We start from the raw sequence: 133772 nt of genomic DNA, 5'->3' as shown, positions 1-133772 counted from the left end.
GCCACATGCTGCATGCAGTGGCGTCTGCTTGGCTGTGTCCGGAGTGCTGCTTCCTTCTTCATGGTCTATTAAGCCCTCCCTCCACACAGCCGATGACTAGGGTGCTCGCTTGGACCTAAGGGTCCTCGAAAAGGCGGTAGCCGCGAGAATCAGAGGGGACAGGAGCAGTGGGTGCGAAAATTGTACAGGCAATCGCGATACGATGCTCGTTGAGGTCTAGCTGTAGTTAGGGCCTCCTTTGCTGTTCAGCAGCTCACCAGAGGGCTGAAGAATGCTTTAAGCTTACTGGCAGCTTCTCAACCATCAGCTTTATCATGGGGCCTGGAGGTCTTGCCCTTCACCTAAAGAGGCCTACAAACGTCCAAGTGAAAACTCGATGGCATGTAGTTCCTTGAGATGGGTGGTGGCTCATATGAGAGCTTGCTAGCTACGAAACAGGCTAGAGAACAGTATTGAGGGCGGTAGAGCAGCTCTTCAGGGTTGCACATGTGGCTTGATATACACAACGGAGATGCTACACTTGAAGACGCCTTTCGCCTTCAGAAGAATTCTCGTGTGTGGAGTAGAGGACAAGGGGCCATCTCTGCATCTCAACGGCTTCTCATGGGGCCAATGCAAGGCGATAAGGGCGTCACTCCGATGGAAGCTGATTCGAAAACTCGGTCGAAGTGCTGGCAAGCCAACTGCCTTTGCGATGAAGAGGCTACTGAGGTAGCTAATTGGACTAACGTGAACGCTAGTTGCCCGAGGGCGAAGCACTAGGTAGCTATAGGAAAGCTTTTAGGGTGAATTTCAATCGATTAGAGAGACTGCAATCACTCGTAGAGCCTCAAAGGTGCACCTAGGGCAGAGACAGCACTGCCTCCTTTTCTGAAAGGCCTAGAGGGTCACTCCGCACAGGAAAGGGCGCCGTAAGGATTTCGCCCGCATCCAGAGTAAGCAGCCAGCAGGCTAGAATTCCCACATAAGCAAACCGAACACCGCAATACACGAGTCTCCGAGGTGGCGGAAAAGCAGCGATGACGCCATCAGACACACGAGCCACAGCACGATCTGAGACTGCCCTGTGAAGGAGGAGCCAGTCTCGGGAACTGCGAAAACAGCGGGGAAGAAAGCAGGCAAGGGTAGAATCAAGAGGCACACCACGCTTTAAAGCCTAAGCATGCAGGCAGGAATAGCCGAAAGCCGATAAGCAGGCGCAACTAGGGGTAAAAATGCGGTGTCTCATGGATTCCTCCAGGGGTCGGGAGCGGCTTCCGTTGGTGACTGGGGGAGGGAGCGGCTGCTGCCTCTGACGCTGGGGTGAAACTGCAAAAGAATGGCTTTTCCCTTCATAACGCCATCTCTTACGCTCTCTCTTGAGGCCATGCGCGCACGTTTACGTAGAAATAACGGCAGCAGGTGGGACCGCACCAGCAGAGCCTGTCGACTGCTTCGCCTCTTCTAGCGCACATTACATGAAATTGGGCGGCCGGACAATATGATAAGCGTTATTTGAAGGGCCTCATGAGAGCCGCTTAGATATATGCCGAAGCGAATAGGGTTTTCGGGGGGACGGAAGCCACGATTGTGCAAGTGTCAATTCCACAGCAGCACGAGCAGCAGCATCGCGCAAGCTTTTCAATCTCGAGCACGATTTCCCCCCCGCAGCGTATTGAATCTCTTTTTCGTATGAAGGCATATCTTGTAGGAGCACCGTGCTCATTTATTCTGAAGAAATCCAAGAACTCGTAAGCAGATACCCCAGCTCCTGCCGGCACTCGCCTCCCGTGGAGGGCTGCATCTGCTCCTCCACGAGCATTCGGTCCCTTCAGGGCAGCCACACAGCGTAAATCCGTAGAACTAAAGGATCGGCTAGAAGACTGAGCGGCAAACGAAGCGGGAGAGCCACCGGCGCGGGCATAGGCCAAGCCTTCAAACCTCAAGAATAGCTGCCCCTTGCCGAATTCGCTCTAGTCCCACTATAGAGAGGAAACAGGAGGAGGCCAACCGAATTGCAAAGGGATAACGCATGCATGCGTGAGAATGAGTGGGATAACGCGGCGTCGTTGGTACCTTCTTCGCCACGCACAGTCGTCAAACAACTCGAGGAACAAGCTTGACATTCCAGAGATCGCACAAGAGCAGCAACAGCAACAGCAGCGTGGTCACGGCAAGACGCGCATTCCAGACGCTCCTTTGACAGATTTGGGGAGGCAGCAGTCTGTGGCTGCGGGCTGCTTTCTGCAGCACCAGCAACAGCACGTTCAGCGGCAGCATGCAGAGGCGCCAAACCCCCGTATTGCAGCCATTGTCGCCTCGCCGATGCTGCGGGGTGTCCAGACAGCTCGCGAGCTCCAGAAGCTGTTGCAAGTGCCCGTTCTGATCCACCCCCTGCTATTCGAGGCGGGGGGCCTATTTGAAGGAGAGCGACAGGCAATTGAGTCCGCTACTTCTGCAACAGCAACAAAAGTTGCTGCGAACGACGCAGAAGGGCCCCAGGAGGAGCGACTCGGACTGACGTGGGAGCAACTGCACGAAATTTGCCCAGCAGCCGTTGTGGCTCCTGGGGTGTCTTGGCCCCCAGCAGAGCAGGGAGATGCGAGTTGTGGCTGCTTGGACAAGACAGCACTGCCTCGCTGCGGCGAGTCTTCCGCTGCTAGCGTCTCACTTGGCGGGGGGTACAGCCCCGAGGCCCTCCGTGGGGGGGCCCCTTGGTGGCGAGGCCCCCGTGAGACATTCTTTGGTACCTTAAGGAGGGCCTTGTTGTTGGTCCAGTGGATCGACAGCTGGAGCGCCCACGCCGGCTCCGCGGACGGTAGTGCAGCTCCGGAAGTCGCAGAGGCAACAGGAGATGAAGAAGCAGCAGCGGTAAGCGCGCTCAAGGGGGATGGTGCCCTCTTGGTTGTAGGACACGGCCTCTTGATGGACCTGCTCATGAAGGCACTTGTTGCAGGCCCTGCAGCGGGGATCTGTAGCTGCACTGTGCTGTACGAGCAGGAGCGGCAGTTGTTTGAGCAGCTCCAGCACAGTGAGTGTTCGCTTAACGCCTTGTACATGCCACAGCAGCAGGCGGTGTACTTTCTCTCGGGCAACTGCAGTCTTTCTTGCATCGATGTGGTAATACACCCGGCTACTGGCAGCCCACAGACGCCGCAGCAGCAGTGCGTGCCCCTGCGCTGTGTATCGCGAGACGGCCGCTGTTGCTGTTGCTGCAGGTGCCACAGCTGCACCAGCAGAGGCCTTCAGCGGACGACAGCCGTCGTGTACTGGGGGAGGCAAATCGTCAGCCCCGAGATCGCAACGGGTCACGCACTAGGGAATTCCGTTGTGGTTTCTATCTGATTGACGGGGGGGCGGAAGGTCAGTGTAAGAGGCATCCCCAATTTACGGAAAGAGGCATGCATCTTGGACCAGGGACGTCACGTGACCCCTCCAAGGGGGCTGCTCACGTACCGGTGGACAGGAGGGCCCCCTAAGCAGGGAGGCCCCGTGAGAGGCGCGCACACATCACCCGTTTCCCACAGCGTGGGACCGTCCGACTTTGACTAATGTTGAAAAAACAGAGACACTCTGTGTACACGAGAGCGAGGGCACAATTCCCAAGAGGAAGGGTAGGGGAAAAAGCTAGTCAGTCCTCTGAGAAAGACGAAAAAAGAACTGCCCGGGGCATGAAGAGGCAGTACACGAAGGGGGCGGGGGTGGGGGGGAGGGGGGGAACAACAAAATGCGCGATATATGGTGGAAGACGAGGGGACACTAGGTCCTTCCCTTCCACAGGCCAGTTCGGGCCTACAGCTTCCTAGGGGGTCTTCTCGCTTTTGCGGTTGTCTCTATGAGGGGAGCCCAGATGCAGACAAAGAGACAGCTGGAGTAAGTTGAGTTCCTCTAGGATGTGAGGCCACGGTTCTAGGGTAACAAAGAAGTCGGCGAACAGAAGAGGCAAGCACATATACTCACACCTACATACATGCACGCGCATACACGCATGCGAACGGGCTGGCACGCGAGCGAACAGGCGTCTGTTCACAACCAGCGCTTCGCGTTTTTCACGCCCTTTATTCTCCCACATGAAACCCCACTACCTCCGAACCGCCGGGACCTGTCGCTCTTGCTACCGTCGCTGCAGTTGTTGGGGTTGCCGCAGCTGACAGTGTTTCTGCGAGCTTGCTGCTGCTTGGCAAGTGCGCCAGCAAATAACGGAGACCACTGCCGCCGCCACGCGGCCACAGCTGCAGCAGTCGCATGCGGCGTGTTCTCGATTGCATGGGCAGCAGCATCAGCCGTCTCCGCGCCCTCAGATAGGCCGACATCGGCAGCAGGCCGCAGCCGCACGGAACGCGTGGAGGGGTCGATGTCTAACACCTTGTCTGCCGCCACAGCGGCAAACAGAGGGTCGTGCGTTGCCAGCAAGACAGTACCGGGAAAGGCTCTCAGTGCGGCAGCAAGGGCAGCAGCTGCAGCGGCGTCTAAGTGATTAGATGGTTCATCTAGCAGCAGCACCCCCAGAGACCCCGCCTGTAGAATGGACATTGCGAAACTAACGCGGGCTTTCTCACCCCCGCTCAGCTGCTTCAGCGGCACCCTTAAAGAGGGCCCCCTTAGACCCACTCTCCCTAAGGCGGCTAAAACCTTCGACTCAAGCATCGAGTCGTCTAGGCCCTCTGTCGCATCCGCTTCTGTTTCCGCTGCTGCTCTTCGCTCCGCAGTAGCGGCAGCAGCGGTCAGGGCCTCTATGGGCGTGAGGTGCAGTGGCAGCACGTCTGCGTGGTGTTGTGGTACGAGCAGTATGGAAGATTGCAAAGAAGGGGCACATGTTCGCTCACCCCCCACCAGAACGACATCATGCTCTTGCTGCTCCTCTTGGTGCTGCTGCTGAACCCTGCATAAGCCGCCGGCAAGGGCCTTAAGGAGAGTGGATTTGCCGCTGCCGTTAGGCCCGACGATAGCGATCTTCTCGCCGCGACGGACCACCAAGGTCACATCACGCAACACCTCCTTAATCCCGTTGTGGTGGTTGTGGTGCTGCTGCTGCTGCGCTTGCTCCTGCCAGAGCTGCCCCCCTGGCGAAGGGGAGAAACACCGCACAGCGAGAGTGCACCCCCTAAGAGCGAGTATCTCTGTGGCCCTTTGAGGCTGATGCGGCAACAGGAACACAGGCGGCCTTACAGGGGGTTTAAGGGAAAGAGGCGCTGAGGGGATCTGCTTCAGCCGTTGCAGCAAAGCCTCGTCCGCTGCAGTTGGCGGTGCCCGCTGCACGCGCAGTTTCTGCTGCAGCTGCTGCAATTGCCGCTGTTGCCGCTGGACTGCTGCAGTCCATTCCTTTTGCTGCTGCTTCTGATGCTGCAGGAAGGACGCGAAGGAGCCTGTATACTTCGGCTCCAGGTGACCCCGCTGCATGAGCACTACACCCGTGCAAACTTCCTGCAGCAGCTGGTGGTCATGCGAAGCGATCAGCATGGGGAGAGGCAGCTGCTTCAGCAGCTGCTGCAGAGCAGCAGCCGCTGCGGCGTCAAGATGATTCGTAGGCTCGTCAAGAAGCAGCAAGGAGGGCCTTTCCGATAAGGCCTTCGCCAGCAAAATCCGCATGCGCTCACCTCCACTGGCTGCGCTCACAGGTTGTTGCTGCTGCTGCTCTGTGAACCCCACGTGATGCAGCACTGTTGATACCCAACGCGCCTCATCCTCTGCCTCCTGCTGCTGCTCCTGCAGCAAAGACAGCTGCGAGGCTGCGGCGAGAACTGCTGCAGACTCCTCCGCCGCTTCCGTCCTGCCCTTGCCCCTCGGATCGCCTTTTTCCCCCCGCTTTACCATCGACTGCAGCAGCACTTCGTGCTGCACCTTAAGCTGCTGCTGCAGCTGCGCTTGGCGCTGGCGAAGGTGCCAGTAAACTTCCTCCTTAATTGATCTTGCAGCGGCTGCCGAACTCAAACCGTCTAAACCCTCCTGCTGCAAGAGGGCCACTTGGGAACAGGAGCCGACAAAACAAATATTTCCCGATACAACACCCGTACTTATCTGAAAACACTGCTCATTCTTCTGCTCTTGCTTCTGCTGCTCCTGCTTCTGCTGCTCCTGCGGGTGCTGGTTAGCCTGTCGGCGTAGCTGCCTGCGGGCAGCTTTGCTTAGACGCTGACGGTGACTCAGATGCTCCGCATGCGCATTTCGTCCCTGCTGTTGTTGCTGATGCTGCTGCAACAACAGCTGCTGCTGCTGTTGCTGTTGCTGCTTTGCAGCGGCAGCAATGGCATGCAGCAAAGTTGTTTTGCCAGCCCCGTTGCAACCGATGACAGCGAGTTTCTCGTGGCGCTGCAATCGCAGCGAGACGCGATCCAGCAGTACAGCGGAGTCTGCGTGAACCGAGACACCCTCAAGCAGCAAAACCTCTCCTTGTGCCCTGTCATCCTCACCTGCTTCGTGCAGATGCTGCTTTAGCTGCAGCACATGGGGAAAGCCTTGCTTTGGTGGATCGGCAGCAGCGGCTCTTAATGCGTAGCACCCTCTACTGTCGACTCCCCGGCTTGCGATGCCTAAGGAGTCGGCAATTGGCCTCCTCAAAGAACGCAACAAGAAGGATGTATGAATATGCAGGCTGACAGGAAGGACGCCGAAACAGCAGGTGAAGATCAGCAGGAAAAAGAGGAGGCGCAACAGCAGCGGGGGCAAGCGGGTGGACTGAAAGGCACACTGCAATGCCATGAGGGCAGCGAACGGGAAGGCGCTACATCGTGTGTTTCAAAAGCAGCGACAGCTACTGCATGTGAATTTGTTGTTGGTGGTGTTGCTGGTTGTTGTTGTTGTACGTAGGTAGGGCCTTGGGGTTTCGCGAGAAGTACTGCAAGTGATGGGGGGAAGGGGGAGGGAGAGGACTGAGAAGGTAAACGCGCGCTTATAGACTAACAGGGGCAGGATGACAGGCTCTTGTCTTCTGGCGTTGCCTGGCGTCTGCGGATGCTGCTGGCGCTGTTGCAAGCGGAAGCAGAGGAGGAGGAGCAGCAGCTACTTAATCGCAAGGTCGGGGTAAAGGAACTTCGCGAAGCCAGGCAGCCTGTGTGTGATCAGCCCTAAATATATGCGCGGCAGCTATATGCATGCATGAAAACGACACACGGCTGCGCAGCGGTCTTCTAGGGGGAATGCTATGGCCACTGTCACTACCTCGGAAAGGTTGTTTTGAATAATACGTCGAGGTTTCCCTGTCCTCACCAAGTTGCGCAGCAGGCTATGTATCGTCGCGCTCTCCCACCCTCCCCTGCCTCCGCAATCCCTTAGAGGATTTCGGCGTCACAGAGCTTCAGAAGCATGCGGCTGTGAAGTTTATAGGCTGAAAGCACCCTCATGATATTATCCGCAGCTTCTTGTGGAAATTTATATTTCTTTGTTGGAAGTGCTCCTACTCGTGGGGGACTGCATGCACGACGGGCCTGTGCCGCTGGCGGCTGCTGCTGCTGCGGCTGCTGCTGCTGCGATACATATATATAAATTATAAATATGTACCAGAGCTGCGCTTTTAAAGTGTGTATATCAATGTTTAGGGGGATTAGTCTCTCCAGCGAAGACTCCTAAGAGGCATCTGCTCCAGCGAACCCGCAAGCCAGCGTCACCCCTGCCCACAGAGGCTTGGTAGGAGCTTCCAGCCGAACTGCAGCGCCGTCCGCAGCGAGCACGCAACAACGCCAGCCGCAGCAGCAGGAGGGCGGCATCGGGGAATCTTTCCGGAACAGGCGTACTGTTTTTGCCGCTGCTGGTGCCAACTCCGATGCAGCACAGCAAACCGCGACAGGGGCGTTCCCTTCCAGCGCACGCGTGAAGAGCAGCAAGGCCTGCAGCTGCTGCGGAACGAACTACTCGATGCAGCAGCAGCGTCTGCAGTTGGAGGCGAGAGAGTCGCTGCCTCGAAGGGTCGGCGGTCAGCGAGACTGCCGCTAAGCGCAGCATGCAATGTTCAACCCCCCCTCCCCAGCATGCGGCTCCCTTGGGGGCAGCCAGCTCTGAAAGGACGAATGCAGCAGCAGGAGTAGGCCTCCCGAAGAGGCGCAGTCGATGGGATCAGGGGCCCCCCACGAGCCAACTGCTGCCCCCCCGACAAGAAGACACCCAGAGGCATCCCAGTTCGCAGAAGCAGCCTCCGAGCACTCCTCCAAGCGGCATACCAGCAGCAGGAGAAAGTGCCTTGGACCTGCCTCCGCACGCTGGTAGTCGCAGCTGCGGTTACTTCACTCCCGATGGCAAGAAGACTCCTGAGCAAGCGCATGCGGAGAGCCGGTGTGCCTGGACGCTAGAGTCTGGCAACGAAAAAAACAGCAGCTCTCACACTGGCTGGCAACGCACGAGTCAAGACGCGAGGGTTCCAAACGCTCGAGAGGCTCCCCACAACACAGCCTCCAGCACCGCCAGCAAAACTCATAGGACCCTAAACAAGAGACGTTTTGACCAGGGCCCCGAGTCTGCAGGTACGCTGACCTTGTGGCTGTCTCAAGCGCAGCAGCAGCAGCAGCAGCATCAGCAGCAGCAGCAGCATCAGCAGCAGCAGCAGCAGCAGCAGCAGCATCAGCAGCAGCAGCAGCTGAGAAGCGAGGGGGGTTACACGCGTAATCGCTCGTCTTCTACAGTATATTTGCGACATGAAGATCGCCGTAGCCGGAGCAGGGAGAGAGTTGGGCGTAGCCGTAGCAGGGATTGTCACTTCAGAGAGGCACAGAGCGGCAGCAGCAGCAGCAACAGGGGTGGGAGCTACAGCAGCAAGGGCAAGGGGGGGGAAGAGTATCGGACTGCACATGGAAGATTTGGACATGAAGAACGCTGGCAAGCACTCCCCCAGAGTGCCCCCCCTCCTCTCGAGGGTTCCGCCGAAGGGGCCTCTTCTTGGGGGCCCCTAGGGTGGAATCCTCGCCACCTTGAGAGTCGTGGGGTGTATGGACAGGGTGGTGCATCAGGAGACTCTATCGCTGCGGTGGGATACTCAGGACGTGGCGTGGCAACAACGGGGGACGGGAGAGCCGTCTGCGATTCGAGAGAGCCTCCTGCATATGCTCAGAAGCAGCCATCTCAGCCGCTTCATCAGAAGGCACATGGAGAGCAGCATCACCACCCCCCGCCTCGTGTGCTGCCTGTGCCTCAGCAGCGCGTTCTGCATGCTGCCTCTGCTTCCCAGCAGCAGCTGCACAGCACCCCGGGGGGGTTTTCTGGTGGCGATGGTGGTGTTGGTGGTGGGGGGGGGGGTGGTTCTATTGCTGCTGCTGCTGGTGCTCTTTCTGCTGCTGCACTGCGTGGCGTCTCGGGGGGGGGAGGGGCGGCACTATCCTCAGCAGAGGCTTCCGAGGAGACAGCGCGTGTGTGGGGAGCAGCGGCCGCAGCAGAAATAAGGGCACTGGCAGAGAAGGCGGATCTGTCTCTGCCTGCTGCAGATCCCGATAATCCCTGGGGAGATATGCGCGAAACGGAATTGCACAAGCTGGAGATGTGGGGTCGTGCTGCCGTTGCTGCGCGAGTTCGGCAAGGCTATGGAGGCGCTGCTGCGGCAGATGCGGCTCTTGGGGAGTATAAAAAAGTGCTGCTGCAGCAGCGGCAGGCTTTAGCTGCCGCAGGCACACCTGTCTCCGAAGGAGAAGTTGTAGGACTCTTCGTCGCAGAGCGTCAGCATCAGCAAGCGGAGAAGGAGGAGGAGAAGGCGTCTCACCGGGACCGTTATCCGGAGTCGGATCGCGCTAGAGCTGCCGTCGAGAGTTTGCAGGAGGAGCGACATCGCCACAAGAGCCGTGCGAAGAAGGAGAGTGGCTCTGGTAAATCGTCTTCGCATCTCTCTGCAACAACAGCAGCAGCAAAGGGGGATGCACAAAAGGATGCCGAAGACGCTTATTCTCTGGAGGCGGTCGACGTCGGCGCCAGTGCCGTGGCTACGGCTTCAGAGACTGTTAATTCCACTCGTCCTCCCCAAGGGGGGGGGGAGGACGCTGGGGAGGCAGAGACTAGAATGCATCGCGAACGGCTTGCAGTGGAGAAACACGAGGAAGCAGCTGTGCAAGCTCCAGGCAAAGGAACCTCCAAACGCCGGCTAGAAGCTGCGGACAGGACTGCTGCAACTGCGTGCGCCAGCCCCTTGCAAACGGCTGAAACTTTTGTGGCAGATGCAACAGCAGGAGCAGCAACAGCAGGAGGAATGGATTCAGCAGGAGCGGCAGCAGCAGATTTCGGAGTAGGAGCAGATTCAGCAGGAGCGGCAGCAGCAGATTCCACAGCAGGAGTAGATTCAGCAGGAGCGGCAGCAGCAGATTCCACAGCAGGAGCAGTGCTGAGCGAAAGTGCAGGGGATATGCCAGAAGGCGGAGAAGCTTTCGCAGACACGGCAAAGATGGAGGGATCTGCAGACAAGCGTGGCTTCGAAATGGCGGCTGCCGACGATGCGTTTTTGACAGCCTCGAGTCTTAGGGGAGATGCAGCGCCTGTGGAGACTGCGAAGGAAGTGCATGCGCACAAAGGGGATTCTGAGATGCATGGATCCGTGGAATCTGGGGGAGGGCTAGACACCACCCAACCCTCGCAACACCAACCGCAGGAGCAGCAGCAGCAAGCTGCTGCCGCTGCGTCTCCGAGCGCGACGGAGAAGAAGCCTGGAGAAGACGCAGGGGAGCAAAAGGAGCAAACAGCGAGTGCACCGGAAGGGGATCCCCAAGGAAATGCGAAGGAAACTGGCGCACCAAAAGCTAGCAGTGGTGCAAGTAGCAAGAAGAGCAACAAGTCCAAGGAGCAGCGTGTCTCGCGTGAGCTCTGGGGTTTGCTGCAGGAGAATTACCAACCGATTGAGCCACGCAGGACGGCGGCTGCACGCAGCAGCGGCAGTATTGCCTGCACGACGACCAGCAGCTCCTCAGGCTTGCCAGCGGGACGGCACAGTCATGCGAAGAATGCAGAGTCAGTGCACCGGAAGGGACAGAAGCAGCAGCAGCAGCCGCATGCAGGCGTCGCGCAGGCAGAGAAGAGTGGCAGCAGGCGCACCCCTGAATCGACCGGTGCAACTGCAGCAGCAGCAGGCGCGGAATCTCACGGAAAGCAGAAAGAAGAAGCACACGGGCGAAAGGCGAGCAAAAGTACTGATGCTCCTGTCTCCGCTGCGTCTGCTTCACCCGTGGACGCCGTCATGGCAGCGGCTCCAACAAGAGGAGCGAAAGCACCAGAGACAGGAGACGCTGCACTCTGTATGTCGAAGGTGGTCGAGGTGTCTGGTACGTTCTGTGGGTTTGGTGCACAGCTGTTTTGCGGAGGGGCCTCGTGTGTCGCAGTGCAGCAGATCCTGCTGCTGCTGCGATACTTTTTGTCTGCTTCCGTGTTTGTTTTTAGTGCATCTGTCGCTAGCTGTGGCTCTGGTCTCTCTTTTTTGTGGTGTATCCTGCAAAACGCGGTTTTAATAGGGGAGGGAAAGGAGGGGGGACAAACGCGCGCGGGTGCTGGCGTCAGTTGTGGTGGTGGTGCTGCTGCTTTTTGCCCCCGTCGCTGCTGCCGCAGGCTCCTCAGAAGGCGAAGGCATCGAGGCGTTGCTAGCAGCTACGGGCATACGCCTTACAAGGACGATGCTGAAGCAGCTGCAAGAGCCTGCAGCCACGCAAGCGCCCCAGCGGCAGCGGCAGCAAGCGGCTCCTCGGATGGCGAAGCCTGCACCAGCACCAAGGGAGAAGGAAGCTCCTGAGGATCCGTTTGCTGCTTATGGTCAGAAGATCGAGGTTCGAGAGGATCGTCAGGGTAAGGCGGATGCTCGTTGAGCGATAGTTGCCGGCTGCCGCTGTATGCGCAGTCCTGCTGCGAGAGGCTTTCGCGGCTTGGGCTGACGTCTTTGCCACTGCGTAGTGGGTGCTGCTGAGTGCTCTCTCGTCGGGAGTTTTTTTGCGAAGGCACGCATGCACAAGCGCATGCAGCTCCTCTTGTTGCTCTGGCCATCATTTTTGACTGCCGTCGTTCCGCGAATCTGCTCGAATAGGTCGTCCCCCTGCCTGCCTGTCTCCTCTGTGTGCTGCTACCCATCCAGTCTTCTGCCTCATTGGGTGTCGAGTGCGAGTAGTGCGAACGTGGAGAGATCGGCAGAGTCCTGAGACTTTTGAATGGGCAGAAGGCATCTTGAAGTATTACTTGCCGAAGTATAGGACGATCTTTGTGCACTTTCTTCTGACGGAGAATAGGGAGGAGCTGTGCTCGCCAGCCGATGCGCCTCCGCTTCATCTCCGGGGTGACAGCCTTCCCCTCTCGCCGGAGGAGACACACAGGGGCTGGTTCTCGTTAGCGCACGATGTTGTTCGTCTGGTGTCTACGGAGCCGGTGTGGTGGCGTTTCGACATTCCAAAGCCCTTGCTTTCGCCTGGCGAGAAGCACCAGCAGAGACTGCAGGAGCAGCAGCAGAAACTGCAACAAGGCGAGACGGGGGAGCTCCCGATGAGAGCCTCTGCCGCCTCAGGTGCCGAGCAGCCACCTCAGCAAGAGCATGCAAAGGGCTCAGATACGCGACAACGGAAGGCCGAAGCCTCGGAGGATGCGCTGCATAGCGCATGTAATAGCATGCCGAGCAAAGGCAGCAGCAGCAGTCTCCCCACCCGATGCCGTAGCTGCAGCAAGCCTGTTTGCTACGTCATGACTCCTGGACTGCCAGTAGAGGTTCCCCCCACTCTCTCCCCTGAGGAGATTCTGGCTAGCTATCCTACGGGCGTTGAGCCTACGGCTGCGGCGCGAGCGGCAGCCGAGATGCGCAGCAGCAGCGACAGCAGCAGCAGCAGTGGGGAGGCAACAGGAAGCTCCCCCGGCAGCTGCAACAACACGCCTGCGGATGACAGACCTCCCAGTGCACCAGAATCGCAAGAAGGGGCGGAGGGAGCAGACACTCTCCAGCTGTACTGGGGGCTGCAGTGCTGCTCTTGCCAACGAGTTTTCCACGCCGGATGCGTGAGACCTGCCCACAGACGGATTGCATCCATGGGGTAGGCTAGACTGTGCAGAGTAGAGGGTGCATGCATGCAGGCATGAACGAAATGAAAGGAAATGAAGCCTGTTGTACGGGTTCGAAGGCATACGACTCGATACGGCCTGTCGCATGTGCCCCGAGGGGGTGCATGCGGCCTTGTGAATGCATCTATGGTGTATATACAAAAAACACAGGAGTTAGTTCCGTCGGGCTCTCCTCGATGATGGTGGTGGTAAATAAGTCGTTCTCTGGGGATTTGTAGCCAAGTGACTGACTCTGGCGCTGCTGCTGTGCTGCTGCTGCTGCCCTTTAGGGTCTCCCCAAACGCTTTGTGTGTGGAGGCATTACGACACCGAAAGCTGCTAGCCGAGCGAGAAGCGGCTATTGAGCGACACAGGAAGGAACGTGATGCTGCAGCGGAAGGCAGCGGCAAAAGAAACGGTGGCAGCAGTGGCAATACCAGAGAAAGCAAGCATTACCGATACGAGGCTGCTATCTCATCTCCTACGGGGGAGCCAGATCCCCGAACCACCCAGCAGCCGCTACTGTCTGAGGAGAACATGCAAGACTTGCAGCAAGACAACAGCCCCTTAGGGTGGCTTTTGATGCAGCAGCAGGGCGAGGAGGGAGCTGACGATGCAGGTGAGCGGCAGCGCGTCGTCAGCTCGGGATCTGCAGCAAGGCTGCGCCGGCAGCATAGCAGCATGCTGGAGCATGCATCGCTGCTAGACATTTACATTGCTAGACATTTACGTTGCTAGACATTTACGTTGCTAGACATTTACGTTGCTAGATATTTACGTTGCCAGGCATTTGCCCTGGGAGCAGAAAGCTGAGGCTGCGAGTGCGGCTTTCGCTGGTGTTGCCGGGAAGGCAGAAGGGAGGATGCGGGGAGAAGGGGAAAGTGGAAAAGTGGGAAAGTGGGGTTGTTGGGGCTGCTGGTGGTTTGTTTTGTGGGCTGCACTGCATTTTCCTCCTTGCTTTTACGGGGTGTTGTGTATAGTCATGCTGCTGTTTTTGCTGCTGCTTGTGCCTCCGTTGCTGCCGTGTGTTATCCTGCAGGGGGATGGCCATTGGCTCCGAGCACCGTGGTGTATGACAGATCTAGGAAGGCATACGTGAGCACGTTTGTATTGCCATCTCGCCGTCTTTGTTTGCCGCCAGGTCTATCCGTCTCTGCGCGCGCCAGTCTTCTTGCAGGCTTCAAGAGGCAGCAGGAATCTCGGGTGCTGAGGCGATCTTTTTCCTTATCCCGCTTCTGCTCTTTGCCGCTTGCCTTCGCCCGTGCCCAATCTGCTCTTCTTTCAAGGCAAGGCTCGCTGCTGTGGAGGGTGTCTAGACACCCTGGCGATGAATTGGAAAGTGAAGGCACCCCAGCGCCACCCGTCACTCTCACCGTCAAGATGCGGCAACAGCAGCAAACGCAGCAAAAGCAGCAACAGGACGGTGTGCCATCTGAAGATCTCCCAGCAGGCACGTCGATGCAGCTGTCTCATGGAGAAGTCGCAGAACCGGAGCAGCAACGGCGGTCCCCTGAGCCGCCGCAGAAAGCGCTGCAATGCGAGAGTTCTAGGAAGGACAGTTGCGAAAAAGGGGTGCATGACGTCCAACAGCAAGAGAAAGAGCGACAGCAAGAGAAAGAGCACCTGCAAGAAGAAGTACAGCAACAGCAGCAAGAGAAAGAGCAGCTGCAAGAAGAAGTACAGCAACAGCAGCAAGAGAAAGAGCACCTGCAAGAGGAAGTACAGCGAAAGCAGCAAGAGAAAGAGCACCTGCAAGAAGAAGTACAGCGAAAGCAGCAAGAGAAAGAGCACCTGCAAGAGGAAGTACAGCAACAGCAGCAAGAGAAAGAGCACCTGCAAGAAGAAGTACAGCAGCAGCAGCAAGAGAAAGAGCACCTGCAAGAAGAAGTACAGCAACAGCAGCAAGAGAAAGAGCAAGAAACGGGGGAGGGCCTTCTGGAAGGCGAGAAGGCTTCGCAGCACACCCTTAAGGTTCAGCTCTGCCCGAATCCTCGCAACATTATGGGCTTGGAGGAAGGTGGACGCAATGACAGGGGAATGCGCACCCCTTGGGTGTGCAGAGACTGTGCGCAGTGTCTGTACTGCTGCGAGCCTATCGATATGCCCCTAACTGCGGAGAGAAGTCCTGCAGCAGTTGCAGCTGCCGCTGCAGCAAGCCGCGCAGCCCCTGGTACTGCAGCAGCAGCAGCGACAGCAGCACAGGATCCTTGCTTCCAGCCTGTCTTGAACTGCCACTGCTGCAATTCCTATGCACATGGTGCCTGCTGCTACCCGAGTGTACGCATGCACTCCCAAAAGTTGGGGCCCTGCCACGGAGGCGGGCTCCTTTTTTTGTCCCCTGAGGATGCTGCTGCTGTTGTTGCTGCTGTTGCTGCTGCTGCTGCTGTTGCTGTTGGTGCTTGCTCTGCAGCTTGCTCTGCTGCTGCTGTTGCTTGCTCTCCAGCTGCCGGTCCTTTTGTGCGCGGATTTCAAATCGCACGAATGCCCGTACGACACGCCGCGAAAAAGCATCGTTTGGTGCCGGTGCTGTCGCGGCTTCCTCACGCAGCTTCGGCTGACTTCCTTCGTCTCGCGCTTCTCTCCGTTGTTGTGCTATAGGCTGGCCAGTTGCACGGCTCCTCCACTTACCGCTGCGACTCCTGCCGCCGATGCACCAGTTGCGGCTATGTGGACCTCTACTGGCCAGAATACGCTAACTGGGATCCAGCATCCTTTCTTCTCTGCGCACAGTGCGTCCTTGGGCTGTCTGGATTTGAAGACTCTGTGATTCAGCTGCATGAATTCATATGTTCGTGTCTATAATTGTATGTATTTATGTACGTGTATGTATATCTGTGCTTGTATATTTGTACGTAGATATATGGCTGTATGTATACGTATGCATGTATGCATGGGTGTATATATGTTTGTATTTATGTATATGTGGATGTGTATATATGTGCGTTTGGATGTATATATATGTATATATGTATTTATGTGTATATATTTATGTATTTATGTGTATATATCGGTATTGATCACAGAAACGCGATGTAGCAGGCTCTGACACTCGGCGGCTGGCCGAAAATGTGCCGCCGTGTGTGCGTGCGTGTGGATGCCTGTATATTATATGAATATGCATGTCTGTATATTATTTGAATAGGTATGCATTTATATTATTTGAATATGTATGTCTTTATATTATTTGAATATGTCTGTATATTATTTGAATACATATGTCTGCATATTATTTGAATATGTATGTCTGTATATCATATGAATATGTATGTCCGTACATACATATATATATGAATATGTATGTCTGTATATTATATGAATATGTATGTCTGTATATTATATGAATATGTATGTATTTATATTATGCGAATATGTGTGTCTCTATATTATATGAATGTGTATGTCTCTATATCATATGAATGTGTGTGTCTCTATATATATGAATATGTATATCTGTGTGTCTCAGTGTCTCTGTGTGTATGTGTGTGTTCTTTGTGTGGCCCCTTTTGGCGTGTCTGTGTCTTCAGCTGTCGCCGCAGCGTTGACGAGGGGCAGTTCTGTTTTATGTGTCTCAAGACGTGGGCAGCCGACGGGGCGGGTGGGGAGGACTTGAGTGCAGGAGCCGCTGGTGGGACAAGTGTGAGTGCCGTTGAGACATGGGTTCAATGCGACGGTTGCAAGGCTTGGATTCACACGCGTTGCGATCCCCGGCTTGCAAAGGGCACTCACGATCCTCAGCAGCTGAAGACAATGAAATACAGGTGGGCATGTCGCTTGCTGGCTCTGCGTGAACCCGCTGCTGCTGCGCAGAGCGGCCTTTCATGTGGCGTCAATCTGTGGCCTTTGCATCTGTGAGAAAGTCTGCAGTCTACATATGGGTGGGAGCACGTGTGCAGGGAGGGGAGAGGGGGGAGTTGCTGCTGTTTCCGTGAACGCTGAGTGGGCTTGTTAAAGGGGTATATGCTTGATTGCGGCTGAAGCGAGAGGAGGCTGCTTGCTCATTTTTTTCCGACGCAGATGCCCCTCCTGTCGGTCGCCCTCGCGTCGGCAGCGGTATGAACGGATTGTAGCGGAGTTGATGTCGCTGGATAGGAGCGGCGAGTTCTCTTTCCTGCCGGATGCAACCTACTCTTTGTACTGGCGCGTCGTGCAGAAGCCGATGTGTCTGTCCACAGTTAAGTCCCGCCTGCGCACCGGTGGCTATAGCGCCTTAGGCGACTTCCTGAAGGATCTGTCTCTCATTATACAGAATACCAAAACGCTGCACATGCCCAACACGAGACAGTACAAGGCAGCTGCTGCGTTGCAGCGCAAAGCGAACGAGCTCCTCGTGAGCGTCCTTGAGCTTCCCCATAAGGAGCCGTTGGCGCTGGTAGACGCGCAGGCAACCCCGAGCAGCAGCATTAGCAGCAGCAGCAGCAGTAGCAGCAGCAGCAGCAGCAGTAGCAGCAGTAGTAGTAGCTGTATCAACAGCACCGGGGGCAGTGCATCTGGGGAGAGCTGTTCGCGGCAGCAATCGGCGGCACAGACGCCCTCGGAAGTCTCCGCGCTGCCCGTCCTTGACGAGCAGCAGGGGGATTGCTCTCCAGCAGTTGCGGATGCGGAGCTTATACCCCTGACAGCCGACTGGAAAGCTCCCCAAAGCAAAGTCACGTCTGGCCTTCGCCGAGGGAGTGCCAAGGGCTTTACGAGGAATCGCGATGTCTCAGCAGGGGCCTCTCCTGGATCCTCTAGTGGGCAGCAGGCAGACGCAGCAGCAGAGGCTTCCGCAGTGGCACTGACCACGCACCAGCTGCTTCTTCTGAAATCTCCCGCTGCTGTTCGAGGCTTGCAGCAGCTGTTGCGACGCCTCCAGCCGCACTTCCCGTGCGGCTTTCCCCTCGCCCCCCTTTCCGCCTTGCCGCACCGCTGCCCCTCCCCCATGCTGCAGTGGCGTTTCAGCCATGAAAGTCGTCTCGAATCGAAGGGAACGCTGCTCTTGCCGCATCTAAGTCCTCCGATCTGCAGTCGAGAGCCGCCGCCTCCGCCACCTAAGGGGCTTCCGCTGTACGTGCTGCAGCTGCCTGTACACTTGGCGGGGGACGCAGCTGCGCAGTGCCTAAAGGTTCCGCAGCAACAGCAGCAGCAACAGCAGCAAGAGCAGCACCAGCACCAGCAGCATGCCATGGGCATAGTAGAAGCTCGTCGCAGCTGCACTGGGCAGCGGAAGAAGCGGAAGAAAGACGCAGAGGCACAGCAGCAGCAGCAGCAGCTCGCGATTCGGCCCTTCCATGCAGCATCGACAGCAGCAGGACTCATTATCGACACTCCTGCAACCGCGACTCCTGCTTCTGCCATAGGCGCACTGCGGATGTACAGAGGTCGCATGCCCGCTTCGGTTGCCGTGTTTCCTTTTGCAGAGGACACGTCTGCCTATCTTCAAGCTTTCCACGTTCTCTATGCAGCCTGGGCATGCGCGGGAGGGGGAGGAAGGGGACCTTCTGCCGATTCAGGCAGGGGCGTTCGCGGAGACGGCGCAGCAGCAGAGGCATGTGCTGCTGCCGCTGCAGGAGCAGCTCAGCTGTGGAGCGACTGCTGCAGCCTCTGCGGCTCCTTCGCCTATCAGCAACTGCTGCTGCACTGCCGCTGCTGCGGGGAGTCCTTTCACTCCTTTTGCTTAGGCTCTCCAGCTCCCAGAGCGTTAGACAGAAAGATGGAGGCGCTAGAGGCTCTCTCCAATGGCAGCAGCAGTCTTGCCAGCAACTGCAACTGCAACAGCAACTGCAACAGCAACTGCAACAGCGACTGCTGCAACAGAAGCAGCACAGACTTCGCGGTTGCTACTGGGGAGTGTCCAGCGTGTCTCTCGTGTGTATGCTGTGGAAGGCCGTCTCCCTGCCTCTCTCTCTGGGATTCTCGCAACATCCTGGATAAAGCAGCAGCTGCTGCCGCGAGAATGCTTCCGCAAGAACTCCAGCATCAAACTGAGCACCGCAAGCAGTGCACTCCTGGCGCTCGCAGTTCGTCTAGCACCCTTCCTGCTGCTGCTGCGACTGCTGCTGCTCCTCCCACAGCCGCAGCTGCAGATCGCATGCTGGATGTCTGCTTCTGCAGCGACTGCGGAGCTGCCGCTCACAGCCGCTGTCTCGCTAAAGTAGAGGAAGTCCTCATTACGCATGAACCTCCGCAGTCGCCTCTGCAGCAGCACAGCCTGCAACCCCTGCGCGTCTCGGAAGCGGAGCAGCAGCATCCCACGGCTGCTGCTGCTCCATCGACGGCGTGGAGGACTGCCACAGAGCAGAAGGCGCTCAAGGATCTCAAGGGAATAATACAGCCTCGGACGCGACGGCAAAGCCCGTTGTCTGCTGCCATGCCCGCTACTGCTGCTGCGCTCACCCCACAAGCGAGAGGCTTAGCAGCAGCAGGTGCTGTGTCGGATCCTTTGAACTACCAAACTCTCTCCGCTGCCGCCACACTGCGCTCCCTCCAATCGCAGCAACCGATGCGCACGCAGCAACACCTCCCGCGTGTGCTGCAGCAGCTGCCACAACATGCTGCGCTGCAGCAGCAGCAGCACGTGCAGCAGCAGCAGCCCATGCTGATGCATCAGACCTCGCAGCAACTGCAGCAGCAGCAGTTGCAACAGCTGCTGCACGAACGGATTGAGCACCTCCAACGTCAGCTAGATGGATTTTCAAAGCAGCAGCCCCAGCAACATTCTGTGCAGCCCCCCCAGCAACCGCAAGCGCTGTTGCAGCAGCAGCAGCAGCACGAATCGCAGCAACAGCTAGTCCACCTCAAGAGGGCAGTCCAGGAAGAGCAGCAGCAGCGAGAAGACCAACACCGCTGCTCCTTCGGCGTCATCGTGCAGCCGACACTTCAGACCGCAGGCAGCACACCCTATCATCATCATCAGCAGCAGCAACTGCTGCAGCAGCAGCAACAGCAGCAACAGCAGCAACTGCTGCAGCAGCAACTGCTGCAGCTGCGTCTTTCCAAGCAAATCGGGGAATCACAGACTGCAGCAGCAGGTGCTGCAGGCCTCTTTGGAGGAGCAACCTCACCTACGATGGACGCCTCTTTGGTCAGTGCAGCAGGTGCTGCTGCTGCAGTGTCAGGCCCAGCTGCAGCGCTGCATGCAGCAGCAGAAATGAGTAGCGGGGCTTTTGCATTAGGGGGTATCTCGCCGAGGAGTGCCTCTCTGACGACAGCAGCAGCTTCATCCAGTGCTGCTGCAACTGCAGCCATAGATCTGGAGGTTCCAGCACAACTCGCTGCCGTGGAGTCTCCTCCCTCGGCAACAGCACCCAAGCCGTTGAGCTTCGCTGCCGAACGAGGCGCTGCAGGAAGATCTTTTTCGGCTACTGCTGCTGCTGGAGAAGGAGGTGGTCTTGCGGAAGCTGCGAATGCAGCTGCAACAGCCCACAGTCTCCCTGAAGCGTCGTCTCCTGAAACTCCTTTGGACGTCTGTGAGCCAGGGGATGCTCAAGAGCCGGCGCAACAGCAGCAGAAACTGTCCGCTGCTCCTTTCCACCAACAGCAACTCCCGTCGATGCAGCAGCAGCAACAACAGCAGCCGAACGAGATGCAGCAGCACGTGGACCTGTTGCCGCATCAGCGCCTTTGGGCAAGTTCTTCGCAGACGCTGCATCTGCAGACTTTGCAATCGCATGCGCAGTCTTATTCGCACCAGCCGTCCGTGGTAGCGGGGTTGCCTTCTACTGGTGGGGTTGGTGGGGTGTTTGCTGGCGAACCTCAAGCGCTGAAGCAGCACTTGCTGCAACACCAGTCGGCGCTCATACGCAGAAACGAGGAGCTCATTCAAGCCTTGCAGGAGCAACGTACATACTCCGCAGCCTCTGTCGGTAGCACAGCTGCTTCTGCGGCGACTTCTACCGGCGCATCAACTGCCTTACTCCCCGCTAAATTCGCGCTTCCACAACAGCCACGCCTTTTGCCGATGCAGCAAGACACATCCTCTGCAGTTGCGGCTCTAGCAGCGGGTGCTGCACCCTCATCCCTCCTTGGCTTGAAGGGGATGCCATCTGACACTCTCTCCAGTAAGCCTCATCCGTCACAGTTTGTTCAGCAGCACTTGCTGAAGCAGCCGTTGCTGCCGCAGCACCTGATGCAGCACACCCTTGCCGGATCGTCTTCCTTGCTGCCCCAACAGATCCTGAAACAACTGACACACCCTCTGGTAGACGCTGCAGCAGCAGGAGGAGTCAGCAGAGCAGTGCCGCCTTTACAGCAGCCATCGCCACAGCAGGGCATCGTAGCCTCTCCAGTGAGTGTGCTGCCAGAGCTGGCTAGCCAGACGCGTTGCGCACCAGCAGGAGCGTTCTTACTGCAGCAGCAACAGCAGCGTCAGCAACAGCAACAGCAACAGCACCAACAGCAGCGTCAGCAACTGCACCAACAGCAGCGTCAGCAACTGCAACAACAGCAACAACTGCAACAACAGCAACAGCAACAACTGCAACAACAGCAACAGCAACAACAACAGCAACTAGTAGTGAGGACTCTTGGCTGCATTTGGCAGCGCTGCGGAAATCTGGCCGTTCTCTGTGAGGCATGTAGCAGCAGCGGTGTATTGGTGCCTCTCGCCTCGCGTGTAGCCTTGCAGCCATTGCAGCTGCGCCTTTTAGGGCTCTCAGAAGAAGCCGACAACGCTGCGTGGCATCGACGCCAGCGAGCAGCGCTGCATGCTGATCCCGATACGCCGAGTTTGACCTCCTCGGACTGCTCTCCAGTGTCTAGGGAAGTCGCTGCAACGTCTGAAGCAGCCGGAGGGGAAGGGCGAAACAGTGAGACGGCCACGAAAAACTTCAGCTGCCTCGAAGGAGACAGCAGCATCCGCAGCGTTGTGACGGTATGCGCTTTGTGTGGCTCTCTCGACAAACGTGTCCCCGCATTCAGCGGATCGGCGGAAAATTCACTCGAAAGCACAGGTTTATCATCGGGAAGCAGCAACGACTTGAGTGCACGCAAAAGGAGACGCAAAGCCCCCCTATTCGTGATGGACGGCCTTGAGGGCTTATGTGATGCATGCGCAGAGTTAGCGGATCATCCGGCTGCAGCGCGAGCTGTTGCTGATGCTGATTCGAAGACTGGGGATGCTGCTGCTACTACTGCTGCTACTACTAATGCTGCTAATGCTACCAATGCTACTACTAAAGCTACTACTAGTGCTACTACTAATGCTACTACTAATGCTACTACTGCTTTCCTCGGGATGCTTCCGCAGCATAGCGGCGTTCCTGCACTGCTTGCGCGTGCCCACGCTGCTGTATCAGTTCACGCGCAGCTGCAGTCCCTGCTGCTACAGACACTGCTCCCCCTTGTGGATCAAGGGGGGAGGAAGGGCAGCCACCCCACAGAGTCTCTGAGAAGTGCTGGCAGTGCGATGACGCGCGTCCCCCTAGCAAGATGCACACTGCAGCCGGCCGAGCTTAGATCCGCCATCGGAGATCTCGTAGATCATCTGCTGCATGCAGTCCAGTCAGACACTTCCGACGTCGATCAGCTGCATCACGGGCTGCCGCTCGAGGGGAAAAGACAGCAGAACGCCTACAAGCGTCTCTGTCTCCGCCTTTTCTCACTCCTGGAAGGCTCAGCGACGTTGCCATCTGCCCTGAACGCCTTCGTCTTGGCGTCACTACGCCGCTCGGCCCGTGCAGTCAAATTGGAGAAGGAGCCGCGAGAGGAACCAGTAGGATACCTATTATATGGGGGAACATCACCTCCTGCTGCTCTATGAGACGTCTCCATGTCTCGTAAAATGGCCTCTGGTACTGGGTATAATGGGCAGTCTGGAGGGAGGAGCACACACATGGCGTTTTTCTATACTATTTGCCTGTTGTTTCAGGAAGAGACGGAAGAAGGGGGCCTGTGGTGATGGCGATGTAATGCTCGGTGTTGTTGCGTTGCAGGTGCTCTACGCGCTGTTGAGTGCCTGCAAGGAACTCGTGCAGAACCAACAGCGGCGGCAAGGATCAGAGGCCGCTTTCACGGGTGTCGTGCAAGCTTCAGCTGCTATTTCTTCTTCTCCTTTAGCTGCTGGATCTTCTTCAGCTGTTATTTCTTCTTCTCCGTCAGCTGCCACCTCTTCTTCAGCTCTTCTTTCTTCTTCTCCTTCAGCTGCCACCTCTTCTTCAGCTCTTATTTCTTCTTCTCCTTCAGCTGCTATTTCTTCTTCTTCTCCAGCGGCTTCTGCGGTATTCGGCTGCAACGTTCGAACCTCCCTTGGAAACTGCTCTCCCTGGTCTGCAGCGTCTCGGGAGCTTCGACTCGTGCGTCGCCGCCTCTTTTACCGACTGCATCGTGCTATGTGTCGTCTGGAGAGCCTTAGCAAAGCGGGCGATGGGGTCAGCAGCTGCTGCACGGGTAGCGCTGCTTCGGCTCAGGAGGCGGTCGCCATCCCTTCGCTGCTGGTTCGTTTGCTGGCACTAAGCCTGCGGAAAAAAAGCGGCGATCCGCGCAGCTGTTTCTTGGGCGCTTGCACTTCTGCGGCGGCAGCAGCAGCAGCGGGAGATTCTCGTTTTTGCGTCTTTTGTGGAGTTAGTGGTGACAGATTAATTGCAGGCCACCTGCTGCCGCTGCTGGATTCGTGGGCACACGCAGGCTGCTGTGCATGGGGGGCCTCTTCGCATGCACCAGCAGCTGCGGTGCTCTCTCCGGAAATGCTGCAGCTCGCTGATCCTTTTGCTGGACTCCAACGCATGCGGCGGCAGCGGCAGCGGCAGCCGCAGCAAGGCATGAAGATGCAGGGCGAGATGGAGCTGTTCAGATCCCCTGTTTCGGATACACCAACAACGCATGCATCCGCATCCCCCACAACTCCCTCAGACACTGCAGGCGATGCTGCTGCTGCAGCACATCGCCGACTCCATGGAGGCAGCAAAGAAGTCGTCCGGCCTTTTGCGGCTTTACCCGAGCAGCTTCCGCCGATCGAGATCTCCGCCGATGTGCTGCTGGCAAATGCCGCAGCTGCACGTCGCAGCCGCTGCGCGGCTTGCGGCCGCAATGGGGCTTTCGTCGCATGCGCCGGCATGCAGCAAACAACAGAGGGGATTAAGCCGTGCAACACACGCTACCACTTCACCTGCTTGATTCTCGCCGCAACCGGAGAACTTCCGCAACAACACCAGATGCAGCATCAACAGCAACAACACCACATGCAGCAACAAAAGCCTGGATGTAGGTCCCGACCTCGTGTTGTATGTACACTCCGTCGATTCTGGTGCGGCAGCTGTTGTGATGAAGGGCGTTCTGCAGCGGCTGCTGTTGTTGCCGCTGCATCGCCAAGTGCTCGCTTAGGGGTAGGTGTGTTTGCCTCGTCGCCAGCAGGTGCAGCGGCTCAAACGGCTGCAATACCACTGGAGGAAGCTGCAGCGGAAGATCCTCTTTTTGTCGCACTTGAGGGAGTCGGGGGGGGGGCTGCAGCGGTTTTGCTGCGGCTGCTGCTTCAGAGTCTGCGTATCCAGCCTCCTAGCTTTGCATCGGAGGCAAACGCAGCCGCAGTTACTGCCGCAGCACTTGACGTCGACTCGCATCCTCTCGGACTGGCCTTAAGGCAGCTGCCTGCGGCGACAGCAGATGAGGCAGCTGCTACTGGCGAGACTGCTTCAGCGGCTTCAGAAGCAGTTGCCCTTCTCCAGCAGCTGATGGAAGATGCGCATGCAGCACTTCAGAATCAGTGCTCCTTCTTGTCTCCAGAGCTTCCTCCTTCTGCAGGCGGCCGCTGTGCTGCTGCTGAAGTCTTGCCATGTTTTTCCCCCGAGGCTGCATCCAGCATTCGCACGCTGCAGGGGGAGGTGCCAGAGACGCAGACAGCTAATACGGCTGTGGCGGCAGCACACACGCTGCAACAGCAACAACAGCAACAACAGCAACAGGAAAAGCAGGAAAAGCTGCAGCAGCTAGAGCTGCAGCATGCCCCCACCTCTTCGGTGCTCGTGAGATATGGAGGCCTTACCCTGATATCTCTTGGGCTACCGTTGTTGTTCGACGGAAGTCGCGATTCTTTGTTTCCCATCGGCTACTGTGCTGCCCGGCGATTCTGGAGTGTGGACGTTCCCGCCAGCGCGCACGATCCTCTGTGCAGCAAGAGCAAGAGCAAGAGCAGCATTAGTAGCAGCAGCATTGGCAGCAACAGTAGTCGGAGGCTTCGAAGGGCCACATATCTTTGCAGCATCACGGCACACAAGGAGCGTCCCTACTTCATTCTTGACTGCCTTTCCCAGCCTGCTTCTGGCCCTACCGAAGTGTTGTTGGCAGCGACATCACAAGCAGCATCAGCGCAGATCTCAGCCCCTTTGTGCTCTGCATGCCGCTTTGGATGGCGCGTTGCAGAAGGTTTCGATGTGCACCTAGTTGTTGGCACGCTGTTGAAGGAGTTGCAGCGGCAGCTGCACCCTCAGGAAAACAGCAATCTCGCTTCCTCTACGGGGGAGACTGTCGCCGGTGCATCCGCATGCACAGAGGACAGCGGGAGCAGCAGCCCGACCATGAACCCGCTGCCTCCTGTTGACAGCATCTCAAGAAACGAATTCGAACTGGAAGGCGCTAGTGCTACTCCAATAACAGCACCGCTAAAGACTGAGCAACCCTCTCACCAGCAACCCTCTCACCAGCAGCTTCCACAAAACTCCCGGCAGAGTCAGAAGCCCATTACTTTGTCAGAGGTGGACGCTGAGGCCTTCTTTGGCCTCAAATGCCCTTATGTCGTACAGCGCTTGCGAGAACTGCTGCCTCAAATCTTGGCATCGCGTGCTCTGCAGCAGCTGCGGCAACGGGCTATAAGCCGCCTTCCACCGCAGAGGTAAAGAAGGCTTGCCCTCTGCTTTATCGGAGCCGTTGATCAGCAATTCCTGAATTCTTTCTTTCTGCGCCAGCAAGGCAGAGAGCCCTTCCCCGCAGTCCTATCTTGCTGCTCTCTGGGTGTGTCCTGATGGGTGTATATATATATATATTATGTGGATGCATGCATGCGTGTGTCTACAAGTATATGCATATGTATGTGCGTGTTAATGCAAAACTTTGCAGCTGCAGCAGCACCGCTTGGTCTGCGGGCAGCGCAGCCGCGGCGAAAGCGGGAGGCGCTTTCTGCGTGCCTCGCGATCTGCAGTCCTCTGCAGTCCCCGAAGCTGCAGAGGGAGAGGAATTCTTTACTCGCGTGCATGCCAGAGACAAGGTGTGGCGCCTTCTTATAATCCTCATCTCCCCCCCTTCTTTAAGGCCATAGTCGGCAAGAGTCCACCAGCGCTGCCGCCGGCATTTTCTTGCGGCTTGCCGTTGCCTTGAGGCTCGCGCTGCAACGGCTGTCTTTAATCCCCTCGTTAATTTAAGGGGCGTCGGAGATGCAGACAGACAGACACACACACACATGCACATGCACATGCACATGCACACATACATACATACATACATACATGCATACACCTTTGAGGGTTTGTTTGTTGGATTTCTGTGAGACTTTTTTACGACGTACTCGTGCGCTTTATGTGCCTACACCGGTCTTCATCTTCTTATTCTCCTTCTCCAAATGTTTCTGCCACTCCTGCTGCTCCAATGCGTGCTGCTGCTGGTGATTCTGCTGCTTCAGGCCGACGCCGCAGATACAGTAGCGTCCTTGGCGGTGATGGGGAGTGGAGGATCACGGCAGTCCTCTGGACGGCTGCGTACCCAAGGAAAAAGGGGATTCGATGCACTTTCTCCCGCAGCGCTTTACCGGATGCTGCAGAGTGGTAACCAGGAGGTATGCAGGCCTCCAGTCGCGGGAGCGCCCTTGTTTCCAGTGCATCAGGAGCAGCTGCCTGTGTGCATGCACACAGGCAGCTGCTCCTGATGCACTGGAAAAAACGCCGTGCCTTTAAGTGGAATCTACGCTTTTGTCGTCTAGCCTACGTGTGTGCATTCCACTGCATACGTGCTGCATTGGTTGCCTTTTTTGTTTTGTCTTTGTGCGCAGGAACGTTTGGCGGTGTTGCCTTCAAAGATTCATGGCTTAGGGCTCTTCACGCTGGTTCCTATTGCACAGGGGCAGGTTCGTTGCTTTTAGAGATGCTTGCTACCACCCTCTGTAATTATGTATGCTTCTTGTTGCGGCCTTGTGCCTGTCCAACAGCCGCGGTTGGGGTTCGCTTCTTCGTCCGTCTGTAGACTTGTCTCTATCCCCTGTGTGCCTCGTGGGTAGGTGTTCACGTTGGCTTGTGTCAACATGTCTTTGTTTGGCGTCTACCCATACGCTGTTTTTTGTAAATTTTTTCGTATCGGGCTTGCCAGCGCAGCATCTCCCGGCTGTGGGGCCCTTTGGTTTTTCACGCGGTATTTTTCGTCCTTGTGCCTTTGGACTGCCTTCTCGAGTGTCGGCAGCTGCATGCTGCGCAGCTGTGGGGCCCCTTGCGTGCGTGTTTGTGAACGCGTACAGACGCGCCGACTTGCGGTTTGACCTCATGTTGATGCATGCTTTGTCGCGACACACTGCAGCTCCTCTCATGCTTGCGGTGCTATGCAGTGCCTTTGAGCGAGCGCCTGCCGCATCGTGTGCCTGCTCCGCGTCCTTGTTGTCTTGCTCTTTATCGGGGCATGTGTGGCGTTTGTTCGGCTTGCATAGGACTGTGGCTGCTGCTGCTGCTACTGCTGTGTCGCTGCTGCAGCCGGTGGTAGAGTACGTGGGTGCAGTGATCCGCAACGTGGTGAGCGACAAGCGGGAAGTATTGTATGAAATGCAAAGAGGTGGCGATGGCTCCTGCTACATGTTTCGACTAGATGACGCCTTCGTCGTGGACGCAACTCGCAGAGGAAATGTTTCGCGTTTCATCAATCATTCTTGCGCGGTAAGCGTGTGGAGCAGCTTCCAGCACGGAGACTGTGGAAGTAGCTTGCGCGCGGGAGGGGTGGAGGGGGTGACGGCTTTAAATAGGACAGGAAAAACTTGTCTCCGTGTGTGTGCGCACTTTGATTGTCTATCTAGATGTGTATGTGAATATGGTGGGTTGCGTTATAATAAGAGCCATGGTGTGGTAGAAGAGAGAGAGACAGGGAGAGAGAGAGAGAGAGAACCACAGTTGTAGTAGTAGTACTAGTAGTTGCTGCAGTTGTAGGCGCCCTACAGAGGGGTAAGCGACAGAAAAGCATGCAGAGCACGTGGAGAGAGACGGCCTTTTGTGCGCATTTTCATGAGATGTGGGCCATTGGGAATAATTGTCTCTGTATGTTGTAGATAGCCTGTGTTGTGTACGGCGTATCTGTGTATTTGTCTGTGTCTGTGTTTGTTTGTTTCCGTCCGTGTTGACCCCTTGCATCCGCCTGCCCGTCATGCAAAACCATCATAAAGCATGCTTCTCGTGCGGCTATGCGCGTGTTTTGCTGCTGTTTTTCATGCAGCCCAACTGCACGTGCCGCATAGTCGTCTGCGAAGCGGGTCTGAAACACATCCTCATCATTGCCAAGGAGGATGTTCCCGCTGGGGCGGAGGTGACTTACGATTACCAGTTTGGCATTGAGGCTGAAGGCGACAAGCTTGTTTGTCTCTGCGGAGCGCCGGGTTGCCTGGGCAGAATGAATTAGAAGCCGCATCTGCACTCGCTCGCGATAACAGGGGAAGCGCCTCCTTTCTCGGGTAGCTGCTGCACGGGAAGCGCATCACCCGCATGAGTTCGCCGAAGGGGCGCTAACACCTCCGCGTGGCTTTTTAAAGTGCAAATATATATATGTATACTTAGAAAGTTCACGGCGGCGATTTTTCTGGTGCAGCCTGCGGATTGCATGTCAGGTTGCTAGTCCGGTTACAGTAGCGTGCAGAATTCGTGAGTCTGCTACATGCCCACCACAGCGCATGCCCTGTTGCCGCTTCAGGGAGGCAGGCACGCCGCAATGGCAGCTACGAATAAACGTGGCGTCACTCGAGTTCTTCCCACGTTAGGGTTACGCGCGCAGAGTGCTGCCCCTCTGGGGGAATATGCCCTGCCTGTCTCGTTTTGCAGCTTTGTCCCTATCTGCAGCGATTGCCTCGTGTGCGGCGTGTTTGCGACAAGGGGGGACGGGAAGGGTGAGGATAACATCCTCCCACATGCAACCCCCACCTTGACTAATCTCTAGAGAATTCACGGAACTCTGAAACGGCCATGAAACAGGCCAGCATGTCTCTCTGACTTGCAACGCTACGGCAGAGGCATGAACCCTAGGGAGAGAGACAGTAGATCCTACAGCGTGGACCATGATGCGGGGTGGCGACTGCTACTGCTGCTGCCCTCAAATCGTGAGCGTAAATCAGACGAAAAGGAGGGAAACGGAGGGAGGAGGATGCGTGAGGGTGCACCCCTTGCAGGGGCACGGCGCATAATCTTGTGTGACGCTCTTCTCAATGTCTCGGCAGAAACACACTTTGCCATAGAAGTCTATGAAAACTTGACGGGAGATCATTCAGAGGTTCTCAAAGGACCTTGCTTTCTCCCCTTCCTCCTGCCCACGCCTTCCAGAACCTCCATAGGGGGGTGGAGAGAAAGAGGGGGGCTGCACGTAGCTACAGCCTCGAAAAGCACCCCGAGCATTTACAGCGGGTTGCACATTGATTGCACTTCTCACGCGCATGCCCACGACAGTTCGTCTTAAATTTATTCGGATATACGATGATGCATAAGCAGCGAAATACATCAGGACTTTACTAATTTCTTGTTGATTCGAACTCGTCGTAGAGTAACCAGTGTCAGCCTGGAGCCTAGCCCGGTAAAATCCGAATACCTCATAGCTCCATAAGATCCTAATACCTCATAGCCAGATAAAATCCTAATACCTCATAGCCAGATAAAATCCGAATACTTCATAGCTCCATAAGATCCTAATATCTCAGCCAGATAAAATCCCAATACCTCGTAGCCAGATAAAATCCTAATACCCCGTAGCCAGATAAAATCCTAATGCCTCGTAGCCAGATAAAATCCTAATACCCCGTAGCCAGATAAAATCCTAATACCTCAGGGCAACGAGCGCTGGGCATTGCTCCTTTTGTGCGGTACGAGTGCAACAATTAGACAGGCTCAAGGCAATATTGTAGAGAGAGTAGCAAGGCCGACCCTATTACAGATCGCCTCCTGAGTCGTCTTAGCTGTTGAACTGCTCAGCTACGCATGCAAAATAACGGCAGCAGCCAACATACACCGTGCCGTCTTGGACCCATAGACGAAACAGATATTCCACAGCTGTAAAGAAATCTCATATCAACCCCTATTTTGGGGAACTAAGGCAATATTAGCAGCACCGTTGCGCAACGGTGTTCTGATGTAGAGGCAGAAAATGCACAACTGCACAGCAACAGTCGTCGCGCCGAACGCAGCATTGTACATCGAGTGATGCACGGGAGACTCACACATCCTCTATTGGGAGACCATATTGCCCAATTGTCCACTGATTCATCACACGCTGGTGAAGATGCAGCGCGAAAAAGCTGGCTGCGCTTAATATTTTGATATGGCACTCTTAGGGGGAGTTGCTACGCGACTCAAAGCCATCCACGAATATACTCCCATGTGTGGATGCTTGCATGCATGCACGATCTCACAAACATACGCAGGCAAACACAACAGACCCGCTGTTTTTCTGGTCCTGCAAAGACGATCGCTAATCGCCTTCGGCGAAGGAGTGCCAGCACATTCGGCGGCACTAAAAGGTGCTACGAGTCCAACAGGAATTTCTCGAAATCCTGCAGATACAGCAGAAAACCAAAGCAAAACGCCTTTGCCTGCTAGCACTCCGCAGACGTGCACCCGCAAGAAGACACTCTCGAAATGCGATAGAGGACCGCTTATTACGGGGCAATCGCAGAAAAAGCGAGAAGACTCCCGCATGCTAGGTCGAAGAGTCCTCTATAGACACCACCTATTCCTCCCTATATAACATCCTTACCTGAAGTGTGACAAGACCATCTCCATCGATATCTCCAGCGCTAAGAATGGCTTTTAGCTGCATATCTGCATGAACACACACACACACACCTCAAAAAACAGGCAATTATCGCTGCGCCTTCCTACACGCGACGGCAGCCGCATCTAAGGAACGGGAGACCCCTTCGCCTTCTAGCAGGCTGCGAGAAACACCTCACACAACGCACCAAGAGCTTCCGAATCCGCCTCGAAGCTGTCGGCTTTCTTAATGCATGACTTAAGATCAGCAAGACTCAGCACGCCGTCTCCTGAACGGTCCAACAAGCGGAATGCCGCCCTGTAGTCCACAGAACACACGCCAAAGAGAGAAATACACGCTTCCGTGCGATCACAAAAACTGGAGGTGCCATAATTACCAGACACGCGGGACGCACTTATCCAACGCACATGCAGCCTGCGGTTGCTTATTTTGCCGCTAAACTGAGCAGCAAGCACTGCGCGGAAAGACGCGTGGATATGCTGCTACACTGCAGTGAAGGGCACAGATGCGTGGCAGGCAGCAGCACAGCGAGAGACACCAGGAGACCGGCCTCATGAAGAAGCGCAGTAGCATCCGAGTCTGCACATGCGTGAACGGGTTCTTCTAGCCTGGAAAAAGGCATTATGCACGGTAGAAATAGGCACACGCACAGACAGAGTAAGGGCTCGAGCCTCGAATGCATGCAAATGTGCGGCCTACTTGCGCAGCGACGGCTGTGACGCCAGAAGAGAGGCATCGAGCGTGGCAGCGAGAAATTCGGAAAGTTCGATTGCCCCGCTACCGTCACAATCAATTTCGCCGGCAATGACGTGGAGCTCGAAGTGCAGCATGAGCCACCGCGACACCCAAGGAAACGTGCATTCCTTCATTTTTTTGTCTGGGCTTAGCGACTTGTCTAGCTCGATCTGCTGTTTCCCCCAGCCAGCCTGGGCGCCAGGCATCAGCGCCGCGGCTGCGTTCTCCTCGGCGTGCTGCTCATCCTCAGGCAAGCACAGCTGTCTGTGAATGCCTGCCAGCAGCAGCAAGGAAAGCATTCCATCTGCGAAGTCCTTATAGGAAAGAAGGCCGTCTCCATCTTGGTCAAGAGAGAGAAAAAGCAATTGCAGCAGCCGCCTTTCCCTGAGCAGCTCTTCCCCTGCCTCGCTACGTCCTGTCCGCATCCGCATGCCGCTACTTGCCCTAGTGCTGCTGCAGGTATTGCTGTACACCGACATGCAGGGACTGGAGTGCAACAGACGCATGGAGCAAGCACATGGCTCTCCGAGAGGCAGCGTTTCTTCGTGTTGCTGGTGGTGCGGATGCTGCTTGTGTCGCATATCCGTGGCACTTGACGAGGTGACAGAGTGCTGCTGCATTTCCTTGGGCAGCAGGTGCCCCCTGCTGAGCTGCTCCATGCTTTCGGCCTTATGACTGCGCGTCTGTTGCTCCTGCAGCTGCTCCTGCTGGATCCCAACACCGTACGGATCCGTACCGTGAAATGCAGCCGAATGGCAAATGCAGCAACAGGACACTAGCGGCCTCGCCCCTTTGCAGCAGCAACAAGCTCCATCATCCCTTGTCGCTGAATTGCCAGACAGGCTGCATCGACAGCCTCTGCTATCGTCGAAGCGTCCACCCAAAGACTCGCGACACACGTGAGCATGGTGCCACAGCTGCTGACTGACACTAGTGGAAGGCGTCGGAGAGGCGCTTCCTCTAGCAGCAACGGCTAAAGCCAACAAGGCCTGCCGTCGCAACAGCGATCCCTGCGTTGCCGCACGTAGGCGGCGGAGCAACTCCCCAGCCGCAGCCGTATAATGCAACAGATGCAGTTCTTGCTGACCTAAAGCACAAATGAAATCGTCGTGCATCGACGATTCCATGAGCCCCCCTTGAGCCTGTTCATCGGCAGCCAAACATGACCTCGAACCCAAAGAGTCCACGCCGTTCCGATCTCCCACATTGTTGCTGCCAGTGTCAGTACACGTCCAGGCAGCCGATACGGCCTGAAGCTGAAGCAAAGCCATAGCGACACGCCTCGGGATGTGTAGGTGTGGCTCTCGCTGCCGGGGGGGGGGAGGGGCATCTGCGTCGCGAAAGTCACCCCACGAATCGAGCTGTTCCCGAAACTTTTGTTGACCTTCATGCTCGAGATACTCTCCAGATGCAGGGGAGGCACAAGGCTGTGCTGTAACTCCGTCCAAAGCCTCACGCGGCAGGCAAGGCCTCTCGGGAAAGGCAGCAGGAGCTGCTGCCGCGTCTGCGTGGACTGCCACTGCTGCAGCTGCAGGCGCAGCAGCATTTGCTGCTGCTACTGCTGTGTTTGCCAGATGAGGATGAGGCGCAGCAGTATTTGCTGCTGCTACTGCTGCGTTTGCCAGATGAGGATGAGGCGCAGCAGCCTTGGCCGTTGTCGCTGCAGCGGTGGCAGCCGCAGCTGCAGCGCCAATGCGATCCAATGTGGACGGCATCACAGCAGGCGGGGTACACCAGACAAGCGGAGAGATCTGAGTTTCTGGTTTCATGAGGCCTTGCCCTTGGCGTCCTGCTTCGGATGGCGCTTGCCTCAGACTGCTGCCCTGCCTACTGCTTGCCATGCTGCTGCTTCTGCTGCCGTTTAAACGACTGCCTGATGAGCAAGCGGACTCCAGAAGCGCCTGGCTGGTTCGCCTGTGCCGTCGCTGCCGCTGCAAGAGAGACGGATACTGATCGCTGTGGCTAGTAGCCCCCCCCCTGCTGAAACTGCCTAGTCCGCGGCATGTCTGGCAGCCGCTGTAGCTGCATTCCTCCCTGCATGAGCTAAAGCCGCCGCCTGTAGGGTGAAAGAGGCTTCCAGCATTGAAGGCACTCCCTTCCGTCTCAGATCCTGGCATCCGCGGGAGGGATATCGACAGGACGGTTTCCTCCAATCGGTTGCTGCCAGTGTAGCTAGCGCCGCCAAGACCTTCGCCGCTGCCAACGTAGCAGCACCCTAAAGAGCAGCACTGTGTAGGCTGATCGTTCGAGCACCAGCACAAGTACGTGCATCTGTCGCTCAAGAACATGAGACGCCTATGGGCGTGGACACTGACTGGCTGCTGCTGCTGCGATGGCAGCGGCGCGTCATGAAGCTCGTCTGAAACTTCTTCGTCTTTTCGCTTCTCAGCTCCTGCCTCCCCAGCAGCTCCTGCTGTCTCCCCTTCCCAAGGCCAAGGAGGGAGGCTACAAGTGCTCGCTTGCTGGAAAGGCAGCGACGCCACACACGCACTAACCTCGGCAGCCGTCGGCGCGCTCGCAAGGGCAGCGGCGGCAGCTGCTGCTACCTTCCCGATACTGCAGAAGCCGTTTTTTTCCAGCAGCCGCTCAGAGGCAGCAGCGGGCAAGGGGGATGCAGCAGCCCCTTGCGTCCTACTGCCTCCCTCCGCCGCAGCCGCCAGCGGATTAAACGGAACGATCACCAGGGGAGCTCTGTTGGAGGCATTCAGGCTACTTGGACTCGGAGCAGTCTCTGCACTGCGCAGCGTGAAAACGCTCTCCCCCGGGGAAATTGCTCGCGCTGCATGCATATCCAGTTGAGCGGCTGCTGCTGCAGTCAGTGCTGATGTCGCCGCAGCAACAAAATACGCCTTGGAGGCGAAAGACGGCAGTCCGTGGCAGCGACACCGGTACCGACTCGTAGAAGGGAAGGCCCTTGAATGCTCCGAGGCACCCTCTTGGATGGGAGACAAACTCATCGCGCTGCTACTACCGCACACTGCCGCTGCGGCAACAGAGAGATCCTCATCCTCTCCCATAGGGGCTGTCGCAGCTGCTGGAATTGGCAAATGCAACGGCAACACACTGCTGAAGAAGCTGCTGCCCAAGGCCTCCCCGACGAGAAGCCTCCACGCAGGATCTGGCTCCAATAGCGCAACAACCAGTTCTACCGTTTCAACGGAAATTTCCTTCCATACAGGATGTCTAAAGTGAAGCTGCCCCTCCAAAACCTGTAGCAGCAACAGAAAAAAAGCGCAAACACGCCGAGAAATGAACGAACAACCACCCCCGTCTCCCCCAGAGCCCGCACACGTTCACATACACACACATACACACAGACGTACACACATACACATACACACACATACACGTACACACACATACACATACACACACATACACATACACATGCACACACATACACAAACATACACATACGTACACACACCCTCCGCGCGGCCCTCTCCCGCCAACTATACTTCAAGAGCATCCCCATTACCCCCGCGTAGCGACAAATAGCAGGAACAAACACACACGCAAGCCCTCATTCTTACATTGTAGGCGATGGCATTATCGTCAGGCCCATCAAAGGGCAGCTCCCCGCAGAGCAGAAGATACAGCATCACGCCACAACTCCAAGCGTCAGCGCGTTCCCCATCATATCCTGTACGCCGCTGCTGCTCTTCTTGCTGCAGTTGCTGAAGCGTATCCTCCTTCTCTTGCTCCTGCAGCTCCTCCTGCTGCGACCCTTGCCGCCACTTCCCCTGCTTCAGCGCACGGCTCTGCTCTACTAAGTCCGAGGAGAGCCGCAAAACTTCAGGAGCCGCGAAGCACACCGTACCCGCAATAGAGTGGAGCATTAACTTGGCATCTTCTTCTCTCAGCTGCTGCTGCTGCTCAGCTGGATTCAGAGGCTGTCCAACGCTACTACGGCCGCTACCCTCTGTTGTGCCGTTACACGCAGTGGCGTTGCTGTATGCCTCTCCTTGCGAGCGACTCGCAGCAGCAAGCGGCCGCTTCGAAGCAGCATCCAGCGGGGCAGCAGCTGGTGATCTATCAGCTGCTTCAGCGGCAGCTGCTGCCTCCACAAAGGCAAGCAAAGGGTCTTTATTATGGGTTACGTCCAGACGCCTCCTGAACCGCCTAGCCAACCCGAAGTCTGCGAGCTTTAGTGTGAGGCTCCCTGGCTCGGCAAAGAGAAAGTTCTCTGGCTTTATGTCCCTGTAGCATCAGGAAGCGCATGACTGGTGGATAGATGGATATATATAGGCATGAAGCACCAGCCATCGAAAAAGGCTCAGCACGAACAACACACGCACAGTACCAGCAAAAGGCACACCCCCCATATGCTACTCGAGAAGCGGCAGAAAATCATACAAAGCAGCAGCAACGCCAGCGACGAACAGCGCAACAGCAGGAGCTGCTGCAGAGGTCATCGCCAAATATGTTGCCCCCACCTGTGGCAGATGCCATGCTTGTGGCAGCAGTGGGCAGCCGAAAGAATCTGATACATGATGAGGGCCGCTTCTTGGCGCGTATACCGGGGATGAGGAAAATCTCCATAACGACACAGACGCTCCCTACACACACCCTGCGTGGCGAGTTCTTCAAATAGTTCGCCTCCCCGACACAATTCCATCACCTGCCCTCGCGGCAACAAAAACACACAACATGCAGTAGCAGCACATATGGACACATGTAGACGCATCTAGATACACAAATGGACTCCTGCATCCACGTTTACATCTATCTATAAATATATATATATATACATGCGCATACATATATATATATATATATATGCGCACATACACACACAAGTACACAGCCGCATGTTTGCCAAGAGTCTGTTGCAATAGATGGCGAAAGCCTTCTTGAAAGAAGCGGGGCAGACCATGTCGGGCAGGAAGAACTTGTGTGAGAACGGAGGAAAAAGATGGCGTATACGGCGGCCAGAAGCAAGAAAGCAGTGTGCATGTGGCTCTTAATGTAACGATCATAGGCAGATCACGCAGCGCACAGGCATGCGGGGTGACTCAGTACGGCATTGCGTGAAGGCAATGTGTGGTGCTAAGATCTTACCACGAAAAAGTAGGCCGTGTCATCAAAACAATCAAAGACCTTGACGATGTTCGGATGATCCATCTCCCTCATCAGCGCTACCTCCTGCCGAGCCATGGCCACTGCATGCGGTGTACTGCAGCAACCACACCAGCACTGCAGGGGATCAGGCGATTGCACCGAAAAGGCACTTCAGACAGAACCGATATCGCGGCAACGCAGGCGCTTTCCTTTGGGATCGACAGCTATGTACCTCTTCGGTATCCTCTTTACGGCACGCTGAAGGCCAGACAGTCTCTCAACAGCCACAAACACTTCCCCCCAAGACCCTGCACCAATCCGCTGTTTGAGGACATAGTGCTGGAATATCTTACAAGAGGAACCCGTCATCTGTGAGGTTTTCTCAACAACAACAACAACACACACACACACACGGCGCGAGCATATCCATACCCTGCTGAGGGTTGCAACGGGTTCAACAAGACACTAAGAACCTGCCACACACGACTGCATGATGCACTGCCCATAGAAGCGGACTTTGCCGTTCTCTTTCGCAAGAGGATTCAGCCTGACTGCCTTCAGCGGAAACTTAGGCGTGCACGAGAGCACCACCCGCGGCTATACAGCTAGCTCGCACCGCATCACCTCACCCCAGCCTCGAGATTGAACTCCGAGTGCAGTCCTTTGCAGCTCAGGATTGCCCGAAGGGGGTATGTAGTCGCCGCGATGTGACCCTCGTGAGATGCACCATACAAACGCTGCAGCTCCACTGCAGACATGTTCCCAGACCGAGTCAACTTGATTCCATCGGTTGATATGGATGTTGCCGTTGCGAATGGTGCTGCTGAGGCTTCTTCCTCTGGTCTTGCTGTTATTTCCCCTTGTCCTGGTGGTAATGATGCTGCTGCTACTTCTTCTGCTGGCTTCGCTGCTGCTACTTCTTCTGCTGGTTTTGCTGCTGATGATGATGGTGCTTTTGCTGCTGACGATGATGGTGCTTTTGCTGCTGACGATGATGGTGTTTTTGCTGCTGATGATGTTGCTGCTTCTTCTGAATTTGCTACCATTGTGGCTACGTCCGCAGACGTGCGAACAGAGATTGCCGTTACATTGCACTGCCAGCCTTGATCGGCAACAGCCTCCGCTCGAAAAGATGCATTGTACTCATTGAACTCTTTGCCACCAGCAACGCCCCCCTCCGGATTTTCGAGAGAGGGGCCTACGCACTTCGCCGTGTGCGCCATACACTTCAGCGCAATATAAAAAGCACTGTTCTTGCCTCAGTAGGTGCTGCTGCTCGGGTGTACAGACGCCAGCGCGACCAAAGTGCCCTCGGTTGATACCCCGTTGGGTGACGGAGGGTTCGAAACCAGAGGCGTTTGCCTGGTCGCGGCGAAGACGGAAAATGAAGTAAAAAGTGAGGCCTACAAAAACGAAAATTAGCCTATCTCATTGGGAATGCCCGCTTGGCGCAGAAACTGCAAGGCACTGAGGCGCTGAGTGAAGAAGTCTCACCAAATATTGGAATACGCGATACAAAGAGATTGGTAAGGGACATGCAGGGAGCTCCAAGAAACGCAACTCAGTTGCTGTGTCACCTCACTGCTCGTTATTGCGTCCCAGGCCTGCTTATGCAGGGAGGAGCCTCGTAAAACAGAGTTACTTGACGGCAAGTGTTGCCACTGCCTCGGATACGCCGAAGCACAGAGCCGCTGCTGCTCTTGCCAGTTGTCAGCTTCCTTGATGCGCCAGTCAAGTCCGCGAAACAAAAAGACAGCAATATGCCAAGAAGCTCAGAAAGTTAACTCGCATGCCGAAGGAAATCAGTTGTCGTCTCCTCTAGATATGGTTTGACCTGCTGCTCAGGGCGCTGCTCCCACTTTAGGCGTTAAATAAAACGCGTATGATTGAACCTATCGAGTAATGGACAATAGTGGGCTTCAGCACAGGAGTAAGGAGAAAACTGCGAGCATAGGACTCTGGCAGAGAACAAAAAGTCTCCCCAATGGGTGCGACTGCACGTGCTGCCGTTTGCCGCGAATACCTGAAAAAGACAAAAATCTCCTCTTCAATGAAAGAATTAGTATAGGTAACTATTAGAAAGGGCAATTCTAGGAAAAAGCAAGTATAGCTTAATAAAATAAGGGCTCTGCACTTGATCTCATGCCTACGGTCCAACCGCCTGTGCGCATAGGGCCCACGCGGCCTCTGGTATTACAGGGACGCACTCCTCTACTAGAAAACACAAAATAAAAGTGCGCCTCAAAGCGAGTTTTACGTTCAACGGATGGTCTTGCATAATATTATGTTAATGATGTGGGCTCAGCATATGCGTGAACGCTGCTTTTGTCTTGGCATAAGAATGTCCGCTGGACTTATGTGAAAGCCCCCGGAACGCATTCCGGGGTACTTGCTGCTCATTCGGCTGATGCAACTGTTATAGAAGAAGCAAAATCTCAGTAGGTCTGTGACTTTCCACATCAGTGGGAAATGAGATGGAAGATCCCCGCGTGTTTTACGCCAGTAGGCGTGTCAGCTACATGTTCCAGGTCCATGGGCGCTCACTGAATCGCCTCCCAGAACATTTAAAGGCACAGTGTACAAAACGGTTCATTAGTATTCATGTACGCAAGGGTAATCTAGTAGGTTTCACTTGGTTTTACCCCTCAGATTTTAGCCATGATTGCTCACTACTCGAAAGGGAAAAGAACAGTGCTCATCAGCTCGTGATCTAAGCACCCACACAGCCTCAGCCAAAATCAAGCAAGACAATAGCAGTACTACCTTCCAAGCTCTAAAGAATTTCTCTTCATCCCTCTGCTGAGTACCAGCCCAACCTGCAATTGAAACCTGTAAAACGGATCCCAGACGCCTCCAAAGCACAGAATATACACATTTCCCACATTTTTTGGGAGCGTAGAAACCAGTCCGATCGCATTGAAGGTCCCTTTGTCGCGGGCCGCTTTCTGTAAGGAACAGCAGGCTTAGCTACACTCAGACAATCTTCACCACATTCCTAATTTTTAACTACGAAAACAAGGCATTGCCTAATCGGTTTGATTGCTCGTACTTTTAATTTCTTACACAGCCCTCTTTACTCAATGCGGAAAGACGCAATGCTGCGAGTGCTCGACGTTATGTACAACTAGGTACAAATCCTTGCAGTGCTTAGAGAAGGCAATTGCCCCAACCTTTAGAGTCTTCATTTGGGGAACTTTGAAGAGAGCGGAAAGGGAAAGAAGAAAGTTTTAACGCGAACCACCCAGAAAAAATCCTTGCTAAGTGCGCCTTGATTCTGGAGTGAAGGGTATCTTTAAGGTGACAATAGATTGAATGTCACTGTTGGTTGCACCGGAAGGTACGATGCAGCACTTCCTCCTTGATCCAAAGGATGTGGATACTGTAGGATATCAGGTTTCGTTATAGGTTTTGTCTACTTTGTATAAAACTATTTGGTGTTCCAGTCATCCGGCCTTACTGGCAGCATTCTGGGGAAGACGGTGTAAACGTAATTTGATGGTGGCACAACACCCACTGAGAAAGCACAGGCTAGCCTACAAGCTGATATGAACGCAGTAGCTATACAGCCGGCGGAAACGCATGATTTCTCAGCTGCTCATTTAATTAGGGGTGTACTGACAAGGTTGTGTCGACCAGGATAGCATGATGGCCTAAGCAAGTTCTCTATGAGTTACTCAGCCGGTTGGAGGGGTACCTTGCTTTGGTATAGTGCTTGATAAAAAGAGAGGCGCTTCAGCGAGGGCTCTATCTATGTTAATGAAGTAATCTACCTGCAGAGATTGGTAGAGTTCAAGCCTTCATAGAAGCCCTGGTTTATTGGCTTATGCCAAGATCAGCCTAGCCACGGGCCTCCAGGAAGCTGAAAATCGCGAAGCAGATGACCCTACCAGTAGATTGATATACCAAGAAATATAAGCCTTGGGATTGCAAAAGCCATATCGCAGGCGAATAGCTGCTTTACCATTGGTGTTTCTCAGGTCTGCTCAAAGGGTAGCGTCAGATGGTAGCAGGGTGAGCAGCCACTCGGCAACTCAACCAGCGACGAGTGGGGCACCCACAAAGTATGGACAAGCTGAGGCTTCAGGGGCAAAAACACGGAATACATGTGTCTTAAGCTCAACAGAAAGAGTCAAGTCAAGGTGTAGAACCCATGATGTCGGAGCTTTTCAGCCTGCTGTAGGCGGCAGTCTAAGGAGGACAAGTAAGGAGAGCCAGAGGGAATTTGAATTAATAAGCAGCTGCAAAAAGGCTCACAACAACGCACGAGCTTCTGTTATTGGAAAGTGGGTGGCATAAATTGGAAGTGCAAGCGCACGCAAAAAGCTACCGAACGTGGACGACGGGAGTGGATCCAGAAGAAGACGGCTGCTTGGAGAGCCAAGACGACAACTCGGTGAACCGAAAACCCCGCCACGCAGGCTGCAGCTAAGTGAAGGAGGCTACACAGAAGGGACTTGCAATGGGGGCTTACCACAGGTCATTTCTGTGCTGATACAAGCTCACTTTGAGGATAGAAGACTGCCAGTATTACTTGGCACCGCAGGTGAAGTGGGGCTGGTGTCCGAGGAAACGGCACGCGAAAGTGCAGTCTGCATGTAACGCCCACCCTTGCATGCTGGCGGCATAACTCAAGGTCTGGCAAGGATGTGCAAGCTATTGGTGCACCAAAGTAAACCTGGGTTGTATCGAAATCGTGCGCAGCTTTTGAGGATGTTCCGATTTACCAATGGAAGGCGTGCATGCGGTCACAGCTGCGCGCTGTGAAGCCAATTGTGCTAGGGAGCGCTAGGGGAAGGCAGCTTTTGGCTCCCTTAACATAGCGCATTTCATTTCTCATGGGCTGGCTACAGATGGAAACCCAGCGATGCATGCAGAGTCTTCATGCTACCTGCTCAGCACTGCAGTAAGAGTTGACGGTTCTGAGCTTGCAGTCCACCTCAGCGGCTGTGAACTAGTTCTTGATCAGACAATCGAACTGCACTTTAAGCCGAAGAACCGCAGAAATGGGCAATCGTCGATGGAAAGCTCGCTATAGGGCTAATAATGTTGAGCTGCTAGTAGTGTGGCCACCTGCTAGTCGTCCAGCACATCGCATTGAACTACTCCACAGGTCAGCTCCCAAGCAATGCTCCCCAATTTTCACAGCTCGAAGAGGAGATTGATTAGCTGGCGGGTGATTTGTGAAATGGTAAAATGGGGGAATCGTTTAGCGACTGTGGAAATCACCCTCTATTGCTACCCTTTGCAAAACTGAAGTGGCGCATATGCGTTGAATTTGAATGCCTCAATAAGATAACCATGGAGCACAACCCCTCGTTGCCGCGTGTTGGCGAATTATTTGAGCGCACACAAGCTTCTACTCGACTTGTGAGGACAACACGAGGCATGCTCTACCTGATGCTTTTGTGCCCCCCTTGTAACAATTCATGAAGATATATAAGCCTTTTCCCTGCAATCGCTAGAGAAGCTTGCTTAACTGGCCCTACGGGAAACAGGCCGGGCTAGCCGCTTCTTGCTGAAGCTGCCTTAGGTGGGGAAAGCTGCACGGGTTGATGCGTCAACAAGTTTAGCTTCCGGACCAAAAGGAGCAGCTTCCCGCCGTTCGACACGCGGCATCGATCCGAGACAAGCAGAGATCTGGGATAATTCAAACGCTTTTAAGGCTCAAGACAATTTCTCACGGTTTTTTTTTTCTGGTGGTACTAGGAGTAGAGAGCTTTAATTGAGGAAACGAAGTGCATAGGAAAGACCGGCTGCAGGCGTCATGCTAGGAGGCCCGCTTAATGAGCATTGGCCTACCGACTATGGCATTGTGCAACAAGATTCTCTCTCTCTATGGAAGCTGGAGCACACAGGTGCCTCTGCATACAAATACCAAAGAGTTCACACCACAAGCCATAGATAGGCCACTAATACAAGGACAACTACTCCCTTTCCCATATGATCCATACAAGTTCAGCATATTTGTCTTTGATCCAGAAAGGTAGGGGAGGGAGGTGTTGTTGGCGTGGGGTTGGACCGCCGGCGCATGCGCCGTAGGATAGCTGCACGGAAGGTGATTCTGCTGGGCGTAGGGTACCCTGGTGGTACTTTTTGATCATTATTTCATTTGTCTATATTTGCAAGTGATTATTTTTAAGCTTTAAAGACCTGGAATTTCTCCCTTTCCTACAGGTTGCAACCCTTTGTTGCAGCAACACAAACCCCACCACTCGACGACCCCCAACACTTTGTTGGCGCAGCTCTATATAGGTAGCTGCCCCCGACATCATTGATTGAGCAGGTGTAGCGTCTCTCTACGAACACGCCAGTAGGGCGTCACTGCAGAAGTAGCATCACCAGGAGCAACAGCTGCAGCGTCACCAACAGCCGCAATGGCGCTGCCGCTGCAGCCTGCCTGGCGGGAGCCCGCCAAGCGACAGCTGCCCTCCTCAGCCTCTGGGCAGCTTTTAGAGGAGGCAGGCACTCTATTTGCCTCCCCGCCAAAAGCGAAAGCTCGCCGTCTTGAAGGTCCAACAAGGACACCCCGTATATCTCCCCCCAGCACTGCAGCAGTATCAGCCACAGTCCTGCCGTGCTCCTCCCAGCTACAGAGCAGCAGTCCTCTCTCTTTGTTTCCTCTGAAGAGGCGGCTGCAGCCTTTCATGGACGCTGAGGAGGATGCTGGCGCTTCTGCCGCAGTCGCTCCTGTTGCAGCTCGAGCAGCTCCCCACAATGCGACTGCAGCAGGTACAGTAGCAGGGAACAAGACCCGATCCAACACCATGTTGCAGTCTCCAGTTCGAATGTACTTTCCTCTCACCGCCAGGGGAACTCCGCACGCCTCTCGGGAGCTCCCGGCCTTTCCGTCGGGAGCTTCGAGATGCGCCCCTCCCGCCGATGCTATCCCCGGTAGCTCAAATCCTGCATCTCTGTCACCACAGCGGCTGCAAATTCAGCCTGTTAGGCCTCAGCACGTGTCTCCAATGGAAGTGCGACGGCAGCGGGAGAGTCCTTTGGCTCTCGATGCGCGATCTCTGCTTACCGCTGCTGCGACTGCGGCTGCTGCTGGTGGAGCCCAAAGCCCGCAGGGAGCTCAATCAACGCTTAAGGAGCAGCAGCGCTGCTCTTTCCTCGCCGATTTGGCATCTCCTTTTAGCTCCAGCAAACGCAGCAGGGCATTGGCGTCTCCAGGCGCAAGCGGTAATGGCGATGGCGACGCGGCCGCTGCTTCGAGAGGCACCACGATGGTTGTTGCAGCTGCAGTGGCAACTCCTTCATCCACCCGACGAGCTACTGATTCTTCCAGAGGGGCGCCTCCTGGTACTCCCGGAGGGGAACCAATAGACTACAAAGTTTCTCCCGTAAGCAGCCGGCGACGTGCCTCTCCCTACCATGGCATGAGGAGCACCAGCACCAACAGCGGCGGTAGAACTGCCACGCTGAAAGATGAGGAGGCGCTATCCGCTTTTCGCCTCACCCCTCCAAGAAAGAAACCCCAACTCTCCTTCGATAGTACGACGGCACAGGAGGCTGAGCACACACAGCAAACGCAGGAGGATGACAAAGATCGGCAACATCAGGGAGCAGCACCAGGTTGCGCCAGCTTACATCTCACCCGGCAACAGATTGCTTCCATGCAGCGCCTTTTCTTGCAACAACAACAGCAGCAGCATAGCGATGGTTTCTGTTGCAGCTCCCTCGACAGTTTCGCCGCGACAGAAACCACTCCCAATTCTGTGCCGCTCAACAGACAGCTTGAGCGCCTCTGTCGACTCTATGGACTGTGAGTTTTGGGGGGATCTCTGCTGGTCCTGATGCAGCAGCGCACTATTAGGCACACATGTATGTGGCTGTGCATACTGCTGCAACCGAACAACGCCTTGCTGTTTTTGCATCGCCTGTAGGAGTTTCAAGGGCTTCTCCAGGAGCGCCTGCTGGCTCTCAGCCAGACCACTTGTAGCGATGTAGCAATGCGCTTATCGCGCTACTTATTAGCCGTTCTTTGCATCTTCTACGATCACCCCACCTGCATCAGTGTCTCTCGTCTGCTGCACTGCTGCTTCCTGTTGGCTCCTCTCTCTTGGATAATGCTCCCACTTTGTCGTTCTCTGCTGCTTCACCCCCGTATCCCGTGGTTCTCCTCCTTGCCCGTAGGCAGCCTGTACACGGTGTTTCTGCTGGCGTTCGGTGTCGTGTCACTTAGGCTAAGGATTCTTTTTGACCGCTTTCACGACCGCGGGGAGCCTCTCCTGCTATTCACTTCCATCTTGCCTGCGTACACGAAGCTGGCTCTCACGCATCATCCCCGCAGCGCCTCGGAGTCTCCCCTCCGCACCGACATGAGCGACAGCAATGCCAGCAGTGCTAAGGACGGCGGAGAGCGCTCGCTTAGCAGCGCCTCCCTCGGTAGCAGCAAAGTAAGGCACGACCTTATAAAGGATGTGGGCCGTCTGGTGTGGCTGCTGCCGCAGCTGCTGCAATGGAAGCCGCGGAAGCTGCGTAATTCTACTGCCGCACCACCACCAACAGCCAACTGGGGCCCATTGCAGCAAAACCACTCACAATACGACATACAGATCCTCGAATTAAAAGATGGGGTCCCCCTTTCCGCGCGTGCTAAAGACGGAGAGGAGCGCCAGCAGCAGCTGCGGCGGCGCCTCATCGCCTATGCGTTGCAGTGGCAAAACTATTGCCTAGAGCAGCAACAGCAGCAACAGCAGCAACAGCCGCAACAGCAGCAACAGCAGCAACAGCCGCAACAGCAGCTATTGCTGCTGCGCTGGAGCAGAGAACGGCTGATTCAGCACGCCAGCTGGGCTCCCGGGTTTGATGTGGAGATGATACCCTCTCCTCCTGCTGCCACAACGCCTGCGCTGCACCCGCAGGAGCAGAGACAGAACGTGTTGCTGCCTCAACAGCCACCAGGAGCGTTCAAGGGAGACCCCGTGATAGGGTGTATTGGCGGTAGTCCTGTTCGCTGCGTCGTGCCAGAGCAACAGCCGCAGAAACAGCAGCTGAATTTGCTGCAACAACTGCAGGATGAGGGCAGCAAAAGGGTTGTCTCTCCCCCGCGCGCTGCCTCCGTCAGTGGGGCCTCCTCTGTTAATTCTTGCTGGACGGATGTCTCGCCTTACCAGAGAGCCACTTCGGATGCAACAGCAGGGTCGAACTCGCCCGCCGTGCAGCTGTCTCCTCTAAGCCGTGGTCGGCAGCCAGTGCGTAGATTCCCTCTTTTGTCTTCGCCTATAAGAACCCGCAGCCCAAGCCCTCTCGACCGGCGTTCTAGTTCCAGCAGCAGCACAAGTCCGACCAGGTACAGCCCCCCTGCTTAGCTTTCACGCTCTCTAACAATTTCTGCCTACTGTGGATACCCTGCCTCTGGCTGGGTACAATCAATACGCAGCCACCTGCTGCAAAGACTTTTGGCCGCAGCAGCGGCAAACTCAACGTTTCTGCCTGATGGGGTCCTGCAGTCCCTCAATGCGGTTCGAGGGAAACAGAGAGGCATTTGCACGGCGCCAGTCAGAGAGAGAGCCACCAGACGGCTCACGTGCATGTGCCTGATGGCCGCTTGTGTGTGGGTGTTTCCGCAGAAGTCCTGTGTCTGAACGACTGCGCCGCAAAGTGAGAGTGCACCAGCGTGCCAACAGCCATACTGCGGCAAAGGTGGCAGCCCGCAAAGGGAGGAACCGCCGATGTTGCGAAAGGGTGGGTATGCGTGTGTGTTGCTGCAGACCGAGGAGCGCATGGCTGCTCGATTGCAGCAAGAAGCAGCGCAGCAGTTGCGAAGAGAGTTGTATGAGTAGGTCGTTGGTGTTGCTGTTGCTCGCCTTCTGAAAGCCTAGGGTTAGACGAACTAGGGCATGCGCACGTGCCTCAGGAGCTCCTGTTTTCTGCTGCTCTCTGCTCCCGCAGCAACGTCCAACGCCTTCAGGAAGCGCACATTGTGTTGCAGTGTCTTCTGGATGCATGTGTCTACCACGATCGACGCTCTGTGAGCCAGTATACCCCAGTAGCACCGCAGGGTAGCCAGTTCGCTTTTTTGCCCTGCCAACTAGCCGGCAATGACTAGCACTAACTTCCAGCAAAAACTTCTTATACAGTTGTTGGCCGTCCTGCTCTGTGTGCTTTTTTTTGAAGTGCATTGACATTAGGGTGCTAACAGATTTATTTGTTTCCAAAGTGAGGACCCCATTGCCTCTCCCAGCTGTCGAGAGGGCTGTGCTCTTCCTTGAGGGTCTTAGCCCACCAGCGTAAGCTTCTTGACCTATTTCGTATCCCTTCGCTTAGACCATTAGCTGTATAAGCTTTTAGACTGTGATCCAACTAGACACTACCCGTTGCGGCTGTGCTGTTTCCTCAGCATTCAACTCCGTGCCAATGTCATTACGCTGGCCTCTTCAATAGAGTACCTCACCACTAATACACACGTCCAGTGGCACTTGAGTCCGTACAAACCGGTTAATTGAGAGAGAGTTAGCGACACGTTCGCATGAATGTCTGTGTAGAGCATGCTTTACATGCGTAGGGGGTGTCTGTTTGTAAATGGTTCTGTCACGTGACGCAGTCCCGCGGCCCTCAGGAAGGTGGTGGAGTCGCAGCTTCGAGAAGCACAGGATGCTGCATTCGCTGCAGATTCCAAGGAATGCCACGCGACACTTGGCTCGTGTAGCCCGTTGCTCAGATAACTGACTGACCGACGCCTTAAAGGCTTGGTTCATGGACTTCGGAGATAACAAGCTACGCCTGTCTCCGGTTGTAGTTGATGTAGAACTCCACAGCCAGTGTGAGGATAAACTCTGGCTCTGCTCCGTTCCGTCTATTCTGGCCACCCCTGGCTAAAGCAACAGTACCCACGCCTGTGGTGGTGTGTAATACGTTATAATGCCAGGTCGGACATATGGTTCGAAAGCCACATGAGACCTGTTGCCCCTAAGGGTGGGTTCCTTAGAGCCCGTGGCCACTCTATTCTACCGCATCCTCCATATTTATGTGGCCGCTTACCACTGCGTGGTGCGTGAGGTTCTCTCGATGCTGTTTAACGAGTTTGGTACCTCGTTTCCCTTGATGCACATTTTTAGGGGGCATCATGTGGATTCGATGCCATAGCATCTAATATTCTTTCCGTTCGTATCGAGTTGTCGTGACTAGCGAGAGTTGACTCATAGTGGCTAATGGATTAGGGCTAGAGCGAAATTACAGTACTGGCTCGCGCAGTACCTCCTTTAAGGTGCTGACAGCGCTGCGTGGGAGCTTTGGCTTCGTTTAAAACAAGGGCTGCTTGGTCATTGCATATCGGCCATATCAAATGGCGTCAAAGATTGGTCTCCGGACCACCCAAATCGTATCTTGCAGCACATGGCTTCCAATGCGTTTTCCTTGCCAAGTATGAGCGAAGCACAGCAGGGTATCAGCACTACACTGAAGACAACCCATAGAGATGGCTGAAGGCACAACGTCAGGGAGAGCGAAGGAGCTACATACATACGATGTAGAGCCAGTAGTGAGTAGTCGGAGGTACAAGAGATATTTGCATCGGGTGCTACACTTTTATAGGGATCGCCTATCACTCGAGATGGAGATGCTGTGGGTGTTGCATTCGATTGAATCGCTATAAGCAAACGCGTAGCTATGCTAGCCGATGCGCCAATATTACTACCGTATTAGGAGCCTGGCCGGTTGTCTCCTTTATAGTCATGGAAGAAGCGCGCATGACACTGGGGAAGGCCAAACTAGACCTCAATACTTTAGACGACGGTAGTTTACACCCAATCATTGTCTCTCTAGCTTGGCTATTCTTTAGCGATGTATATTGCACAGCAGGGGAAGTTTCATACCGATACACAATATGTATTATACACTCGTGTGTTAAGTTACTTGGTGGGAATGATCAGTGGTCACTTGCAACTAGACTCTCTTTCGCCCTTCGACGGGGAGGCCGAGGACTTTTACTTGAGCGTCCATATGAAAGAACTGGAGGCATAGGCAGTGAATAAAAGCGATACTTTAAGAGGTTTTAGAGGCTTATGGTGCGGACCTTCGTATGAAGATGCTAGATTTTACAATACTGCTAGAATGTACATTACCTCGCTACACCCCTAGCACATCGGGTCCTGCAAGTCCTTGAATCAGAGGTTGGGATACAAGAGACCACGTAGCGTCTATCAGTATTGCCTCTGCTCATAGCGTTGCATGAGTGTCTTCAGACGTGTATCCAAAACTTCATAGCTATGTGCATTGTACCGGCGTTTGTCACCGACATAGTCTTATCTCACCTCTGGCTTACTGGTAGTGAAGCTTGCAGCCATTGTGTTGTCGAGTGCAAAAATTTTGGAGAGGATACATAACAACTGGTTGGCTTCTTGTGTTGGGCTCGCATTCTTAGCTGCAGCCGACAGTGCCTCTGCGGAAGAAAACGGAGCTGCATGGTACGTGCATGATGTGGAGATATGCTGCACAGCTTCGGTGATGAGAGGTAAAATTCATACCCTTTGGGAGAATAATCTCATAGCAGCAATTGCATACTCTATTGAGTGATTGCTTAGTTCTCGTGGTTTCGTGTTTTAGCACAGCAGCGCCTCTGTACATGACTGGGTATATCCGGAGGAATTGAGCGGCAATGTGTTAAAGTGTGCGATTATGCTCAATAGCATATGTAAAATAGTGTACCATATTTTTAATGAAGTCTGCACTGTTTAGGTGGGAAAGTATGGGATCTTAGGGCGGCTTTAGGGGCCCTCCTCAGGAGTCGGCCTCACGGCGAGACAGCGGTCCAGCACGACGTTTACCGAGTCCTCATTATGGATCAAGAGTTACGCTTTTCGATGTTTATTCCGGTCTTTGCACGTGTGGCATTGTGAATGCTTTGCGGAGATCACGTTAAGTTTATCTTCCCTTCAGCAAAGGCTTGGTCATTCTGGCTGGCTCTGGGGAGCACTACGTTGTTTCCGTTTGTAACTGCATGGGATAAGGAAGCAGAATATGCAGACTTCTGCATTCCCACTATAACCGATGGTAAAATACCCTTGTTGACCATACCAGCACTGATTTTGCCAGGGTCCCCCTCTCCGTTACGGCAGGCACTCATCAACCTGCTCGCCGCATCGACTTATGTAGCGGGTTGCTAACAGCACCCCTCGTTGCCTCCAACAATTGCCTTTCTCAACATTTATGCCCCCTAATGTATGGACGGTACTAAAATATCCTGCTTCTACCTTCTTCCCTCCACCCTCCGCGCCTTCGTCCATCGGACGTGTAGCCTATACTTAAGGCACTGGCCACCTCGCTAGGAATGCCTTGCTAATACTTTTCACAGAGGTTTACATAGCATTTTAACTCATCAATCTTTATTTGAATTTCAACGTCTTTCATGTGAGGTGCTCCCTTTCGCGGCGAAGCATATTCCCTCTCTGGCTTGTTGGTTGCAATATTCCTTCGATCGTCGTAGTCTGCATTAGAAATTCAAAGATTTGGCGGATTCAGCTCTTTTTCCAGACCATAATCGTGTTCAGACGGGAGCATGCACCTGGAAGAGCCATTTTTATCAGCGGAAATGCATTAGCTGACGAGGATTGAATATCTCGACCCGCGTTGCAAGTACAAATGCATAAGTGCTCAACTAGTACCCTCTCTGCCAACTGCCAGAGCGGGAATTTCGCATTGTTCTTGCAGCTTGCTTACTACACTTTTTGCTACTGAGACCGTGTCAACTAAGCGAGGATGGACGCCGATAACTTTGCCAAACTCACCACCATACTGGACTTGCTCGACCGTTGCAAGAAAAACCTTTCACAGGCAATCCAGCAAGAGACGCCCATGAAGACTCGTAGCTCGATGCATGCAGGGCATACACTATCAAAGAGGTCAACACGCAATGAAGGTATCTTTGACTTCGGCACGCACGGGGGTAAGACTCCAGCATTGTTTCCTTTCTGTAAGATCCTTCGCAGTATTAATTTCTGCAGTCTTGAACAGCGCAGAAGAGGTCCGTGTGAATATGCGGATTTTGCTTAAAGCTGGGCGATGAAGTTATTTCTTGAAGCGGAAGACATTGGACCCGGTGCCCTGCGCAGGCAGCGTTGTTGATAGGTTGTTGAGTATGGCAAGCGAGGTCCGTACGGCAGGTGGATTGAAGTGTAATCTGGGATTTGCTCAATTCCACTGCTCAGGCTTCTCGAAGAAGGATGGAGTTGTGCATGTTCTGGAACGGAGGAAAACAATCAAGAGGACGCAAACTCTGCTGTTACGGAGGCGCACACGAATGAGCAAATCATTCCCTAGCTTGTCGGAACATGCGACCAGTTCTCTTTCTCTTTCGTGTAAACTAGACGGATAGCGATGTACCACCAGCGCTGATTGTTAGACCCTGAAAGATAGCTTCTCCTTCCGTTTAGTTACGATAGAAGATTGCTAGCTGCTGGTAAAAAGCATGCTTCTTCCATTTATAGTGGCTACCTTTTATTGGGAGTGCAGAAGCAAGCCGTCACATATTCCAGGTATCCTCCAACCCAACCCATATTCTCAGTGTTGGACACCCTCTTACTGTGCCTGGCTCAGGTCTCGATCAGGAGTTACAGGAATGCATTCTCAGTCGGGGCCTGATGCACATTTTTGACAGCAGTGCCACTTCTAACGGGCAGAGCGCTGAGCCGATTGAGTGCGATGTGGTAAGCAGGGCATTCCTAGTGCCCTTTTGGCAAAGTTTGCTGCTGGTTTCATTTTGCAGGTATAAAGGGTCTCTGTTGTCCTTCCCTCATCACATGCTTGTATTCGCACTCTCCAAGCTTGCCGGTGCCCGCGGAAACGTGGCTGGGCAGTGGACAGGCCGCAGTATAGCCAACAACCTTTGCTTCAGCGCTATTTAGTAACGCTAGAGAGGTGACTTCTTCTCTCTATAAGAAGTTCTGTGAACTGTTTTGGAGGCGAAAGCGCTGCATGACTGCACCATGGAGTTTCAGTCTGTCCCCGATTCTTTCTGGGTTTTTTGGATGCAGCAAAGCGAGTGCCTAGATTACTTTTCAGAAGAGTCCGAGCATCCTCCCGATGTTGACTGGGAAGGTGCATTGGAGCCCCTACGTCTTGAACGCGTGGCTAGGGTATACACTTTGCTACAAGTTGCGAAGCACGCTTTACTGCCGCACTTCGTGTGGCATTACATTCCGTGTAGCGCATGTTTACAACTGACTGTGGATGACTTTCAGAGATGCCCCAGCGAAGACGGTTCTCAACGTGCAGTCTGGAGAACATGACGACGGAAGACTATACCCATATGCATCCTCAGATCCTGGGACAATTGTTTGACCGTATCCTGGACTATCTGCAGAATGATTTTGATGAATTGGTCGAAAAGCTTAAGGAACAGGTAAGCAAAAAGCGAGCGCAGATCCCACTTCATTCGCGCATCATGAGGCATAGGGCTCTTGGAGCTTGAAAGTAGTACAAATCATGCGCCAACACTTTTGACTTTATCGTGAGTGACCTTGTGATGCAGAATGGCCACTTAAAACAGGATGTGATTTCTCTGCGGAAAAAGCTAGACGACGCAGTTGAAACGAATGATGAACAGGTCAGACGGGCCGCCCGTTGCCTTTGAGGGACAAGCCCCGCGGTGTGTGGGCGTCAGCCTTGCGGTGTTTGTGCACAGCGTGAGGCGAAGCTTGCCCAGTAGATAAAATCGCTGGGAGTCTGACTGTGTGTAGGCTGGCTACCTCTGCTGCCTGTTCCTAGGTGCAAGAACTCAAGGAGATGACAGAGCGCATCTTGGATGTAGAGGCCGAGGGGCGGGAACTGACACGTCAGTTAAACCTCATGGAAGCCCGTATCAAGCGTTACCAGGTGTGGCAAGTTCAAAGCGGCTGCTGCGAGCCCTCTGAGCACCTGGGAAGCCTGGGGCAGGTGCACAGCTTTTAAGATCGTTTCCTTGGCTTTTTTGTTTTTCTACGCAAACTGCATGCGTGCGTGAGATCACTTTTTTCTCTTCAGGACAACCAAAAGGGTGTGGTGAAGCTTGAAGAAGAGAAACACAATCTGGGCATGGAGTGTGCTGCTCTCCAGGAGCGCATCAAGGAGCTAACTATCCAAGTCAGCGCACAAGATATGCAAAAGGTGGCGGAATTGGCGCACGACCTCGTTACCCTGAAGGGCACTACCCAGGCTAAGGATGAGGAGATAAAGTCTTTGAAACGCGAGCTGGACCGAAAGGGGAGGCTGCTAGAGAGTCTGAACGTGACCATAGCAGCGCAGCAAATGTACAACTTTGAGTCTCCAAGAGGAGACATCACAAGTCGGCAGTTGACCCCTCGCAGCTCCATAAGCCACCTGCTGGCAGGAATTACCAACCCTCGCAGGGCTGCCGTCAGACAGCGCTTTAGCGCCTCAGTCCCCTCCAACAGCGAGCATTCCATGTCCTTGGCCACTGAGCTGCAACAAACAACGCCGCCGCCAACCTTACCTAATGGGTGTGCTGCCTTACGCCTTCGCGGCCCCTTGCCTCTTTTGGACCCCATCGCGGGGCTTGTTGTATGTCTATTAGCGCTAATTGAGCTCTCAAGGCTACGTATTTCCGAGTCGTGCCCTGTGTGGTATGCTGTTAAAGCCCCAGTCTCCTGCAGGAAGCTCATAATACACATGCACAGATGCCCTAGCTATAGACAGAATATACGGTGAGTGTCGTTGGTGCGCGCCTTGGTCTTGCTACAGGCTGCGCGAAGCACAGGATAGGCTGAAGGCAGCACTCGCCGAGATGGAGAGCCTGAGGCTATCGAACGAAGCTCTAAAGGAGCAGATGGTAGAGCTCCGTCAAGAAATGGAGGCCAAGGATGCCTTTATGCGTCAATCACTTGAGGTATAACTCATTTCTGAGCCTCATTTTGTGGATAGAATCCCCACAAGTGCATCTCCTGCTCCTACCGCCCACCGTGGCGGTCTTATTTGCCACTCTGGCATTTCACGTGCGTAAGTAATGCTCTCTTAGACTGCCGCAGCTTTGCAGCCCGTCGGGTATACAGGACAACCGGCATCCTGCTTTCCCTTCAGGCAAACCTTTATGACGCTCTGCGTGATTTGCCTCAGGAGAGTTCGCAGCACCTGGCCACTACCCGAGAACAGCTGGCAAAGGAGTCTGCAGAACTGGAGCGGACAACAAAGGCCCTTCAGGCCACAAAAGACGACCTGCGGACTTCAATCGACGCTTTAAACCTTACAACAGCCGACAATGAAAAGCTGCTTGCCGAGGTGGAGGAGGCGAAAAGGTTACTCCGCGATGCTCAGGTGTCCTTCATTGCCGTGCCTAAAGATCCAGCCTTCCTTGGACAATATTCGCATACACACGCACACACGCACACACACACACACTGACAAGCATGCGTGGATACATTTGCCAACGGCATAACGAACGTCAACCTGTTCTTTTCGTGTGCGAAATGTGGATGATGCGTTTTGTTCTCAGGAACATCTTACAGATGCGCTCGCATCAAGAGCGTCTCCAGAGGTCGTTAGGGGGCTGGAGGATAAAGTTGCAGTGCTAATTGAGGAGCTCAGAACGAAGGCTATGCGCCTTGACGAGTGCGAAGTACGTGTGCTGTTGGAAAGGAGGGCACAGCTGTCCGAGAATGTTGAGTGGGAAGGGAGGTAGCGCCGCACGGATCGCATTGGTAGACTCAGGCAGTTAATCTAGCTCAAGGATATCTAGAGTAAGGAATCCGGTGTGCCACATATGCCTGGCGCAGAAATACCAAAAAGAGCTTGAGGAGCAACGGGTGACCTTGCAGAATTGCGTGGAGAACAGCATGAAACAGATTGACGAACTTTCATCTCGTGTTGAGAGCCTTGAGGGGCAGCTTATAGCTACAACGAATGTGGCTAACGCTTTGGGCGCGGAAATCAGGTGCAAATCGCGATAGCATGGTTTTGTGTTAGCTCCCTTTTACGAGACACAGCTCGTTCCTCAGCTTCTCTTTGCTTTCTCTTCTGCCTGTAGCGACAATAATTTCTAATATTCTTAGCTCTGCAGTATCTGACTAATGCGCGCTGATCTGAGCTCAGCAAGCTGCTGGAGTTGGTTGAAAGGGGATCTGTTAGCGACAAGGAGCGCGAAGAGGCAGAGAAGCAAAGAGAGGCGCTACTAGCTCTGGTAAGTGAACCCACATAGCTATTTAGCGGTCAAGTCAAAATCTTTGCTTCTCTTGTGCACTTAGATGAGAAAATGGCGGGGAATGGGGTCAGATGCGCAGAATCACTCGGAATGCTGGAAGGAAGGAGTGCCAGCTGAACCATGCACTGCCTGGCTTTGTCCTGTGCTTTTCGATACAAAGCTGGAAGGCGAGAGGCACCGCGCGGCAGCGCTCGCTCAGAATATTGCTCAGCAGCGAGTTGTGGAAGAGGAGCAGAGGGAATTTGCAGAGAGCGCCTACAGGCTGCAGAAAGAGCTTCAGCACCAGGTTAACTTCCTGAGGTCGGAGCTCGCTAGGCGGGAAGGCGAAACGGAAGCGATGAGGCAGAGGCTTGATGAGCAAGCTGATGCTGCGGAGAAGGCGAAGCAAAGCATGCAGATAGCGCTGTGCGCTGCATACGATAAGCTGCAAGCCCGGCAAGTAGAACTGGAAGGTCTTCTTAGGGAGAAGGCCGACTTGGAGATGGCATCAACAGATGGCAAGCTGCAAATGCAGCGGCTTCAGGAGGAGAGTCAGGCGACTTTGGAGGAACGGGATCAGGAGTTGCAAGAGGTGAAAAGGCAGATGGAAGAGTACGCTGCGAAGATCGACTACTACGTTTCTAGAGAAGCGGCTTATACTTCAGAAGCTGACCGCTTACGTGAAGATATCAGTGCCCTCGAGCTCGGGCTTCAGACAGCGAAGGAAGAAGGTGAGCGCCTCCTGGCACTCAAGCATCAAGAAACACGACAGCTGAAGGAAGCACAAAAGGCGGCTCTGGCAGCCATGCAGGAGCAGGTTGACGCCTTAAAGAAGGAGCGTCGGGCTCTGAGGGACGCTGCGCCCGAAGCGCACGACTCAAAGCTACTGAGCGAGTATGAAGCCCTTTTGAAGGCTGTCAAGGACCTTCGGGAGCAGAATACGCTCCTCTCTGCTGCACTGGATGAAGGTCGCTCTGGCCACGTGTTGGCAGAGGAGAAACTGCAGCAAAAACATGCCGCGCTTCTCAGCAGCTTTCATGAGGCTCAAAAAAAGTATGAAGAACTGCAGAAGGTTCTGGACAGGACTACCTCCGAATACCACAAGTCTTTAGAAGATGCTCAGCGGCAGCTCGCTGACCTTAAGCCACAGCTAACGCAAATGGCGGCAGATCACCAGGGCAGAGAGGCTAAGTTGATGGAGCGAATACAGGAACTTGAGCAAACGCGACTTTGTCTGCAGGCCGAGGTGGCCGAACTCAAGGAGCGAAACGGGAGCGCTCTTGTAGAAGCAACGCACAAGGCTGAGGCTGAAGCATTACGCGCAGAAAAAAATGCTCTAAATGCCCAGATAGAGCAGTTGCACGCGCTAATAAAAGCAAAGGACATGCAGAGGTCTGAGGCTTTGGAACAAACGGAAGAGAATCAAAAGCTTATTCAGCAACTGCTTGACTCACTTCAGGAACACCAGAGAAGGCTGGAGGAGGCTGATAAACTTCTAGCAGACAAAAGCAGTGCGTATCGTACTGACGCAGAAATCGCTTTCACCGGGACGACCCTTGCATGACCTTAGCTTTTGCTGCAGTTTATCCATGTAACTTGGAGCACCAGTCTACCCACAGAACGCTTTTGCTGCTAATAATGACGTTCAGGTCTTCAGGTTGAGCCCGACGAACTTCCTTTCCCATGTGCTGAGGAAACGACAGCCGATGATATCCAGCTAAAGGCGAATGCACGCATGTGGCAAGAAAATGAGTCTCTGAAGGTGCGGTGCCTGTAATTTCATCTCTTGCATTGGCGCGCCTCCAAGGACGGCCAGTTGTTGACGGTGAAGAGACCTCTACTTTACAGCATAGCAACACTAACACAAGGGGTTTAGTCGAACACGCTTTGCTGGGACCCCCTAGGGCAGCATTCTCCATGTGTACACATGCCAGCAGGATGTGGTCATTTGCAAGGCAGCCACCACGGGTGGCCCGCCTTTTGTGCAATGTTTTTTGTCATGTCTTGTATTTTCTGTGTAGGGCCAGCTGGAAGAGCTGAAAGCGATGATCATGGTGCAGAGGCGGGATACGGATTCTGCGGGTGTTCTCGACATGCTTCAGCACCAACTGCAGAATCTAGCAAGAGAATTTAGTGCCTTTAAGAAAGTGGAGGCACAGCAGCTGATGGACTTGAAGGGTGCGATCGGTGGTACAACGCAGGTCTTCAATGTCTCCTACCCCCCGTTTATCATCCCGCTGGTTAATGTGCATGAGAGTAAAGACAAAAACGACAAGACAATCAATATATCCGGTAAGGTAAAAACACTGTAGAACTTATGTTAAGGATTTTTTGTCTCTTGAGTTTTATCAAAGACCCTATGAATGGGCTTTCTCATTATGCTTTGCACCGGGTATTTCAACATAATTGCTTGCGAGGCAATTCTCTAGCTCTGTAGTAGCGCCCACGCTGGAGGACCGTTATCTGCGATTCGTGCATTCTTGGTAAATATTGCCGCCACCATTCGTTTGCAGGTATGCTGGATATTCGGGCTGCAGCCACTGGATTAGCCCCCTCTGTATCTAAAGGCTTGTCTCAGGCACGCCGTTCTGCGCTGCAAGGCAGCAGGTTTCAAGATGTTCTCTGCAGGTGGCAGGGGCGTTGTTGGACTGCTACCGATTCCTTCTGGAAGGACTGCTCTTGCACGCCTGCATCCGACGTCCATTCGAGCGTGTCGGATCGTTGGATGAGCCAAACACAAGTCTTTAAGCCAGCGTAAGCATAGCTAGGTAGTTAGCTATCCGAAGTTCGATTTCTCTCTTCGTTGTCAAATCTGGCGCAGTGTGTTACAACAAACATATGTTGTACGCGTTTCACTTGTCAGTGACATGTCTTCCTTTAATGTAATGGGGGAAAATGAATTGCGTTGTCTTTTCATCAGTGGGAAAGACGAAGTACAAGCAATGCGTGTCCAAATGGGCGCCTTCCGGACGTCCCCGCGTGTAGAAGGCCCTTTGCAGCTCTCCGGGGTAGCTCTTTCACCGCGACTTGAAGCGGGTGGTTTTGCAGAACACGCTGCTCCTACCAAAGCCTTCTGAGTCCTAGAACACGTTTAGGGCCTTGCGCCATACAGCAGAGTATTCTTAGGCAACAGAGTGCCGCGTGATGGACCACTGCAGGACTTATCAGAGCATGGTGCTCAGGCTTTGCTAGAAAGGCACTGCAGTACAGTTTATCTGGCTATTTCGAAGACTGCAATCATTGTTTCGGGTGGCTATTCAATGTAACAGGAGTCTCTGCATGCCCCCGTGACCCAGCGGGGAGAGTGGCATTTTTTTCCGCGCCGTTGGATAATCCCAGTACTGAACGGCGCTGAACAGCAGTGAAAACCCATGGTGTACTATTGCCTAGCTTTATCTTTATGGGTGAACGCTTTGCTCGCATAGTGATCTTTTAGAAGCAATACGGGCGGTAGGGTTAGACAAAGCCCAACCAGGTGCACTCTTCCGCGTCTGGCTCGTGGAATGCACCTTGGGGCATTGTCCAATCTCTTGTTGGTCTTAGTTTCCATTGAATTGTGTGTATTAAAAGCTTTTTATAGTTTTCGCGCTTTTTTCTCAGGGACACTATTGAATTTATTCTGTAGTACGTAGAAACAACACCAGAGTATGCGCCGCATGTTCAAAGGTATCGGTTAAATGTGCACAGTGGTTGACTTGCCTGCTTGCAGCCCCTTGCGGTAATCCGATATTTACAGCCTACTCACGGTACGTCGCACAATTCAAAGGGCAACACTGTATATTTTTCGATGGCTGTCTGCCATTTCCACTGAAGGCCGACGGGCATCAGTATGCCCAGGGACCACTAGGGCTTCCACTGGGCCAATGCTTTTCTTGGTTTAGCCTCCACTAAGTTGCGCAATAGTTTCAGATAAAGTGAAGCATTTTGTATTGAGAAGATGAATAACAAGCAGCATGAGCTTGTAACCTAAGAAGTGAGCAGCCTTCTCGTAATGCAATAAGGACTCAGGTGGAAACAATAAATTACAATTCGCTTACCCCTTCCTCTGCCTATTTATGATCAATGAGTTTTTTCTATGCCTGCGACTGACTGTGTGAGACTGGCACTTGAGCCTTGGCACTGCTTCTGCTATAATCGGCTCTTCCTGACGTCTGTGTGACTCATAATTACCTGCATGCCTCAAAAGTACTGCCTAAGAAGCCTTCGGCCCAAATAAGGAAAAAGAAGTCTAAGCCACACGAGGGGACCACACCTAACAAGCTGCTTTGTAACGATTCTCTATAGTGGTGCCATTCTACACTGAGATGCATCTGACAGACCCGGAAATGAGGCAGCGTATTCTAGCCTACAGAAGCAGATCGCTGTCCCCTGCTCCACCACTTTCTTTTTTTAATCACCTTTAAGACGAGTACAACGTCAGCATTAGCCACTAGGACGACGACGGACTGCACTTGTCTCAGCCATAGACCTCAGTGGGGGGTATGGGAGGCTTATGTGACTTGAGGCCTCAGTACTGAGGAGGAAAAATCATGGACTGAGGCCTTTACAGGTAAAGAATGCAAAATTAGCCAAATAAAATACTTCCTGCGTTTAATAGGTCATTCTGCCTGCTCTTTTGCTCAACCGGAGGGTCGTTGCAGCAATTGGGCAGCGACCTGTCCATTGGTCTTGAATGGCTCAGAACGTAGCTCTCCAGAGGAGGACATGCTTGCCCCCGACAATTTGAGCTCCATTTTTCAACCTATATACTGTCGCTATGAAATGCAACGCCTTATTGCTATATTATACGTTGTCAGCCAGCTGATTAAAGAACAGTTGGTCTCGAAACCCTTGATCATCACCTCGCATAGCGTTTCCATGAGTTCCAATGCCATGCTAGTCGGTTTCCGCGAATAGTAGAGGCCTTTTTGCATCTATACCACCATTTCTCATGAGTGGCAATACGTGAAACCGTATTGAAGTCGTATATGCTCTTTGTGTGGCAGCCTGGTCACTAGAGACGGAGGCGAGACCCATCTCCCCTGGCGTCTCTAGTTGCGTCGCTCTCTTGATCTCGGTTCATTGGGCGGGCATTCGGCGAAACACATAGACTCTCTGAGACTCCTCCCTGTTCTGTTACCTTGTGCGCTTTTTACCCCACTAAATTTGCACACTTGGCGCTGCTGCCTTTCCGTGTTCTTGTAACGCGACGATCACGAGAGAACCCCTGACCACTGCACCTTACGCAACGTGCATTGTAAATCAAAAGGGGATTATATTAACGCGTACAATTCTTGCATTTTCCCTCAAAGCTTTGTTATATACAAACAGTGAAGGGAACAGGCAGCAATCAGCGTGCGGCCTTCCGTTTCCCGAGTAGCATGCAGGTTCCAATGCACATCGAATCCCGTAAGGCTCTTGCAAGGGTTTCCTCCTTTTGGAAATTAATTCGACGGCAACGGCGCCTTTAATTTTAAATAAGCTAGGAAAGCTGATCAATTGAGGAGTTGCGGTCTGCATTACCTCAATATCGGCGTCGCGGGTTTCAAGGAGATTTTGACCGCAGGAAAGGTATCTCTTAAATTTCAGCGTCGGCTGCATTCCTTAGAGATTGGGTTAACATACTGTCTAGGCTCGAAACTGGACTGGGAGAACAGCCACACAGCCCCAGTTCTATTGTACTCTGCCTTCGCGATAGCGTCTCACTAGGTGGGGACAGTTATATCTGCGATCTGCCTTCCTCCTCAGTGCAGTTGCTTCTTGTTACCCTTTGTATTTGCTTTAGCGCAGGCAGAGTTTTTGAATAGCGCTCATCATTCGGCATGCAGGTGCTCATGGGCATCATCGTAGACATCTATATGAATTTAAGCTTTTACCCGTTAATTTTCCTCTGACGTGTGTTCATTTGATTCCATTGGGGGGTTAACTTGCATCCAAAAGGTTTGCAAAGTACATAAAGAACATGGACGGATTCAGGCATGTATTCCTTACTCCATCAGACGGTAGCTTTTCGGCGCCCCAGGGAGCTTGTGCAGCGACATGGCAAACAGGCAACATTGCAGAAGCGATGGAGGCGCTTTCTCTATTGTCCTCACGTAGCTCCGAAAGTAAAGGCAAAGAATGGACATTTTGGGGAGGCCGTGCATCTGTAGCAGGAGATCGTGGTGAGGCCGATAGAGGGGTCGCTAGCAGGGGAAAAAGCGTAGAAATGCCGAATGGCCGGCGTTTGCCAGAAGTTGAGCAGCTGATGCCCCGGTACCCTCGAGTGCGCCCTGGCAGGAATTCGCCACTGGAGCAATTGCTACGTGTCTCGCCACAAGGCTTGGCTCAGCTTCTGGTAGGCCACCCGGATAACTACCGGTTTGGAAACCCCGCACTGCACGATGTTTTTGTAGCATCTACAGTTGGAAAGAGGCTTCAGACAAAGGGATCACCACCCCTGGTGAAGACTTCAGACGGTGAACGCCAAATACACGTGTGCTCGTCTAATCGAGGTTTAAACGGACAAGCCGAAAGCCCCTTAGCATTGCAGAATGCCCTTGTAGCAATGCTTCACCTCCAGGCCCAAGGTGGGGTGCAGCGAATGCCTGTATTCCCTAAAAGGTAAGCACACCGGGCGCAAGAACGAAAGGGGGGGCAAAGGTCACCAAATTCTTGGTTGATTGATAAAGAGGTAGGCTTCACGACTTTCTAAAGCATTGTACAGGGGATCTTTCTTTGCTTTTCTGCAGGAACCTTTTGTGCCTCAGCATTTTAAAGATGGGCTCATGCCCCAACAGGAGGATCTGCAATTATGCACACAATATGAGGGAGCTTCAGAAGAAACTGGAGCTACGCAAGACATCGTTGTGTAAATACTGGCTAAAGGGAAAATGCGAGAACGAAGACTGCAACTTCGCGCACGGGGAGCACGAACTGCAATCCACTGTCGGAGTCTTCAAGACAACTATCTGCAAATATTGGAAGCACGGGTGCTGCTATAGTGGAGAGTTTTGTAGACACGCCCATGGTGACGTGGATCTTAGGCCAGAAAAGTACGATTGGGCTCCCGACGTAGAACTGTACACCTAGCTGCTCTCGAATCCCACACCTGTTTAGAGTTAGGCAGTGTCCTGATCGATCGATCGAGCCCGACTGTGTAGGAGTGGAATCAATGGGCTACGTTCATGTTTGCAATGCCCACGTCTCTGTGTTTTCAGTCTCCCTCCTCACTTGAAGAAGAAGCAGCAGCGGTGTTCACGACTGGCTGAGCAAGGGTCAGCAGGGCATAGGAAGGAGCGTGGTGGAGAATGCGAACCGGGTGCCAAGCGGGATGATAAGTCGAGTGAGCATAACGAGGCAACGTTGGATTGCTTTCAGCACTTCATATACGATGGACTTCTGTGTAACACAGGAGCAGAAATGTCCACGCAATCCCTTGAACGAGTGCATTATGATGTAAACAATGCAAAGCAATGGGCTACGCAGAACTCCAACAGCTCTGATCTGTCGACAGACATTTTGCTTTCATCAGCTTGCGAGTCCCCCAGATGCGCGCCCTCCCGTAGTGAGACAGATACCTCATGTGCTTCAGCGTGGAGTTTATCCCAAGAACGCAGCCTTGTCTCCTCTACAGATGCGGTCGTGGGCGCGGCGTTTGGTATAAAAGGAGTGTTACATCAATACAGCTGTCAGGCAACAACCCTCTAGAATCCAGCAGCCCGCCTTTGGTAGAGATGCTTACCAGCACGCATTTCGCCACCGGACGATCGAGTTGTGCCCCTCCGCTCAGACCAGAATGACTGGTGGAACTGAAGCAACCGATCGATGGCCCCCATGCGGGTCTGTTTCCCTCATGGGAGAGCACAATTCGGTGCCTCTTCCCCGAATCTCACGGAAGGCAGCAACAATTTGTGCTAAAACAAGACATACTAAAGGCTCGATGATCTTCCGCTCCCTGTGATCATGAGACGACTTGAGTGTTCTCCTTCCGAGGTGCTTTTCATTTAACTTTTGAAGTGGAGTCTGCTGAAGAGGATAGATGAATTGGTTGCTCAGTAAACGACAGGAAAGGGTGTATCATGAAGTGTCGGAGGCTATTTATGCCACCATTTTGGGTTGTCTTTATAAGTAACGCATCGTTCCGAGTCCCCAGTGTTTCCAACCAGGGCAGAGCTCGCACATCTTGAAGATTAAGATTCTCATGTGGATGATTTTATACCGCGGGACGGATCATTTCCGACAAAGTTTTTGCGAGCAAGTATAAGGCCCTCCTTCGGAAACTAGGAACTCGCGTAAAATATGTATTTAATGGGGAGCCCCTCGGTAGTGTGATTTGCATTTTAACCCGGTGGTGGCTCACAGAGTTTTCTGTTCGTCAAGGCTTTTTTGCGTTTAAGTGGTGTGTCCTTCCTCGAATAGGCTGGCATCCATTGCCTTGTGGCCTCCCTCCTTTTGCCACCTGCAATTCATGCCATGGTGCTTCGTCTGCCTTTAGCCGCCATCATCCGATGGTATTCCGTTGCTCCTCAGTTTATACACCTAAATATGGGTTCGGGAGTACATATACTGTGGCTTGCCCTGTGTGTGGGCATATATATGTGAGCCTTTATTGCACGGATTCCCACTTAAAAGAAGATGTACTGAGTATGCAAGATTGGTGGCTACATTCAAGATGCAACTCCCAGCTACCACAAGGGCTGTGCTTCCTTCAAGGCGGTCGACCCAGACGCTGTCAATCCGATTAAACCCCTTTATGGGCCTCTGTGGTGCACTCTATAATTTCTGTGACAACCGCTAAGGCCTCACCAGGCTGACAATTACCCTAGGCTGACAAAATTATCTTAGCTAGAGTTGGGGGCCTTCCCTTCCCCTGTCAATTCTTGGTCGAGTTTCCGAAGCCTAGAACATGAGTAGCCTCGTTGACAGTCCACCATTCAATATATATATATACATATATATGTATATATATATCAAGGTGACGGTAGAAGGGGTCAAAGATGCCGGTAATGCCATATCAGTCGGAAAGTCCTTTCTTTTGATGGATTCGGCCCAGTATACAAAGTCACTATTAGTGTAGACGGCATAGCGACACCAAATGCATGAGCCAAGAGGGTGCAAAGGGTGGGAGCTCAAAGTAAACTGGAGACGGCGGACTACAGAGATAGCAGGATAGCATATGCCGAGCTAAATGACCCTCGTTTCTCCCGACGAAGCGATGAGAATGATCTGGCGTGAACACGTGTAATGTGAGGTCAGGAATTTCATCCCATACATGAAGCTTATAGACGCCTCAATTGTATGCGTCTCCTGATAGCCTTATGCTACATACCATCATTCACATTCTGTCATTATACAGCAGTGCAAATCGTCTGGCTGGACTTAATTTGCAATACTTCCACATGCGCGTTTGCTCAGCTCGGCCTTCTTCCATATAAAAAAGGTAAGGCGAGAAGTTTTGCTTCGTGTTCCACGTACATAGTACAGTTAGAACGAATTTGCACATAAATACTACTCGTCTCTTTGGTAGCTTGCTTGTGGTAAGCTACAGCTGAGAAGCTGTCCAGGCCTTCCCTTGCCCTAAAACTGCCCTTCCAATCAAACCTGTCGGTTTTCAAGTACCGACGGACGCATAAAGAATCGGCAAACTGATGCGGACTTTCCAGATAATAGTTGTTTTAGGCAGGTGACGAGTATGCACAGCACGCTCTGAAAAGAAACACTACACAGCCGATATGTCTCGTCTGGCTTCACTTTGGTTCCGCTGTCTCTGTTGCTGCGCTCGCTGGGCCCTGCGGAGTTCCTGAGTTCCCCGGTGCACAACCTAGCAGCAGGAGAAATAGCACAGACAAGGCACTTTTCATTCTTACACGTGCTTAGATACGAACCAATACGTCTCAGATAGAACGAGCCCTACTGCGCTACGCGTTCGACTCTGCATAGAGGATGCCATGGCTTGCGTTTGTGGTCAGCGTGTGGTGCCAGGACGACGTGGAACCTTGTTCTTCCCTTACCCCTTTGAGCAAGTTGTCGAAGCTGTCTCTAGCGTTGAACAGGGTCATTTCCAGTACCCCCTTCTGCGGTAGCTTGAGCAGATTCTGTAGGGGGTCCTCGCTACTCGCCGCTGCTGCCACTGCGGAGGCTGTCTCTATTTCTGTATGAGGCTCGCACATATGCTGCTCCTCCAGTCCTGCCTTCTGCCTGTAGGGCCCCTGTTGGGGATTCAAAGCTGAAGGCACTTAAACAGTGCACAAACCTTGGACACGTCAGCAGCGCAGGACCGCCGAGCGCGCTGAGCAGGCTTTGAACAGGATTGAGCAAATAAGTACCCACGTTGCTAGTAGGCAGCCACATGCATTGTGTGCACGCACGCATCTGCTTGCATAGCGAAGCAAAGAAATACATCTATCTTCATTTTCTCAAACCGTTCACGGCACAGTAGAGAGTGCTAAGGAGGTGGCTAGGGGTGGCCAGCGGGTGTGGCAAAATCCTCAAGTCTCACCTTTCTGTTCATCCAGGAAGTTTATTATCCTAAACGCTGTCTCCGTGTCTGTCTCTCGCAAATCAATCATCCCACTATTTATATATGGGATCTGAGGGTCACAGTCAGCACAGCGTGCGTACAGTGGATGGACAGGTACTCAATGTGCCATGATCTTGCTCTCTTCGTTGTACAGGTTCAAGAACTAGTGAAAGGTGTTCAGGCTTCTGGCTTACGAGAATACGGCTGAGCTTCTTTACCCATTCGTTTGGGTCTGTTTCTCCCTCCTGCGTGATCTCACTCAACGTGTCGCTGCACTTATCCCTCTGCACCGAAGAAAGCAACAAGCTCTACTGTCTGCGCACATTGTGAACGCGAAACGTACCTCCTAAGCTCTGGGCTGCTGACAAGTTGCCATGTACATTTCTACGGAGTTACATGCTAAACCCCTGGGTAGTCCACACGGGAGGCAACTCTAGGAAGGCCGGTACATTGCTGAACGTAGAGATGCTGCGCACCAGTTCCGCCTTGATGTACAGCAGAGACGTCAAAACTCGGACTTTCAGGGGCGTGGAGAGCAGCACGAAACGTGGACGGAGGTACGCAATGAGTTCCTCATCGAGGAGCTTTGCGGCATGACAAGAAGACCAGTTGTCTTTAATGCAGCCCAAGTAGGCGACGTACTTGGCACTTATTGCGGGAGACTTCTCGCCATCTTTTTCAGGCGAAGGGTCTTTCTGCTTGTTATACTCTGAATTATGCTGTAGCTCGTAGCCACCCCGTGGGGATCCTTCCAAGGAGCTGTTCGGGCTATTGCCTTGTTGCTGCTGGCGACTGCAGGAGGCTTCGAGAGGCTCTAATGGATCCACAGCGCTTAAATGCTGAGGCTGCTCTTCTTTCATACTGGAACGCGTTCGACGAACATGGCAGGATCCACATACAAGTGATACGTGCTAAGCCCCGACCGGCCTTCTACGCCAAGAAAAATACTTCAAAAATCCCAGAGAAAACATATAGAAAAGACAAAATAGTGCTGTTACCTACCTTTTAACTCAATAATTCGGCTCACGCTCCGGTAGTTTCCGCCCACTAGCCTCCTTCCACTGCATGCAAAGCCAAAGTCCAATACGGGAAGCAGGAAGATCATTGAAATAGCAACGAAGCATGATTGCCTCCCCTGAACGCAATATCTTCAGGGTAGTAGAGGAGAGTCGCTCTACTCAACGTACACCAGGACCATGCAAACATCTTGTAGCTTTCTGTATGGTGGGTGCTTCGCATGGTTCAGTAGAAACACCGTAGTGCAGCAAGAAACACATCTATTCAATTGCCCCTCTAGCAAGGTTCTCTCCATGTTGTGTAGTATCTATCGATTCGTCGCTTTTGCCAGGCCGTTTGCAGGGTGTCTGAGCCTCTCTTGACAATATGATGTGCTCTGATAAACGTTAACCAAACTCCACGCGAAATAGAATATTGCCACGGGTACGTTCTTTAATGTCCTTTTGCTTGGTGTCAGTGCCATCATATCCTTGATAGGTTGCGGCCACTAGAGTATGTGCATGCACGACACTCCACAATAGTCAATATCCAGGCGTCTGTGCGCGGGGGCCAGGGAGGCCGGGGGGAGAGGGAGGGTGAAGGCGCAGGGTGCCATGAATATGCTCATAACACACAACGAGTGACTCTCTTAAACCCAACTGTGCATCGATCTCGCTTTTTGGTGTTATTGCTCCAAGCGTGTAGACCGGCTACTGCTGGCTCGGAAGTGTTTACTCCGCTGGCTATTTTTTCGATGAGTGATAGTCTTTTCGGAGATGCAGCACAGCTCTCCAGTATCCAAGCCTATCAATGCGCATTTAGCATATCTATGGTCCCGCATTTCATTCCTTATTATTTACTCAACCGCAAGGATGCATGCAGGAGCTAATCCATGTGCCATGGAACCAATTAGTGGCGAGGTAAAAGGCGCGAGGCCCCACCACTCACAGGAAACTGTAGGGGTATCGCTGTTGATGGAGGCGCATTCACTGGCAACAGTGCAATCCTGTGCCCTACTTTACTTCAGTAAACCACCTAACTCCCTTTTAATGCATCTTTTCGTCTGGTGTTACGGGCGCCGAGCTTCCACCAGCGGGTACGCTCCGCAGCGTGTTTCTATTTATCCAGATTTAGTATGAGTGTGCCTGCAGTCTGTAACACACGCATGTATTCGAAAAAGCCGGCTGCACTTGGTGCAGTTGAAAGTAAACAATTGTCAGGGTGAACGCCCTCTGCCAGGCTTGCTACCCGTGGCTGTCTGTTGCAGCCAATGGCGCTACTTCGGTGCCTCCAGAGCAACTGAAGTAGTGGCTGAGAGGTATTAAAGGACCTTGGCGCCCTGCGTCTAGGCGGGCTTTCGGTCCATCCGGTTGCTTACAAATGTGTATGGAGAAATAGAAAAGACAGAAGCACGCTGGTGGCTATATCGTGCACTGTGTTGCATGCATGCACTACTCGAGGCCCTTAAAGGGCCAAAACAACATTCCAAAACAGCGAATATCAGCAGTGTGTTTGGGGGGGCGCAGAGTACCGCGAATATGCTCATGACACACAGTGAACGACTCGCGTAAATCCTACTGTGCAAAGCATCATTGTGTCCACTGCCCAAGGGTTCTCACATACTGTGCAACTGAAGCGAATCCAACGGAGCACACGTATACATAGGTGTGCTCGCGGATAGGTAGAAGGGATGTCCTATAGATAGTGTACCAGATTGACGGACAGCATCACTTCCTGTCGCTTTCGGACGCGCAACTGATGGGGCCGAGCAACCCCTCGCACCATTGCAGCACACGATCCTGCGACCACTGCTGCCTTGCTAACAAACAAACTTCACAAAACTGCACTATAACCCTCCCCAAAAGATTGGAGTCGGGCCTCAGTCATGTAGTCGGCAAGGGAACGCTCACTAACAGCCCCTCCACCGCTCTTCTTCTAGTCTCCTTCCTCCACTCCTTGTCAGGCCTTCGGGCTGCTGATGCTTTTCCCCGTCGTCCCCAAGGCTTCAAGCATAAGGGGACCTATCATGACCACACCTTCATTCAAGTGCAGGTGCTTGCTTGCCGAGATATACGCCACCCATGACAAATACCCCGCATGTGGAGTTCTGGTAGCCGTACTACACAGCCGAGCAGGGCTAGAAGGCCGCCAAGTCCATGCTGTCAGTGTGACACATTCGCCAGAGCACTGCCCGGTTCACTTAACCCATGCTGCTGCTGTTACTGCTACTGCGCATACTGAACTACTAGTAGGTGGCATCACGCTGCTACAACTGCAGCCAGCTGACACATGGGAACATGTGCTGGGCCGGTCTTTCGAGTCAGAAGGCGCACGAGCAAGCCACTGCAGCCGGATGCAGGTGCGCGATGAAAGCTGCTGCATGGAGCTGCCGATGTCAAGCACGTGTGCTGCAGGAAGAAGGCCAGAGACGTAGGGCTCTAGACCTGCGGGCCTCAAACGTGGCTGCAGACAGCGCAGGAAGGGGTCAGATCAAAGGTAAAGGGAGGTGCTGCTGCTCGCAAAAAGCCTGCTGCTGCGACTGCTGCTGCATCTTTTCCATTAGGAGCTGCGATTGCTGTTGCCAGAAGCCAGTGCTGCTGCTGTTGCTGCCTCCAGGAGAGGACGCATCGAAATCGGGCAGCATCAGTGCTGCTGAAGGTCCTGAGGTGGCTCCAGTTCCAGGGCCTCCGTCCGTCAACGTGTTGGTGCTTTGGGGGGTTAAGGATGAAAAAGGCGAGGCAACGTTTGGTCCTGATTCTTGCTGCCCTTGCTGCTGCGAGGCGAGCGGCTGCGCTTGCTGCGGGTGGCTCTCCTCAGCGCTTCTGAAGGAAGCGGGCTGAAACTGGGGAGGCAGCACGTCGTAGAGGCCGCATATCTGCAGCAGGGCGTAGAAGCGATGGGAGACAACGCATGCAGGCGAAGAAGGGATGCACACCCTGCAAAGGCCTCTACACAGCTTCACGAGATGTCTCAGCCAGCCAGCGGGAACCTCTCTCTCTCCCTCTCACCTGGGCGAGCTGAAACAGCTGCTTGGTGGTAGCACAGCGAACTCCTGCAACAGAGGAGGCCCTCTTACGCAAGTGCGGGAAGACGCGCAGCTGCCTGCACATCCCAAATAGACATTTTTTTCCACACCAGTGGAGCGTGAGCGCCCAAAATGAGACCGTTTGGGCTGTGGCACCTCGTAAGTCCTGCTGTCTGACTAGCAGGCTTCAAGGGGGGGCAACCAGCATTTGAGAAAGGAGGGGAGGGAGCACACCGAATGCAACCTGCCTGCTACACATGTTCGACCTCCTTTTTGCCGCAACTTACGCACCTGGATATGCGACTCTTAATAATGGCTCGGCCTTTGTCCCCCAGCTTAAACATGCCTTGAGCTCGAAACTGCTGCCACTGGTTTTCGGTGAGATTCAGCAGGGACAAACAATCCTCGCTGTCTTCGAACTGAGGGAGACACACCGGCACGTCGACGTTGCACACAAAGGGGCCGCCTCCCGCTACTGGCGTTGCCGCGGCTAACTTCGGAGACGGTGCTGCGGAAGCGGGAGAAGAATCCTTGCTGCACTCCTGAGGACCACCAGTTGCTGCCACATCGGCAACGCCAGCAGGAGAGTCTTGAGACAGACGAGACAGCTGACGCGCCACCACAGACCTGTCGATCAAAGTGCGGAGACCGATGTGCTGCTGCTGCTGCTGCTGCGGTTGTTGTTGCTGCTGCGGATCCAACCCTAGTGCCCCGCAGTTACAACAGCTCGTCGCACTGCCACACCCCAGGCAGGTTGTTGCTGTCGTTGGTGATCCGTGTTGCAGCATCAGATGCTGTTGCTGGTGTTGGGATCCTGCAGTGCCCGTGGAGGGGGACGAAGAAAAATCATAAAATGACGCTGGAGAAAGCTGCTGAGGCTGCTGTTGCTGCTCTTCCGAAGATAGCAAAAGAGAGGAAGCTCCGAGGCCATCGCATGCCCAATGCTCATGCTGCCCAATACCCCACTCGTCGCAGGCTGGATCTGCAAGTGCACCGCTAATGACGCGCTTTCGCTTTTGCACAGGCAGCAGCAGCAACTCGTGCTGCTGTTGTTGCTGTTGCTGTTGGTGCTGTTGCTGTTGCTGTTGCTGTTGGTGCTGTTGCTGTTGCTGCTGTTGCTGTTGCTGCTCCTGCCGGTGGTAGCATTGCTGTGAGCCTTCCATTTCTAGCGAAAACAAGCCACCGTTTGTGTGCTGCTGCGGCGAGCAGATGCAGGGATCGCTTCCGCAGCAGCAACCTGCAGCAGCAAGCGGGTGCTGCTGCTGCTGCTGTTGGTGCTTCCCGGAGCTCAAGGGATCAGAAGTGCGTCTTCTGCGCAATCGCGCCTTCCTGGCAGCTGTCGGCGAGTCTTGGTGGGGTGAAGCGTCTGATTTGGGGTATTCCCCGGCGGGCTGGGTGCTTTGTGTGTCGAGCACCTGCAGCTGCAATCGCTGCTGCGGCTGCACCTGCAGCTGCACATCTGACTGCGTCTGTTGGAGCGGCGAAGCGCAGTGACTCGCACAGGAAGACACGGGAAGCGGAGATGCGTGATCCCCCGCAACCTGTTGCTGCTGCTGTTGCCGTTGCTGTTGCGGCTCGCAGCACTGCGGGGGCAGCATGGGGGCAGCCTCAGGTGTCCTCTCCCTGTGCAGCAAACCGCCGCTTTCGAGCCGGAGAGCGTCTTCCACAGCCTCGCCTCTGCAGTGCCTCAGCATTTCAGTGTCGATAGCACAGCAGCAGGTACTGGTGCTGCTGCGGCTTGTGTAAGTTGCGCTAGGACGCTGCTGCTGCTGACACCTCTCTCCTGCAGCGTCTCCTTGCGTTGCAGCAGCAACCTCCACCCTAGACGGGGGTAGGGGGCCAAGTGCAACGCCTCGAGCATTCAAAGGACTCGGCGCACTCGTCAAGAGATTCGCATCGCAGATGAGGTTGCTGGGAAGCTGCAGCAGCAAGGCTCCAATGCCCGCTGCCACCGCCCTTCTCTCGAAATCTGAGCTTTCCGCAGCTTCTGTACACCTGCTGGGAGCTCCCCAGCAGTCGCGAAAGCCCCAAGCCTCTTCTTCAGATCCCCACAGTTGATCGCCTCCTCCGCCATCCGTGTCGAGAGGGGAGGGGGTCTCTTGGAGGGCAATACAGGAATCGCATGCAGCGCCGAGTCCGCAGCTGACGTCCTCCATGAGAGACTGCGGCAGGGGGCCCCACCCTTCACTGCTGCTGCAGCCGCCGTGGTGGAAGCAGCAGCAACAGCAGCCGGAGGAGGCTGCAGCAGCAGCCGCTGCTGCAGCTGAACGCTGCAGTTCGGGGTGTGGCGATCCGCTCGATGGGGGCTGCGCTGCAGCCGTCGCTGCCGTGCTCACCAGCTCTTCCGACTTTGGGAGAGCTGCGTGGCAAAAGGCTGCAGTCACAGACGGGAAGGCGGCACAAAGGGAGGGCGATGCGTCACACCGCAGCCGCATCAGCTGCGCATACGCAGCACATCTGCTGCAAGGCCAATCCCCCCCCGCCGCTAAACAGCAGGGTTGCTGGGTGAGCGCATCTGCTGCCTGGTCCTCGCACCCGCTGTTGTTGCAGCTGCCGCCACTATTGCTGCATCTGCAGCAGCTGCTGTCATGGCAATGCTCAAAGAAAGCCGCAGGGAGCTGCGTGGGGGAGAGCAGCAGCTGCTGCTGCAACATCGTGGCGCCAGGTCGTATAAGGACCACCGCGCAGTATGCTGCTGCGGCAAAAGGCACCGCGCGCACAGCAGCAGCAAGTAGCTGGGCAGCGTGAGAACGCCTGAAGGAAGCAATCGGCCGAAGTTCGAGGCTTTTGTGTTGCTGCTGCAAACGTGGCTCCTCCTCCTGCTGTTGCTGCTGCTGTTGCTGCTGCTGCTGCGGGGAACTTGACTGGCCAAGCGGGCAGGCAGAAGGCCGCCGCAGAACCGCGAGCAGCAGCAGCTGCGCTCCTAGCCAGTCATGGAGTGAGGATCCGAGGGAGACACTACACTGCCGACCCAACGGCTGGGCAAGTGCCCCCTGCAGGGAGGGGGTGTTCGAGCAAGACTTCTGGGGGAAGCACTTATGAAACCCTGAGTCCACTTGATTATTGCCGCCAAAATAAGCAAAAGTGCTGCAGCAAACAGCTGCTGCTGCTCGTGCTGCTGCTGCAGGACGCCCGTGCCCCCCCGCGACTGCCCCTGTCGGCTGCGGCGTCCCCTAGGGGAGAGCAGCAGCACACGAAGCAGGAGGAAATCTTCAACCCCAAACTCTAAAAGTGTTAGTACACCGGACCCACGAAGGGATCCCTGCAAAACGAAGGAGGAAGAGAAGGAGAGAAGTGGAGGCTAGTGTTGCTGTTGTTGCTGCTGCTGCAACAGCACGACGGGCGAGTCGAGCACCTGCAGCAGCAGCCGCCGCTGCTTACGGGTGTGGAGCCACAGGCACAAAACAAAACAAAACAAATTGACCTTTAAAACCATGAAGTGGCATCTGTCTTTGCAACTGAAGGGGGAGGATTGCTGCCGCTCCTGTAGCCCTCCTAGCAACATACGCATAAACAGGGGCGCAGCAACACTCCTGCTGCAGCACCAGATTAGCAGGGAGCACCAAAAGATCAGGCTGACGCCTGTCTTGAGATGAATACACAAGTAAAAACCCGACAGAAATACTGGTGTGCTACCGCAGTATCCCCTACCGCAGCAGCAGCGGCTTCGGCTACACCGCCAGCTGCTGCTGCGTGGCAGCAGCAGCAGCAGCCGCCGCCGCAGCCGTGCAGCGCACGCGTATATGCTTGCCTCCCCTTTTTGCCTAAGATTGTTTGGCTATACACCCCACAGATAAACAGAAACTAAGTATTAAGCAGGCAGCAACAGTGTCGGAGGTCTGTTTGCTTCTGTGCCGCTTAGATGAATCAGGGAGACCAACCGCCGATACGTCCTGTGGGGTCTCTAGTCTCGGCGTTTTTTTTTCCTGGACTTTGTGACTTTTAGTGTTTTTCCTAAACTAAAAATACACCCCATACCTGCATATACACCCCAGTCCAGGACGATAACACTATAAGAACCTAGGCACACTCTGCAGAACGTGCACGGGCCCCTCCTGTGAAGGCAGGGAGGGGCCCCCAAGAGGGCAGGCATCACCCAAGACCCCGCATTAAAGTCAATACTTTATTGAATTAATGCCATAAGCTGATTAAGTGTCACAATAAAAAGATTCCGGGGGCATCGTGAATCCTTTCAGTCTCCCAATTCAGCGTTACAAGTCTCGGCTCAATAAGTTTTAGCATGTGCCAGGTCCCCTAGCCGGGCGGCCATTTTCGAGATAGCGGCCTCTCCTCTGTGCATCTGTCCCTCTAGGTTTGTTTTTCGACTTTTCAGTGGTTCTAGTACCTTGCTGCTTGTTTTTTATGGGCAAGGGCTACGAGCACCCACCCCAGCGGTAGCTGCATCACCGGGAGACAGCCCACGCGGCTGTCCAGCAGCACAGCTGCTCAGTGTCATCCGGTTGAGGCCGCCGCTGCTGAAAACTTCCTGAGTATGAACTAGCTTGTAGGGTTTCCTAAATGCTCCCGTCATCATGGAGATCCCGGGAGAAAACAGCCTCCAGCAACCGCTGCGGGCTCAACAACAGGAGCCAATGCTGCCTGCAGGAGCGACCAGGCAGCTGCCAGGTCCATATGAGTTGCTGATAAGTGCAGCCGTAAGTGGCATCGTAACTAAGACCACATGCGCCCCGATGGACCGCCTACGGTTGCTCTACCAGATCCAGGGGATGCTGCTCCAGCAGCAGCACTGCGTGTCAGAAAATCCCGAGGGGCTGGCTAAAGCCCGCAAGCCTCGTGTCTTTCCCCTAGGATGTAAGTATGGAGGCGTCGTGGAGTCTTTAAGGCTAGTTGTAAGGGAGGAGGGCCTAAGGGCCCTCTGGAAGGGGAACGGCGTCAATGCGTTGCGGGCTGCCGCCTGCTACGCCATCAAGTTCCCAGCTAATGATCTGGCCAAAAGAGCCCTTGGCTCCGACGATAATAACAAAAACAGCAGTTTAGGCTCTCTCCTGCTTGCTGGAGCGATCGCCGGGTCCCTCCAGAAGACCTTTTCTTATCCACTGGACGTCTTGTCTGTTCGGATCGCTGTTGGCATCAATGCTGGCGCTTTGGGCCGTGCAGCAGCCTGCAGTACCAGCAATTCCAGCAATCAGGAGTATGCGGGAGTCTTAGACTGTGTGCGAAGAGTGTGGAGGCATGAGGGGCCCGGGGGATTTTTTAAAGGCTACTCGCTCGCCTTAGGCACCGGTGTGCCTTACGTGATGTTACAAATGACTTTTTTTGATTTGGCAAAGAGGTGAGTGAAGGCCAGCAACACGCACCTCTCAGCTTGGAGGGCAGAGCTTGAGGGGTGTAGCGTAAGTCTCTGGTGTGTACAACAGCCTGGAAGAATGCCGTGCCGGCTAACCTGGCGGGCTCTCTAAACGCCCCTACATCCTAGTTTTTCTGTCCCTCACCTAGCCGCTGGATTGTGCTCGAGAATGAAAGCGCTAGAGCCTGTGCGGGGCCTTTGGTAATCGCTCAGAATCTCTTTTGCTGAATTTCGCAGCTGTGGTCACTGGGGCTATAGCGGGGGTCAAGGGGGATTGAAGGTGGCTAAACGGGCGACGAACTCGTGGGGAGTGCGACAAAAATAGCGGATCAAGTAAAGCCTTCCGTGATTGCCGCTGCCAGAACTTTTCTTCGGGCTCAGGAAAGTGGGAGATGCAGCAGAGAGGCGACGACAAGGCAGCTCCTGGCCGCAAGTTCTGTTCATTGCAGCAGCCTCAGGTAAACGCACTTCAGCTGCCGCTTCAGCAGCTGAATGAGTGCGGCATGCACGTATCTGCACGGTTGAGACATTCGCTAGATTTTTAATTCTCGGGTTTCCTCGTTTGTGGCTGAAGTTGCGATATAGAGCGGCGCGGCGCGTTTCCGCCTCTACGAAGCTGCCGAGATGCGCTGAGAGTTTTCTAGAGATCATCTGATCGGCTCAGAATGCAGGGGACCTCTCCTGATGCAGTTGGACGTTTTTGCACCAAGCAGGAGTACGGTGAGGGCCTGTAGAATAAGGATCTATTCATGGTAAAGGCACATCTCTCTGTATGGCCTGTGGTGCACGTAGGGAGTGCGGCCAGTATGGCAGCTCAGGCGGTTGTCTTCCCCTTTGATACCATTCGGAAGCGTCTTATGAGCGACGGAATTGACGGCCGCCCGCGGCTCTACAGGTCAGTTCCTTTGGAGCCTTCTCAGCATTGGCTTGCTTCTGCTTGTGCCGTCCTTCGATCGTTATGGCATTGCTTGCATACACAACGCTGTTACTTGTTTGGCTAGGTGGTACACTCTCGTACATTCATAAAGCCCGAAAGGAAGGCGAAGGAATCAAGAAGAAATATGACTTTGCCGTCTGTAGATCGCAAAGACGCTGCCTTGCCCTAAAAGTTGCTTCTTGTCAAGTGTTCGTTACCTCATATACATACCTTGTCCTTCCCCTATCGTCTTGCCTATTGTCTCTGAATTTAAGGGGCTTGCACCTGAAGGTTAACAACATTTTCGGCTTCTGTTGTTTCTCCACGGGTCACACGTCGTTGCATCTGCTACTATTTCAACGGAACACCCGAGGCGATTTCGTGGTATCCGCTGCTTGTATCGTGTATGTCTGCAGCTCTACTTGGAACTGCCTCAGTGCCATTAGACGGACTGAGGGTCTTCAAGCCTTCTACTATGGCATTTGGCCAGCGACTTTACGCAGCGTTCCAGCGGGTGCCATTCAATTTGCATGTTATGAAATGATGAAGGAACTTTTCCGCGCCCGTTCTGTAGCGGCAGGTGTTCAAATGGCTTAGCTCCAACCTGTAAAAAAAGATAAGCATAGTTACTCTCTGTGTGCATCCTGTAAATCCACCTTATGGCTGCCTATGCATGCATTCTACGTACTCGGACCCAGATGCAATCACCCTGCCACTCTGCTAAGTCGCTGTTTGCGGAGTAGGCCGCTTGCTGCTCCCTCTTGTATTGCCTATACCGCATTAAGTGCATGCAAACGAGGGACAGAGGTACATCTCTCTCTTTTCCCTATACTCTATCAACTCCAGGTCATTTCGCTACCTTGAAAACTGTCTTGTCTGAAGATGGCAACTGAACGATTAGTTTCTTTGTAGGGGGCCGTGTCATAGGGAAAGTGGATTCTTCAGCTCTAACGCAAGGCCACCTACAGATTAAAAAGCATGCTGAAAGGTGGTGGAGAAACATACGACACAGAAAAGAAACCTTAGACTGTTTGACCTGCAGAACTTAAGCATGCAGGGTTTCACACCTAGTTGCCTTCGGCTCAGTGTGCGCTTTGATGGCCTTGGACCAGAGGCACCCACTAAAACATCCCCGATTGTTAGAGTGTTAGTCTCATGGTTTGCGAAGAAGGACTACGTGTTGGGGCTACAAGTAAGGGTCTAGGATCTATCCTGTTTGCTGCTGCTTTTGCCTTGAAGAGCTGTTCTTCATGAGTCTGTAGGAATGTTTGGAACTGCGGCTGAGTGGGGCAGCTGAAGAGTGCTCATAAGTGTCAGTGCCGTAACACCTCGAAGACGACTCCCAAAACTCCCAGCTCTTATCTCTTACCGTGCCATTCGGCTGGCTAAAAGGGTGTTCTGCAGATAGAAGGGGCACAGGCAGTCCCAGCTGGACGAATACTCTGCAGAGTCATTCTCCTTCAAAGTCGGGTGAGGTTCCTGACTTCAGAAGCGTGATGCTCTCCTTTAGGTTAGGGCTAGGGCTCATCGGGCTGCACCTTGAGCGAACATTCGTCTCCATATGACGTAGTATATTAGTATGTCCCGCGCTGCGGGCTCTTTGAGGCCTACCCACCTAATCTCTCCCATGCCATGGGCCTTTTCGATGCACCAGTCCCTCCTGTGCACTGAGTGAAGAACCAGTACTTTGCCGAAAGGCCTTTTTATTCCGTTACTGGGGCGGGGGAGCGACATGGCTGTAAACGTGGAGTGATGCTTCTCTCTTCATCAACTAATCTCCGGCCGAGTGTGGGTGCATTACAAGCGTTTTCCATCGGTTAAATCGAGAGAGCGCTGGCAATCCCCATTGTGTGCTCAAACGGATAAACTTAGAAGACTAGAAGTGTCTGGAAGGCTCGAAACCCTGCACCCCTAGCCAGCCTGCAGCACTGTGTGACCAGGAGTCATACGGGGTTTTCAGGTCTCAGGAAATTTTGGATGAGAACCTCGAAGAGTCAAGACTTACTGCACATATCTGCTTATTGCAGAGGCTACGGAGGACCTTCGAAAAACAGATCTTGGTAGAGCTTCATGGAAATGAGCCGTGCGAAGGGGAAGCACAGCTCCACGAAGGCTACACTGTAGCCTGCGAAGCCACACCTGAACACTTTCTAGTACAGTTCACCCAATTTTTCCAGAAGTAGTAAACAACCAAATACTTGGCTTGTATGTTCCTTCTTTTAACTTGGTGCAAAGTACTGTTAGCTACGCTACACGATGCAATGGTGTGCGCATGTGCGCTTAAAGGCATGTACAACAAGCTGTGAATGGCTGAAATGCTCGAGGGGGGATGGGGAAGAGGGACCCCAGAGGTGCCTCTTCCCTGACTTCGGAACTTTCAGGATAAAGGGCATCGGAACGAGTGTGCATTCGTGTAGGAAAGGCGAGAAATCAAGGAGAAACGCTCTGCAAAACCGTCCTTTTACGCATAAAATAAAGCTTTATATCGGTCTACCTGGCACACAGAGGAGGCAAAGGCGCTGGCATGAGGGCGCTTTTGTTGGTGTGCGTCCCTGCTTACATGTGATGCTACATGTACTAGGTCTCCGTAGGGAGGCATTTTACTGCAGGCACATGCTTTTCTACCGTAGCTCCAGGGTCTAGTGCACACTATCTCATAAGTAAGGATGTGACATTGCAAACTAGTGCTGAATTTCTTCTTTCCTTGCTACTTGGTAGGTAGAGCATTGGCCCTTGGAGCCATCGAGAGGCAGGGGACTTTCGTCTTTCCATTTCTTGCACCAGTGCGTCTAGCTGGGGATCAACACAGCTATTGGCAAAATCAAAAGGTCATTTTAGTGCGCCTGAGGCCTTGCCAGGTGGCGTAAGAAATGCAGCCACGAGAGTGAGTGCATGTGGCAGTTGTGTTTGGACTGCAGGGGAGGTGTAAAACGTAAGGCAAGCAGCTGTTCCTCCAATATCGGAGGCTTTGCTAGAGGGGGCTGGATCAGAACAACTGGGGTATCAGAGTGTAATTGCTAGTGAATTTTTTTCGCTACTTCCATTGCTGCGAACGCAGCTGCCTCCCTGCTGCTACCATGCCCCGCTCCCCAATGTGTCTCTAAGCATGTGTTCGTATTTTTGTTCTCTTACTGCTGTAGCGGCCCCAATAACATGTTAATCGTGATTTGGGGATAGCTCGAGAAAGCACAAGGGGCGAATAACCGCAGAAGACGCAGCCTGTGGGGTCACCGCGGAGATGTGCCGCCCTGGACCGAACGCCTCCTGTCTCTGTATTTTGGGCGTGTGTTTCGTTGAAACCTTTTCCTGCAGAGGCCTTTTGTGCGTTTTAACAAAGATACGAAGCGCTTTGTCCGAAGGCACCCTCCGCGGTGTGCTCAACCGCTGCAACATCACCCTACAGCAGCACTGACTACGCGGGTCCATAGTCTGCTACTCTGAGAAATTTCTACGTCTGGTGCCGCCACTTTAGGGGGCCTCCAATGCCAGGCCATGAGTGCCACGCTGCTCCCTTGCTCACCGAGTCCGCCGGTGAAGTAGCTTTTAACGCTGCACCCCTAGGAATTCCTCCGGTAGCTGCGAGAGCGAGCGAAGCAGAAGCAACGAAACCAGCAGCAATAGCAGCAGCAGCAGCCACAACACATGGACTGGGTAGGCCCACGGGGTACTGGCTGCTGGGTCGTCGCCTGACTGGAGACATAGTGGCCGCATGCTGCGCCTCTTTCTGTATATCCCCGATTGTAACCTTGGTTGACAAATCAGTAGTACTGAGTGCCACGGGGAGGGGCCCTCTGGTGCCCTGTTTGCTTGATTCCCTCATGCGTGTTATTCGGAGTCCGCTAGGATTCCTGAGGGGCCGGGACTTCAAAGTAGTATTTGGGGTATATGCCGGGACATACCTGGCGGCTAATGCGTCAGAAACCATCGGGGCGGCATTCCACAGCACTTCTGCGCTTCCCAAGTTTGTCGGGATCACTCTCTGCAATGTATTTCTTTGTGTAAGGAAAGACATCATCTTTTCCCGCCTGTATGGGGCACCTCAAGGGGCAGGCGGGTACTACAAGGACTTCCCTCTGGCATCTGTGGGCCTGTTCCTAGCCAGAGATGGACTAACCATTGCCTCAGCCTTCAATCTACCTCCTCTTCTGGCAAACATCCTCGTGCGCTGGGCAGAAAATACAACGGATGCCCTCGACGGCCCAGAAAGTGAAGTTCTTGTCTCTCGCGGAGGCCAAGAAAAACTACGACATACACAGAAACAGCTGCAGCACCAATCACCACGGCATCAGAGCCACTATCACGGCACCCAAGAAGACGGGCACCAGCCAAATGAATTGCAGGACGGCAAGCAGAGAACGTCTGTTCCACAATCTGCAGGGGCGTTTCCCGATGGTTCTCTCCGCGCTTCGCTCTCGAGGGGCCCTTTGTGGGCTTTACGACGGTGGATTCTTACCGAGCCCCTGGCAGCTTCTTCAATGGCCCAGGTGCTGTCACCTGTGGGAATTCAGTTGGTGTCTACCCCGCTTCATCTGCTTTCTCTAGATCTGTACCACAGGCCCACAGCCACGTTTGGACAAAGGCTCAGCGCCCTTTCATGGGCTTACTGCCCTGCAGTTATCGCGAGGGCTGCCCGCATTGTGCCCGCATTTGGAGTTGGAGGCCTCGTCAATTCCAGAACTCGGAACAGCTTGACTGCAGCAGATGGAGAGACTGCAGTGACATGTACCCTTTCTAAGACAACACAGTACAAGTAGGGATCATTGTGAACCTACAGTTTTCGGGGGCCCTAGGAACCTGAAAGCACCCTTGAGGGACTGCGTGTATTGGGATCTTTCACGCCCCGTGGGACAAAGCGCACCAACGGGGACCAAGGCATTTGCAATATCAAATTTCACACAAGTGCTTATCGAATAGGTTCTTTTGCGAAGATCGTTTAGGGCAGTCCTTAATGAGGGAGGACGCTCTAGTTTGCCTAGACATGCACCAGTGAGGAGCGTCCCGACGCCCCCCGTTGTTCACTGGCCTATTGTGCATTGCCCTCGAAGGCCCCTATAAGAGGGACCGCTTTCTGTTACTATTCTGTTTGTTTTAGGGCTATGTGCAGCCCATGATGACCTAGTCCTCCGCGGGCTACCTTTTAAGCCCTCTGGGCGGGACCCACCAGGAAAATGTCTTCCGTTGGAAGCGGGGCGCAGTGAGCACCCTTTGTGCACGAACATTATTGAGGACTCTACTTGCGCTGTCCTAAGTATCGACTAAAGGAGAACGTATGGCCAGCCGGTGCTGGCAAGCACTTAGGCGACGAGCACCTGGGGCAACAGGGGCCCGCCATCACTGCTGGGTACAGGGAAACTCTCCATATTAGCCTGAAACTATACCACCCTAGTAATGCACATGGAAAGGAAGCGAGAAGTACATCCAGCACTGCGGCAGCCACTTGCAGTACTGGCAGCAGACGAGCACCCGCAGAAGCGCTGGAGCTATTGAGAGAGCGGCCTACTGCTTATGGCACAGATACCTAAGGGAGCGAAAACTCGAAAGCGTGCACCGAATGCTTTCTAGTAAGTCAAAAACGTACGCAGACATGGGGTATCGAGGACGTGGACACTGTCAAACTGAGGGATCAGGAGACAAAAAGAACGGGTGCCCGCAAAACAAAGAGTCCGTAAATTGCCTGACCATGTTCAAGGGGGAAAATACGCTGCTGAACAACTTGACAGGCACAAAGACGAGATAGGCAAGGCAAGGGAGAGTAAAACCGTAGGATATACGCAGATGGGGATATGTGAGCCATAGACAGGGAGAGAGAAAAACAGACCAGGCTGTGGAAGCAGCATCATAAGGAACGCCTTAACTTCCCTGTCGCTGAAGCGCCCTTCCGTGTCTTTGGGATAGAGCCGCTAGTCGTATGGCTGCCGAAACACCGGCGGCCCTCCGCTATGCGGCAGGACTACCTGGCTTTTGCAGCGTCTAGTTCATCCACATGACCCCGCTAATCGCGGAGTCATGGTCGGGAGCAGCTTCCCGCCCAGCAGTGCAGGGACAGTCTTTTCCTTCTATGAGAAAAAAGAATGTGGGGCGGCCCCACACAGGAGGTTTAGAGGATAAAGGGGCTACTCCTGGTACAGGGACGAAGGATACACTGTCACACGAGATGTGCGGCAGCCGGCCTTGTTTATGACCCCTCTCGAGAAGCCCTGCATGGCAAAGCACAATACTCTTCCCTCTGCCCTCTTCTGTCTCCCTCGAAGCGCGCACAAAGCACTCTATCTGCGCCTGCTCTCTTGACCTTCTCCCCTGAACGCTCAGCTGCAGTTCCCTAGGCAGCAGGTCCTCTTATGTGATCCGGGCAACCCTCCAACCTATGTACGCGCTGATGCACGCAAGCGCCAGGGTGTATACGTAGACTGTTAGCCGCATCTTGATGTGGGAATGTATATGCAGCTGGAAAACTGTGGCTAGGTACAGCAAGGAAGAGTCACCAGAATATTGCATGGACGCAAAAGTTCATGTGACAATTTGGCAGAGAAGCACAGGGCAGGCAGGGGTTCCAGCACCGCCAAGCTCCTCCTCTCTTCATAGTTCATTAAAAAGTCTGCGGCTCATGTATACCTGCAGACTGTTTCTTCTAAGAGCTGGCCAAGCTAGCTTTTAGAAGACTAGGGAAGCATGGGGTAATTCCAGGCCTTCGTGAACTCGCATAGTGACACCCAGTCGCGCCCTGCTACTACTTTCAGAGTAGGCTCCACCTCGACATCCACTTTCCCACCTGTCTGCATCACAATCGCGGGCGATAGGCTCGATAGCCTTCTTGGTAACAAGCAACCTGACATGCTTGCCAGATAGCCTTCCAAACACGCACTGTCGACCGGGCTATGCGGGAGCTGGTGCATCTTCCAAAATGCGCCCTAGCTTTTTCGCTTGTTTGCTCGTGAACCCCTTGGCCAATTGTTCTAAGGGTGCGGGTTCCCCTGAAGTGCTAATCTTGTGGAATACAGTGACGATATCCTTTTCGAGATCTGCGTCTACAAAGGTCGTTTTGTATATTCCAGCCAAAACCCCCAAGGCCCGAGATACGCGAGCAATGTCTCCACTGAAGAAACCGTTGCGGTCCTGAGAGACAGACGTGCAATGTAGTCCACAAGGTTCAGCTCATTTATTTACCAGCCTCAAACTACTCTGCTAGCCAAAACGCAGGGCAAGCAGTCAGCAAGCCAAGTAGATAGCCTACTAGCATAGGTAAAGGGCAGCACGCGAAGGAGCCGGCATGGCCCTCATATAGGCTAAAGGGAGAGGATGCATGCCAAAGGGGTGCGGAGAGCAGTCCTAGATGATAACGGCACCACCGAAAATCAACGGGATCAAAGACAAACTAAAGCGCGGGCCTGCTTTCCCGGCAGCTCCTCAGCAGTGCAGTGAGTAGATCCTTCCAACCAGAAACCTTGTTCCTTACCCTTTGCAGGGCATCCAAGAGCTGTCGGTGCACACGAATGCCTTCAGTAGCATCTTGCTTTAGCGGCAGCTGTTCCAACCAAGTTGCCGTCAATGCATGTACCTCGGAGCCGAGGGCGGTGCCTTGATATTCCACTAAGTCTCCCAAAGCAGCAACTGCGTTGTCAATAGCAGCCTGGAGCAGGACATCAATCCACAGCAGAGCTATACGAAGCTTCAACGCCAACAGGAATTCTCTCTCGTAGTAGTGATCACACTATACATGTCTAATACTGCAGAACAGCACTGCGCCCCCCGTTCGCAGTCCTGCAGCATCAAAATAGAGAACCGATGTTTGTGTGCGACTATTGCAACACCAATTCAAAGAGAAGGCCTCACAGCGTGAAGCTTTCCGCGTTTGTCCTTGCCGTTTCTGATGACCTGCAGCAAGCTGTTGGCAGCAGTACCCGCAAAATTAGCAAACCCCTCAATTTTGGCTGCCTGCTGCACTCCATAAGCAGCAGCCTGCACGACACGCTGGTCTTCACATAAGAGGCATTCTAACACCTGAGGCAGGAACCGTGGCCACAGGCCCATAGCCCCCCCCTGAACATATACACACTCACATTCATGGAGGCTAGCGCATAAATTATAAACCCTACAGTATTCAGTGAGTGTGTGGGCCTTGGGCGTGCGCCTGCAGGAGGTGGAGAATCTCTGATGCTGTCAGGACTGGCTAACAAGAATTGAGGGCGCTGGATATGTGGATTACGGGTACCTTTAGGTGCTGCAGGATGTCACAGCACACAAACAATCCAACGGCCTTATCCTCGGAGCAGGCCTGAGACACCAAGAGGCCCTCAGCAAATTGCAGAGCCGTCTCTATGGACGGCCCCCCCAGGAACTCGGCGGGGTGGCTTGCCATGAGAGCTCCTATCAGCTCCACCAAAGTCGAACGCAGCGTTTGCTCCTGCAATAGCCACGCACAAGTTGGCAACATCATAGGCCAAGTTCGCAGCAGCAGCACCCAGCGAGAACCCTTCAATGGATTCCACCCTGTGTCAGAGAACCGTTTCCTCATGAGCAAGACCATCACGGTTACCGTCCGCTGTTTAAGCGGGCCTTACGACTACAGGGACAGAAACCGGAGCAGGGGTCTATCAGTTCTCACTGTTTCTTCGTCGTCCTCTATCTCCGTGAGATCATCATCTTCGAGCTCCTCCTCCGCGTGGCGCTTGGCAGCCAACTCGGTGCGCCGCTCACTGCTTTTACCAAGTAACTCCAAGACACGACGCACCTGCTCGGCAACCTGCAGAGACAGCCCACAGACTGGAAGCACCCACGCTCAGCTAGCGCAAGCGACAAGTTGCATGAGCAGCAGCGATATCTCAGAGCTGCTTCGCGCCCCACTAGACGAGGTGAAGAAAGGATGAACCGGCAGCTTCGCTGTTGAAGAAGGAGCAATTTTTTGCATGCTTGGACTAGCGAAATGCATTCTTCACAGAGCTTAGATCCAACGGAATAGGGGCAGCGCGCACGCGCGAACAGCGCTCTACGCAACGTATATGAAGGAACCTGATGCAACCAATACATGTGCATTTACCTCCACCGCATCCAAGATGCCTCCTCCTGCTGTTTCAATGCACTGCACCAAGCCGGAGGCCTGGGACTGAATGGAATCCGGCTCTGCTTCTGCCTCGGATAGCGAGCTGAAAGTGTCGTTCAGAGTTTGTACCAACAGAGCCTTGCGGATGTCATTCAGCAGAGGGCAGAGAGCAAGCACCCCCAGGAGGGCCCCCGTTGCCTCTAGAGCCCGCTCCTTCACTGACTCAGAGAGCAGGTGACGCAGCAAGGGCGTCACCGCGCGCCCGGTCTGCACCAGGAGTCCGCGCACCTCGTCGGCTGTTTCTGCTACTGCAGCAGCAGCAGCTAAAGGCTTTGCTAACACAGAGAAGATGGTCTGCAGGAGCTCAAGGGCTCGCTCTTGCTCCTCCAGCAGCGAAGTACGCAATCCCAAACTCTTGCCCTCATCGATCATCACGTATGTCATGTCCTAAAGAAATACGCACACATTACTCCAAGAAAACGTTTTCTGCTTACCGTTGCTTTGCTATTCCCTTTTTGCCCCCAATCCTGCTGCCCTGCCTCCTGCATAGGTTTGCCTTCTACCCAAAGACTGGTCTGCAGTGCACCAGGCACCTTCGCTTCGGTAAGCACAGGTGCACCAGTAGGAGGCGCTCCCTCCACATTGCGCACACGAGAACCAAACCGGAAAGCTCCCCATTGAACAAGGCGACACAACGGTCATCACCCACATACAACCTAAACTCTATGCCCCAGGCAAAACCATTTGACGGCTGTGTGTTTTCGCCATACATCGAATGCGTCCTCTCCTTCCTCCGCTTCAATTTCGTCTTCTTTGACAATCTTCGGCTCCACAGACAGCACCGAAAATAGTTGCGGAAGTAAGCGGCCTAGAAAAGGAATAAAGTCGGCCTCCATAACGCGGCAGAGCCTTGCAATCGCTTCCGTTAAGTACTCCCGTACTGTCTCCGTTTCGTCTCCATCCGTAGTGCTGCTGGTACTGTTGCTCTTGCTGTCGGCGGTAAGGGGTGCTTCAGTGGCGTTGTAGAGTTGCAGCAACTGTTCCATAACAAAGCCACTGTCCGGAGCAAACACCTCGCGGCCTGAGGGCAACAGAGCAGTCTAACAACTTTTGCCTCCTTCACATGGGTATAGGTGTCTCAATGCAGCGCACGTGGCGTGACTATCGCCGTCCCGCTGCCGGTGTCTATATGTTTCTCTATTTCGAGTGGCCCATATATAAGGAGTCAGTTTGGACGCGCCAAACGGTTTTTCAGTCTGCATAGCCTCCATGACCTAACAACCCGAGAGCCTTTGTGCAACTAACCAACGCTGTATCCGACAATAGAGGCAGCCTCGATGGCTTTGCACTTGAGATTGCTGAGAAGAACAGTTTCTTTGTGCGTCCCTTGAGGATTTGTCTCCTGTACTAAACGCAGTAGGGCTGGTAACACTGCGGAGTAGTAGGGCTGAAACTCCTTTTCCAAAACGCCAGCAATAACTGCTACGCAAGTTATTGCGTGCTGACGCACGAGTAGCGCTGAGCAAACATTACACCAAGGAGTATGCAGCAGCACTGCCGGGACGAAAAACCAATAGTCTGCGCTACACATAATGCTCCTGCTGTTTGCCTTTTGTTTCGTGCGTCTATCATGTACAAGAGCCTTGAAGGTGAGAGCCGACGCCTGACAACTTGTGGCTTCGGACTTACGGGATGAGGTATCTGCGAGTTGCAGGATCTTGGGCATCACAACCTGGACAATCTCCCGCATTTGCTTCTTCTCGAGCTCTTCAGCGAAATTCACAAAGGCCGCGCATGCGTGGCTCCGCACTCGTGGGGTCTGAAGCAATAACACGTGACTCACACAATGAGTCGTGCAGCAACTCAACCAGCCACCCACCTAGCTACCACATGCTAAAGCTATTTTCCCGGCTAAAGAGACATGTCAACCGTCTAGACAACTAATTGCAAAGTGGCAGCTAGGCGCCGGCAAACCGGAAGCACTGATGTACAGAAACGGATGTCCAAAAGTACGAGTCTGGCAGCCATTCTCTTCGTCTAGCTGGCCTCTAGCTGGATATACTGTCTAGTAATATATAAAGCGAATTGAATAGGCAAGCAAATACCTTGATTCCGGAGCAAACTGTCGACTGGTCAACTAGAGTTCGGCCCGAGCAAAGGGACTTACGGGGTCGGAGAAGCAACCAATGAGAGGCTCAAGGAGCACATGGGAGTATTCATGTTGTACCGTGGGGGCATGGTCTAGCGAGAGCTGCCCCAGGCATTGACATGCAGCAAATCGCACGTGAAAGTCCGAATCTCGCAAACCCTACAAAGGCAAAGGCGAACAAACAGGACAGCAGGGAGACAGACGCTTGTGTGAGGACGATGACTGAGAGGACAATCAAGAGGAGCTCCCCAAAGATCTCGCTCTTCCTCTCTTAGCACAAACGGGGCCGCTACTGCAACACTCGGCAAGCTACAAGGACATACTACTGCGGATATGCAGATAAAGTTGTGCCCCTCAGCAGCAGTACAGCAGCAACCAAAGCACCGGTAAGCTGTTGCAATTACCTTGGCAACGGTATCTACAACGGCAGCCAGCTGCTGCTCCTCTCCTGAAGGGATATATTCCACGGTTTGCGATATTGCCATCAACGCCACAAAGCGATATACCCAGTGCTCTTGGACCAAGAAGGGTTTGATGAGCTCAGCCAATAACGGTAACATGTTTGTTGCCGCAGACAGGCTCTCCCGCTTCCGCCTGCTTCCGCTGCTGCCAACGGCCTCATCGTCATGCTCATCGAAGCAGCGAGCCACTCGGTCCAAGCCCTCTTCACCAATGTCGTACATTCGCTGATCCTGCGCCCAAATCATATACCAAAAGGGAAGCGACACACACTGCCGCCCAGGTGCGCAGACAAGCGTAGGGTGAACTGGAGTGGCTCAGAGGCCGCACATATCGCAGAAGCAGCGGGAGCAGCACATGAGTAGCCTACATCGTCACTCTCCTCCCCTGACTGGAACCAGTCCTCATAATCTTCTCCTTGGGCCTCCAGCATGCAACGGAGAAGCGTAGCGATGGTCTCTTTCAAACTTTCCGTGCAACCCGCGATGGTCTGAGGCTTTTGCTCGGCATAGCACAAGACTGCCTCAATGGCCAGGCGCCTTACCGTCTCGAAACCCTCGGCCTTATCCGCCGTCGCAGCACAGGCCGCTCCGGCTACAGAAGGCCCAGCATCCGGTGTTGCTGACCCTGCTGCTGCTGCTGCTGCTGCTGCAGCAGCAGTTGCCGCAGCTTGCGCACGCTCAGCAAGACTTGGCAGGGCCTTCCCAGCATTGGCCAGCGACAACAAGTAGTCTAACACCAGCGAAACATGGCCCTTAAACAGGGCAGCACCGCCCCCCCTATCCGCCTCCAGCAGCTGAACCACTAGGCCTAGCACCCTGCAACGGCACCAGCAGCGCATGCAACTCCCCGTGGATGCAGGAGCCCCACAGACAACGCAGGGAAAGCAGGAATCACCAGTCAGACACATGCTATAGCCAGCAAGCCATCACCAACACCAGTAAGAAGCCAGCAAGAGCAGCGGCAAAGGCAACAACTCAACGCACCTCTCTGCAAGCTGGCAATCCGGGGCCTCCCCTTGTGTGACCTCGGCCCCCGCCTGCCGCAGCGCTGCCTCAATGGCAGCAATGACGAGGAGTGCCACGGGAGACTCCGCTGTGCCCACCTTTCTGTATATACCTGCACAGTTCAGCAGCACCTGTAGCACGAGTCACGCCATGAGACGGCAAACCACGGGAGGACTTAGCTAGTGAGGCAGCCCCAGTATCAAGGGGCTCAACAACCCACTCAGCAGCACCACTGGGCAGCATTTTTCGCAATGGCGGCCCACTTCTCTGAGCGTCTTCAACGAGCGCAACAAGAAGTGAGAGTGCTTCTGCGCGAGTTTCTGCAGGTTTGGCGGTGCTGAGGCATCCCCTAACAAGAGCTGCAAGCTGTGGACCCCCGTCGGTACTGCCCAGCTGGGGACCCAAAGCAGGAATGACCTCCGAGAGGATATGAAGGGCCCCCTGCTGCTTGTGAGGCTCGTTCGTATAGATTAGGCTGAGGAGCTGAGGGCCCAGGGTGGGCCATTGATCTATGGGTACCAAATCACATGCAAGATCTGCTGCAGTGTTGCATATATTGCTGCGGACGGTCTTGCTGCTTTCATTTTCCACGCATCGTATCAGAGAGGTCTTGACATTTTCCCGAGTCTGCTGAGACAATCGGCCCCACACGTTAGTCTCCCCGTCCAAGGATCCTCCAAAAGCAGAGGAACGAAGCAGGACTGCAGCCTGCAAGCGCAGTTGCTCTGCAGGGTGCTCTCCTAGGGTTTGTAGCAAACATGAGACAAATACGTCGGGGGCCCCTTTCTTCAGTTCCGTGATGCGAGATTCTGCCTCCCTACGCACTGCAGAGTCGGGGTTCAGTGTCGCCTCCAATAGGGCGCAAAACGAAGATGGATCCATCTCCTAGGGCTTTGGCTTTAGGGCTCTGGGCAAGAGAAGCACGTCAAAAGTGCCTACGGAGAAGACGTGGGGCCCCCCTAGATATGTTAGACGGGGCCCTAAGTTATCCTGGGGGCCCCTGAGGCCCCTGAGGAAACAAAAGATGGGACAAGAGGAAACAGAAAGCGGACTCTTGCTCGTGTGGGAAAGCTTCTAGGTAGGGAAGGTGCAACTCCGCCGGACTGGAGTTAAAATATTACGCGTTCCCGTGTGGAAGAGCTAGAATACCACACCAGCTAAGAGCAGAAAAGCCCAAAAGGCTCGACCCCACCAGAAGTGGGGCTGCGGCGCCGATGCTTCCCGAGGTGCTACTGCAGCCGCGATTGTTAGTAATACCAGTAATGTTGCTAGGTTTGCAATTAATGCTGCCACTACATGGCACTTGGGTAGTTGAGCAGGACACTACACCAAGAATCCTAAATCCTATTAGTTTTTGTGTTGTCATCTCATCTGTGGCATAGGTCCCCCTATGCGCTAGGGCGTTCATCGGCTCTACTCCATATCCCGCTGAAAACTCTATGCGCTGGAACTCTGTGTCATTTTACATCGATGGCTAGAGCATTGAAATATTTGCCCAGGGAGCGATGGCTCCTTCCATTAGCCTTCCCTTTTCCAGAACAGCCACGCAGCGATGTGGGCGGGGGAAGACTACCTCTTTACAGGCATACCTTCATATAGGTCGCTAAAACACCTTAAGGGAGCTCCACACGTAGCAGCTGGGTGGAGTTTTGGCACGGAAGCTCCTGCTACCCGAGCAGTAATCGTCGTTGTGCCCTAGGGAAGTCACGGGCTTCGAGAGGCGGAAAAAGAATATATTGTTCTCAGTTCTCAAAATTCACTGGATTTGTCAACATGTAACTTTGAAATAACTCTGTACCCAGCAAATCAACAAGGTTGCAGCGAGTGTGAACGTGGACAATGCTCGTGGAATAATGTTTAGCACGTGTGGTACCCTCTGATGCTGTTCAGTGCTCCTTCTATGATGCATGTATATACCAGCACCCGTTAACCCTTTTAACAGATTTTCAGGTTGTGACTAGTTGGAGACTACTGTAAGTCCGGGTAACAGAACGATGGACATGAAACTGGAATACATAACTCGTGGCCTATTGCCTCTCGGTTGTTTTCTGGCGTGCTCCTATTCGACAGTGCGAATGCCAGCGCTCTGACGGTGGCTCATGGTCTCTGGATGTGGAACAAACTTGTCCTTAGGGGCAGTGGAGCTATACTGCTCAAAAATTATTCCCTCCTGAATCATCCTGCGCGTTGCTTCGGGCATCCTGATGACGTACTTTCTTAGATCTTGGTCTTCCTAACGATTATTCAGTCCTAAGCTAGCCTCGTACCAGCCGTATAAGAGCCCAGTGTGGCTCTCCTTTATCGTGATGTCAAATTTGTGTTTCTGGTCCACGGAGACAACCGCGCGATCTCGCTCCCCTCGATGGCGAAAAGGTCACTGCTAAATAGCTTTCTAAAGCACTCTTTGCACAATTCCCTGATCCCAACGATTTTACAATGGACCGGTGGATTTTTGCTCGACGTGTAATTGCTACTCTGTACCTATATGGTCAGCAATACTCGGCGTTCTTAAGCTTGGAGGCTTCAGTTCACTCAAGCTTTTGGGAACACTGCTATGTACATGCACATTGGGTCATGAAGGTGATTCGTACGCGTACAGCATTATCCTTAACACTTGCGAGGAACAACGAGGATGCCTACTTGTATTTCACAACCAGAATAGGGAAGCATATGTTGTACGAATTGCGTGTAATGTCTTCATAGATACCACATATCGAGCAAGAGTATTTTCCTCCCTTCCCTTGCACACGAGCACGTGTTCCTTTTATAACATCTGTTAACGACAGAAGCAAGTGGGGGCTTGGACCCTCTCTCGCCAGCAATCATCAAGTGCAAGCAAGGTGGTTTCCAGCCGAGAGTTCTTGGAGTCGTCTTCTTACACATCTACTCTCCCTAAGTTCCCTGGAAGCCGTCACACTAACTTCCATGGGTATATGGTTGTGGTGTAGCTCGTGCTGCTTCTATAAAGCTGTGCCTCCTCCTATGCATCATGTTTTCATGATTTCTTATAACGATCTAGTCTCCCAGGACCCGCCGCAGTCTGTGCATTAAGCGATCATGTGCATCTATGCTGGACCCTTGCAGGCCTTTACCCGTCCCCTGGACCGCAAGAACTTTTGTAACTCGTACATACGCCGTGCTACACATCGCAGACTGGGGCTCAAGGCTCTGCGACACCTGAACTCTACGATGCACCCCACAATAGCCACTCAGTATACATTATCGGCGTTTCACCAGAGACGCTCATCTTCACTGAAGGTGGCTTCCGGTGTATCTGGATACTGGTGTGGGACAAGCACCCTGGAGTTGTCAGGGTGCTCGGCTCCAGTAGCTTGGAAAGGAGAAGCAAGTGGACCGTTGTGCTGACAGAACAGAACCTTCTGCAAAAATATTAAGAATTTCGAACTAACGAATACTTCCTTCTAGCACATGATTTCAGTAGTGGCAGCAACGAGCATGCCAGAAAGCAGGCATTTGGCCTTTTCGCGTCAGGGAATACACTTCAATAGTTTTCTTGTGCCTGTGGACTCGTGTTCCAGGTCAAAAGAGGTAGCTCAGTGGGACAGTTACAGCGCGGCGGAGAAACGACCACCCGTATTTTGTACTAAGACAGATACATGGGCATTCGATGAGAACGTACTGATGGATTTGCATTGGAACCGTGTACAAACAGTGCTGGAAGGCATGTGGAATTACTGATCCACTAATTTATCCCTTTTATCCAATGCTGCTTGCATACAAGCCAGCTCTAAACTGTGAAAAAAGATTGAATACCCAATTTATGCAATATATCTTTCATCAAAAGCCCATATAGCTGTCTTACTACAACATATGGGTAGTTATTTCTCAGCTGCGCTGTGACTGCCCCATTGAGCTACCTCCTTTGCTTTAGATCAGCAAAGCTAACTTGAACTGCGAACGCCTGCAGGGCCAGTGTAGCGCTGCCTTCGCTTTCTCCATAACGAGGCCTGTACAATGCAAGATTTCAAACTGAAGGAGACTCTTCGTTTTTCAAAATAAAGTGCTGAGTCCCGTTTTCCCGCATTATCTTAAGATGGCAAGGGTGTAGGCGGTTGCAGGCTACCGGAAAGTTAGGGATACCCATGAGAAGAATAGTTTTAGGCTAGAGGCTGCAGTTACGCTATTTGCAGCGTCTGAAGCAAGTACACATGGCACAAAAGCACGTCCCCCAGACGCAGTGGCAACAGCGGCACCCTCCGCACACTACCTAAAATGCTTCAAGAGATATTTATAAATTGAGCCAAGTGCTATGCCATCAAGTGGCTTCTTTGTCCAAAATTAAGTGACCTGCTCTTCACACGGGACACTCCATGAAAACCCGAATCCGAGAAGCTATTTCTGTGCTTTTGCCGTGTGGGACAGAAAAGTCGCTTCAGACATTAGTACCCCGAAGGAAAGTGCCAATAAGGGGTCACAAATAGTGCAAATTTGTCGGAGAGAATCACCCCATCACTTTTCGGCGAAGATGCACGTAGGCAGGCATTATTTTTCTATACTCCATTCAGATCAGTATTGACCGTGTGGTTCAGCACCTCTTATCTTCTCTGCTATGAATCCCAGTCGTCTTCGTGCAAGAATAATTTACACTACGTTCCTGTGCTAAAACTTGGTGCCTCCTGCTGTCCGTAATAGATCGAAGGAGCGCTCGGAAGGGTGTAGCTTCATGCATTGCGGCTAGCTTGTCTCCCTTCGGGTCATACCCAGTGAGGTGTGGGTAAGTGGACGTGAAAACACACCAGCGAAAGAATTCATAAGTTTCAATCAATCTTCGCATCTGGAAAGGTCTTTTCACTCTTAATGTAAGTGGAAATTTGTGTACTACACACACAGCGTTCAGGGCATGTTCTTCATGTGTGTGAAAGAAGAGGAGCAACAAATGCATTAAGAGCGCAAGTTGGAAGATCAATAACCAGGAGATTATGCGTATCATTTTTACATAGGCAGAACTGTATGAGATCTGAAGCTCCATTCATATTCAGGGATTAGCATGCACGCGGCGAAGCGACCCAAATTGAGGTCAGAAGGCCAACCACGATGGCGTAGCATTGCATAGCACTTAAACGTTTAAAAAGCATAAGATAAAGCCTCTTCCTGTTTGTAAACCAGAAAAAAGTGGAAGGCTGCTACGGTACTACGGTACCGAGCACAGAGATATCGAAATCATAGCCCTTAGAAAGCTTTAACTTCTTCGTTTCACTTATGAGTATTCCTCTTGATAAATCTTAAAAAGCATATTTTTCCTTGAAGGATATTTTTAAAAAAGGGGAAGGTAACTCGCGTGTTAAGAATCTGAACATGCAAAATAGGGCCCCAGTTGGCATGTCTTGTGGAATTCCTCCAACCGAATGCACTATTTGAAAGCACTGCTCCGATTAAGTATTTTTGCTTTTTTCAGCATCGCCTTTTTCCCTTATGGGACTTAATTTGTTCCTTCGAGGGGGTACGGAGAACATCCCATGTAGTCGATTCACAAGCCGTCTGCCTTAAAATCTACTTATTAACCAAAAGCCATGTTTTACACCCCTTCACTATTTCCTCTCACGGTAGGGAGATGCATATAAAGCTGTGTGGGGGGCCCTCTCGCGTCTCCTTGTTGTTGGGCCCCCTAGTATCTTCTCCTACTGGTGTTTTCGCCTACTTGTTGCTCCTTTACCTCGTTTCCAGCCCGACTCAATCGGTAATAGTGACTCGTGCTTTGCTTCCTGCCTTCGTCAACTGTGCCAGCATAGCCTCAGTGTGCGTACAAACTCCTCGGGATCTAGTATCACCCCTTAAAGCATATCGCCCCAGCGACCCTTGCAGGAAAGGGAGGAGAGGGACTACCCTGACCCTCAAAGCTCTTGTAGAATCCGGCCCCGCTATTCCCCCTCCACAGCATCCTGCAAATCCGGTTAGTGTCACCCTCATGTTGTTCATTGTTCTCTAGTTTCTGCTTTTGAAATTCCATCCCTCTATGTCTCTAAAATTGCCTCTCTATTACTCTCGTATGATTCTTTTCCAACTGGCTCATAGCTCATACCCTTCGCTCTAGACATGAATTTTTAAGAGCTAGCTACAAGGTGTTTGGTGTACCTCGCATTCATGATACTTTCTCAATATCTGCTGTGCTGTACGCAAGCTCCAGCCGCTCCTTCCTACCGCGCTTCGCAGCGGATCCGACATTTTTAGCCATTTATTGCATTTCAGTAAGAGGATATTTCTGTGGGGCCCTCTAACTGATGAGGTCGCTGCAGCTCTCACAGCGCAGCTGCTGCTCCTTTGTGGAGAGACACAAGAGAGGAACAAGGAGAACAAGAGGAGAAATAGGCATGATAACCTAATAAAGACGATAAGCAATGATGTAGAGGGGAAGGAGGAACAAGATAACACAAGTGTAGAACTGGTCATAAACTGTAAAGGCGGCTCACTAACTGCAGGTGAGTCGCAAGACCGCAAGCTCTGAACCCAAAGCATTCAGTTGTCATAATACAGTTGATAAGGGGGTTTCTCTATTTTTCACGTAATTTTCACACGTGATAACGGAGCTTGGTTGTGCCTCTTTCATTATGCTGTACAGTCTAATGTGTTTCTTCTATTCGCACCTTGTTTCTCTATTGCTGCCTAGGTCTGGCCTTGTACGACGTACTGTCGCTGGTATCCAACACTCTTTCTGTGCGGACTCTGGCTGTTGGCGCTGCGGGACACATGGGAGCTCTTCTTCTCTGTGCTGGGAAGAAGGGACACAGGAGGGTGACAAAAAATGCAAGAATTTTTTTTTGCGAATCTACGGGTAAGTGGACGGAATGTGTCATTATAGCAAGGTGTCACTCACAGGTTGATAGCCACCCTCATTATGCTGCATCAGAACGCGGGAGGCATAAGGGACGCTTGTGCTGAAGCAACACAGATACAATAACTGGTGTGCAAGTGGTTCTTATTCTGTCTTTAACTCATGCGCATAAATGGTGTTAAGGTGTTCTGGTTGTTGGGGGAGTTGCAGTGGCGTTGTTGCTGCTTTTTGGCAACAGCAGTACCAGGCGTTTAATTGCCCCTCAATCTAATGCAGCCTTTGAAGTTTTTTCTATTTATTCAAATGTACATGAAAGGACACAGGTGGGGAATCATTGGCAGAAAACAGCTACAAATAATGGTAGGCGCATCCCAGATCAGCGGGCACGGGGGAAAAGCATTTTCCGACTTTTTTTCTACTGTGCAGCGCATGCCCAGGGCTCTGCCAACGAGCTCTTGTCTCAAGCTGCTTCTTTGGCCTCACAGGAAAGGTCAATGGATAAGCTGCTGGCCAGACATACGAAGTGTCCAATTAACGAGGTACTTTAATATAGGCATCAAGTCGTATTGGCTGTTTAAACTGCGTCACACGATGGTTCACATCGGCTTTAAGCAGCCACTAATGACTGTAGAGCACGACATGAAGTAGGGGGTACAAGCAGGACACCTTTTTATCTCTTTTGCTCCGGCTCAGATATCTAAATGGAGGCGGCAGTCCAAAGTGTTTTCTGCTGAAGAAGCCCGGGCAGTTGGACTTGTGGATACAGTAATTGCTGAGGAGAACAATATTGAAAGAACTAGCCTTCATTAGTTCTTGAAAATCGACTGTTTTTTCCTTGATGAATTGTGTAGATATTTTGCAGGGATAGTGAGACTGCTATTTGCCCGCTTTGTGCATTGTCTTTCGGCACGTAATGATTTTTGCGTATTCCGCCACCTCCTACCGTTTTCCTGCCTGACATTTCTTCTTCCCCATATTGTTCGTGTGTAGTTCTACTTTCTTACACTCACTTCAAGTAGAGCGCGCTCGCTGGATCGACTTTGTAGCCTCATATTTTCCCTGCACAATTTTTGACATGCGGGTTGGACTTTAATGCACTAATTGATCTCCCGCACATTACGGGAGTTTGGCTTGCTTAGTAACCACGCGGAAAATGAGACAGAAAGGCATGCACAAAAGCAGCAAGGCGTTGGAGACATGAAGAACAATGCGACGAGTACTTGGAATGGTCGAAGACGCATGGAATTGATGAATATAGCACCCAAGCGTTTAAAGGGGAATCATCGAGGCGTTAAACCATGTCATACCACATTCTGAATGTTAACATATGCCCCCATTATTTCATTCTGGCCCTTGGCTTTCGTATGGAGCATGGTCCTAAAGAATACACCTACTAAAGCAGCGGGGTATAGCAACACATTCTCATAACTGTCTCATTTGGCCCAACTATTTCTAGTTTTTCTTGAACACCCAGGTTTTCCGGTTGAATGCAGCATCCTAAGACACATTGTCAATGCAGCTCCTTCTCAGCACTGTTAGGCAAAGACGGTGGAATGAAGGTGTAACTGAACAATTGTAATGCGAAAACAAATGTTCAGCCGTATGGCTGCTTATTCTTTTACTTGATTACGCAGTGCTTTTATGGGCATGGAGCCAGGTAGGGGAGGTAGCCATTCCTCGCTGCGGCGTGACCACTGGCACACATCGCATTCTTCTGGCCCCAAGTAGCGATGCAACTCACTGCTCTTCCAGCTGCTAGATTCTTTCATTTAAACAGGATAACGAACAGTAAGCTCAAGTGTTTGTAACGAAAAGCAGAAATAGCTTGTCTACCTTCAGAGGATAGCGACTGCACTCTTCGATGTTTGACAAGCGTCACCGAGATCGCGACGCTGATGCCACATTGAGGCAGTGCCAGATCATTCGCACACAGGGAATTCCTTTGCTTGATGTTTTTTCCGCGATGAGGGAAGAGAAATGTAATCTCTGATTTGAAGGCAGCTCCTTGCTCCAGTTGCCTCCCTCTCTCGGTGCAGCTGTGGGACTGTAATGTACTTACACCCCAACACATCTTTTTCAACATCTCTTTCATGCAAATGCTTACATTTTGTGGTACTATAAACCTCCTAGATATTCTCCCTGCCCTTCATATTTCCTGTTTCATCCTCAGGTCAGCAGAATGGGTGCTGCGTGCTCGAGGCCTGCAGCGAAGTCCCTCGGTGGGCCAGCACCGGAAGAAAAAAGGGCATTGGGAGGAAAAGCAGAAGAAACATTAGAAGACGTGAAGAACGCAGCGTCGGAGAGGGCCGAGAACATCAAAGTGGCTGCAGAATCTCTGGATTGCGTGAAAGAAGGTATCACTAAGTCACCTGAAGTCGAAGATCTGAAAAATAGAGCGGCTGAAGCGGCTGACGCAGCCCCACCAAAAGTAGTTTTAAAAGAAGACGAAGCCATGCCAGGGGGGTCTCAACAGGGAAGCAAATTGCTTCTTTCTCATGCAGACCAGCAGCTGCTGGATGCGGCAAAGCAACAAGTAGCAGCTAAAACCGCGACAGCCAGCACCTCAGCAAGCGCTCCCCCTGCTAACTCACCCCTTGCATACTTGTTCTTTGCCTCTTCTCTTAACGAGGGCTCTCTAATTCAGTTGTGGGCCCCTAGTCCCATGACCCCAGAACAAATGAAAGAAAAGCAGTATGTACTGCTAGCATCACTTATCCCTGCCAGGCACAAGAAGGTTACTAAGAACAAGCTAACAGTAAATGGGGGAATTACATGCTTCCAGCAAGAAATATTGGTGAGCTTGCAGATGGTATACGTGACTACTTGACATCCAGTGTGCAACAAGAACAACCGGCCTCTTGGGCCCATGGCTACAGCGTTTTTAATCCTACAACACATGTTGCCAGTTTTATTGGCATTTGCGTCGCTGTGGCTTCTGGCATTGCATATTGTGTTTCTTCAATCAGTATTATGAATTCCTTTTGAACTGGTCAGTTTCTGTCATCCGTGGAGGCGTTTCTTGCTTTCTACAGCTGTCTGCTGCAGACCCGGCGCTACAACACCAGATATGGGTCCCTCTGGATGTCTCTCCCTGCTCATTCTGCAGTGGAGAATGTGTATCGCTCTATTGAAATGCGATGCTCTATTTGATCACCCCCTATCATGTGTGCGAACGAATCCGTGTCTGTGTGTATGTTTTTATTCGTGCATGGATATTGAGAAAATAGTAGTTTTTTTTATCCTGCTGCCTACAGTATAAGTGGGACATATGGAGTAAAGCTCAGCGGCAGCCTTACTACCAAGGGTGGGTCAAGTTCTTAAAAGCAGCAGATGAAATGGAGGCCACAGTAAGAATTCATGTTTTCGATAAGCCAGCACCGTCAGCCAGAGTCTTCGTACTTCACACGGGACCAGTGAGTGATGGAAGCCGCCAACTAGCTGTTCATTCTGTCGTGCTGAGCAATAATTCAGCAAGAATGTTATTTGGTGGCTAGCTTACTAGCGGACCTCTACCTGTGTTTTGTGTGCGTGCACCGAATACTTGAGTACAGAGGGGTAGGTCTATCGTGATATCAGCTGCTACTTGGGATCTCACACATCCAAGCTTACATCCAGGGAGCAACGGGCTGTATCAGGCCCCATATTAGCAAGTGCGAGCTTCTATCGAAATGCGTGTACTCAATTGTGCAGATTGAGAACAAGGTTATACCTATCACGGAGGAGCAAGACCTGAAAATTTCCGTATTTAGCTTTGTCTCAGTGGTGCCTCCTCCGTCCACTTACAAACCTGGGACAAACATCACTCCTAAACGATTCGGCGATCTTGCTACAGAAAGTGGTGATTTGAGTTCTTTGTAGTTAATGGCACTTTGCTTTAAGCCACAGAACTTAGCTATCATTATCTTATTTTCAAGAGCATATCCTATTTTCGCTCTTGAATACGCTGACGAGGATCACTTGCTGCTCCACCCTTCCGCTTGTGAGTCGTTTTTGTGATTGCACTGCCATGCAGGAGGTGCTTATATACAGCTTTCCCGACGTGGCGGCGATGCCGTATTCGATGAAGCAGATGTGGTGAAATGGTTAGCTGCAGAAGGTTTGGAGCTGCAGCAAGGAGGGGGCATTACGCTGGACGCTACAGGAACTTACGAACGGAGATCGGATAAAAAGGGAGGGAATGTTCCAGCTACACCTACTTGAGCAGCTTCAAACATGACACGCGGGATTTGCATGACAAATGAGCTTATTTAGTGCATTCGTGATGCTATTACTTTCATGTTTTAATTCAAGAAACTAGTTGAGGCTATGAGAGCATCCCGTGCTGTGGTTTGTTTACAAAATAGGGAGTAGAGAAGCCCATACCTGCTTTTTTGGGCGATCAGAACAGGTTCTATGCAAATGACAAGAAATTGATGAGTTATATCTTCGGACGTTTTTTGTCACACAGCAGGTCGCCGAATATATGAACTACTAAGCAGACCCGATCTTTATGCATGATTTAGTTTTTGATCTTCCTTTTGATTTGCTGTTTTATTGGGGCTATTTTCTTGCATTAATTTTATTGAAAACGATAAAATGCGTTGACAAAGCTCAAAACATCCCAAACACATTTGAAGCACTAGTGCGCTATAACTAAGATGTTGATAAAGGTAAAAAGTGTTCAGAATAATGTTTCAGGGGAATAATACAGAAGGGACAAGAGTGCTTATTGCGATTTGACGAATGAAAATATTAACTGTATCTTCAGTCAACGGCTTCCTGAGATCCCCCCAACTCTTATTTGGAGGTAGATTAATGCCTCTGCAAGTAACTTGCAGATGAGTGTGCTTGGTTACCCTAGTGAATATTTGTAGAGTGGCTTCACCTAGCCTCATGTGGCTAGCTACCAGAACACATCAAGTGAATGTAGTCACTGTTGTTTCGAACTACTAAAGTTTGAACACAATGGGATATTAAGCACACCATCTTGGCTTTTCCATGCTGCTATCACATCCTCTGACGGAAGGTAACATTAGCATGAATTGGCAAGACCAACACGTCTGTGAACATGAAAAACGCAAGAAAAGGTTATCTTAAGTTACAGTGAGTATTGTGATTGCATTGTTATGGGAAGCATTTTTCCGAGGGCAAAAGAAAGTGTGGAAAAAACGGTAGCTCATGTAAGAGACCATCTAGGATTTAATTGGGGTGATTCTTCACTACAAACTAAAGCACGCGTACTAGATTACTGAGTTTTTGTCAACATTGGTCCCTTCCTCGTTGCCTGTGAAACAAAAGGTTCCGGCATACGGAAATAGAGACAGCTAGGGTGTGCGTATTTGTGCCCTCTAAGCACTACGCCCATTCACGGATAGTCGTACAAAGCCTCAAGCATTATATAAACGAGCCGACAATGCTAACTGAATGCATCAGGTGCTGGGAATTGTTTATTTCTCCTTTGCTGCTACGCCTTCGCCCTATTTTAAGCGCGTACCCATGTGAATCGTACTTATGCCTTGAGACTCGCTGTCTGCAGGAAAATGGCAGATCTTTAGCGTACCGCTGTCAGGCGAAAACACTGCAGCTGAAAAATCGAGATGTGCACATTTATCAATAACAGGAAATATGTAAAAAACACGCATACAACAGCCAACAACTCACGCAGGACTGAAAGAAACTGCAGCCGCTGCGGCGCGATGGCTGGCTGTCGTCGGCGAGCTGAGATATGTAAACCTCCTGCAACCAGAAAACCGATGTCAAGTACATTTAAACGGTTTCGAAATGTAAAATAGTTTAATATGGCTTGAACGCTACCTAGCACAGAGTCTACATGCCCGTACAGCCGATGCAATCATCATAGTCACCTTAAAACCCTCCAAAGTGGAATCAGGAAAGATTAAGGCACAACACATGTGAGATCACTGGCGCATATCTGAGTGGAGACAACATCTTATGAGTGATGATTAGCAGCCTTTCATGCAATATCCATGGGTGAGGGTAGCTACCGCAGGCAGAGAATAAGCTGGGTAAACGCACTTACCAAGAAGCGCGAGCAGCACTGCTCATGCTGATTCACGGCGACTGGCGCTGATAACGAAACAGAGCCGCACACTCTCCCGCACGCAACGAAGCCCCAAAACGCTCGGCCTTAAGCCAGTGAGAGCTACTTTCCCCATCCCATTTAACTGGAAATTGACGTCTACTATTTCCGTGGCACCCAAAAAGGATAAAAGCAGCATTTATTCGGTTCCCTGTGGATACTCCGCATTTTCACAGTTCACGTGCTTTCTTGGCAAGGCCAGCAAAACTACTGGGTAATTTTCAAGCTTCTAATGCAGGTCTCTCGTATTGTTAAGCCCCCCCTACCGACAAATTAGATGAAGCGTCTCAACCATTGCATGACTATGCACATTGGCTTGGATACAAATCCGTGTCACCCTATAGGAAGCAGCTGAGCAGCTCCGAAACGGCAAAAAACGCATTACTGTAAGCCTATATCCTCTTGTAATATGCAAGTATAGAAGACGGAAAGTGAATTTAATTAATACCTACGTATACCGAATTCACAAACGGAACAGCAATATCTTCCTTTGTTCCCCGCATAAGAGGGGTAATACATAAGCAGACAGAGAGATTTGCCCCAGATCATTTAGTTTAGAGCTCGTAAAATGCTTTCCTGTCAATGAAGACACAAATACCTATGTGCCTTGGAAGGCAACAAGCCATAGCCGGCATTCCAGCATTACACACCTACAGTCTCCCCGGTTGTTTCCGATCAAAAACCCACCATATACAGTGTAAACCCTGAAATCAATCTTTTTGGAAAATAGTTGAACAGATGTATCCAAAAGTAATGGTTAGTACAACTCGTTTCTCGGTGCCTTGCGCGCATAAGCCCCACCGCTGCAGCGAACCGAGCTGCGCGAGTTCGATGTTAGTTAAACGACGCTCTGTGATTGCGGTAACGCTATTCGATTTTCTCCATGTAGCGTTGTCTATATATGGTCTTTTATCTGTGCAGTCGTCTTTTTCCGGTTTACTCTGCGTGTAAACAGCGAATTAAGCAAGCATCCCATCAGTGCTTGACTGGACTGCAATTATAGGACCAATCCTCCGTCTTCTATTTGTATATGGTACTAAAGGGCCTTTCACAATTTGAAGTGGCTACCCTGGCTTGTCATCATTCTTGATGCTGTCCTTTTTGCGCTCGTTTTTGGTTTCCCGTCCTCACTGCAGAGAGTTCATTGCCTCATGCGAGTTCTCCAACCCTATGGTGGTTATTTCAACTCTTTCCGCAAGTTATCTTTCATTGGGTTAGCGGCCTAAATTATGTTATCCCGCTAGCACAACGAGCCCGATATCGTCCTCTCGACGCAGAGTTACAAGAAGAGAGGTTTCCTGAAAAGGAGGAAAAGAAAGACAACCAAGAAAATATGAGACAGTTGCAACGTTCCACCAACAAGACCACAGCGTGATTTCATGTATGGTTTTTCTTAGGGGAATCATAAACCAGTTAGTAGTCCTCTTGGAATCCCCCATCGACCGGTGGGCTCCATGTCCGGATTGTGGATTGTTGAGTTTTTGCAGAAGGCTCTCGTTACTTTTTATCCCATGCTACCACTGTAGGCAAACAACCTAACGTATCTGTGAGTCTCCATGGCTGTCCTCCAGATGCTTGCTACGGCACGTAATCAGGGAATATAGTTCAATCGGGAGGCAGCACGACTGTCAAGATGGCGGTGCCCCGGGCCAAGGTTGCCCTCCCCCCAAAGCACCCCCCTCTGCCCTCATCCAGGCAGAAAATGGCGAAAGAATTACTGGGAAATGCTATGCGAGAAAGCTTTTCGAAGGCCCCCTTTACTAGCCCGGTGGTAGACTCAAAGAAAGCTTGGGGGCCTCTAAGGGGATCAGCCGATAACCCCGAGATGGAAAGCTCACGACGAGTATCCCTCGGAGCCGGATTACTTTCATCAAGGCCTCTTAGTAAATCAAAAGGGACACCAGAACACTATGCCTCAGTAGATTCGTCGGCAGAAAATGCCAGGCCTCCCGGAGCTTGGCCATTGCGCACTTCGGCTAGCACAGAAGGCTCAGCATGTGATTCTAAAGGGCCAACAGGCGTCTTTAAAAGGCCCACGGATAGCTTCGCAGTTATTGATACCAATATACCGGCAGGGGGCTCTATTGCGCACCAAAAGAACTTGAGGAAATCACAGCCCGAAAAGATTGGACCCCTCAAAAAATGTAGTAGCATAAAGGCTGGAGGCTCTGGGAAGTTCGCGGAAGGTTCAAAGGATCCTACAGGGAAGGCCCAGTCGCTAGAGTGCAAGGACACCTGGGATGTCTCAGCAGTGTCTCAAGGACTTGGCGCTCAGCGGAATGGCTTGGATAAAGGCAGCCCTCCACCTGACAATGACATGGACGCTCAAGCCGATGAAAACGTGTCCTTAAGGCCTTCCAAATCACAGGACTTTGCTAGTAAGGAGGGACTCCTGGCAAAATTCAGTCATTCGGGGCTGTCTTCATCTCATCACCACCCAACGGGGCGTGCAGAAGCCCTCCCTAAAGGGCCGCCTACGGTTTCCGGAGCAGAGGACACTTGGGATTTTTCTGAACCGCCTAGGCCACAACAGCCTGACGAAAGTCCGTCCCCAAGCATGAGCCCCCAAGGGTCGTCCCAGAACTCTCACGGATCTCTAGAGTTGGAGACGCGAAAGGATAAGCCCCAGAACCTGGAACCACAAGGGGAAAGTGTAGCTTCTCCCCTGAAATCCGCATTGAGCTTGATTTCCAAAAGTGCCCGTAAGGAAACCTCGCGCATGGAGCAGCATCAAGCAGAATCACCTGTGATAGGTGACCCTCTGCTTGATCCCTCGCTGTTGGGTGTCCCTGAAGGCGAACGCCAGTTTCCTAGCCGGGAAAGTGGACGGGACTGGGGAACTCCTTTCTCTCAGGTTCCTGGAACCTGCGCCGCGGATCCCTATGCTTCGATGATACGAACAATGTTTGGCGGTCCCGTCTGCCCGGGAGCCCTTGGAGGCGAATCTGCTTCCCTAGATTGGCATTCGTGCTGTATGTGCAGGGGTGCCAATGTGGGAGGTAATTCCCCTGTCGGTGCGTGATGCCCGCCGACGAGCCCCTGTGGCTTCCCTCGTACCCTGGAAAACTATTTGCTTTCCATCTAGCTTCGAAAAGCAAAAAGCAGGTACACAGTCTTCACAGCTTTCATTGTGTATCCTATGCCTCAATGTCACTTCCGATGTGCAGTGTTGGATCCTTTTGACCCCGCAGGATGGAACTTCCACTTGTCACTGGCTGAACAAGGAGAAGGGCAAGACTATGGACAAATCGACTCTGATTCGGCCTGTGAAAGTGATCTAGGTGATGCTAAAAGATATGCAACACACTCTCCTGAAGGCAATTACTCATACTTTTAGTGTTTATGCGTACGGAGGGAAAGCCCGTATCTCCCCTGCTACATCACGCATAGCCTACACGCGAGACTATGCTGCCGTGACCCAGCCTCTGGACAGCCACTTGCTCCAGACTCTAATTTACAAGCCCCAAAGTTTCAGTGTGCATTGTGTGTGCTCTTATATACTCAGAGGATTACGATAATCGGTGGGGAATGACTTCTGACGACAGGCGCTGGGGTTTGGTTGCTTACGAGAACCGCTTACGTCCACCTCCCCCTACGGTGTCTGCGCAGTATGTTCCTATAAGGAATAATTGCTTAGGAATCTCTGGGCCTTCTTATCGCAGTGTTTACACACGGCCAAAAAAATACAAGATGGGGAACACGTACACCCGACACTACCAACTGCCAACTGTCGCTTCCCTTCTGAGGGCAAGATTTCCAGAGTTTCTAAGGAAACGGCCCATCAAAATTATGACCGAAGGTTCGGGAAGAAGCATCCAACTGGACGGCTCGCTGCAGTTTGAAGTCCAACTAGAGACCGAAGGTGATAATGGAGAAAGCAATACAACCCACATCACGCTTGGCGGACAACTCCAGCCAGAAGACGAACAGCATGCGGCGGACAAGCGGACGGAGATGGAGGAAAGAGAATGCGATGAACGCTCATGCAGATTGGCACAACATGGGTTACAGCACTCACACCAATGCAGGTTGCATCGGTGTGCAAGCTCCTGGCCACATCCTGCTTCGTGCCGCTCCATGGGGGCTCATATGGGACATCACCCGATACAATATGGCGGAGCCCCCCATGGTCTTATGCTACACTCGTCAGCTCCGTTTCAAATCCCGCTCTTTGGAGGGGGCGGACCGTCCTCACCGTTTTCACCTCCAGGGGTCCATGTGCCTCTACACCCCGTCTCTTGCGCGCATATAGGCCCCCCAACGGCAACCCATATGGGGGCACCTAGGGGGACTCCCAATGGGGGCCTGCAGAGTTACATGACACCCTTCCATGGACAGACCCCTGTAAGCCTACACGGGATGGCGAGCGGTTGGCAACCCAATGTACAGACAGATAACGGAGCTCCTGGCTATTTGATGCTTCCCGTACATCGTCATGCAGGCTCTATGGGAGGCCCATTAGGAAGTTCTAGTCCCTATTGGGGCTCTCCGATGGGGGCCCCCTCTGGCTGTGGTGGGATGCCGGGGCCCCAAGGAGTATTTGTTCCGGGGCACTTTGCATCGTCCCCCCCAGGGTGCCCATTTGTCTGGAATTCCCCGCACTCTGGCTTGCATCGGCAGCATATGCAACAGATGCAACAGCACGGGGGGCCCTTGCATCAAGGAGCGCCATCTGGCGCAACAGGATGGTGGGGGACCGTGGGCTCCAGACAATGTATGATGCATTCGGCACCCCCTGCGGGGCTTTACAACGCACACAAGCAGCGACAGGAGTGCGAGAGTGTAGATCAGAAGGATGGACAAGGAGGATCGCAACAGGGAGGTATCCCGGACTCGTTGACACACCCCCACCTTCAAGAGCATGCGGAGGCAGGGGAAGGAGTGCATGGGCTACCTTCGAGGCATTTAAAGGGCATTGCTGCCGGGGGCTCCCTTGGCGGGGGTCATTGGGGTTGGATTGATGATGAGGGACAACGGCCGGTGCCGGTTTGTGGGGGAGGTTACACAGAACCCCCCAGTGAGGGTTTGCTAGCTGCAGACGCACATCGAGTTAAAGGGGTGGGATACATGGAAGGGCCATGTGGAATGAAGGGAGTAGCTACGGGTAACTTGAGTGTACGAGTGTCTCCCCCCGTAAAAGGTTTTTTGTAAATAGATCGTCTGTAGCTCTTTCATCTTTTTAGGGGCCCCTGTGCCTCATGATGGGCCTTTCGGGTCCCTGCCATATGACACTTAGCAACTCGACAGAAAAGTACGAAGGCACAGGGAGAAGGAAAGAAGTAAGCGGGGGGATGAAAGGGCTAACGGCATTAGTCGGACTTTGCTGGCCAAAACCATTGACCTAAGACATATTTTTGCGTATTCCTGCCGTTTGCACGGTGGATGAGGATAGATTGCTGCGCTAAGCCGATCTACTCCCATTTCCGCTTTGGTAGAAGCAGTAGCAGTTGGTCATATGCAGCTTCTAACTTGACCAGGCCGACTTTTGTGAATCTACTGATATTTCTTGTTGATTAATTTGATACGCTTCTCAATCATGTCTCATGACTCTACTACATACTAATGCGACGGTCTAGAAAGTGATACCCCAAAATATCGCCACACGACTTAGATATAGGCCAGCACTTGCATCCTTAATCTGAAAATGGTGAGATGTATCAACTCGAACGCAAGGAGCACTTTGCTCTACCGAAGGACTTGGAGGGGGCTGGAGCAGGTAATGGAAGGGAAAATACAATAGGAACAAAGAATCTAGAGGCAGAAGCAAGGTAAATGGCAGCAGAGGGGTGAATAAACAGGATGAATGAGGAGCTCAAAGAGGTAACAGGAGAGAGTAAACACAATGGGCCGCAGGGTGTCATAGTGGTGGACGCAAAGTCGAATATAAAGCACTACACTAGCTATGCAGGTATATAAAAAGCAGAGGAACACTTTAAGAGCTGGACCATGTCTAGAGAGTGCACGTCGACGGAGGCAGGAAGAGACGTGCTATAACTGTCGTCTGCTATCCCTTCCATGCTCGTTCTCAACAGGAAGTAGGGATGTTCAGAATGTGTGTTTCTCGTCGTTCGGATTGACCTTAATATAAATTAAATGAATAACCGAATCTAGCCCTAGAGCACGAGGAACATATGACTAGCACATTGAAGAATCATGTAGAAGAATACCACTCTTAGGTATAGGCAGACATCAGTAAGCATGTGATGGAGAAATCCACTAACAAGACACATTTAGTTGCAAGTAGGGACTATAGGATCCAGCAACATCGCCTTTACCGTACTGTGAAGTATTTTCTTCTTGGTCTTTGGTGGTGTCCGTGGCTCTAATCCCCAGCCGGTTGGACTCAGCCACCACATTACTGCCGCCATTTTTCTTCGCTTATCACCAAACCAATCAGAACCCCGATTTCATTAGTTCCGAGTTTTTATAGCATTTAAAGTATGGAGGATAAGCAGCAGAAACCCAGATGGCTTGCGTTTCAAGGGATGTTGCCCTACGTTTCTAAGGTGCGGATGTCCGTGATTTATTTAGGGGCTTCCGGTATCTCACTTACCACTGGCCTTCTGCTTTTAATTCTGGCCACTGTACTCTCTCATGCAATCTAACCGCTCCATTGTAACTCTGACTATTCTTCTAGAGCCCCGTTTGGCTACCCCGTGTTGCCTTGGTCCCCCGCTAAAGAAATCTCCCCCAGCTGCGTGTCCTTCAGAGGTCCTGCCTGTACAAGCATGACCGTAGAGAGCAGCAGTTCTGCTCCCGGGCTGCATGAAGACCCCTTCAATGGATCCCAGGGTCGCGATCATGTGCACGCGTCGAAATGCCGGGAGCACCGGCAACGGCGCCGGCGCAATACGGGCTGCAGCGCCCGTCCCTACACAAAGCAGCTGAGCTTGAGGCAGAAAACAAGGTGCAAAGGCCGCGGAATTGCAAGCCAAAAGGTCAATACAGAGAAAAGACACAGCCCCGTATCTGCTGCAGCTGCAGAGCGTCAATCCCTTCGTGTCTCAAATGAAAAATCGCAGCATGTCGGGCAATCGAAGGACTTGAAACTACGACTGCGTAGCAGTATGCTCGAGGAGCAACTGCTGCTGCAGCTGCAGAGACAGCAACAGCAGCGGAGGGAGAAGAAGCTGCAGAAGCAACAACGTTTAGCGATGCAGAAGGACCAGGAGACACAGCAACTGCATGCACTTCAGCAGCGCTTCGCCGCTGCTGCGCTCTCACCCCAGAATATATGCTCTCCAGACGCTGTAGCGACAACGACTGCAGCAGTAACTGCAGCAGCAGCGGCAGCAGGGCTCCTAGCACGAATAAGAGCGAGCAAGAGTGGCAGCAGCCAAAGGAAGGAAATGTTGCCTTCGTCAACCTCGCGAAGAGAGAAACAGCAGCAGCAGCGGCATCCTCTGTCATCTTTCAGCTCTTTTAGGCCAAGGATGTGCGTGAATGCTGGACAAGCTCTTAGGGATTGGGAGAACACAAGAAGCAGCAGGGCATGTAGCAAAAACCAAGATCATGACACAAAGGACACCAATAATTTACTCTTGCCATCCACCCGAGCTAATAGTTGCAGTATTAGTAACAGCCTCAGCAGCAGGAGTCAGCTGCTGCTGCAACACTGGACGACCCGAGAAGCTCAGTGGTGCCTCAGACGCGACTCTTCTCAGGTAAGCGGAGATTCTCATTCAGCTCCTGTAGGGCATCGTAATGGGGAACATAAGCATGATCAACAGATGCGGGAGCATCAGAAACTCACAAAGGCTTCCGATCACGGTGCGGCAGACCCAAGCAGCATCAGCAGCAGCAAAAACGGAGGCAGCAGAGGTGTAAGGCGTATCTCTAGAAGCTGTGGGATTCAAGTGTCTTCCCAGACATTCGGAAATTACAAACAGGCTCCAGAGACTCCGTTGGCGAGCACCTTAGATCCTAGTACACTCGATCGAAGTAGCAGTGCTAGCGATGTTGCTCCTGCTCCTCTCGTTGCTTCTCCTGCTGCTATGAGTGTAGGGGCTGCCCCTGATCTCGACTCGCTCACGACTGGGTACCTCAGCTGCCGAATGACAGCGTTGCAGGTATCTGCAGGTCCAGACGCCTTGGCTGTTCTCAGGGACTCCTCTCACGAGGGCGATTTTCCCGAAGCAGCTAGCGTAGCAGCTGCAACAGAAGGAGCTCCAGCAGGAGCACTGCTCCGCATTCCAGAGAGAGGATGGTTGCAGCAAAAGAGCCGGAGAGACAGCGGCTGCCAGAGGCCTGAGGCACATGAACAGATGACCAGCAGATACTGCAGTAAACTTCGGCGGTCTGCAGGTGATCCAGCACTAACAGGATCTGCAGCATGCACAATACCACCAGGCGCTGCTGTAGCAAGGTCTGTCCATCAGGCAGCAGATGCTCCGCTTCTATTAAACTACCCGAGCAGCTCCTCATTTCGCACCCATTGCAGCAACGTAGACCAAGAACTGAGAGTTGTGCATGGGGTGCATCATCCTCGGAGCATTCCGCTGGTATCCCTCATGAGGAAGAAGTACACAAAATGGCAAACGCCACGGAAAGTAAGACAGGAGAGAGTGCAAGAATTAAAGCAGCAGGAGCTGCCGTTGCTGCTAGGTCGCCGGCACCAGCAACAATCATCTGGCCGTACAAGCGCTGAAGGATTATTGGAAAAGAACATGGATGCTCGTTTAGGTTCTCATTGGGGGCTCCGTATCACTCCGGATAACCCAGTAGACCTTGTGGGTGAAGTCATTAGCGAACCTCACAACACTTTTGACTTAAGGGAGATCCCGACCCTACTTAAGGTCCCTGACCTTCAACACACTCTGTGGCACACAGGAAGTGCCATCCGGAGGCCCAGAAGCAGAGAAAGGAGGGCTTTCGGCAGGTACAGGAGTAGACGAGACAGCAGCAGCAGTAGCGCGACCCCTCTCGAGTCCATGAGTGTTATTCCCTTGAACCGAATAACAGCAGAGCAGCAGCAGCATCAGCCCGAAAAAGGGGTCCTCTCTGCGTCTATCCCCATTAGGGTACATCGACCAGTGGAATCGATAAAGTCTACAGATGAATTTGACAGACGCAGAAGGAACGGAGGATTGAGAGGAAGCGTGGGCTTGGTGCAGTGGAGGGGAGCAAACCTTGTGAGTTTTCAAGGAATGGGTAGGGGTATGGTTCTTAGGCAGTCACACGGGTCTTGCGCTTTAGGGAACAGGGGCCACAGCGGAGGGGGTCATGGAAGGCTGATGCAAGGTGTAAAAGGCCTTGATGTATCTACTGCAAGGGAGCGACAAGCGTTGTTGCAATCAGACATGCAGTGCAATATTGCTTTCTTGGCATTCAGTAGCCGTATATCTGTGAGTTCATCGGCATTCATACCGCTTTATTACGCGTACTGACCCTCCCCTGAGTTTGAGGAAACTTGCACAGCAAGGGATGCTCTTAGTGCCTCTATATAGCCAACCTTGATTAGATCCACTTACGAGCAAACATTGGCTCTTCACCTCCAAATTTTTGCCGATGTACTCAAGCAATTTCTTGTACAGAAGCAAATATGCTTGCATGTATACGGTTTTACCCTTAAGCAGAGATTTGCGAAATCCTGAGGTTAGCCCTCTATTTTGAACTGCTTTTGGTCTCTGTGTGCCCTGGTTTGCTGCAGCCAATGCAGGTTTCCCTCTACTACAGCGCGCAATCTGCAGACTTTTCCGTTTAGGGTCCTTGTGATCTATTTTTTGTATTTACCATTCTTCAGCTTCGTTGCGCTAAACCTTTTCTGTTGTCTCCCGTCTACGGAATCTGGGAAATTGGGTGTTTGATTTCCCTAGTGCGTGCTACACAGTGTCTGTGCAGACGACATGACTTATGTCGTGTTCGCATCTGTTTAAACTCCCTCTATGCTCTCAGGTAAGCAGAGAAACAAAGGAGAAACACAAGAGACTTCTGGAATCACAAGCACAGAAACAAAGACGTATTAGCTTGTCTTCCGACTTGAACTTTTATGTGTCGACAGATGCAGTTGTGTGAGCTGTACATATCTTTGAAAACAAAGCAAGTATAGTACGGATGGGTACTGCAACACAGAACCACGTATTCTAGTGGGGCATGTGCCTACCAGATAGCAGGCTTGTATGGAAGGGGGACAAATTTGAATAACGTGTGCCGTTATCACTCTATGAAGATATTTAATACAGAAAATGCAAACTTTTATTCCTTTATTGTCTTGTATCATCTCGTGCTAGAGTCTGCGGGAAGATCAACATGGAATTACTGATGCATCAATCACGCAGCACCCTGAATGCACAAAACAACAAGGTAGCTCTACACCTTGCATACCTGGCTTCGATATTCACACTAGGTGTGTTTAGCGCATATTCGATTCGACAAAGAAGAATTACACCAACAGCCCATTGTCCAACGTGTACGCGATGCATTACGTATGGACAAACATGTACTTGTGAGCATGCATATTGTTGAACTTGCAGATTTTTGGTGGCATATGGTCTGGTTAGCCTGAACAGACAATCATGTAGAAGCGTTCCTTTAATTACCTGTAGATGAAAGTTGTAATTTGAATTTGGTCACTGCGTTTTCCGTCCTCGCTGCAGCAAATGTCCAGGAACATGTCGACCTGCTCCTCCGTGAGTTTTACACCCATTCCTAGGAAGCACAAAAGTATGGAGCTCAGATTCGAGTGCATACTGAAATACTAAGTGGAATAAGCTCATGGCAAAAATAACTTGAAAAGATGGGTCGACTAACAGACATGCGCCAAAAGTTACAGCACAACCGGATGCATGACAAGACATGTAGACCGCGGCAAGAAAAAGTGCTACCTAATATCGATGAGTTCGCATATATTCCACATGCTATAGGAGCACTGTAGCAATCTTTGCACATTGACCCAACACAACAAGGGAAGTAAGGTTTTTCTGAGAAGGAAAGACATTTCCAATATATGGAAACATAAAAAACGTCAGATCGTTGGTGCACCATTCCTGCTCTAGTGACAATGTGAATCAAAGAAAAGTATAGCTACGGAAGTAAACCAATTACATGCACGAAAAGTGCAACAGACCAACCCAAATTCAGGAGCATATCCCTCAGGAGCGTCCGGGGAACAGTCTTTGCTCCCGGGGGTGATAGTTTCCGGAGGGCGAGGACAAGGGCCCTCTCGATCGCAACGTCATTGTACACCACCTGTCCAAGAGCTAGAAGATCTTCATAATCAAATTCACCTCGGTCAGCAAACTCTGATCAGAAATTCATAGTGAGTATAAGAAACCAATATGATAGGCGTGAAGGGGATAATTGGTCAGGCATACGCGATATACAATAGTCATCTTAGGAGATCATCAGGGTCTGCATTATTCGTTAGCTTTTTCAAAGGGACTGTGGAGGGTAAAGCAGTAAGAAAAGATAGAGCGATCTTGTCCTTATCCATTGGTGAATAAACTAGCAATACATAAGGGATATTGCTCCATTGGATAGTCCCAAACACTATTTCTTTAGGGATTCCTTGCCTTCTAAATTACTGACCCTTTAAAGAGCATATGACATTCCTATGTGTTTCATATGTACAGAATATACGTGGAGCAGTCCAATCTCACCAGCCTCAAGAGCTTTTTGCTCTCGTTTTGTCAGGCAGACACCGATAGACTTCAGAAGGTATTTGATTTCGTTGATGTCCAGCTTTCCGGTCTTGTCCTTGTCAAATGCGTGAAAGGCCACGCGCAGCTCTGCTCTCTGTCGACATAACAGACAATGACGCAGATAATGGAAAATTTTGTATGCCAAAGAATCCGATACGCGGGAAAATGCACGAGAATCGACCTTGAAGTGTACAAAACAGTGGAGTGGAGGAAAAACACGATGGTACCTTTGAAGTCACTAAAGCACTAGACGAAAAAGAGAGAGCATTGGGCTCTCTCTGCTCATTATTTCACCATGCTTTATGACTTTCACTGAGCCGAAATGATGGACTTGCAGGTTACAAGCTTCTCTTTGCGGGTCAATTCGATTTGAACATGCAACTGCATGGGAAAATAATGACGCTTATGACCACATATTTTTGCAAAAGTAAAGACTGCGACAAAAACTGAGTTCAAGCTTATAATTAGTAATCCAAAATGTGTTTGACGGAGATTGATGTATCGCAGTTTCATACTGGTATTGTCAAGCAAAATCACTTGTTCTAGCCGAAAAGTTAAGAGGCCTTTACATGTGCTTTATTTCTTTTGAGTAACCTGTGTTTGGTTTACTTCAAAGATCTTTCAAGGTGAAAGAACTTTGGGCCCATGAAGGGAGAAACTCGTATTACCACCAACCTACCCGCTGCGCAGACAAACCGAACGGAGTGCTTGACATTCTTAGCTCCAAGACACTTTGAAGAAGCGATTTTAGTAGTTAAAACAATGATTTTTTTTCTTAGAAGACGAAAAAGAACAAAACAAGACGACGACCACGCAGAGAGTGCAGGAAAAGCATGTGACTGTCCCAGTGGACCAGTAGCCCCGGTTCGCATGAATTACTGACCTACAGAAACTCCCCGTCTTAAAGTAAATTCTAGATAATCAAAGCATTGAAAATATCTTCAGGCCTAAGGAAAGAAAAGTAAGTGTTTATATGGCAGTGGCACAATTTGTGTTTAGGGGATGCGGATTAAACGCTTTAGCCGGCAAAATGGCAAACAACGTTTCAGCTAGGCACATTGTCTTTGCGTTAGGCCTGCAACCAAAAACATTGGGAAAAGATAATTTAGAGAGCGACGAAAGTGCTCTAGATGAGCCGAACTAATACTACAATGTTTTGCTCGCTTTCTACTTCCACAAGAGCACACTTAGTCTGTCTCCCCATCTGTTCCCCTAGTCAATACAAACTTGATCGAAGCTCCTCAAGTATGTCTTGTATGGACCTTTGGTTCCCATGCCCTCCCCTTCACGGATCTCGACACGAGAGAGGGGACTTAACCGGGCCAAACTACACCTAGTCATCTTCTACTACATTAGTCATATTCAACTAAGAAAAATTATAGAAGAGTCTATTGTTTGGCTTCATTGTTTGTTTGTCTAATTTGATTTATTGCAAAGTAGCATAGCTTGATGGGAGAAAGACGCAGCATTGTGGTCCATGGAGCTAGATGCTCCATGCAAAACTAGTTGGGCATACTGGCAGTGCTTAGAGAGTGCAGCTATGCGCCCCCTAGCTGTTCCTCTCCCCTCATATCGGAACGATTAAAGGCTGTGCCAGGAAAAGAAAAGAGGTTCTTGGGAACTGATCTAGTTTACTTACGAAGTTTATCTAGTTAAGATTTGTCTCCCTGCGGAAACCTGAGCTGGAGCCTTACAGGTTGGCTCGCCACAAAGGCTGTTTCGTTTGATTGATTATTTGGAGGTCCCATAGAACCTCCGCCTCCGGCGTTATCGGTTTTTTTGGTTTATGCTAGAGGAGCTAGAAAAGACACGTGACCTTCAATTGCGCAGCTGCGTTCTGTATATCTTTTTCTTGTGAGTGCGCGTTGTGCTTGTAGCACAATAATGAATCAGTGCGCCAGATCTCTCCCATTAATTTTTAAGTAATATTCTTCATTAGATAAAGCGGGCTACCATCTTAAAGGTGTAGGTAGAATTGTCGGTAACTTTATTATCATAGTTTGTGTGAAAACTCAATTCAGCGTTGCGACTCCTTCAGAAAGGCCGACAGTAGTTATCTGTTCTCAGGCTGTTCTAAATCCAAATAGGTAAGGCTTTACAGCACCTGAAGCCATAAGTGAAGTTTTGGTTCTGCAGAGACGCATAGAAAACCTGCCATTGGATGATCTGAGGCACACCTTGGGGAAAAGCGTCGAGTCGCGGCAGAATAAAAGCAAAGTCTTTTATCTTCGTATGACTGACGTCAATTCACTCAATACCTTTTACAATACCTATGCGTCACCTGCTCCGGTTCGCTGGTAGTCGAGCGCGCCTTCTACAACGTGTTGTGCATCCAGATGATACTTCATTCAGCAAGCTTGAAGACGGCATAAATTTCGTGCATGCCACTCTCCTAACTCCTTTGCGGCGTTGTAATTCCCGGCAGGGCCCCCTCCCTGATATATCGGTATAGCCGCAGTGTAATTTGATGAGGATATGCAATGGTGGATGGCATAGGGGTAATTCGTAACAAGGTATGTGAACGGGTGTAATGACTACCTTGTCAACTAGAGTATAATGCCTAGGCCGTCTAAATTTGATACCATGTGTAACATCCAAGATACAAAAGTGAGACCTGCTGAACAAAAGTAATCTCTACAAACGCTATACAAAGGATCGTTGCAGGATCCAGTTGTGTGCTTTCCAATGCCCTCCTCTCCATGTGCTCCTGAGAGAAAACACCTTTGAAGCCTATACAGCAAATGAAGATGCGGAGATCACTTTGAAAGGGCGAGATGTGCTATCGCTTAAGCTACATACACCCATAGAGAATTCTACATATTCAAAAACAAATGCACGTACAGACAGTGTATTCAACTACAAAAGATACGAATAAATGCACAGGTCGTTACACGCACACGTTCAGTGTGTCAAATTGTACACTAGAGAGTAATCATATACAAGCAGAGATATGCACAGCTAGATGTTTCAGTACATCTAGGTAGATAAGCGTAAGTGTACCGTGGATTTGTTCAGGCCTTAATTCGAAACAAAGTCCATTTGCGATTGAGATCAATGGGCTGGAAGGATCCCTAGATGCCTTGGCATTCCTCTTGAGGGCTTTGATCGGCCACAAAAACTGTAGCACCATAAATCTGCACTGTACTCCAATAGTGCCTTTGCATCTACTTGATCATACTAAGCAAGCGCCCAGCATCACGGTCTGCTGGTGCAACAACTGTATTTGACATGCCTAACTACTGTAACTCCATTGCCCCAACGGCCCAACCCGAATGGCAGGCAATCACCCGGCAAAAGCAGAGCCACCTACATAAAGCAGTGCTTCTGTGAGAGCGCACGTATCAGCTTGTATGATTTAAAGGGCGAAAATAGAGCTGCACATGATGAAAGTGACCAAAAGCCAAGAAGGCATAACGAGGTCAGTGTGCAGCTTGCCATTCCGCACCTGGTGGCTCCCACGGTATTCGCTGCCTGATTTGCAAATTCATACTCCTCCGCGTATCTAGTGCCTCGTAGAAAGAGCATCCAGTGCTGTTGCGGTTGCTGACTGCATCACATGCAGCACTTGCTAGCTCTGTTGCTTCCGTCTTTTATAAGGTGCTGCACATTTTCCCCCTGATGTTGGAAAGCCGCAGTGGTTTGTTGTCTTTGATTTTAGGCTTGGTTATCGTTTTGATCTGCTTGATGGCTGACTTCGACGAACACTTCCTCTAAAGTTGTTTCTGATACAGCGTAGGCTTCGAGGGCAAACGCTGCCTGCAGCCACACGGACACAACATTAGTGGCAGTCGCTACGGTTAACACAAGGCGCGAAGTATTCTGGGTAAGAAAGGCCGTGCTTGTGTTTTTCTAGCCAGATCTAGACCAACAAATGAACCCTGTGTCAGAATGTCGCTTGCACACTTTGCTCCCTCACTCTGGCACCTCAAAAAGGCTTGGAAAGTGTACTCGCGAAGCATTACAACCAACAAGGCATGAGGTGCGGGTTTTTCCTCACTATCTCGGTGTGCTGTGATTCAAGGAGTAAGCAGCCAGCAAGGAACATAGCAGCGGCTTCTTCCTCACACCAATCTTCTGTCCGGTGATATTGTTTGTAAATACTTAGGGGATGAAGCATGCACTTGCACTTCACCTACCTTGGCTGTATCTATCTCGCGGAAGATCGCTGCGAGAGACGCTTCTTTCTTTGCTATTGAGACAGTGATTTTGTAAGCCATTCGGTGTACCAGGCGGAGTGTCGGGAGGTTCTTCTTCAATGCAGCTACAAAGCACTGCGGAAGAGCTGGGTTCTCGGCGACATCAGCGGCGACAAAGACGCATTCTATTTGGTAACCATGGCCATACGCTGCCCGTAGCTCAGCAGAAGTGCCAAGGCACAGCAGCTTGCCTCTGTGAAGGATCCCAACTTTGTCGCTCAATACTTCACACTCCTCCATGGAGTGAGAGGTCAAAATGATCGCTTTGCCAGCGGTTTTACAGTTTTTTGCGTCTTCAATCATTCGCCACAAAGCCTGCCGACTCTCGGGGTCTACGCCACATGTGGGTTCATCTAGAAGCAACAATTCCGCGTCACCAAGCATTGCAATGCCCAAGCTGAGCTTGCGCTTGGTGCCCCCTGAGTATGAATTGACCAGTCTGTGCATGTATTGCTTGCAGCCGATCACGTCAAAGAAGTCAGAACAAAATTGTGCTAGCTCTCTTCCTCGTAAACCTAGCAAAGAACCATAGAGGTACACATGCTCTGCCCCTGTAAGCGTAGGCAAAAGTGGATCTGCAAGCAGAGGCAGACACATTCCAATCACACAAGTCACAATAGGGCTAAATGGCTCGCTGCAAGCTTGAAAGTGGAAAGAATGCGAGCTACGCATAAGAGCATGCCGAGTTGCTGAGACACATGGAGGCATAAGGAGGCCTCTACAGGCATAAAAGCGCTGCTAGTGCGTTTTTGTTGTCACTTGGGAGGAGATACCATGTTTGGGGTTTTTATTTGGAATAGCTCTGTACCTGTTTGGGGACAGTATCTCAGTTTTGTCCTTGCTTTTTGTGGGTGGATGAGGGTGTCCCAGCCGCTAATAAAAACAGAACCGTCAGACTGACACACGAGACTGCTGAGGATATTAAACGTTGTGGACTTCCCTGAACCGTTCACTCCTAAAGAATTATAAGCCACAATATCGGAATGAGCTGAAATGGACATTGAGCTTATTCGGAAGGCTGTGTGGAATCCTTCCATCTATATGGAATACAAGACCTGGTGCGGTTGCCCCCCTTGAGTCTGCTAGCATATTGTAGTGCTTTTTAGGACATGATCAGGTCCATCTCAACAAGCAGCAACACATACCATACCGAAACCTTCTACATACCTATGTAAGCAAGGCACTTCCCCTTTGGAACGCAAAAGGAGACGCCTTGTAGGGCTTGCGTCGCTTGTGCCAGTTTGCAGCAGCAACAGAGGGGATGTCCGGTCCTTTTCCTAAAAGGGAGACAGCAGAAGGAGAAGAAACGTTGGAGAAAGGGGGCCCGATACGTCTTTTTTAGTCGGTAAACAACGAGCGGAATATCCAGTTCCTCTTGATCCCCAACAGGGGAGTCGATGGCAGAACAATGACCCCGTGGGAAACGTTTTGAATTAATGTTTTTGATAATTTGGGGGACAGTAGAGGACGCAAATCCGTCTCTCTTGCTACGCTGACGCAAGCGGCTGACAGCCCTCGCAGCCCTGGCCTCCTCATCCTGGAACATCGAAGAGGACAACGGTGGTTCCCCAATAAGTTGAACCGTGAAACCAGCAGCCTATACTAGTTGGGCCGCTCGAGCAGTTTGTATTTAGGAGAAGAAGATAACAGCAGTTTGATTAAGGTGTCATCTCATTCCGCCACCCACAGAGTACGAAAGCTAGCAAACACCATCGCGCTTCCCGTCTATGCCTAGCTTTGTCCCCTGGTGCCTGTGCCTTTGAGCCTTTCACCCTTGGTTCTCACCTTAATATTACAGCTGATATCTGCAACTCTGCCTTGGAATGCATATCCCTCATCGGTGGGCGACATCCGGCGTGTGAATTGTCCTGTGGATTTTGGCACATCTTCTGGTACTCTGCAGGCCTGACTGCAAGTTTGCGGGGCCCCTTCACACAGTTGGCAATGGAGCAGACCGGCCAAATGCTTGAACAAAGTTCCAATAGACGGCAGGGCCCTGGCTAGTCTTGGTTTGCCCATAGGATAGTTTGTGATCCAATCAACGCTTATGCAGACTGTCCAGTTCAGCAGCACGGTCAGGCCCAAATACAACAAGGGACACCCGGTCTTGTGAAAGTCCATCCAGTTCACCAATTCTTCCGCCTTCATCGTTCCAGATGCTAGCTGGTTCATCATTCCTAGATTGATCAGCAGCTGCAAACAAAACGCAAAGGACCAGACAGTGTCATTGAATACCGATCGTAGAGGACACGCTACAAAATAAAGGTATTTGACATGGTAAACAACTCCCAGAACTAAAGATGATTTGCCATTTCTGTCGTGTCAATCATGCTCATGTATGTTTAAATTTCTTGTAGTTAGCCAAAATTAACGCTCATTTATGCTCTCCGTACCTCGCATAATGCAGCATGGGGAAGAAACATTAGGAAGTATCTCAGATACTTGCTGTAGATTCCCTGCAGGCCGCTGACCTCTGTAAACAGAACTTGAAGTGAGGGGAGGGACCAGCCCAAAATTAGCATTACAATGACGAATGTCATTGGAGAATCAAGTCCCATAGATATCGCGTAGCCAAAGGGGCAAACGGATAAACAAAATAATATAGTGCCAAGCAGGAAAATTCCTCGTTGGTGCTGGCCGACCTGAAAAATTACAAAGTAAGCAATGGGTTTGGGTATAGAAAGCACGTAGAACATTCTATTTGTACCGAGGTCGACTGCTGGCACAAGAGAAGCACGCAGCTCTGCCAGCATTTCCAAAAATGATGGAAGGGGGAAGAATAACACTACCACCGGGAACTTCTTTGCAAGAATAAAAAAGTGTAAGGCTGTCCAAAGCACTGATATTGTAAACCAAGGGGAAATGAAGTATATAGTGTTGAATCAAAAGCATTGCTGGTAGGCGGGAAGATCCATTTGCCAATGGAACGAGGGCGTCTAAACCCAATGCTACCTCGTTTTACTATATGTGCAACCAACATCGTGTTCACTCCATCTACTTTGCTTTACGTGAGTCCCGCGTACCAAAGGAGTAATGTTTGCCCACATTATCATCCCAAAGATGATGAAGCAAGGGAGAAGAAGCAAAATCATGTCAACCAAGTAGCTGGAGGCCCAATAGTGAAACGGAGTCACCCCAAAAAGGATCTGCTGATGTCTGACTCTCCGTACTCGCTCAACAATGCAAGCCTTCCCGATACCGGCTGCCACGAAAGAGTAAGCGATAATTGTAAAGAATGCCACGATAAGGGCGTCCATGAATTTATCCTCTGTGTCCGCGAACGGCTGATTGCTGGAATACAACACGAAGCCACAGCAACCTTCGCAACCAACGAACGACCATTTTTGCATATATTCTTAGCGATAGGCAGCTGTATACTATGTATAATAAAAGACTTAAGTGCAGTACTCCAGGGAAAAGAAAAAGAAGAGCAGTGCTGAATCGGTGAGAGATTTCGACTAGGTTCCAGTTGTATTCTCACACAGCAACGACTCGTATAGTCCCAGAGAGAGCCATATGTGTCCAAAAAGCGAGTGTAATTTTACTTAGCTGGCCACATAGTACTAGCCAATGCGCAGTGGAGAAAAGTAATTAAGTAGCGCGCCTCACGAAGGCTGGAATCAATGCCTTTCCGGGGAAGGGATATAAAGAGTTCCTGCACTGGCTGCTGACAACACCTTTCACTGCGAGGGGAGCTTCTCTGCAAGCTAGATTTACCTGACAAATACAGAATTGGGGAGTCCCCTGCGGTCTTGCGCGATACAATTTAACAGGTGGCTGTAGTGAAGGGGCACAGCATCTCTTAGTGTTGCGTTGTGCCATAAGGTAACTGCGAAAGGGAACAACACTCCTTGCAGATATTAAACCTTATTTGATTCTGCCTAACTCTAGTGCTTGAAATTAGCAAATGCTTCCCAAATCGATGTCCTGGGCAGCCTTATGTGCCTGCCCATGGCAGCTACCCTTAGCGTCAAACCCTTGCCGTCCCATTTGAATTCTGGCTTGTGCATACTGTGAAGGCAATATTTTACATTTCTATCTACACTCCACATATGCTCATCTGGCAAACCTTCAAGCTGATTGGCAGTATCAGAGATATCCGGCTGTCGTCCCCTTACAACATAGGCACCGTAGCGAGGCAGATGAGGGCCAGTGTAGCCGTCAAGGAGAAAATCATACATCTCATTGTTATTCTTGACTTTATCAGACACGTTATTGTGGGTCATGGCGGGCTGAAGATGTGGCACACGTAGCAATATTCAAGAAAGGAACTGGCTATACATGCTGACTGCCCAAGTTTACCACCGAAGGTCTACATTTATCATTTGGTTACACCCACAACTTATAGGCGACCCCTGCTATAGAATGCACTTCTCAGAGCAAGAAGTCGGACCTTAGCTCAGTTCAGTAAGTGAACTAGACAAAACATTTATCATTCAGGCATACAGGGACATGAGCTGCGCGACAAGGAGTTACTTACAGAATTACAGTTGTCGAGGGTCCCTAATACCCAACCTTCTCCTCCATAAGGCACTTCTGCGTGGATGGGTTTTGAGAGCCGATAGGCAAGTAATTGTTGCCCATTCAGCGGCACGCGTGGCTCTGACTTCCTGAGAAGAAAAGGGGCCAGTTCCCTCTACAAGTACAATGAACTTTTGCGAAAATGAAGCTACTACAGCAAAAGCAAAAATGCATCTGGAACTGTAGGGCAATCATGCAGGAGGGGAGAAAGCACCCCAAGCGAGTAGGGTTTAGCCTGGCCGTAACGCAAAGGGTATGCATATAGGAGAGAAGGTAGACAGCCTTTTCGGTCTCACTCTGCTCGCATATAGAGTGTCAATCCCATCAGCATAAGCGGGATGAAAAAGGAAATAGTCACATGTACCCAGTCTGCACAAGCAACAATAGTCGCAGCATCAACGTCCAAGCCTATGCACGCCATTAGACACGGCAAGTGGCATATCGAAGCGTGACAACATGCGCAAAGAGGGGGATAATACTTAGAGCAGGATAACACTAGAGCACTAGAAAATCACGTGGCATACGGTGTCAACTAAGCGAAAGGATGATGGATTTGCATGGTCCTTCCAAATGGATCTTGGCTACTGGTATGGTAGTGACGCACCCCGACAAAGAAATCGAACGCGCTTCTTCAGCAAGGCTCCCATAATCGACGCATCCCGGAACAGCCCTTCGCACTTTTCCTTAGTGGCAAGCAACGCTGAACCGCGTAGTGACAGAGCGGTTACGTGTACCGTGTTACGGCGAGAGCCATGGAACGAGGTGCCAGACTCGGGAGCAGCCCAACTGAGCCCGTTTCGAGCCATTTGGCCGAATTTATCAGCGATGCATATAATTTTATCGGGTTCAGTAAAGCCTGTAGCCTCACGCCGGACAGTGCGTGAGACCCTCCCGTACAAGCGCCTGTACGAACATAGTAGCAATGCAAAATATACGATGTTGCCTTGTGCTGCCAACAAAGCAATGCCAAACGGAAGCGCAGAGTACACAGGAAATGTGCAGGAACATGTACACAACGTAGGCTACTGTGGAAATTGCTGCATGGCCAAGCAGAGATACAAGGCCTCAATGAGTAAAATTAGTGCTGTCTGGTTCGTAGTGAACGTCTTTGTACCAAACTCTTTTTGTATTCTTTAACAGATAAATATTTAGCGCTCTGTGCACTTGATGACAACAAAATTACTGTTAGCCTGTTGATAAACACGAACGCGATGCTTCCAGCAGCTCCCCTGACCTGCCGATGGATCGGGACGCTTCAGCGCCAAGTGGAGAGCCTGGCTCGATAGCGCAACTGGGAGATGAGCATGCAGATTCCCGTGTATTTGCCGCGTTTTCTAGGGATTCTCCGTCCGGGTTTGTTGTCTCTACTAGTCCTAAGGAATGAGCGGCGCGCTCCTGTTCCTGCCTCGCGAGTTTTACGACATTTAAGAACACTTCCTCAAGAGAGCCAAAACCCAGGACAGCGCTTTCTACCCCATACTGCTCGCCGTTTTTCTCCAGTTCCGCAAAGAGCCTGAAGGGTGCAGCTCAAAAACCACATTGGGAAAATAAAGAGTGACTGCAGCTTGTTGAGGTAATTGGCATATTTGACTCGTCAAAAAATTCCCCTTTAGTTCATCGTTTGTGTATGTATGGACATATAGCTACCCGAAGCAACTCTGAGAGAGCTACGCGTGTTTTGAAAGCAAAAGATGGTTGAGTGTTCTCAGTCCTCGGTCCGGTACGTGGCGCACATGGACAGAGCGAGATGAATGCCAAAAGAAAGGCCTTATAAGCGTACACTGGAAGCTGGAAGGAGTGATGGAACGGAGAAAAAATCCGCAGTTCATGCCCGGATATTTCCTGAATGGCAGGGGGATGCTCTAACGTGTGCAGCAGCTGCCGTAGTTTTTTTTTTGCCTGTTGTTCTTCTCGATGACCTTGCTTCCGGGAGATAACAGATATTATGTACCCTCTCCCAAACCTGTTACGCAGCATAATGGTGCCCATTAGCACTCCGCTTGAAGCCCTCAAATACGCATGATGCAAAGACAAAAGGTACTTGGGGCGTAGAGCATTACGGCACTGCCCATCTTAATATATTGGCGTGGTTCAGAGCCCCTTCCTGATGATAATTAGCTAGCTGCAGGCATCTTTCGCTGAGTTACCCACCGAGTCTTTAGGATCAGAGGTGCCCCCGCCGAGGCAATTCTTCCGTCCACCATAATGGCCAAGCGGTCGCAGAGATAGTCTGCTTCCTCCATCATATGTGTTGTAAGAACAATACATCTACTACGGCTTAAACAGCGAACGGAGTCCCAGAAAGTCCGTCGATAGAGGGTATCCATTCCTGAAAGCATGCGTGAATGAAGTCAAAATGTCCACTGCCGCTTCTAGGCCCAAATCTCTGCCTACTTTTATCCGAGTATAGAACAGCAAGTGCGCGGGTCTTGCGCCTAATGTACACTATTCCGTGTGTTGCAACGACAGCAAATTAAGAGCCATACGTCCCCTTCAGGAGCATAAGTTCAGTTTATCATATAACACGGGGAAGGAAAAGAATGTAGCCATGGCGTCCAATAGGATGTATGAGCTACCAGGCGTTACCTGCCGTGGGTTCGTCAAGAAATACAACAGCTGGGTCCCCCAGAAATGCAACAGTGCTGCTGACACGTCTGCGCCAACCGCCACTTAAAGCTTCTATTCGAACCTTTGCCATTTCCGAGAGCTTCATCTGATAAGACAAAACAGCAAAGGGGGAACGCTGCTAAGACAGGTTGCTGACATGGACTGCACCAAGTGTCCCCGGCCCGAACAGTCTAGGGTGAAGAAGTGGTCAGCAAATAATGTGATGGATACACAAAACGACATGATCACAGGAAAGTGTAATAAACTGGCGCACGAAGCCGTGGAAAGTCACAGGGACCTAAATGTTTAGAACCAAAGTAATCAAAATAAATATCTAAGTGATATGGGGGCTTCGAACAGGGATTACTTCCAAATCTGTATTCCAGCTGGGCCATTAGCCCGGAGTTTACCATGTTCATCAGCTCTGCTATTTCCTCTTTTCGGTGACTCCTTGGAACGCCTCGCAGTGAAGCGTAAACCCAAAGTGTCTCCTCAACAGTTAAATAGGGAAGCAGTACGTCAAACTGAGGGCAGTACCTGATGGTAGACCGGTGCCACAACAAAACTTGGAATACAGCGGATTCAGTTTTCCTTACAGTCACCACGAGGAAAGCTGACTCTTTTCCCAAGAATCTCATTCGGCCCAGTATTATCCAAGAACAAGACCATGGCTTTTGCCTGCTCTTTATACAGAAACCCTATGTCAGGCCAGTGAATTTACTAAAATCTGTTACCCAATATTGCGCCTTGCATAGGTAGGCTGTCGCTTCATGGAGAGCCCTTCGATAAATACATCCCCGTCTGTGAAAGCTATTGATCCAGTGATGACAGAAATGAGGGTGGACTTCCCAGCGCCATTCTGGCCCAGAACGCCAAAGATTTCGTCGCGGTACACCGAAAAAGAGACCCTGTTAACTGCCTGCAGTGAGCCCCTACTACATTTCTTCGCCTGCCAGGTTGAGAAGGTCTTGCAAACTCCACGTACATCGAGTAGAGGCTGCACAGAAAAATAGGACAAGACCAGCAAGCGCTGGACCTGCCATCTTGTATAAAGACCCCTGCCAGATTTTCAGAGTTCCACCATTGGTTCTCACAGCAAGGAGAAGTGGAGCAGCTACCTTTGTTACTATTCTAAAGAAGTACAGCACCAAATCCCCTCATACCGTGTCCTTGTTTTTTGCACTATACTTCGCTAGGCAGGGGGCATTCTTTAATGAAGAACAGAAACCTAAGGAGTCCCTGGGGCAGGAGCTCCAGGGGCATGCGAGCAGACGACCGCATGCATTGCAGCATTGGCGCGCCCAGGAGTTCAAGCGAATTAATAGGAATAGAGGATGCTCAGGGCAACCATTTGATGCTGCAGCAAAGAAGGATTCAAGGAGCCAACAAAACCCATCCAATGGGCTGTCTAGAGAATGTTTTTGGATTCTGATTTCGTGAGTGGACCACGGCTCAGCTAGTATCGCTTAAGCTGCCAAAGTGTCATAAAAACGCAGGCAGTCATCTCTCAAGCCCACGTACTTGGCAAGATCTTATGTAGGTATGCGCCGAAGAGAAAGAAAACTGCCGTGCTGATGCTCAAGGTAGCATATACGTCCACTATAGTAACACCGAGAGCTGGGAGGCTTCGCAAGGACAAGCGCAAACCAACTAGGGGCGGTTAAAAACATACTTTGTATGTACCTGTCCTGATTACTAGCTGACACCTTCAGCGCCACGATCATATTCAAGTTCTACTGCAGCATCAATAGGGCTCGGCTTTTCCGTTGAGCTATACCCAACTTTTGGAACACTTACTTGGCTGTAGATGATCGAATGCCACCAGTGTATGGCTCATTAAAGAGCCATGCAATATCGATGCCCTGGGACAGCAAGCAGAGTGGAGGGATTGAAACAGCGTCTTTTACAGGGGCGCATGGCACTGAACTCAGTAGACGTGTATCGTTCAAGCAAACCTGATTCAGCAGGCAATAGATTAGAATCATGACCGTCAGCTTCCCGGGGTAGCAAATAAAGCATACCACACCAAGTGCTGCGACAGGGCAGGACGCCATGAAGAATCTCTGTACACTGGGACTCCAAGCTTCATTTCCAAGCCACTGACAAACGACAGGTGCCCAAATGAGTGTACACCAGGCACATGCGGCCATTGCTGTTCACAGATCACATAAGTGAAACAAAAGCTTACAAAAGTGCATCTGCGACAGCGCTGCATGCAAGCATACTGCGCGTCAGCACTGTCCCTTTTTATCTGTGCATTGATAGCTGAGGAATGCTTGCATTAGCCGAAGGAAAAGAAGAAAGGGAAGGTCCCTACAATATATGGCCGTAGCTATTATACGACATATCTGTACATTCTGTACCTGCTAAGTTTCCGTCGGTAAAGAATGCAGTGACGAATAACGCGAAGGAAATGGTAGCCATCAGCGCCAGCACCAACAGCGTCAGGAGAAACCATATATCACTTAGAGTAAAGGCATAACACTTAGACACAAAAGCCACTAATAAAAGCATTGGCAAGCTGTAAATGATGAAGAAGATATACCAAGACAACCACAAGACCTTGTCTGAGATCCCCAATATCTTGAGCATGTTCTGCAGGCAAGAATTGTATTGAGTGTCATCACAGCAAGCACTTCCACCCTGAAATGTGAAGAGGTTGTACCTAGTAGTGTCTGTCGCACATTACCCCCTGCCAGCCAAGACACCAACAAAACTCAAAATCTAATGGCAATGCTTCTGGAACACAGAGTAGCAATTATTAGAGTCCTGAACAAACCATAACACCTGGGCAGTGAAAGTTGCGGATATTTACAATAAAGTGTGGACTGCTTGCAGAAACATGTTTAGACCTACTTTGAATCCAGTTTCCTTATCCACCATTATAGCCTTCACAGCTTGCCAAAGGATGCAGACGAACAGAACGACGAAAGGTGCACAGCAGGAGTCCGGTTTGCCGAAACGAGAGGTAACCGTCGCAGGGGTAAATGGCATTCCTGACTCCCTACAGCAAAAATCAAATCAACAAGGCAAACAGTGCTTAAAAGAGTATTCTGGTGATATCAAGGTCAGAACAACAGAAAACACAGTCGAATAATGTGGACTTTCCGGCGCAAATGCCTTAAGCTCTTGCCTTTTGGCTTGATGACTTGAAAAGCAGGAACTTCTCAGTGTCTCCTATTATCAGTAAAAGCTTGCCTGTGGCTTTCAAGTGATAATTAAGGCATTCTGGACACTCATGGGAGCTTAATAATAATAAGGTACAAGGGACGGCTTTGGCGTACATAAACATAACGGGGGCATAGGCCGTGCGTACAGGAGAACTGAAAGTTCGTAGCACTTGGTGCAACGGACCACCAGTTGCCAAGATTAGCCCCGCACCCATTTTTTTTGTGCGGGAGTAGAACAGCTGTGGGGAAGCATAAGCAAAATAAGAGTAGCACTGATCTGCACATCTATGTAGCCGTGCGCATGCTACAGCCAATCTACTCATAAATTTCCCTCATTAGAGGCCGATAGCGACAACTAGTATGTAGCGGCAAAGGGAGACAGGGGCATTGCAATATGCAGGGAGTGGAATCGTGACATACCGACTCCAAGACCTTCATAGCAGGAGCTTCACTATCGCATCCAGCTTGCACTGCACGGTGCGTGTACAACCGGACGGCGCCATACCCAGGGCCCGCCAAGAAGGCAGGAAGCAGGTATCGAACATCCTGAGGTTGGTCTACAGAACAACAAGCAGCCACCATGCTAGCATGCGTACCAAGTGCAAAATATCTACAACACACTGTGGTGCTGCCAAACTAGAAATACGATACAAGCATCTATTGCCCCTCTGACAAATTTCCTCTTGTTGAAGACAGAACTGCTGAGGCAAGGGTCAGAACAGTGGATTGGTTGCCAAGAGCCACGCGTCGGAGTGCACCAAAAACCATGTGCCTATATTGCGGTATTCACCACCTTCATTAGAAGAGGCCGAAATACAAAGGACGAGGGCAAGGATCTCGGACAAGTGTTTTTCCGCCTGTCCAAGGAGCATCCTCAATAGCTTGATGCTATTCCTTGAGTACACTGAAAAAAGCCTCGCAAAGCTTCCCATATGAAGGCTCGATAAGGCATGCTTGGGAAGGTACCAGCTTCAACACGCACACACTATACAGTTTCATATGGTCTTCTTGGCTGATATTTACCAGGCCCTCAAGGCCTGTGTCCTACTCTATACTGTTCAAATTATCGTGGATGGACAATACACTGCCTTTGCGAATTCATCTGGTTGGAGAACATGGCTTAAGCGCCCGCTGAGGATTGCCTGCTTTTAGGAATCATACAGCTTACTGATGCTATTTAGAACTGGAATTCGGCCAAAGTAGTCAAATATCTTGTAAAAGGTCTCTGAGATGCGGAGCCACTGAGGTTTTTGCTGTTGCGGTACTAAACGAATTCAACCAAATCAAGCAGCACGAAACACTTATTTCGCGTCCAACAGCAGTAGATATTAGAAGCAAGGCAGCTCCAGGCAAACGATGCATGGTGATAGAAATTTGTCGCAGCCCAGATATCGGCGACACCTTTTTTCTTCCCAGCAACAAGCATAACCGATAAGTTCAGACCTACCAATAGATCCAGGAAAGAGCTTTCGAACTCCTGTTCTGTCGAGGTTGAAAGTGTGCACAAGTGTTAGGAGATCAAGGAATCCCCCAGTCAAATGGCCATAAGGTTTATCTTGTGCTTCCGTGCCGATTGTGTCTGCCTTAAGCAAAAAGTTAGTGCCACCAAAATATGTCATTGAGTCGTATCCAGTGTAATATCGATGAAAAGGCCTGATTGTGTGATTTGCAATCGACCGCGGCTGTCAACACACAGAGAACGCAGCTCAACTACCATGTATCGAAGATACCAAAGCATTTCCAAATTCACGCCTCCATGTTTGCTACTGAGCGCTGGAGGACTCCTAAGCGCTATAAAATTTTCCTCACAAAATGCAAAATCCTGGGCTGCTTAACAGGCGTTCTACGCAGGATCTCTCCCACAACGGCTCAGCTAGCACTTGGATGCTAGCCCGCACAACATCCTTGTTAGCTACTGTTTTGAGGATAGCACTTCTATTGATGCTGTTACTGTTCTCACCGTCCCCCGGCGAACGTGCATACGGATCGTGATGTCGAGGCCTCCTGGAGCTGCCGCTCTGCAAATGAATGCCGAATATATTGGGCGCTTTTTGTAGGCGGCTGCTTCACGTCTGTATTTTTCTAATGCTCTTTCTGATGGAAAGGTGATAAACAGCTGGGACTCCAGAGTGCGTTCCATGAGGTCTGTGGCGGACGCAGCAGACTGAGCACATTGCGTTCTTTAATTGATTTCGTTCTTTTGGGGCTTACTGGACATTCTAGCCCTACGCATAAAATGCGCAATTAAGTATACAGACTGATGTGATACTACTCCGAATGTGCAGGTATATCTACATGCACGAAAAGAGGACACACGATACCCTTGGTAATTACTGGGAGCTCACAGGGGCTGACAGTCTGTGCGAATTCCCCTAGGAACTTTCGGAGTTGCTGGCAGTCAGATCCTGCTTTGTCTACGAAGGCTAAATAACCCCCGGAGTGCAAGATAGCCGGTAGGTACATCAAGTGGAGGCCGTCGTAACGTCTACCAAAAGGAGGCATGAGATTAGATGGGGAAAAGCACGGATCTGGAGACGTGAGGAACAACATCACATTGGAGGCATACAGAGCATTTTCGCTTAGCACCCCACGGGTGCGATTGACACTTGGGACCTCCTAGTCATATCTATCGATAACCTGGGTCCCGCAACAAGTAAACACTGTATGTACACTGAGACAGTCTCTATTAGCGTGTTTTAGGAGCATGCTTCGGTTGTAATGCCTCTTAGTGGAAGTTAGCGCCACACGTAAAGGTGCGTGAATAAGGGCTCATTTCAGGGGGAGCCCATAGATTTAAGGCCAAAAGTAAGTGTAAATCTTGGGGATTATCGCTCAGTCTAATTGAGCTATAGAGGCGTAGGGAACAGTGCCCATGTTGTTCACGGCTTACCGCTTCCTCTTCTTGTTTTTGTGGTTCGGTTGGTGTAGGCCCCAAAATTGCACCTGCTAAATGGGTCTACCGACATATTCGCGGGCAAAAAATTCACCTAGGCAGAAAAAATCATCAACAGGCAGCCAAGGGACTCGTACTGACCCAATAACGGACATCCAGAAGTGCACTCAGTAAAACATTGTTCCTGTCGCCCCTCAAAGCCTTCACTTCATGAAGAGCCCACTCATCATCCCTGCAAAACGCCCGCGAAGTCTGCCCTTTAGTTGGCATCCAATTATCGGCGTCTTGGACGTGAAAGGCAGCCTACTTAGACCAGCTACTACAGGCGAGTGACTCATGAAATAGACTCTTTACTGAATATAGTACCACTTGGTCTTGGAGCCATGTGTGCCCCACCAGCAGCACAAGCTATGTTTCGGCCGGTGTTGTACTCCTGTGGTACCTCTATATTTTGGTAGTGAGAGAGTATTTTGCACGCAGACACCACCAGAGCGACTGAGAAAAGGAGATCGCAAGTGCGAAGATAGCCCAGAAATAAATGCCTTAGCTGCCTGGCAGCAGATGAGCATGCAAAATCCCAACGATGCAGACTCAACAAGCAAACACGACGAAGCTTTTAAAAGGAAAAAGCACAATACCATCTCTTAGTGCCTGCCGAACGACACCCTTTGCCTGCCTTCTGCAAAGGCTCACCTGGAGCTACAATGCCTATGAGTGTCATTAGAGGATATCTCAATTTGAGGGCAAAAGCCCGCCAAAGGAGAACACAAACACGGTCGGTTGTTTCTGAAACGTGTGAATACATTCGGCGGGGGAAAGGCAGAGACCGCTTTGCAAAATCAAGCCGATGCTCTGTGCTCATCGGCAGCAAATTTGGGTATTGGGTATATTTAAACGAAGTGTGGCTTAGGTTCCCCGAGATTTCGCGGGCCCATGCAGAGGAATTCACAGGCATCTCAACGGGTCCTCGTTCGCATACATAAGCGATGCTGCCGCCATTGCAGTCCCTGTGCCCATGTCGATCGGCGCCAATGCTGCTTGGCGGCATGTTAGAATGATGAGGAAGTTCGCTTGGGCCTTGCCGGCCCCGGCTCGGCCCCAAACGGGGAGCCGACTGTGGCAATGGTTGGTTTAGATATAGAAATGGGGCAACACCTTCACTCAATTCTGGGTTCCACTGGGATAATTGAATTGACGGGGTTGGGCTCTCGCCACCTGCTGGTGCTGGGGGCACAGGGGCTGTGCTAGCAGACGCGATATCAGGCGATTCAGCCGACATCTTCGAGATCCCCCCGCTCCACACTGGCTGACATAAAATGTTTCTTCCCACGCTCACCCAGGAACAGTCGCAGTACCCGCTTGCCTGTTGTTTACTCACATGGCGTTAGAGCATATAGTCTCTATTACTGCTATCGAGTTTTGAATAGTAGAAGAGTAGGAGCCAAGATATGGGGGGAAGAATAGGTAGCGCCCATAGGCGGTGAGGAGAAAAATGTACGGAAGAGCTCAATTTGAACTGTGCCACTGTGCTGGTGAAACGGGTAGGAAGGACAAACCTAGGTCACACACGAACCAGCAGTGTACGAGTAGGCCAGACCAGGTGCCTGTTGTGTTCGATGGGAGACGATGAAGCGTCCCACAGGCATCTTATTTCTGCCTGGAAAAAGCTATAAAAGTGAGAGAGCCATAGAAAAGTCTTTTGCATACACTGGGATTGGTGTTGGACGGAGAGCAACTCGCGCTAGCGATACGGCACGTCCAAAACCCGTTACCAGACCAGTGGGCACATTACGGGGAAAAAATTATTGACACGCTCATGGGGGCGGTTTTAGTTTTCCTCTATGGGTGTTAACAGCTGTCACGGTAAGATACTCCTAAAACTGGAGACCTGAATCGGGTCGTTGCTCCCCTTTTCTCACGATGCCGCGCAGTCTGAGGTGCACAGGCACACCCGAATCGAGATTGTCGCTTCGCCCCCACACTGCCAGTAAATTGTAGTGTTACTGCTTTTCAGAATCAAATTAGCATATTACAGGCAACACAGAGCACTTTCGCTTATTTTGGGCATGATACTGACTGGAATCTTTTTGTTGCATCTAGTCTCCTCATCGCCGGGCACCGTTCATAGGAAATACATTCTGCACATGGACGTGGTGTACTCATTCGGCTCCCCCTTTCCTCTTACAAGGCGTTTTGTTTTTCAGAGTGGAGAAACGGACTGCCTGTCGCTTCAGTGGTAGCAGAACACTAAGACTCTCCCTTTGTGGACGTACTGGACGCAGGAGACACACAGCTGACTCGCATCCGATATTCCAACTCACATTCCACTTACTATCATTTCAAATATACGATATTCTTGTATCATTAATTTTAAAGGCACAGTGCTTCCTAGAAAAAAAAGATGTGCGGTCATGTTCCCCAAGTAGCGTCTTTACTCTTTGTTTCTTCCGGTGTACGAACATCTTGCCTTTTTTTGACATTTTGGGTTATTAAAATCTGAATTTTAAAGGTACGATCGCTTGCAAATTTCGGCCTTTTGGGGTACGGAAGCTGGCAGAGTTGTTTCAGATCCAAAGAACAGCTGGGCAACGTAACGAATCGAAGGCCAGCGGTAATTATGAATTTCATTCCTCCGTATCTCTCTACTACAGGCGAAAAAGCAGGCCGGGCTAGTAAAGCACTAATAGCATATACAGGCAACAGTCATTCAAGAATTGACTTGACTACAACAATCACACCAAAATAAAACATTCTACGAGAGACCTTGGTAGCCACGCCCGGCACGACGTCTAGATCCCCTTTCGTAATGATTGTTACCTATACGCATGTGCACCGTCCATTCTAAGTAGTGCTACATACGTGGGACGATGGAAGCACGTTATATGCGCAGCTTCATTTCTCCCGGGTGATTTCATATGCCCTTTCATCCACCTCATCAAGCACCATATTCTATATCCTCTGCTCCTCCTGCCGTTCATACTTCCATATCTGCCTTTTACTGGCATAGAGACTTGTTGACTCTCTTTTGTGTTGCTTCCTGCAAAAGGCACAGTCTCTCTGATGCTCGCTGGAGCTTAAGCTCTAGCCCGTGTGAGGGCATGCCCCTGCATTGCGTGAGGCCCATAACCTTATGAAGCAACAAGAGTACAGCATAAATATATGAAGCTGCTACCGTGCAAAACGGAGACATCATGATTCGAATAGCGAATGGAATGATGTGATATTTTTCTTGGGGCACATGGCTAATTTACGCAGCCAGAGGCTGCTACCAAACAAGCACTACCAAGCATTCTGGGACAAACCAGCATAAACAAGAACGTTTGGCCCGTGTAGTCCAGTGGGAAAAGATTGATCAGTCGTCTCTGTGCTACCAGAGAGGCCTCACTCTCGGGCTGCAGTTCGCATTGCTTGGCTTCCGCTTCATTTCCACAAAGTGTCTCGGCACATGCACACATAAAACTGTTGAATAGCGTCTAAGAATCAAACTCTAAGCTCAGGGATCTGTGCAGCTAATTGTAACCCACAATGGGTTTTCGACGTAAAACCTCCGCATGCGTGTATTGCACAGGTGGAATGCACCTAGTTACACTCATGCGTACGACGCTTGGTAGTTTTGTAGAAACCGTGGGTAGTCCTTTGTCTTTCATTCAGATTCTATCTAGGTCCATCGATAGTCAGTGTGTAAACGGGTCGTTAGCATCCCACCAAGGCAGCTTTGTTGAGAGATAGGCTTCACATCAAGTATA

General features: G+C 51.8%; 17 protein-coding genes across 17 annotated transcripts; 10 read left to right on the top strand and 7 right to left on the bottom strand.

The window, feature by feature from the left end:
- The first annotated feature begins 2025 nt into the window (after positions 1 to 2025).
- Positions 2026 to 3324, top strand: LOC34624346. The gene has a single exon (XM_026334806.1). It carries the CDS (start codon positions 2026 to 2028, stop codon positions 3322 to 3324), a length of 1299 nt encoding a protein of 432 aa, XP_026190591.1.
- Positions 3325 to 4005: 681 nt separating this feature from the next.
- Positions 4006 to 7072, bottom strand: LOC113146685 (ABC transporter F family member 5-like). The gene is made up of 3 exons (XM_026334794.1): positions 6991 to 7072; positions 6692 to 6814; positions 4006 to 6509 (listed from the first exon to the last, which is right to left on the bottom strand). Exons 1-3 carry the CDS (start codon positions 7070 to 7072, stop codon positions 4006 to 4008), a joined length of 2709 nt encoding a protein of 902 aa, XP_026190579.1.
- Positions 7073 to 7915: 843 nt separating this feature from the next.
- On the top strand, positions 7916 to 28430 carry LOC34620146. The gene is made up of 23 exons (XM_026334793.1): positions 7916 to 8432; positions 9270 to 10123; positions 10331 to 10539; positions 10763 to 10850; positions 11057 to 11201; positions 11482 to 11715; positions 11999 to 12524; positions 13926 to 14395; positions 14516 to 15090; positions 15969 to 16045; positions 16470 to 16703; positions 17185 to 19400; positions 20097 to 20390; positions 20540 to 20773; positions 21002 to 21225; positions 21557 to 22099; positions 22169 to 22633; positions 22794 to 22878; positions 23128 to 23943; positions 24271 to 25744; positions 25969 to 26116; positions 27582 to 27942; positions 28312 to 28430. Exons 1-23 carry the CDS (start codon positions 7916 to 7918, stop codon positions 28428 to 28430), a joined length of 10908 nt encoding a protein of 3635 aa, XP_026190578.1.
- Positions 28431 to 29349: 919 nt separating this feature from the next.
- Positions 29350 to 37865, bottom strand: LOC34620147. The gene is made up of 15 exons (XM_026334792.1): positions 37686 to 37865; positions 37272 to 37379; positions 36875 to 37011; positions 36643 to 36757; positions 36018 to 36202; positions 35115 to 35781; positions 34474 to 34790; positions 33569 to 34137; positions 32318 to 33019; positions 31546 to 32104; positions 31034 to 31143; positions 30829 to 30893; positions 30552 to 30704; positions 29746 to 29840; positions 29350 to 29644 (listed from the first exon to the last, which is right to left on the bottom strand). The coding sequence occupies exons 1-15, from the start codon at positions 37863 to 37865 to the stop codon at positions 29350 to 29352; spliced, it is 4257 nt and encodes a 1418-aa protein (XP_026190577.1).
- A 5130-nt stretch (positions 37866 to 42995) lies between these two features.
- On the top strand, positions 42996 to 47312 carry LOC34620148 (CREB-binding protein). Its single transcript, XM_026334791.1, has 7 exons — positions 42996 to 44407; positions 44828 to 45937; positions 46218 to 46248; positions 46359 to 46426; positions 46540 to 46618; positions 46765 to 46877; positions 47192 to 47312. The coding sequence occupies exons 1-7, from the start codon at positions 43017 to 43019 to the stop codon at positions 47310 to 47312; spliced, it is 2913 nt and encodes a 970-aa protein (XP_026190576.1). The 5' UTR covers positions 42996 to 43016.
- Positions 47313 to 50343: 3031 nt separating this feature from the next.
- LOC34620149 (myosin-7B) lies at positions 50344 to 57831 on the top strand. The gene is made up of 18 exons (XM_026334790.1): positions 50344 to 50530; positions 50793 to 50942; positions 51181 to 51290; positions 51618 to 51681; positions 51825 to 51985; positions 52115 to 52189; positions 52351 to 52458; positions 52606 to 53081; positions 53323 to 53467; positions 53695 to 53892; positions 54071 to 54193; positions 54351 to 54508; positions 54667 to 54754; positions 54936 to 56267; positions 56472 to 56516; positions 56776 to 57046; positions 57268 to 57508; positions 57576 to 57831. The coding sequence occupies exons 1-18, from the start codon at positions 50344 to 50346 to the stop codon at positions 57829 to 57831; spliced, it is 4188 nt and encodes a 1395-aa protein (XP_026190575.1).
- A 2864-nt stretch (positions 57832 to 60695) lies between these two features.
- LOC34620150 lies at positions 60696 to 62422 on the top strand. Its single transcript, XM_022733412.2, has 3 exons — positions 60696 to 61336; positions 61465 to 61767; positions 61933 to 62422. Exons 1-3 carry the CDS (start codon positions 60696 to 60698, stop codon positions 62420 to 62422), a joined length of 1434 nt encoding a protein of 477 aa, XP_022593424.2.
- A 2011-nt stretch (positions 62423 to 64433) lies between these two features.
- Positions 64434 to 66094, bottom strand: LOC34620151. The gene is made up of 5 exons (XM_022733413.1): positions 65711 to 66094; positions 65429 to 65518; positions 65214 to 65304; positions 64726 to 64940; positions 64434 to 64535 (listed from the first exon to the last, which is right to left on the bottom strand). The coding sequence occupies exons 1-5, from the start codon at positions 66092 to 66094 to the stop codon at positions 64434 to 64436; spliced, it is 882 nt and encodes a 293-aa protein (XP_022593425.1).
- Positions 66095 to 66511: 417 nt separating this feature from the next.
- On the bottom strand, positions 66512 to 71909 carry LOC34620152. The gene is made up of 8 exons (XM_026334788.1): positions 70701 to 71909; positions 69547 to 70532; positions 69281 to 69332; positions 68841 to 69105; positions 67479 to 67584; positions 67091 to 67243; positions 66891 to 67017; positions 66512 to 66598 (listed from the first exon to the last, which is right to left on the bottom strand). The coding sequence occupies exons 1-8, from the start codon at positions 71907 to 71909 to the stop codon at positions 66512 to 66514; spliced, it is 2985 nt and encodes a 994-aa protein (XP_026190573.1).
- Positions 71910 to 73847: 1938 nt separating this feature from the next.
- LOC34620153 (calcium-binding mitochondrial carrier protein SCaMC-1) lies at positions 73848 to 75059 on the top strand. Its single transcript, XM_026334787.1, has 2 exons — positions 73848 to 74548; positions 74945 to 75059. The coding sequence occupies exons 1-2, from the start codon at positions 73848 to 73850 to the stop codon at positions 75057 to 75059; spliced, it is 816 nt and encodes a 271-aa protein (XP_026190572.1).
- Positions 75060 to 78961: 3902 nt separating this feature from the next.
- Positions 78962 to 80233, top strand: LOC34620154 (uncharacterized membrane protein C365.16). Its single transcript, XM_022733416.2, has 2 exons — positions 78962 to 79067; positions 79176 to 80233. The coding sequence occupies exons 1-2, from the start codon at positions 78962 to 78964 to the stop codon at positions 80231 to 80233; spliced, it is 1164 nt and encodes a 387-aa protein (XP_022593428.2).
- Positions 80234 to 82352: 2119 nt separating this feature from the next.
- Positions 82353 to 89013, bottom strand: LOC34620156 (importin-5). The gene is made up of 14 exons (XM_026334805.1): positions 88395 to 89013; positions 88111 to 88243; positions 87495 to 87942; positions 87070 to 87357; positions 86684 to 86824; positions 86206 to 86335; positions 85822 to 86034; positions 85287 to 85597; positions 84514 to 84963; positions 84082 to 84219; positions 83689 to 83880; positions 83310 to 83516; positions 82933 to 83106; positions 82353 to 82592 (listed from the first exon to the last, which is right to left on the bottom strand). Exons 1-14 carry the CDS (start codon positions 89011 to 89013, stop codon positions 82353 to 82355), a joined length of 3684 nt encoding a protein of 1227 aa, XP_026190590.1.
- Positions 89014 to 93703: 4690 nt separating this feature from the next.
- LOC113146684 lies at positions 93704 to 95731 on the top strand. Its single transcript, XM_026334786.1, has 5 exons — positions 93704 to 94042; positions 94277 to 94568; positions 94757 to 94999; positions 95105 to 95460; positions 95615 to 95731. Exons 1-5 carry the CDS (start codon positions 93704 to 93706, stop codon positions 95729 to 95731), a joined length of 1347 nt encoding a protein of 448 aa, XP_026190571.1.
- Positions 95732 to 97100: 1369 nt separating this feature from the next.
- On the top strand, positions 97101 to 99121 carry LOC34620157. Its single transcript, XM_026334785.1, has 4 exons — positions 97101 to 97715; positions 98176 to 98334; positions 98612 to 98759; positions 98934 to 99121. Exons 1-4 carry the CDS (start codon positions 97101 to 97103, stop codon positions 99119 to 99121), a joined length of 1110 nt encoding a protein of 369 aa, XP_026190570.1.
- An 8696-nt stretch (positions 99122 to 107817) lies between these two features.
- LOC113146683 lies at positions 107818 to 110571 on the top strand. Its single transcript, XM_026334784.1, has 6 exons — positions 107818 to 107907; positions 107951 to 108316; positions 108456 to 108664; positions 108758 to 108821; positions 108890 to 110344; positions 110461 to 110571. The coding sequence occupies exons 1-6, from the start codon at positions 107818 to 107820 to the stop codon at positions 110569 to 110571; spliced, it is 2295 nt and encodes a 764-aa protein (XP_026190569.1).
- A 963-nt stretch (positions 110572 to 111534) lies between these two features.
- LOC34620160 (myosin regulatory light chain) lies at positions 111535 to 113354 on the bottom strand. The gene is made up of 4 exons (XM_026334783.1): positions 113319 to 113354; positions 112598 to 112733; positions 112070 to 112240; positions 111535 to 111647 (listed from the first exon to the last, which is right to left on the bottom strand). The coding sequence occupies exons 1-4, from the start codon at positions 113352 to 113354 to the stop codon at positions 111535 to 111537; spliced, it is 456 nt and encodes a 151-aa protein (XP_026190568.1).
- A 2939-nt stretch (positions 113355 to 116293) lies between these two features.
- LOC34620161 (ABC transporter A family member 1) lies at positions 116294 to 131305 on the bottom strand. Its single transcript, XM_026334782.1, has 34 exons — positions 130720 to 131305; positions 130469 to 130521; positions 130024 to 130120; positions 129479 to 129661; positions 129094 to 129278; positions 128581 to 128815; positions 128302 to 128397; positions 127927 to 128037; positions 127554 to 127690; positions 127248 to 127372; positions 126820 to 126967; positions 126327 to 126558; positions 125985 to 126115; positions 125761 to 125825; positions 125485 to 125588; positions 125127 to 125371; positions 124698 to 124960; positions 124374 to 124500; positions 123943 to 124069; positions 123508 to 123685; positions 123014 to 123319; positions 122619 to 122869; positions 121961 to 122212; positions 121653 to 121764; positions 121316 to 121445; positions 120905 to 121067; positions 120553 to 120664; positions 119859 to 120126; positions 119229 to 119477; positions 118621 to 119028; positions 118003 to 118432; positions 117644 to 117790; positions 116776 to 117410; positions 116294 to 116395 (listed from the first exon to the last, which is right to left on the bottom strand). The coding sequence occupies exons 1-34, from the start codon at positions 131303 to 131305 to the stop codon at positions 116294 to 116296; spliced, it is 6993 nt and encodes a 2330-aa protein (XP_026190567.1).
- Positions 131306 to 133772: the final 2467 nt, after the last annotated feature.

This window comes from Cyclospora cayetanensis, unplaced genomic scaffold (genome assembly GCF_002999335.1).
Source record: "Cyclospora cayetanensis isolate NF1_C8 unplaced genomic scaffold, CcayRef3 CcayRef3_contig_5, whole genome shotgun sequence".
Lineage (NCBI taxonomy): Eukaryota > Apicomplexa > Conoidasida > Eucoccidiorida > Eimeriidae > Cyclospora > Cyclospora cayetanensis.
The sequence above is the reverse complement of the archived record's forward strand: the minus strand, read 5'-3'. Positions and strand labels throughout refer to the sequence as shown.

Excerpts from the sequence above, each read along its gene's own strand:
- LOC34624346 (XM_026334806.1), top strand. The coding sequence starts at position 2,026 with ATGAGTGGGATAACGCGGCGTCGTTGGTACCTTCTTCGCCACGCACAG.
- LOC113146685 (XM_026334794.1), bottom strand. The coding sequence starts at position 7,072 with ATGCATATAGCTGCCGCGCATATATTTAGGGCTGATCACACACAGGCT. Across the intron at positions 6,815-6,990 it reads AGTTCCTTTACCCCGACCTT|TACTTCTCGCGAAACCCCAA; the intron begins GCGATTAAGTAG and ends CATCACTTGCAG. Across the intron at positions 6,510-6,691 it reads ACACGATGTAGCGCCTTCCC|GCATCGCAAGCCGGGGAGTC; the intron begins GTTCGCTGCCCT and ends CCGACTCCTTAG.
- LOC34620146 (XM_026334793.1), top strand. The coding sequence starts at position 7,916 with ATGCAATGTTCAACCCCCCCTCCCCAGCATGCGGCTCCCTTGGGGGCA. Across the intron at positions 8,433-9,269 it reads CCAGGGCCCCGAGTCTGCAG|GGGCGGCACTATCCTCAGCA; the intron begins GTACGCTGACCT and ends CGGGGGGGGGAG. Across the intron at positions 12,525-13,925 it reads CATAGCGCATGTAATAGCAT|TCATGCTGCTGTTTTTGCTG; the intron begins GCCGAGCAAAGG and ends TGTTGTGTATAG.
- LOC34620147 (XM_026334792.1), bottom strand. The coding sequence starts at position 37,865 with ATGGCGCACACGGCGAAGTGCGTAGGCCCCTCTCTCGAAAATCCGGAG. Across the intron at positions 37,012-37,271 it reads AGTTCAATCTCGAGGCTGGG|ATGACGGGTTCCTCTTGTAA; the intron begins GTGAGGTGATGC and ends AAAACCTCACAG. Across the intron at positions 33,020-33,568 it reads GACATGCCGCGGACTAGGCA|TTACAGCACAGCCTTGTGCC; the intron begins GTTTCAGCAGGG and ends CTTTGGACGGAG.
- LOC34620148 (XM_026334791.1), top strand. The coding sequence starts at position 43,017 with ATGGCGCTGCCGCTGCAGCCTGCCTGGCGGGAGCCCGCCAAGCGACAG. Across the intron at positions 45,938-46,217 it reads AGCAGCACAAGTCCGACCAG|AAGTCCTGTGTCTGAACGAC; the intron begins GTACAGCCCCCC and ends GTGTTTCCGCAG. Across the intron at positions 46,249-46,358 it reads CTGAACGACTGCGCCGCAAA|ACCGAGGAGCGCATGGCTGC; the intron begins GTGAGAGTGCAC and ends GTGTTGCTGCAG.
- LOC34620149 (XM_026334790.1), top strand. The coding sequence starts at position 50,344 with ATGGACGCCGATAACTTTGCCAAACTCACCACCATACTGGACTTGCTC. Across the intron at positions 50,943-51,180 it reads CAGTTCTCTTTCTCTTTCGT|GTCTCGATCAGGAGTTACAG; the intron begins GTAAACTAGACG and ends TGCCTGGCTCAG. Across the intron at positions 53,468-53,694 it reads TTATGCGTCAATCACTTGAG|GAGAGTTCGCAGCACCTGGC; the intron begins GTATAACTCATT and ends GATTTGCCTCAG.
- LOC34620150 (XM_022733412.2), top strand. The coding sequence starts at position 60,696 with ATGGACGGATTCAGGCATGTATTCCTTACTCCATCAGACGGTAGCTTT. Across the intron at positions 61,337-61,464 it reads ATGCCTGTATTCCCTAAAAG|GAACCTTTTGTGCCTCAGCA; the intron begins GTAAGCACACCG and ends GCTTTTCTGCAG. Across the intron at positions 61,768-61,932 it reads GTGGATCTTAGGCCAGAAAA|TCTCCCTCCTCACTTGAAGA; the intron begins GTACGATTGGGC and ends CTGTGTTTTCAG.
- LOC34620151 (XM_022733413.1), bottom strand. The coding sequence starts at position 66,094 with ATGAAAGAAGAGCAGCCTCAGCATTTAAGCGCTGTGGATCCATTAGAG. Across the intron at positions 65,519-65,710 it reads TGTACATCAAGGCGGAACTG|AGGGATAAGTGCAGCGACAC; the intron begins GTGCGCAGCATC and ends TCTTCGGTGCAG. Across the intron at positions 64,536-64,725 it reads TCGACAACTTGCTCAAAGGG|GTTGTGCACCGGGGAACTCA; the intron begins GTAAGGGAAGAA and ends TCCTGCTGCTAG.
- LOC34620152 (XM_026334788.1), bottom strand. The coding sequence starts at position 71,909 with ATGTTGCAGCAGCAGCTGCTGCTCTCCCCCACGCAGCTCCCTGCGGCT. Across the intron at positions 69,333-69,546 it reads ATTAAGAGTCGCATATCCAG|GCAGCTGCGCGTCTTCCCGC; the intron begins GTGCGTAAGTTG and ends TGGGATGTGCAG. Across the intron at positions 66,599-66,890 it reads AAAAGCGAGATCGATGCACA|ACACCCTGCAAACGGCCTGG; the intron begins GTTGGGTTTAAG and ends AGAGAGGCTCAG.
- LOC34620153 (XM_026334787.1), top strand. The coding sequence starts at position 73,848 with ATGCTGCCTGCAGGAGCGACCAGGCAGCTGCCAGGTCCATATGAGTTG. Across the intron at positions 74,549-74,944 it reads TTTTTTGATTTGGCAAAGAG|GAAAGTGGGAGATGCAGCAG; the intron begins GTGAGTGAAGGC and ends CTTCGGGCTCAG.
- LOC34620154 (XM_022733416.2), top strand. The coding sequence starts at position 78,962 with ATGCCAGGCCATGAGTGCCACGCTGCTCCCTTGCTCACCGAGTCCGCC. Across the intron at positions 79,068-79,175 it reads TCCGGTAGCTGCGAGAGCGA|ACATAGTGGCCGCATGCTGC; the intron begins GCGAAGCAGAAG and ends GCCTGACTGGAG.
- LOC34620156 (XM_026334805.1), bottom strand. The coding sequence starts at position 89,013 with ATGGATCCATCTTCGTTTTGCGCCCTATTGGAGGCGACACTGAACCCC. Across the intron at positions 85,598-85,821 it reads TATTGTCGGATACAGCGTTG|GCCGCGAGGTGTTTGCTCCG; the intron begins GTTAGTTGCACA and ends TGTTGCCCTCAG. Across the intron at positions 84,220-84,513 it reads GCATCTTGGATGCGGTGGAG|GTTGCCGAGCAGGTGCGTCG; the intron begins GTAAATGCACAT and ends CTGTCTCTGCAG.
- LOC113146684 (XM_026334786.1), top strand. The coding sequence starts at position 93,704 with ATGCATATAAAGCTGTGTGGGGGGCCCTCTCGCGTCTCCTTGTTGTTG. Across the intron at positions 94,043-94,276 it reads CACAGCATCCTGCAAATCCG|CCGCTCCTTCCTACCGCGCT; the intron begins GTTAGTGTCACC and ends CGCAAGCTCCAG. Across the intron at positions 95,000-95,104 it reads TCATTATGCTGCATCAGAAC|GTGTTCTGGTTGTTGGGGGA; the intron begins GCGGGAGGCATA and ends AATGGTGTTAAG.
- LOC34620157 (XM_026334785.1), top strand. The coding sequence starts at position 97,101 with ATGGGTGCTGCGTGCTCGAGGCCTGCAGCGAAGTCCCTCGGTGGGCCA. Across the intron at positions 97,716-98,175 it reads GCTTCCAGCAAGAAATATTG|TATAAGTGGGACATATGGAG; the intron begins GTGAGCTTGCAG and ends TGCTGCCTACAG. Across the intron at positions 98,760-98,933 it reads CGATCTTGCTACAGAAAGTG|GAGGTGCTTATATACAGCTT; the intron begins GTGATTTGAGTT and ends ACTGCCATGCAG.
- LOC113146683 (XM_026334784.1), top strand. The coding sequence starts at position 107,818 with ATGCCGGGAGCACCGGCAACGGCGCCGGCGCAATACGGGCTGCAGCGC. Across the intron at positions 108,317-108,455 it reads GGCTCCTAGCACGAATAAGA|CTCTTAGGGATTGGGAGAAC; the intron begins GCGAGCAAGAGT and ends ATGCTGGACAAG. Across the intron at positions 108,665-108,757 it reads TCAGACGCGACTCTTCTCAG|GCTTCCGATCACGGTGCGGC; the intron begins GTAAGCGGAGAT and ends AAACTCACAAAG.
- LOC34620160 (XM_026334783.1), bottom strand. The coding sequence starts at position 113,354 with ATGTCAAGCACTCCGTTCGGTTTGTCTGCGCAGCGG. Across the intron at positions 112,734-113,318 it reads TCGGTTTGTCTGCGCAGCGG|AGAGCAGAGCTGCGCGTGGC; the intron begins GTAGGTTGGTGG and ends TTATGTCGACAG. Across the intron at positions 112,241-112,597 it reads GCAAAAAGCTCTTGAGGCTG|AGTTTGCTGACCGAGGTGAA; the intron begins GTGAGATTGGAC and ends ATTTCTGATCAG.
- LOC34620161 (XM_026334782.1), bottom strand. The coding sequence starts at position 131,305 with ATGTCGGCTGAATCGCCTGATATCGCGTCTGCTAGCACAGCCCCTGTG. Across the intron at positions 126,968-127,247 it reads TATGCCCCCGTTATGTTTAT|GGAGTCAGGAATGCCATTTA; the intron begins GTACGCCAAAGC and ends TTTTTGCTGTAG. Across the intron at positions 117,411-117,643 it reads GAGATACTGTCCCCAAACAG|ATCCACTTTTGCCTACGCTT; the intron begins GTACAGAGCTAT and ends CTCTGCTTGCAG.